The sequence below is a fragment of the Azolla caroliniana genome, unplaced genomic scaffold (assembly GCF_043228905.1).
Source record: "Azolla caroliniana isolate FFs.n. ecotype wild unplaced genomic scaffold, voAzoCaro1.0.p SCAF_12, whole genome shotgun sequence".
In the NCBI taxonomy this organism is placed as follows: Eukaryota; Viridiplantae; Streptophyta; class Polypodiopsida; order Salviniales; family Salviniaceae; genus Azolla; species Azolla caroliniana.
The window spans coordinates 4,223,353-4,367,531 of NW_028230447.1; the positions used below are offsets into that span (position 1 = coordinate 4,223,353).

At 42.7% G+C, this 144,179-nt stretch overlaps 7 protein-coding genes, 1 long non-coding RNA gene, 1 other non-coding gene and 1 pseudogene across 13 annotated transcripts; 2 read left to right on the top strand and 8 right to left on the bottom strand.

Annotated features, from left to right (window-relative positions):
* Window positions 1–7,543: 7,543 nt before the first annotated feature.
* LOC147856875 (uncharacterized) lies at window positions 7,544–19,491 on the top strand (annotated as a pseudogene).
* A 13,258-nt stretch (window positions 19,492–32,749) lies between these two features.
* On the bottom strand, window positions 32,750–34,782 carry LOC147856876 (Cyclophilin-like peptidyl-prolyl cis-trans isomerase family protein). The gene is made up of 3 exons (XM_087328804.1): window positions 34,644–34,782; window positions 33,489–34,340; window positions 32,750–33,083 (listed from the first exon to the last, which is right to left on the bottom strand). The coding sequence occupies exons 1-3, from the start codon at window positions 34,709–34,711 to the stop codon at window positions 32,978–32,980; spliced, it is 1,026 nt and encodes a 341-aa protein (XP_087184930.1). The 5' UTR covers window positions 34,712–34,782; the 3' UTR covers window positions 32,750–32,977.
* A 2,470-nt stretch (window positions 34,783–37,252) lies between these two features.
* LOC147856877 (CBS domain-containing protein CBSX2, chloroplastic-like) lies at window positions 37,253–43,049 on the bottom strand. The gene is made up of 8 exons (XM_087328403.1): window positions 42,649–43,049; window positions 41,804–41,891; window positions 41,595–41,659; window positions 38,784–38,832; window positions 38,072–38,124; window positions 37,867–37,982; window positions 37,680–37,737; window positions 37,253–37,585 (listed from the first exon to the last, which is right to left on the bottom strand). The coding sequence occupies exons 1-8, from the start codon at window positions 42,952–42,954 to the stop codon at window positions 37,523–37,525; spliced, it is 798 nt and encodes a 265-aa protein (XP_087184529.1). The 5' UTR covers window positions 42,955–43,049; the 3' UTR covers window positions 37,253–37,522.
* Window positions 38,962–41,583, bottom strand: LOC147856878 (uncharacterized). The gene is made up of 2 exons (XR_015530588.1): window positions 40,688–41,583; window positions 38,962–39,868 (listed from the first exon to the last, which is right to left on the bottom strand). It is a non-coding gene; the product is annotated as an uncharacterized LOC147856878 (long non-coding RNA).
* A 786-nt stretch (window positions 43,050–43,835) lies between the features above and the next one.
* Window positions 43,836–43,907, bottom strand: TRNAM-CAU (transfer RNA methionine (anticodon CAU)). Its single transcript has one exon. It is a non-coding gene; the product is annotated as a tRNA-Met (tRNA).
* Window positions 43,908–64,170: 20,263 nt separating this feature from the next.
* LOC147856880 (uncharacterized) lies at window positions 64,171–65,951 on the top strand. Of its 2 annotated transcripts, XM_087328081.1 has the most exons (4): window positions 64,298–64,315; window positions 65,099–65,157; window positions 65,414–65,637; window positions 65,731–65,951. In XM_087328081.1, exons 2-4 carry the CDS (start codon window positions 65,127–65,129, stop codon window positions 65,830–65,832), a joined length of 357 nt encoding a protein of 118 aa, XP_087184207.1. In that variant the 5' UTR covers window positions 64,298–64,315; window positions 65,099–65,126; the 3' UTR covers window positions 65,833–65,951. The 2 variants fall into 2 exon arrangements, with proteins under 2 accessions (XP_087184206.1, XP_087184207.1); XM_087328080.1 differs by lacking the exon at window positions 65,099–65,157 and having other exon boundaries at window positions 64,171–64,315.
* A 4,162-nt stretch (window positions 65,952–70,113) lies between these two features.
* Window positions 70,114–74,540, bottom strand: LOC147856881 (proline-rich receptor-like protein kinase PERK15). The gene is made up of 9 exons (XM_087328570.1): window positions 74,130–74,540; window positions 73,787–73,949; window positions 73,052–73,534; window positions 72,839–72,928; window positions 72,640–72,710; window positions 72,476–72,552; window positions 72,172–72,319; window positions 71,895–72,056; window positions 70,114–71,006 (listed from the first exon to the last, which is right to left on the bottom strand). The coding sequence occupies exons 1-9, from the start codon at window positions 74,538–74,540 to the stop codon at window positions 70,761–70,763; spliced, it is 1,851 nt and encodes a 616-aa protein (XP_087184696.1). The 3' UTR covers window positions 70,114–70,760.
* A 6,096-nt stretch (window positions 74,541–80,636) lies between these two features.
* Window positions 80,637–83,871, bottom strand: LOC147856882 (serpin-ZXA-like). Its single transcript, XM_087328380.1, has 2 exons — window positions 83,362–83,871; window positions 80,637–81,782 (listed from the first exon to the last, which is right to left on the bottom strand). Exons 1-2 carry the CDS (start codon window positions 83,809–83,811, stop codon window positions 80,997–80,999), a joined length of 1,236 nt encoding a protein of 411 aa, XP_087184506.1. The 5' UTR covers window positions 83,812–83,871; the 3' UTR covers window positions 80,637–80,996.
* A 1,494-nt stretch (window positions 83,872–85,365) lies between these two features.
* On the bottom strand, window positions 85,366–92,399 carry LOC147856883 (DEAD-box ATP-dependent RNA helicase 3A, chloroplastic-like). Of its 4 annotated transcripts, XM_087328379.1 has the most exons (13): window positions 91,855–92,397; window positions 89,934–90,064; window positions 89,409–89,823; window positions 89,123–89,221; window positions 88,806–89,030; window positions 88,319–88,696; window positions 88,082–88,219; window positions 87,856–87,951; window positions 87,388–87,520; window positions 87,054–87,345; window positions 86,868–86,957; window positions 86,219–86,304; window positions 85,366–85,696 (listed from the first exon to the last, which is right to left on the bottom strand). In XM_087328379.1, exons 1-12 carry the CDS (start codon window positions 92,308–92,310, stop codon window positions 86,229–86,231), a joined length of 2,529 nt encoding a protein of 842 aa, XP_087184505.1. In that variant the 5' UTR covers window positions 92,311–92,397; the 3' UTR covers window positions 85,366–85,696; window positions 86,219–86,228. The 4 variants fall into 4 exon arrangements, with proteins under 4 accessions (XP_087184505.1, XP_087184504.1, XP_087184503.1 ...); XM_087328378.1 differs by having other exon boundaries at window positions 86,229–86,304; window positions 87,054–87,520; window positions 91,855–92,399; XM_087328377.1 differs by having other exon boundaries at window positions 86,222–86,304; window positions 87,054–87,520; window positions 91,855–92,398.
* Window positions 92,400–111,902: 19,503 nt separating this feature from the next.
* LOC147856884 (uncharacterized) lies at window positions 111,903–115,214 on the bottom strand. The gene is made up of 2 exons (XM_087328079.1): window positions 113,048–115,214; window positions 111,903–112,928 (listed from the first exon to the last, which is right to left on the bottom strand). Exons 1-2 carry the CDS (start codon window positions 114,945–114,947, stop codon window positions 111,949–111,951), a joined length of 2,880 nt encoding a protein of 959 aa, XP_087184205.1. The 5' UTR covers window positions 114,948–115,214; the 3' UTR covers window positions 111,903–111,948.
* Between the last annotated feature and the right edge of the window lie 28,965 nt (window positions 115,215–144,179).

Genomic DNA, 144,179 nt, shown 5'->3' on the forward strand with positions numbered 1-144,179 from the left:
GCTGTCGTAGACTAGCACCCAGTCGCCTTCCTCGATCTTCCTTGGCCGGAGCCGGTGTGTTCGGTCGAACCAGGCTTTGTTCCTTATCCTCGCTACCCAAAGTTTCTCCACGGCTCGCTCTACGTCCTCCGGCCTCCGCTCGAGCTGTCGAATCCGCGCCGCCAACAGTTCCTCCCGGCTCATCTCATCCCTCCAATCCACCGTGGCCCACGAGGAGATCGTTCGCTTTGTTGGCATGATCGGCTTCTGTCCGAACATAAGCTCGGCCGGCATGAACCCGATTACTGAATTGTGCGTAGTCCGGTCCGCCCACAAGGCATAAGGTAGCAGCCGTGGCCAATTCCCGACTTGGCCTCTGCACGCCCGTACTAGCGCTTTGACAATTGGCCCGTGTCCGCGCTCCACCTTCCCGTTCGCCTCTGGATTGTACGTTGTGGTGAGCCAAAGTTTGACTCCTAGCCGGTCGAACAGCTCTTCGGCCTCTTCTGCGTCCAACTCACCACGGTCAACCACGATCTTCCCTACGCACCCGTATCGGCATACCACGTCCTCAATCAAAAACCGGCATATGGCTGCAGTCGTCTTGTTCTGCAGGGCTCGGCCTTCAACCTGGTTTGTTAGATCCTCCCGAGCCAGCACCAGATATCGCATTTGTCCTACCTCCATTGGCATCGTCACCAAATCCACCATCCATTTGAAGTGGACGGTCGGAGGGTAGGTTGGGTGAAGCTCGTCCCGGTGTCGGATCATGGAATGGACCTGGCAGCTTTCGCAAGTCGCCACGAACCGATGCACGTCCTGGTATAGTCCCAGCCACCAGTACTTCCCTTTTAGCTTTTCAAATGTGGCCCACGTTCCACGGTGTCCAGCCCAAGGACTATCGTGGTACGCCACCAGCAAATCCTCTTGTTCCTCCTTCTTCGCCACCACTCGGAGCGGCATGCCGTTCCTCTTCTTCGGGTGCTTCCATATGTACCCGTCCTGGAGAAAGAATCGGTAGGATTTCTTCTGAATCCGGTTGGCCTCGTCTGTTGTCCATGCCGCGTCCGGTGTCATTGTTTTCAGGAACCCGCCGATCTGCAGCCACTCTCCATCGTACTTGCTCTCGTCAAAATCATTAAGCGTTGGAGTGCATTCCCTGCCTGTTGTTACGTGAGCCGCCTTGAAGAAGTCCATGCCGACTTCCTCGTCCTCCGAAACCATGCCGCCCTTGTTTTCGAACCTCGCCCTTGAAAGCATGTCGGCCATGGCATTGTCTTTCCCGGAAATGTGTCGTATTTCCGGATTCAGGGACTTGATGTACGCTATCCACCTGAGCATTGCCAGGTCCGGCGTCGCGCATCCGGAAACCATGCCAAGAATTGGCAGGCAGTCCGTCTCGATAATTACCTCTGCCTCGATCAGGTAGTCTTTATCGGCCTTTACCGCCGATACGATACCCCAGAGCTCGCGTTTAACCTGGGTGTATCCTCGTTGTCGCTCGCTGAGGACCTTCGCGCCGAACCGGATCGGGAAACGCATGTCGTCCTTGTCCTCTTGGTTGACGACCCATCCGATCCCAGTCGGACTCATGTCTATCGTTACGTAAATTGGAGTGTCCTTTCCGTAGACAGCCTTTCGGAGCGCCGGAGTTGCGGCAAGTGCTTCCTTCATCTTTCAGACAGACTCTGTATGCTCGTCTCTCCACTCGAATTTTCACCCCTTTTTCAGCAACCTGTATAACGGCTCCGCGACGTGAGAGTAATGCGGGATCCATATGTGGTAGAACACGCACGCTCCCAAGAACCTCCGAACCTCCGTGACTGAGCTACAGTCGTCCTTCATCGCAGAGATGGCTTCTACCTTAGCCGGAGACGGTTTCCGGCCGTACGACCCGCATGGTGTCCGACGACCATGATCTCTGATTGCTCGAAGGCCGATTTTCCCCCAGAGAAGGTGAGCCTCGCGCCCTCCAACCTCTGCAGCACCTTCTCGCAGTCATCGATGTGCGTCGCCACGAATTTCCGGCACCCGTCCGGTCCGATCGTCTCGTCCCTTTCCTCCATCGGGCATCCCTTGATCGGGACGTCATCCAGAAACGGCATGGTGATGTCCGGGATGCAATCCCTCAACACCTTGTTCATTGCGTTCACCATGTGAGCCACCGAGTTCGTCCCTCCTTGTGGTAGGGTACACATCCGTACTAGGCCGAGAGGAGTTCGCATTGTCGTGATGTCTCTGCTCTCTATGGCTAGCTGGAACTGATCGTACCCCGAGTAGAGATCACCGACCGAGTAAATCGACCTTCCGGCGAAGGCCTCCGCGAACTCGTTTATTGTCGGTCCGATTCCTGCGTTTCGAATGGTCACCTTGTTGACCGGCTGCAGGTCTTGAATAAAGCGCAGCGTGCCGTCCTTCTTCGGCACGGTAAACCACCGATTCGAGTATGGGGCACTCGACGGTTCGAGGATTCCCATCTCGACCTTCTGCTTTAACAGCTCCATCATCTTCGGGATGTGAGCTCTGGATACTGGAATCGGTTTGAGACTCCACGGCACATGCGGTACCGTGAATATCACCATCGGTTCCACGACTATCGGGTCTACGCACCCGATCTCCTCCGGTGAGAATGCGAAAGCCTTCCCGTGCCTTCCGAGCATTCCTCGAAAACAGTCCTCTTCCGCTAGCAGTAGGAAGCCGCCCCCACCGATTTTGAGCTCGCACAGCATTATGTCGGTGAACGTGTGTCCTATGCGGGCCGGATTTCGTAAACTCGGGTCCGACGCAACCCCCTTTATTCGCAACTCGCTACCCTCCGGCAAGGGAGCCGCGACTGGCCTCACCTTCCGGTCCACAGTCTTGTACCTCGTGTCCACCCGGGCCGTCCGATCCGACTCGAGCCCTCTACTGAAGTCCGCGATGACTTTGTACATCCTTTCCGAACATACTGGAATCGTCCGGTCCTCTTTAAGGACTCCTCCGACTACCTCTCACAGCTCCCCCAAGGTATCGTCGAAAGAGACCGCCTCCACGGCTCCGTTGATTTCCTCTTCAAGGCCACGGATACCACATGCCGGAAATTGCTCCTCCACCCTTTTCTTCTTCCGGCCAACAACGTCAACTATCATATACCCTCCGTTGTCGGAGAACCAAAATTTCCTACTTATAGTACAGGTCTTCTTCACTATCGTACACTTGTGGGGTGTTCCCGGAGTGTCCGGACTATCGCGGCCCCACGCCTTGATAGCCCTCTCTAAAATTCCTCTCGTCTTTCGCCCCCGAGGGTCTCACGGTTCCGCTCATGGTTCGGTCTCACCGTCAAGAATTGGACCGAGTGACGCCCATCCTGGCTCTTGACCCTTGCATAGGCCGAGCCGTTGTCCAACACCTTGGTCTCCATCCGTGCTGCCATGATGTACGGTTCTCCTAGTATAACCGGATGTGAGGACGTCTCCTGCACGAAGAAGTGCTGGTCCATCTCGACATCACCAATCTTTACTCGTACATTCGGGCAGGCTCCATGCAGTTCTTCGGTGGCATGCGTCGTTGCATGTATTTTCCACCCGTGCTTGGTGTTGATCGTCCATTTCCCCTTCTTATAGAAGTCCATGGACATCAAATTGATTTCTGAACCGTGGTCCAATGCCACCACCGGTTCATGAACATCTCTGATCTTCACGGGGGTCTCCGTGGTCGCTCTCGCCCAGTGCGGCCTTGAATAGTGGCTCTCCGCCAACTCGTCTTCCAGCGCCATGTCCTCTATGTGCGTCGTCCGCACCTCCACCGGCTTCTCCGGTTCTATCTTCGTCGACATCCTCTTCCTCTTCACCAAGTCTACGATGGAGTCGTGGAACTCCTTCTTGGCGATCCCGAGCACTTCCCTCAGCGACAGTTCCACTTTGCTGTCGAGGATTCGTTCTTCCAGGACCTTTCACAGGTCCGTGGATCTTTCGATTTCTGTGCCCAGCCGGTACCCGCCCCTCTTGGGATTATCCTGGGCGCCAGTTACACCGGCCTCATTTCGTCTTTGCCCGAATCGAGTGTCATATCATTGTGAGGGCCCGGCCCCTCCGGTTTTCCCTACCCGCTTGTCCTCCACCAGAGCCTTGTAGTTTTGACAAGCAGCTTCGACGAAGCCCGTCTTTTCTTCCACCGGGTCACCTCCCGGACCCGTTTTTCCGCGCGGTCTGCCTCTTCTTTCCTTAGTCGTGCGCCGGCGAGGCCTTCTAGCATCGTCGGCCAGAACCCGGCTTTGTTCGTCTTCGGGGCCTCGCCACCTCCAACCCGAATACCAGTTGACGCCGAGTAGTGGACGGTCTCCGCGTGACGAGCCGCCGCCTCCTCCATCAGCCTTTTCATACCCCCTCACCCGACGTTCAGGTCTAGGGGCCTTCGGGTTTCGCTGGCGTGCACCTGACCATACCACAGGTACACCACGTTGCTTCTCATCGCCTCGGCGAAGTCCCCGCAGTCCTTCCGGATGTGGCCAACCGCGTCACACCACATGCACTTGTTTCCAGCCAGAGGTCGTCGGTCACGGCCCTGTTCACTACCGTCCCTCCATGCCTGCGCGATCTGGAGATCCTTTACCATCCGCGTCTTTTCCTCCAGAGCTGCTCCCCTGGACGAGCCCTTGACCATGCCGGTCGAAGCCGATCCGGTCTCGAGCCAATCTCGGGTCTCTTCCCTTCGTGTTGGTGGTGTTGGCTCGAGCTTCCTTGCTATGACAGAGCCCGCCCCTTTCGATCCTTTGTCAACCCATTCCCGTCGTTTGTCGAAACGACCACAGACCCTTTTCACCACGGCCCAGTCGGCCGTCAGCCCGTCATCAGTCTCCAATAGGAGGCCTACCTGCTCCCGATCCCGCTCATCAACTAACTTAACAAACAATAGGACACGGCTTGTGTCCAGAACGGTCCGGTCAAGCACCGAGAGGCGCGAAGCGTTCCTCAAACTCCCGGAGGAGCACCGACGCGTTCCTTCCTTTGTCGGGGGTCTCCACCCACTCCATGAAGTCCCGCTTCGAAAGTCGAAGCGCATCTTCAAGCCCGTATTTTTCGAGGAGCCGACCTTCGAACTCCTCCCGGGTCCGGCTCTCGGCCCGTACCTCGAGCACCTCCGTATGGATACCCGGCATCGCCACTCGAGGGAATCCGGCTAGACGCCTGTCTTCCGGAATGTCCCTCATTACCATCTCAGCCCGGTAGGACGCCAAGTAGCTCGTGGCATCCTTCCCACTAAACCGGCCGATCGTACCGACAACCGCCTCGATAGCCCTATCAAGGGCGCCGGGGCCTTCGCGCGCACTCACTATACGGTCCACAGCCGAAGCCATGGCTTCTGCAAGGTCCGACCCCCTCATCTTCTACTCCTCTACTGCCTCTTCACGTCGGGTTCACCAAATATGTCGCGTTGGTACGTGCGTGCGTGGAGAACAAGGCGGGACCACTAGGGTCTTGGACCGAGGAATAGGTGAGAAGAGGGAGAGAGAGAGAGAGAGAGAGAGAGAGAGCGAGAGAGCGAGAGACGCTCACACACGTATAGACAAAGAAGCGCACGGGGACGTGGCCCAACAACACAGGAGACACAAGTTGAGAACGCTAGCTTATGTATATAAATATGTGTATGTATTTGTATGTATGCAGATGACTCGAACGGTTACAGCCGATCAGGTCGGCGAGATGGATGCCGGCACCTGATCACCCACGCACACAGGAGAGCAAGATGGAGATTCTGCCAAAAGCACACGGGCGTTGCACGGAGCAGGATCAGCCTCCTGAGAACCTATGCAAAAGAAAGCTATGGAGAACGACAGAGAAGAAGAGCTCGGTCCCAGTCCGACAGCACTTCGTCCCCTCTAGCGTGCGATACCTTCTCTCCCCCGTCTCCCTCTCTTTTATAGCTCAAGGAGGGAGGCCGTTTCACCCTTTTACATCACATTAATTCTCTGTCCTTTCGGACAGAGATACTCCTTGATTTCCCCTATAGAATATTGCTACCTAGGATTTGACCTTTGTGCCTACCTATCTACTATACAACAAGGGGTGTGCCCACGTGTAAGGGCCGGTTCACACACACTATACACGGTTTGCGCTTGGGGACGGTTTTCTTCACGACACCGGATAATTTCAAGTGGTGAAGGAATGAGTCTCCTAAAGCTAACAACAAGATGTAAGCCAATGACACCCATAACATCAGAAATCAAGGATATAATCACCATATTTTGGACTAATGAGAGTAGGCTTTCACCCAATAAGAAGGATTTATGTAGGAAACGTGTTGGAAGGAGTTAATACGAGGAGCATCCCATTCATATTCGATGTACCTCATGTATTTACAATTATCTCAACTTTTGTTTTGAGTTTTGAGATTAGTTAGTTAGCTAATTAACTACCTCAGAATATGACCATAGATAACTAACTACTGGTAATAGCTAAATAGTTAAATAGCTATTGCCAATAGCTAATTTAGTTATTATCAGTTAATTACCTAGCACAATAGCTAATTAGCTATCTCAGAATATGGCCATAGCTAACTAGCTACTAGTAATACCTAAATAACTATTGCCAATAGAAAACTTAGCTATTATCAGTTAATTAGCTACAACAATAACTAATTAGCTATCTCAGAATATGACCATTGCTAACTAGCTACTAGTAATAGCTAAATAGCGATTGCCAATAGCATTAGCTACCACAATAGTTAATTAGCTACCTCAAGATATGACCATAGCTACTCTTAATAGCTAATTAGCTACACTTAATAGCTAACTAGCTATAACCGTCGCTAATTAGCTACAAAATATGACTACTAGTAATAGCTAATTAGCTACAAAATATGACTACTAGTAATAGCTAATTAGCTACATCAGAATATGATCATAGCTAATTAGTTATTGGAAATATCTAGTTAGCTATGTCAAGTGCTAATTAGCTACTGACCATAGCTAATTAGCTACTCTTCATAGCTATTTAGCTACTATCAATAACTAATTAGTACTCTTATTAGCTAATTAGCTACAAGGAGAGTATGATCAGAGCTAATTAGCTACCACACTATGTCTAACTAGCTACATCAAGGTGCATCAGAATACTCACTGGACTCCCTTTTTATTACGCGGGTCGATTTATTTATTAGGTTCAAGCGAATGCATCCAAATATCAAAGTTCAACTACGAACATTTGAGTCTCTTAAACCACACTTTGTGAGATGCTTAAAGGATTGATACACGTGTTGTTGCATTTACCATGTACAAATGGGTTTTCTCAAGGACTTTGTTAATCTACTACGTCACTATAGCTCCTCCCTAGAGGATGCAGTCTGCACTTGTGAGTGCCCAATTTGTCAATCTAGCCCGCAAGAGCATTGTAAATCATCAGAGCATGGTATCTCTTTGATGAGTGGTCGTTTAAATTTAGTATTGTGTCCGAGAGAATTTGAGGCGTTCTTCCATAGTCATAAATGTGTCATGGGTTTATGTCAAGATTGCGGCCCTAGTAGATTTAGGTGGTATCCAAAAGAGTTGAGTAGTGAAACATTAATCTCTATCAAGTTATTTGAGTCTATGGACACCAACTTCGAAGGAAAGTTGTGTAAAAGAAAGGACCTAGTTAGGAAGTCGCTTAAACTAAGGGATTTGGCGTTTCTATTTGTAGTATCTCTAGGAAAGTTCATTAAACACAACTTCATTTATTCATGGCACGCCCATCAATTTAAGACTTGCATATCTTATTTTCCAAATGATGTAGTAGTCTCAGTAGTAGATTTCGCAGAGAATTATACTTTCAAGCAACATAATGAAATTCAATCCATGCATTGGTGTTCAATGCAAGTAACCATTTTTGTGCACATAACATATTTTCGAGTTTCAGGTGATCTTAAGAAAGTAATTCATTTTTTTGTTTCTAATGATAAGAAGCATGATACCTTGTTTGTCCAACACTGTTTTCAGTTACATTAGCAATGGTTATTATGTCAACATTGGGTCTGGTCTAATGGAGTTGCATCACAATTCAAGGCTAGACGTCCATTTTATTTTGTTAGGAGGCATCCTTCTATAACAGGTTTGGAGATGAGATGGAATTATTTTGGGTCTAGCCACGGTAAAGGTGAACATGATGTAGCAGGTGCAGTTATAAAGCGGGCACTAACCCATGAACAGCTAAAGGCAAATGGTGTGCATATGAATTGTGCATCACATGTCATCAAATTTTTAAGAGCTAATATGTCAACGAGTGCAACTAGTGTTTATTCCTCGCAAGTCCGAGATATCAAACATGAAATTTGGGAAGTGAAGATAGCTGAAGTAAATAGGGAGAAGATTTGGGAATTCCCGAATTGCGATCTCTCCATGTTGTTCGGGGTTATTCTAGGTTGGATGGTCATTGTATTGCGGTTAGAGAATTAACTTGTTTTTGCTTCCATTGTGTGCAGGGAAATTGGAGGTATTGTTTAAACAAAGCATATATTCTGATTTGGGAGTACCATACATTGAATGATAAGGACGCATTTGATTTAGAAACAGAAACATATCAGGGACGTGGAGATACTCTGAGTGATGTTTTAAACATTGCGAATAATTTTGTTGTAAATGCAGAAGAAGCCAATTCAGAGGGTGTTGATTTCTATATATTGAAGTGCACAGTTTGTAAACATTGTGCAATGAAGAATATTGTAGATGCTTGGGGAAATTTTGTATCCACCGGGACATTCTACATCGAAGGTATTTTTTATGCAAGACTAGATGATTACGATTATGTATATAGGCTTTTAGAAGACAAACCGATAGCATACATGTACTCTCAATTGGTTAAGTGCATCAACGTCCCGATGTCGTAATACAATAGCTACTCATGCTTATACACAATTAGTGCTAATGTGTATGAATGTATTTGCAACATTATGCCATGGAATTTGTAGCTACAAGGAGATCATACCAGTTTTCTTGTAAAACAAGCAGAGCACATGTATTGCAAAAAAACAGTTTAATAAAATCATTTGCGAGATTGTCTTCTTTATGATATATAGTTTTCTTTCTGTTCATGTTTCTTAATCAAATCATTTGGGAGTGTTCTTTTTTATATACAGTCTTCTCTCTGTCCTTGTTTCACAATAAAATCGTTTGTCTGTTTAATAAAATCGTTGTCGTGTTGTTCCACTTGTGCGGGAGAGACTAAGGCGGGACCACAGGGGCCTTGAACCGAGGGATAACCGAACAGAGGGAGGAGCGACGCAAGAACAATGGCCGAGCCACACACGCACTCAAATACACAAAGCTCGCAACTTATTCGACAACGGAAAACAAGACGAATATATATTTATATGATCAGGGTTACAACTGGCAAGCTGGTGAGCGACAAGGCTCTAACACTCACATGCACACACAAAAACGTGAGATGGAGACTCTATCAGAAGCACTCAGGCATTCCACGAAGCAGAGGCAGCCTCCCGAAACCCTGTAGAGAGGAACAATAGAGAAAGACAGAGGAGAAGAGCTCAGTCCCGGTTCGACAACACTTCCTCCTCCACAAACCTCCTCCCCCCCCCCCCCCCTCTTGACCCTGCCCCTCTCCCTCTCTTTTATAGCCTAAGGAGGGAAAGACGTTAGAACCAGTCACAACACCATTAGTCTTTGCCCTTTCAGATAGAGATACTCCTCGATTTCCTACCTAATGAGTATGCGCTACCTAGGATATTCATATCAACTAGTCTGTACCTAATTATGTACAATACATCAGATTTTGTGCCCGCGTGTAAGGGCCGGTTCAAGCACACTATTCCCGGATTCCGCCTCAGGACGGTTTTCTTCTCGACATCTGCCCCCACAAAACCGCACATCCACCAGTATATGCCAACTAGACCTTAACCGGAGAAAACCGGCCCGTTCTCATCTTTCGTTCTCTGAATCGTCATCCTCCCCGATCCGATCGTCAATGTCATCCACGCTCTCTAGGTCTGGTTCGTCCTCATGCCGCTTCTTGAATGCCTTGATCCTCTTCCCGGCCACCGACACTACTATTCTCGTTCCCTCGAGCTCCACGAGATGGTAGGTGCTATTGTTGTTGGCTCTTGTCACCGCGTAAGGCCCGGACCACCTGCTCGTAAATTTCCGCATCGCCTTGTGCTGGTTGTCAAGGCTGCTATCGTAGACCAGAACCCAATCACCTTCCTCGATTTTCTTTGGTCATAGTCGGTGGGTCTGGTCGAATCGCCCCTTGTTCTTTGTCCTTGCCGCACGCACCTTCACCAATGCTCGTTCCACATCCTCCGGTCTTCGCTCGAGCTGTCGGATTCACGCCACTAACAGCTCCTCCTAGCTCATCTCGTCTCCTCAGTCCACCGCAGCCCATGAGGAGATCGTCCGGTCCATCGGCATGATCGGCTTCTGTCCGTACATCAGCTCCGTCGGCATGAACCTGGGTACCGAACTGTGCGTAGTTCGGTCCGCCCACAACGCGTAAGGTAGGAGCCGCGGCCCATTCCCGACTTGGCCTTCACATGCCCATACCAATGCCTTTACGATTGGCCCGTGTCTGCGTTCCACCTTCCCGTTTGCCTCCGGATTGTATGTCGTTGTGAGCGAGAGTTTAACCCCTAACCGATCAAACAGCTCTTCGACCTCTTGCGCATCCAGTTCTCCACGGTCCGCTACGATCTTCCCTACGCACCCGTACCGACATACCACCTCTTCGATTAGGAACCGGCACACAGCCGCGGTCGTCTTGTTCGGCAACGCTCGGCCCTCCACCTGGCTCGTCAGGTCCTCTCGTGCTAGCACCATGTATCGCATCCGCCCTACCCCCATCGGCATCGTCACCAGATCCACCATCCAATTGAAGTGGATGGTCGGCGGGTAAGTCGGGTACAACTCGTCCCGATGTTGGACTATGGAATGTATCTGACAGCTTTCGCAAGTCGTTACGAACCGATGCACGTCCCGGTACAGTCCCGACCACCAATACTTCCACTTCAGCTTCTCAAACGTGGCCCATGTCCCCCGATGTCCGGCCCAAGGACTCTCGTGGTACGCCTTTAGCAATGCTTCCTGCTCCTCCTTCCTCACCACTACGTGGGACGTCGTCTCGCTTCTTCGGGTGCTTCCATATGCTTCCGTCTCGTAGGAAGAATCGGTACGCCTTCTTCCGGATCCAGTTAGCCTCTTCCTTTGCCCACGCCGCGTCCGACATCATCGTTTTCAAGAACCCACCGATCTAGAGCCACTCCCCGTCGTACTTTCTCTCGTCGAACTCGTTAAGCGCCGGAGTGCCCCCCTTTCTCGTCGTCACATAAGCCGTCTTGAAGAAGTCCACGCCAACTTCCGTGTCCTCCGAAACCATGCCGCCCTCATCATCAAACCTCGCTCTCAAAAGCATGTCGGCCATGGCATTGTCCTTCCCGTAGATGTGCCGAATCTCCGGATTCAGGGACCTGATGTACGCTATCCACCTGAGCATTGCCAAGTTCAACGTCGCGCATCCGGAAACCATACCAAGAATCGGTAGGCCGTCTGTCTCTATTATTACCTCTGTCCCAATCAGGTAGTCTTTGTCGGCCTTGACCACCGAAACGATACCCTAGAGTTCGTGTTTAACCTGGCCCTATCGTCGTTGTATCCTCGTTGTCGCTCGCTAAGCATTTTCGCTCCGAACTAGATGGGGAACCTCGTGTCGTTCTCATCCTCCACGTTGATCACCCATCCGATTCCGGTCGGACTCGTGTCTACGGTTACATAAATCGGAACATGTTTACCGTAGACCGCTTTCCGGAGTGTCGGTGCCGCGACAAGTGCTTCTTTCATTTTCCGGACCGACTCCGCATGCTCCCCGCTCCACGCGAACTTGCGCCCTTTCTTCAACAACCCGTAGAGCGGCTCTACGATATGGGCGTAATGCGGGATCCAAATGTAGTAGAACGTGCAAGCTCCCAAGAACCTCCGGACTTCTATAACCGACCTGCAATCTTCCTTCATCGCGGAGAAAGTTTCCACCTTAGCCGGAGACGGTTTTCAGCCATAAGGCCCGCACAAGTGTCCAACGACCATGATTTCCGACTGTCCGAAAGCCGATTTCTCCCTAGAGAAGGTGAGCCGCGCGCCTTCCAGCTTCTTTAGCACCTCCTCGCAGTCTCTGATGTGGTCCGAGACGAATTTTTGACACCCGTCTGGTCCGACCGTTTCATCCTTATCCTCCACCGGACATCCCTTGATCGGAATGTCATCCAAGAATGGCATGGTGATGTCCGAGATGCAGTCCCTTAGCACCTTATTCATCACATTCACCATGTGCGCTACCGAGTTTGTCCCTCCTTGCGAAAGCGTACACATCCGAACTAGGCCGAGAGGAGTCCGCATTGTCGTAATATCCCTGCTCTCTACGGCTAGTTGGAATTGGTCGTACCCCAAGTAAAGATCCCCGATCAAGTAAATCGACCTTCCGGCAAAGGCCTCCGTGAACTCGTCAATGGTCGGTCCGATTCCGGCGTTCTGAATGGTCACCTTGTTGACCAACTGCAGGTCCTGAATAAAGTGCAACGTGTCATTCTTCTTTGGCACAGTAAACCACTGATTTGAATACGAGGCACTCGACGGCTCGAGGATGCCCATCTCCACCTTTTGCTTCAGCGGCTCCATCAACTTCGGGATGTGAGCTTTGGGTACTAGAATCGGCTTGAGATTCCACGGTACATGCGGTACTGTGAAGATAACCATTGGTTCAATGACCGTCGGGTCTACGCACCCGATCTCCTCCGGCGAGAATGCGAAGGCCTTCCCGTGCCTCCCGAGCATTCTCCGAAACCGTTCCTCCTCCGCCGGTAGTAGAAAGCCACCCCCAACGACCTTGAGCTCCCGTATTGTTATGTCGATGAACCGGTGTCCTATGCCGGCCGGATCTCGTTAACTTGGGTCCGACGCGACCCCTTTCATCCGTAACTCGTTGCCCTCCGACAAGGGTGCCACGACTGGCCTCACCTTCCGGTCTACAATCTTGTACCTTGTATCCACACGGGCCGTTCGATCCGACTCGACCCCTTTCCCGAAGTCGGCAATGACTTCGTACATCCGTTCCAAACTAACCGGAATCGTCCAGTCTTCACTGAGGCCTTCTTCGAGCACGTTCCTTAGATCTCCAAAGGTGTCGTCAAAAGAGACCGCCTCCACGGCACTGCCTATCACTTCGTCGGGGCCTAGGAATCTGCATGCCCTAAGACGTTCCTCCGCCCACTTCTTCTCTCGGCCGCTAGTGCCGGTTATTGTACAACCTCCGTTGTCGGAAAACCAAAATTTCCTGTCTATAGTACAGGGTTTCCTTCCTATGCTACACGTGTGGGGTTTTTCCGAGGTGTCCGGACTACCGTGGCCCCACACCTTGATAGCCCTCTCTAAAAATCCCCTCAGCTTTCGTCGCCGAGTGTCTCGCAATTGCGTTCGTGGTTCGGTCGCACCGTTAGATATTGGACGAAGTGTCGCCCATCTTGGCTCTTCACGCGTGCATACGCCGAACCGTTATCCAACACCTTCGTCTCCATGCGTGCTGCCGTAATGTATGGTTCTCCGAGTATCACCGGGTGCAAGGATGTCTCCTGCACGAAGAAGTGCTAGTCAATCTCGACATCACCGATTTTCACGCATACATTTGGGCAAGCCCCGTGTAGCTCCTCTGTGGCGCATGTCGCCGCTCGTATTTTCCACTCGTGCTTGGATGGAACATCAGGTTGATCTCCGAACCGTGGTCTACCAATGCCACCACCGGCTCGTAGATGTCTCTGATCCGAACCGGTGTCTCCATAGTGGCTCTTTGCTAGTGCAGCTTCAAATAGTGGCTTTCCGCCAACTCGTCCTCCAGGCCATATCTTCCAGGTGCGTTCTTCGCACCTACAACGACTTCTCCAGCTCCGGCTCCGTCGAAAACCGTTTCTGCTTCACCAAGTCCATGATGGAGTCGTGGAACTCCTTCTTGGCGATCTCGAGCACTTCCCTTAACGACAGGTCCACCTTGTTATCGAGGATTTGTTCCTCTGAAACTTTTCGTAGATCCGTCGTCCTTTCTATCTCGGTGCTTAGTCGGTAACCGGCCTTCTTTGTTTTGTCCGGTGCACCAGTGGTATCGGCGTCATTCTGCGTCGACCCGAACCGGGTCTCGTACCATTGCGAGGGTCCGGCCCCTCCGGCTTTTCCCGCACGTTTGTCCTCTACTAGAACCTCGTAGTTCTGGCACTCAGCTTCCACGAAGCCAGTCTTTTCCTCGACCGGGTCATCCCACCCGATGACCTCCCGGACCTGCCTTACCACGCGGTCTGCTTCCTCCTTCCTCAGCCGCACACCAGCGAGGCCTTCTAGCACCAACGGCCAGAACCCAGGGTCCTTCGTCCTACGGCCTTCGTCACTCCCGACCCGGATTCCTGCCGACGCCGAGTAGTGGATGGTCTCTACATGGCGCGCCGCCGCTTCTTCCATCCGCTGCTTCATTCCTCCACGTCCAATGTTCGACTCCAGGGCTCTCCGGGTCTCGCTAGAATGCACTCGCTTGTTCCACAGGTACACCACATTAGCCCTGAGCGCTTCCGCGAAGTCCCTGCATTCCTTCCAAATGTGACCAACTACGTCACACCACAAGCATTGATGCCCAACCGGAGGCCTTCGATCGCTAGGCTGCTCGCCGTCGTCCCTCCTTGCCTGTGCAATCTGGAGGTCTTGTACCATCTACGTCAGCTCTTCCACAACCGCTCCTCCAGACGGGCCTTTGACCACACTGGTCGATGTCGGGCCTATCTCGAGCCAATCTCGGGTCTCCTCCCTTCACGCCGGCGGGGGTCCCTCAAGCTTTCTTGCCACAACAGATCCCGCCCCCGATGAGCCCTTGTCGCCGCACTCATGCCGTTTGTCGAAACGGCCATAGACTCTTTTCATCACGGCTCAGTCGGTCGTCATGACGTCGTTTGTCTCCAGCAGGAGACCCACTTGCTCCCAATCCCGCACGTCCACAGCCTTTACGAACAACAGAACCTTGCTCCCAATCCCGCATTATCCTTTTGCTCACAATTTTCCTGTGTCCACTGACCCTTGAAATTTTGTCGCCACTTCAGGAAGAATCTTTCTACACCCTTCCACACATATGTACGTGGTTTTTCACTCCAAATAAACAAATCAAAGTATTGCACAACCCACACTAGAAATTGATTCGCGTCCCTCCTTGGCTGCGTATATCACACACTCATCAGGACTTTATCAAGATCCAAGATCAAGGCTCTTCTATCTTCTAATGGTTTAGGTTTCCATAATTGTAACTGACCTTGTGTTACACCAAGTATTGGTAGCATACGATCAATTTCAATCAACTCAGGTTCTGTCGACCCAATTGGTATCCTTTTGTTGAGTGACAAGCTCAACATTGAGTGCGTAATACGATGCGTAAACCGGAAGGCCATCAGTATGGTATTCCTCGTAAGGAATAATTTTGGGAGTTACTGTAGCAAGCTCATTTATGAGCATTCAAGTACTGTCAGTACTTGTGTCAGCCCGATAGTCAGGGCTTGTATATAAGGTGCTCACTAAGCACGAAGTATGTACAGAACGGAGAACTATTATTTTGAAATAGATTTGAGTTGTATGCTCTGTCTCTGTCTCTCCCTCTCTCCATCTCCATCTCTGCGTTTTCAGTGTTTTACCGAATTGTCTTATTCTCCCAAACTGTGTACTCTGTGTCTTACGCACACGCTTCCACACAACGTATTCTTTCACACCTTTTCCTCTTCAAACCCTTGGTCGACTGTGTCATTGTGTTTGCTTCACCTTGTCTTGTTGTTGTGCAGTCATTGGGCTTGGCTTCACACTATTTCTCTCTTGTATAGTTGATTGTGTCATCAGTCCTAGCATTACCTTTGTGCATGTAGATAAGTCTCCTCTAGTCAATATCAGCCCACTAGTATCACATGTTGCATCTACCTGCAAAATCAGATCATTTGTGCAACATGCTTGATCTACTTGCGTGACTAGATCATTTGTGTCAGTTGCTAAATCTACTTTCAAGATGGGGCCCTCTAAACACGTAGCAACATCAATAGTTTCCACATTGTCATCGGCCTTATGAGCAATAGATTCAAACCCTTTAGACTCTGCAACATCAGAAAACACCAACATATTCGCACTCACAAAGTAGCTAACAGTCTCACAAAACAACATAATGAACATGAAATATTCTGCAACAAAATAATAATATTATTTTAATCTCCATCATAGAGTTCCATTACATAATGTGGATCAAGCAACAACCAATCTGAGGTTTTACTTGTCCAAATAGATCATAGAAAATCTTCATAATTTTCTAGGAAAATAGCTAACAATCATATCCCACTAATCAGTAATTAGCAGTAATTAGCTCCAATTCAAGAGCCCCTTGACCGAGTAATTGGTCTTGTCCCCAATTGTGGCCCCTTCTTCAGCCTTTTTCTAGCCGGTTTCCCATTTAGCCTTGCTTCTTTCACCCATTGCGCAAGTGTGTCCTCCTCCAACATGTTCGCGTTCACAAGTGGAAGGATCGCGCCCAAATGGAAGGATAAGGAATATTCCATATGATTTTAGGGCTTTTTTGGTCATTTCACAAAACACCTTGATACCAGTATCACATGTTCTCAAAAACTTGATGAAAAAGCTAAAATTTTCACCATTTGGTAGATTTGAAAAATGCCAAATTTTGGCCAAATACGAAAAGTGAAAGGAGAAATTACAACTAGTAGTATTTTAGATCCTAACGAAATCATAAGCGAAAGATTTCAAAACAATCAACTTTTTCATTTCATTTGATAAAATGTTGTCTAAATTTCTTATATATGGTTGCACAAAAAATACATTTAGGAGTTATTTGCATCACTATCATCATTCCTTTCATGAGAATCACTACTATAGCTAATATACAATTGTGACTCTTCCTCCTCATTTTCAAATGTACCAATCAAATCATTGTCTTCACTAAATGGTGTCTCCAATTGTGTGCACTAAATCTTGTTCGCCTTCAATCTGAGATATCTTCTAGTCTTGGTAATATCTTTTTTATTATGTCTATTGTTGTCGTCCTTAAACATCCAACTTTTGTCAGTGTAAAGTCATACACAATGATATCCACCTCACTAATGTCAATGATAGATGTATTACAAAAGTTTAATGCATCACCACGTCCAAAACTTTACCAATGTAGTATTGGTGCCCTAGGTCATGGCCATCTACATGTGTAGCTAGCTATTAATATCCCCACCTTGAGTTCTTGCAAGTTTCCTTGTCACCTGAGTTATGTTCGTGTTTTCATCCTTAGCTCCACATAAATGTTTCTATGTTGTAGATGAACCAAACTATGAAGATCAACATTAAGTGCTTTGAAGTGGTGATTAAGAACCCTGAGAATATTTTATAGAGCACGTAAATTGCATTTGCAAGGTTTAATTACCATCAACACAATTATTAATGGCTTTTTGTTAATCAATGAAGCACATGTTCACCATAAGGTTTCTTGTTATGCAACATACTTCTTTGCAATATGATGCATCTTTTTCTCTTGTAAAAATAGAGATTTTAGTACAATTCGAGTTCATGTAACCCTAAACCTCTTTTATTTGAAAAAAAAGAAGATTTCTAAACATGAACTCCATACATTGTATCCAATTGATGTAAAAAACAAAGTTTTGATCATAATTACATACAATGTATCAAATTCATGTTCAAAGTTTTTTTCTATAATTTTAAAAAATAAAAAAATTGAGCTTGAGTTGATGAAAAATCCAGTTTTTTCACCGCAATTCAATACAATGCATAGAGTTCATGTTTAAAGTAATTTTTTAAAATTTTTTTAAATTGTTTTCAAATTTGTTTCAAATTTTTTGTTTTTTGGAAAAAAAATATTTTAACATGAATTCAATACATCGACTGGTAATGAAAACTATAGTTTTTTCATCACTTCGAAAAAAAAAAATTAAAAAAACAAAAAGACCCAAAATAAATAGAAAAAATAAAAAATAAAAAATAATACTTTAAACGTGAACTCGATACATTGTATCGAGTTCATCTTGAAAACTCTGTTTTTAAACATGAACTCGAATGTATCGAGTTCGTGTTGAAAATATGACTTTTCGACACGAACTCGATACATTCGTGTTAAAAACCCTATTTTTAAACACGAACTCGATACATTGTATCGAGTTCGTGTTGAAAAACTCAGCTTTTTTATGTGAACTCGATGCAATGTATCGAGTTTGTGTTTAAAACATTTAAACACGAACTCGATACATTGTATCAAATTCATGTTGAAAAGTCAACTTTTCAACACGAATAGAGTTTTCAAGACCTAGTTGGTGTCAAAAAGCTGACATTTTGGCATGAATTCGATACAATGTATCGAGTTCATGTTTAAAGTTTTTTTTCTATTTATTTTGGGTCTTTTTGGTTTTCTTTTTCTTTTAAGTTGAAGTGATAAAAAGACTAGATTTTTCATTACAAGTCAATACAATGTATTGAATTCATGTTTAAAGTTTTTTTTCCAAATATATAAAAAATAAAAAATAAAATCACTGTAAACATGAACTAGGTACATTGTATTGAATTGTGATGAAAAATCTGGTCTTTTCATCAAGTCAAGTTCGATTTTTTTATTTTTTTATTTTTTAAAATTCGGGAAAAAAATCTTTGAACATGAATTTGATACGTTGTATGGAATTGTGATGAAAACTCTATTTTTTACATCAACTCAATACAATGTATGCAGTTCATGTTTAGAAATCTTCTTTTTTTTCAAATAAAAGAGGTTTAGGGTTTACATGAACTCGAATTGTACTAAAATCTCTGTTTTGACAAGAGTAAAAGATGCATATCGATGTTGTAAAGAAGTATGTTGCACAACAAGATACCTTATGGTCAACATGTGCTTCCTTGATTAACAAAAATCCATTAATAATTGTGTTGATCGTAATTGAACCTTGTAAATGTCATTTACTTCACAAATTTTGTAGGTGAGCTCTCAAAATGAAGAAGAGGAGAGCATTGTGGATTCCTTGATAATTATGTGATATGTTCAAATTGATATATAAATTAACTTATATCTAAGTTTGGTAGTTTATGAATATCATCTACATTTTAGGAGTTATGGATTTATCAAAATTGTTTATGAATATTGTATACCTTTCTTGAGTTGTGAATTTATGGATGTTAATGAGCACTAAATTTATAGATGAGGGCATTAAGGATTACAATGTTACCTCTTATACTTCAAGTCTAACAATAGATGTAACTTCCACTTCCGTACATCTTCTCGAGATGGTGAAACCATTAATCTTAACTTCTGCCTTAAGTTAACCATTGTGATTTTCTTTAAGTTAACTACATTTCATATATGCAAACCATCAACGTTTAAACATTTATTGAAAAACTATACAATTTTAGAAATGATCATTTTGAAACTTGTTAAATCTCAAAAAATTAACAAATTTTACATGTTATTTAAATCATGTGATACTGGTGTATCAAGTTTCTGAAAATCACCTAAAATCACAAGATTATAAAAGGAATCTATAAGTGGAATGCACGATCCTTCCACTTGTGAACGCGAACGTGTTCTCCGACAACCTTTCCATCGCCTCAACAACGGCTTGCACGTCAGCCATGTCTTGTGCTAGCTTTTCAAGTACAATGGGATCTAGTGGAACATCATCAACAGTTGGGCTCAGTGGGGTTGAATCAAGGTTTTGGGATTCGAAGAAATGTTGCATGAAGTGTTCAAAAATATTGTTGTTATGAACCTCAAATTTACATGTTGTTTCCAATATTTCATGGCTTTTCACAACATTGCTTAATTCAATACAATCTTCCAAAAGAATAGGGTGGAGCTGATCTCAAGGAGATGTGATAGCAAGACTCTTACTTTCACCCACGTTGCTAGCTATCTCCTCATCGATTGCAATGTCATCAGCACCGAACACCTCATGCAACCTCCTTAATCCATGAGATTCTACAACAACATGTCAACTAATTAGCGGCTTCTCTTGTGTTTTTCTATCACCTTAGCTGACAACTAAACATGGTAGCAGCTACTCTTGATACTGCTCGATACTACTACATCCTAGCTAATTAGCTACATCTTAGCTAATTAGTTATTCTACTTAAGTATGGTAGTAGCTAATTAGCTACCACTTAGCTAATTAGTTGCATTGTAGCTAATTAGTTGCATTGTAGCTAATTAGTTGTTGGACTATAGGCTGGAAGTAGCTAATTAGTTATTCTTCTTAACTACGGCAGTAGCTAATTAGCTACCAATCTTGATATGCTTAGCTAATTAGCTGCTAGACTATAGATTGATCGTAGCTAATTAGCTACATCTTAGCTAATTAGTTATTCTACTCAAGTGGTAGTAGCTAATTAGCTTCTAGACTATAGGCTGGCAGTAGCTAATTAGCTACATCTTAGCTAATTAGCTATTCTTCTTAACTATTGTAGTAGCTAATTAGCTACCACTCTTGATATTGCTTAGCTAATTAGCTAAGATGTAGCTAATTAGTTGTTGGACTATAGATTGGAAATAGCTAATAACTACATCTTAGCTAATTAGCTATTCAACTTAAGCATGGTAGTAGCTAATTAGCTACCACTTAGTTAATTAGCTACATTGGCTGCTAGGTTATAGGCTAGCAATAGCTAATTGGCTACATCTTAGCTAATTAGCTAGTCTTCTTAACTATGGCAGTAGTTAATTAGCTACCACTCTTGATAATGCTTAGCTAATTAGCTACATCTTGGCTAATTAGTTATTGTACTTAAGCAACAATTTTACCTATCAGTTTTCTCCACTCATCTGGAAGAGTTGTATTGCAATCCCCCAAACAGACTACAGCAATGCGACAGGCATATTGAAAACAAACGATATGGTATGTGTGTTCGCATGGTCGTAGGTATACCAACAAAGTAGCAGTTTTGTCCTCTATGCCTAAGCCGCAAGCAATGCAACGTGCTTGAACAGTCAATATATCGTTGCTTGGTTCTTCTTCGTTTGGTATGGGAGCAAGAACGTTGAGGTCCGATTCTTGTCTGCTCCTTACCATCCCCTCTACAAAATGTAGCAGTTTCTTAAAGGCAGCCAATTACCTATTCTTGACAGGAGTATTGTTCTTAGAACACAGTTGAGAAATTTACCAATAAATCATTCGTTAATGAGGAAGATATAACAACAAGAAACAATAATCATTAACTTACTTGGGAGGTTCTCCAAATTGTAATCAGCGACAGTATTTACACCTAGAAGGTCCAGGTTCATTGAAAGAAGTTGGATCTTTGTCTGTAGTTGTATTTTCTGTTGGGGATCTAGCGGCCCCTCAATTTCGAGCTCATGTTGAGTAACCTGTTCTAGATAATGCCTCACTAAGCACATTTTCATGTACAAGGTATATATAACATGTTACATACTAGCAAAAAAATAGCAACCTGAATCTTATTTCTGATTGTTGTCACTGCCAAAGTGACTTTGCTTTTCATTGCAGCAGCCAATGTTGCTTTCTCTAAATCAGTCTTTGTTGCCTCCAATGTCTCACAGGCTTCATGGACATTTTTCAGAATATAGCTAATCAATGTCTCACCTGTATCATCAACATTGGTTTTCATTGTATTTCGGTGTGGTATAAACTTGCGGGTTTGTTGGGAGTGGGCAGTTGATGATGTGGGCAATTGCATCATCAACTGCCATTCTCCAGAATCTTGCCATTTTTTGTTGCAAGCTCCCCATCTTCCGGCATCGTTCTACCGATGCCTCACCATAAATAGCCCAAGCTACCTTATACATTTCAGGGTCCGTTGCTTCCTTCGTTGTTTTGCAATACTCATATGTAAAAGCTCTGGTGAATGCAATGGACAGCTTGTTGTTGACCGGGATCTATTGATGTACTTTCTGGTGGAGCCTCATGCAGTCGTCATACAACTCCAGTCATACATGCTTGAGCTTCGCCTTGCCTTTCACTCTGGGCACTTATAGACTGACAACCAATCTACATCACTAATCAATTTGTTTGTTAAAACAACAGGGTCAATACCCTCTAGCAACAGACCATATATGTTGTTAAAGTCCTCCTTTGCCTTGCAAAACTTTACAAAGTTTAGCACTCTAGCATATGGAGGAACGAGTCATCTGGATTAAAATATCAATACATGTTACCTCTGCTCTACTGGGACATGTATATTTAGAGCCATAATTGGTAGGGAAGAATCAAAAATAAAAAATCAGCCACATTCACCCAAATCCTAAATCAAGTTTGGGGGAAGTTTGCAAACACACAGCCATTGAAGTCAGAAATGTGAATTGGTACAAAATTCCACATTAAATCAGAAATCAACCGCTTAAAAAATCAGAAACCCTATTCAAAAACTTTAATCAGAAACCCTAATCAGACATCAACCACTTAAGGAAATTAGAAACCCTAATCTAAAATATGTATGAAATCAACCCTAATCATAATTGGTAGGGAAGAATAAAAAATAATTAGAAATCAACCGCTTAAAAAATCAAAAACCTTAATAAGAAACCCTACTCAGAAATCAATCGCTTAAGGAAATCAGAAACCCTAATCTAAAATATGTATGAAATCAACCCTAATCATAACTTTTGTCAATCAGAAACACACATGCTGCTACACCCCGATCTTCGAGACATCCTTGTTTGGGACTCCAACAACTTCGCCCTAATTGTTTTTCATAAAACATGAACAGGCAACAAAGTTACGGTTATTAGAAAGTAAAAAAAAAAAGATTTTTTAATGTGTCACTAATACATACTTGGACAAGGATCGAACTGATGTTGTGTTGTAGCTCTAAAGGTGCAATGTCAATATTAGAGTTTTTGTGCTGCTACAAGAGTTTCGTCTGCGTTCGTGCTCAGAGTACTCCATTTGTTTGGATTTCGAAGTCAAACTCACCCTAAACTAGAATTTGGTGACATTCAAGTCGAGTTTAGATGGGCACTGTTCCCCAAGTTCCACTACATCAAAAACCAAAGTTCAAAATTTTGAGCATTCTCATAAATTAAATGACATGTATTTAACTAATAAAACATAAAATTTCGTAAATGATCCTCATGATTTGCCCACAAAAAACTTAGCTAAACAAATAGCTAAATGGCTATAGCCATTTTAATAGCTAATTAGCTATAATTGTGTTTCCACTCACATGCTTTTACCCTGAATCCTTTGAGTATCATGCTCCCATGTTTCAATAAGAAGTGTGATATTTGAGTCATCAGTGAACTCCTGTATGCCAAATCCCGCATTCCATGGGTATCCATTGCAATTCCAAAAAAATAGTAAAAAAAGGCGTCGGTTAGTCTCATAGGTCATGTGTCCCTATTTGCTTACATTTTCATCTTTAGGCACATCCTTAACCTTATTTTTCAATCATTCTTCATATGCTTTACGACGAGTATTTTGTTGTGAGATAGTACGATCTTCGCTCACAAAGCATTGCATACCTTTGAGGTATACCCAACTATTTTCGAGTATGATCCCCCGCTTTGTATTATCTTTCATTGTGCATACAATAGGCATGTTTCCCAACTTGGTGTGCCCCATATACATTCACATCTGACATCCCATAATGCATGCTAAAAAAATTCACCAATGGCCTTTCCAAAGGATGCGGGTGTTTCCATACTCTCCTCTTTAATCCCATGGACGACAATGTTCTTTGATCATCGTTCACGTTCTTTCAATTCTCAGACATCTATGCTTTCTATATTCTTCTCTTGATGCATCACATGCATATTAGATGATTTTGATACCACATCCCCACCACATACATCGGCCCATGACTTCGTTGTACATACATTTTTTATCTCACTTACATCCCTCCTCATTGTGTCCAATTTTTCTTCTTTTAATGCTTCCTTTAACTCAATCTTGTTATGGTGCTCATTTGTTTCGAAAGAAGCTCTTTTACATTCTTGAATCTCTTCTTCAAGTTTTGCAACCACTTGCTTAAGACTTTCATTCTCAATGACAACAATTTGGAGCTTAACATTCTGTTTCATTAACGTCCTAATCTCTCCACCTTGCTTGTTTATGGTTTCTTGAAGAGAAATCAAGTGACTCATAAGCATTTTGTCCATTGCATTGGAATCAAGATTTGTTGGTGATCTCGGCTCATTATCAATCATACCCCCGAACTTTGCGGCAGCTTTACGAGTGTTTGCCATTGTAGGGACAACCCCTACAGGAAGAGAGAGAGAGAGAGAGAGAGAGAGAGAGAGAGAGAGAGAGAGAGAGAATGAACCTTTCACTCGATATATAGCAACGTTTTTTGTTTGGTCTATATTTTGTTTTATATAGCAACCCAAAATAGGCTCAAAAGTTGGGACTATCTTTCACTTGGTCTAATTCTATTTTGCATAGCAATCAAATATACAGTCATAAGTCCTTCACACTTCTCTAGACCTACTCTCTTAGAATATAATCCTTATAACTTTCTTTTTTGTTTCCCTTGAGTTCCTCTGTATATTGTTGCATTCATTCTAATATCTTTATAACATGAATGCGTATGCACAATAGTACCGATTGTAACGAATTTTCTCTTTTATCCGCCCAATTATAATTGCTCGTTTCCGAGCACCTTGACATTAAATTTGTAATCTTATCACCCTGTGCATATTTGTTAGTTTGAACACTATGATTGCCAAAACACCAAACAAATTATGATTGCATACATGGTTATGTGAAAGAAAATGTTGCAAAATCCTTTTTTTACTCGGCACGGTTTTGTTCCTTTTCGAGTGTTGGGTGTGCACACACTATCTACAGGAAATCCCCTGATCCCGACAAGAAGAAAAGTTGAAGGCTCATATTTGGAAGTTTCGAAGTCAAGAGGAAGCTTCAAAAGCATGGAATCAAAGGTTTGGACATCTGAAGGATGATTAATCAATCATGGTTTTCCTGAGGCATTTTGTATCATTAGAAGGAAAGGTCATCATGTAGGGAAATGACACTTTTCTTGCATTAATTGTTCATTCATGAAAGGATGTATCATATAAACCTTACCCTTTGGGGGTAATATGATGAGAATAAAAGTCAAGATCAATCAAATACAGATTAGCCTTTGGGCTAAGTTGTTTTGGTGACAGATTCATGTGATGTAATTTGTCAAAGCCCACCCTAGTTTGAGTTATTTCCATTGCAGCAATAGTAGTGAGGCTAATGCAAATTAGAAGCCTTACTAAAGAAAGCTACAAAATGCAATCATTCACAAAAAATTTCTTGAGTCTTGATGTTTTGCACTATCCCTATCCTATTCTAGAATTCGATATCTTCCTTGTATAGTGGATGTAGAGAGTTGGTGTTTCGTACTCGTATCTCATCGCCCCTTCGATATTGTATAATTGGATATCTTTCTACTAATTTTGTCAAGAGTGACCCAATGTTTTGTGCTATCTCTATTTATCATCCCTTATATATTTCTAGAATTAGATCTTTCTCAGAAAGGTGTTCTAGTGATTTGTGCATGTAATCTTTTGCATGGCTCAAATGAAAAAAAAAAATTGGTAAACATGGAAAATTGTTAACAAGCATGTGTATGTCCATATCAGCATTCAATTAAGTAAATGTTCTGAATCTTGTTAATCAGCAAAATTAATCGAGTGGTTTATTGAAAAAAATATTAATTGCCATTGGCATATAGGGATCCCAATAATTATGCTCCCATACTATGCTTCATTATGTTAGTTCCAATGAAAGTGTGTTTATCCCTTCTTTTGACCCTGAAGTCATGAGTTTAGATGCTACATGTAAATTTCCATATATAATCATTGACATGAGCCAAACAACTTCTCGTCCATCATTTAATTCTTTAAACTTGATATGTGTTTTATTAGAGTGATCAACATAGTTACTCTAAAACATTTCCTTATTCCCTAGGTAGACTTGGTTTTTGTGGCAAGGAACAATGGTTTATTACAGATGTAATAAATAGAGAGGCATGTTCCCACATGCTGTTTGTGAAAGTTGGAACAAACCAACAAACACTATATATTATAATCATGTTGAATTTTGTTGTGGCTTCATCAATAAAAATTCTTGGGAAATTGAGTTTTGGCATTGTTGTTTAGATATCTTCAATGTCAAAATTTTGTTTTTTTGGATTGTAATTTGTATGACGAGTGTCCATAACTTATAATTATCTTGCATTATTTCACATTCACCCTTCTTTGGAGAAGAGAAAATGAACATAGTCATCTAGTCGTTTAACACTCTTATTTACCTTTCATGGATCATTTAAATGGTGAAACGTTTCATACTCGTAAATTTAACGCCAAGATTCCTTTCTTGACTTGCACACATCTCTTAACTCCAAAAAGTGTTATTTTTTATCATTTCTTTCTTGGTAAATATATTATATTCAATTAATTTTATGTTCTATTACATCATATGAGTTCAAACTCAATTATTTATGGGTTCATGAAGTTTCATTTGAATAGTTTAGAGTTCAAATTCCCCTTCATATCAAGTGTTATTATAATCATGAGCGTCCATTATCAATAATTATCTTGGATTTGTATTGTCATCTTGTTTTAATATATACACTACTTTTTTCTCTTGATCTTTTCCCTCAATATTGTTTGCGATATATTTGTTCCCTCAATTTCTTTTATATTTAAATACATGGATTTGCATGTGTGTAAGCTTCTTCTTCTTCTTCTTTTTTCCAAAAAAAAACTCCTTCCATTAGTTATAAAATTTTACATATGAGATTAATATATCTAAATCCCTGTAGGGACGCAATAGGTCCATCTTATGTGGATGCCCACCGACTCAATAAAGGGGGAGGTCGATCATTGTTGGATGAAGGCTAGTCGTTGTCTTTCAACTCCATCGGAGTCGCCTTTGAGGCATCATATTGGCTTTTTAGAGTGGCTACAACTTCACTCCATATCTCTTGCATTAACACTATTGGTTGCGCAGTTTGGTTGGAGAACACCCGTCCACACTGTTGTTTCTATAGAGTCCAAAGAATTATTGGGCTGACCAATTCCAACACAACTTAAGATTTGGCATTGATAGGAGTTGAGTGGACATTGTCGATGGTGGAGAAAAAAACCTATTGTGCTTTTATCACGAAAGCCATCCCCTCTTCTTGATGCTCGTATCTATCAATTGGGGCCTGCCATGATAGCCAACATATATTTCCCCACTTGATTAAGCCTTGCACCTGGCATAATTGCAATAAACGGCAAACCCCCTGCCATATTTGATGGAACTCTAGGCAATCCCACAAAGCATGTCAGATTGATTCTATTGCATTTGGGCACACTACACAATTAGGAGAGCTAAGGTTCCCATGCTGCCATGCACCAACCGGTAGTGACCTATGTATTAATAGTGATTGGAAAGTGGTGATTCGTCGTGCATGTTGTTGTTTCCAAAAAAATTTCCAAAACTTGGTGATAATTATGTGAGGAACATGATATGTGTGCCAGACCTTTGTAGCAACTGGCTCTCAAGCGGTTTGAGGAGCTAGAATATGGCAACCCAATCTAGTTGTGAATTGAAAGAAAGGGATGGGTTTGCTTCCTTGCCCCGCGTAAGGATCATGCCATGTCCATTGCAAAGGGTCCCAACTAACCTTACGTAGCCATGTGTTTTCGTGAGTACATATGTGCCAATCTGGTTGTACTTTGATAGGATCAGGATCTACAATCCATTTATGCCCAGTATACGCTAGTACTCAAATTGCCTTATTTTGTGTTGGTGTCTCATTGTGTTGCAATTCAGAGCTTGTGATCCTGTATGGTGTTTCCCTACCTCTTGGGATCAAAGAACCCTCGTCCTCGTAGCCTATCCATTTCTCTATTGTCATCCTTTGATTAGCAACTTCCCTAATCAGCGTTAATGATTTCAGATCTCATTGCCCATCTGCCCCTGATTCCATGGAGTATGTTGGCTTGGTCTTGTATTGGCAATGACATAAATCGTCTCCAACATTCTATACTTTTTCCTGAACCTTCCGCAATGTATCCCCATGATAACCCCTTACTTGATCCAATTAGTTGATTAGATTCATCTTTGATACATGGGTTCCATAGGATATGTTGACTGAGCCAAGCATGTTCAGAGTTAGGTTGATTGCACTTGAGCCCTCGTCTAATGTCACACCACGCCTTCCACATGAATGCACTGAATCTATCCTCCAATTGGCGGGAGAAACTAGGTTTGAGCTCCATGTTTAGAATCCATCCAGTTTGGTGGTCCCAATTGGCCCTTTTTTTTGGCTTAAAGTAAGCGAACCGTAACCACAACAACATTTTCCAACAATCATTCCCTGGTTGGAGTCCTCACACCACAAATTTGGCGAGTAGGGCTTTTGATTGTGAGAGGGGATCAATAAGACCCAATCCTCCCCTGGACTTAGGTGATGTGAGTATAGGCCACGCCACCTTGGCCGAGTTGCATGATCTTCCTTACAAGACCAAATGTAGTTGCATACCAATCGCTGAATCTAGCGTATACTTTCCTTGGAAATTGTCCAACATGATAGGTTGTACCACGTTGTTGTGAGTAATACCTAATTTGCCACTATGATGTGCCCCGCTAGCGAAAGTTTTTTCGAACTCCAATGCATCAACTTTTGTCGAATGGAGTGAATAACTAGTGCAATCATAGTCTCCGGAGGTATGTTGAACCCAATTTGGAAACCCAAATATTTTATGCTCGCTCCTTGATTGATCCACATGAAAGTGGGATGGGGGTGCCACGCAGGATGTGCTTCATGAGAAAGCCATATTGCACAGGATTTCTACCAATTGATCATGGCATTGGATCTCTTGCAAAATACGTCTAATTTACGACTTTCTAGCTTTTTTAGATTTTCCAAGTCCCCTTGTAGGTAGATTGCGGTGTCATCTACAAATTCTATATCTAGGAGGCTTTGTTGAGAATGCGGCACACGAAAACCACGTAGATTGAGTTGTCGTGAGTTGAGAAAGATAGAGAGTGCTTCGGCATATAATAGAAATAAGGATGGAGCCAGTGGGCATCCCTATCGTACAAACCACAATAGTCGGAAGAAGGGGTCTGTTTCACCTGCTAATGAAACACAACTGATGGCATTCCTATAAATTTCTGCAATGCCTTGGATTCATGACTCTTGAAAGCCGAGTTTCCCCATCACACTTTCTAGAAAGTTCCAGCATACCCTGTCATATGCTTTCTCAAAACTAGGAGCACCACAGCTACCTTGTTGTTGGTACGCTTGACAAGGGCTACTGCTTCCCAAAACGAGAAAAGGTTGTCTAGGATGCTCCGATTTCTAACGAAACCTGTCTGGGACGGATGAATGAGTTGAGGCAGAAGTGGTGCTAAGCGGTGTGCCACGGTTTTTGCAAGCAACTTATAGACAGTATTGAGAAGAATTATGGGCCACCACTTACTAATGTCATTGGCACTCCCACCACTTTTAGGAATGAGATGTATCATCCCCTGTCCAAATTCCTCTGGCATGTTTCCAAAGGTGATGATCTCCTCATATGCTTAGAGGAGGTCTTCTTTAATAGTGTCCCAAAGGCATGTGAAAAAGTGAGGAGTGAACTCCGGGGCAACTATTTGCATCCAAATCAGAGAGGGCCTCCAATATCTCGATATTTGATAAGGGACGCACGAGCCATGTATTCATTTCCGTCATGACTTTCTCGGGTATGCTCTGGAGGATAATATCTTCTCGTGCATCTTCCCCTATGGCTATATTATCTTCGGTAAGTAGTCGCTTGAAGTAACTCGTGGCAATATTCCTCATTTCGTCGCCATCCTCAGTGGTCGTTCCATCCTCTCGATTGAGGCTACGCATCATTGTTCTAGCGTGCCTCGGTCCCTTGGATCGAAAGAATTCCTTCGTGGATTTGTCCCCTACTTGAATCCATCAAGTCATGCTTCCATGAAACTCCATGTCATAAATTGTCTTTTCCGCCATGATGAGTTCATGTTTGGCCATGACAACCTGTCCCGCAATCCAACTACATGTTGGGTATCTCTGTTGGAGTCGTTGTAAGGCTATTAGCCCCCATTTTGTCCTCTGTCGCTTTTCATGGGCATCCTTACTTCTGGTCTTGACAATCTTGTGTAGTAGAGTTGAAGCTCTTGTTAGTTTAGCTAGAAGTTTGTCAGATGCTAATGAGGCATTGACAGGTAATGACCATTGGTTGACGAGTTGTTCCTTCACCCCTGTGACTGTGTAGATAGTGTGTAGGATTCGAGGTTGAAATGGGCCCTACATGTGTGTGTAAGCTAATGTGAGCCTTCCTCTTTCTTCTTTAATTTTTTGATATATTGGAAGATCCATAGCGGAAACTTTATCCTTTATTGCCTCGTAGTCTTCCATATATCCTAGGTATTTTAATTGTCTTATTGTATTTGGAATACATTTGTGTATATATGTTTCCTCTTCTTGTAAATGGAATGTGCTAAAAAACTTTATTTGATTTTGTATGCGCTAAATTATTTTTTCAACACATTCTGGTTGACATTATCACTTGTAGGAACATGGCTGGTTAAAAATTTAAAATTCCAGTTAGGATCATAACACGTAGGAAAATTTCCGATAGGGGCTAGAAACTTTGCCTAACACTAGGTATGGGATACCCACGATCAACATAGCATCGTTGTTGAAGAAACAAAATGTTTTGTTAAAGTTCAATGTCAAACTATTGTCTTTATACATCGTATAAAAGACATTGGATGTCTCCCACACATTATTCCTTTTAGAGTCACAAGGTTAGCTTATTGAAACTTCAAACATGTAAGCATGAAGATATCATTATGGTGTTGGTTGTGTTTGGCAACATTAATGGAACAAATTCTATAATTGTTCTACCAATACATGAGACACTCACTACCCTACCAATCGTCGGATTCATAACGATCCCCTCATATCGTGGCTCTATACGTACAATTTAGTAGAGGAACTATACGACTTTGAACACTTGCCAAGTACTCATTGTATACTTCGTCCCTTATGCATCATTGACATGCACATTGGCATTAGCACGAGGAAACAAGGCAATGGGGTAAAGAGAACATGTAAAATCTAGGAAAGGGTATCTTGCCTCTTAAACTTTAGTAGAGGGACTATACATCTCCACACACATGTCCACTAAAGGATCGTGTGTACTCACAATGTGAAAGGGAACAAAGGCAACATCACTTAAATGGTAAGGGAAGTATAAAGCCAACATTTTGGCTCTTCTCAAGGGTTTTTTTCCACTTTTGATAATGTAAATTAGAGCTTCTCTCTCTCTCTCTATCGTAATTAGCTTACCCTAGTGGTAAATTATTACACTACTAGCCCTAGCTCTTATCGTAATTAGCTTACCCTAATGGTAAATTGTTAAATTTCCCTAGCTCCTAGGTTTGAAACCCAATTTCCAGTCACCTCTCTATTACTCCATAGATATGTACTAGATGCCATTGTGGGATGTAGGGGTTGAACCCATGACCTTGTGGTCTTCATTGGGCAACCTTACCAACTAAGCTTCTCTTTCTCTTTCTCTCTCTCTCTCTCTCCTTCTCTTTCTCTCTCTCTCTCTCCTTCTCTCTCTCTATCATAGATTTTTACTAAATCCTTAACTCTGATCTTTGCACTAGCCTTCACTAGTTGTAGTGTGAGTTCAATCCTAATTAACTTTCCTTCTCTTTCAATGTGTTTAAGAGTCTCAATCAAGACTTCGGTGAGGGGTATGTACGACTAAGTAAAGTTAGTTTTGGTAAGAAAGTGAGAAGGGGTTCTAAAGGATTTGATGCCATTGAAATATATGCCTTTGATGGGCATTGAACCTTGGACCTTGCTCCTCAAATTCTTTAGAAAAACATAAAGAACTAGAGAGTCCACCCAAACTGTTCTTCTTCAAAGAACCACTTATCAAAATGATAAAAGCTTCATGTAAACCCTCCATTGCTCTAAGTACCGGAGCTTCCCCTTCAAACAATATATTTGATGGGCGATTGTGTATTAGAACCTTCAGTTTTTGGATCGCGATGCTCACTGGATTCATCAGGAAAACTAGGGTTAGAGATGGATGTAGGGTTCAGTATGAAAGGTAAAAGGCTTTATAATGATGAGGAAAAAGACATGGTCAAGTAGATCATAAGAACTTTGAAGGTCACAACGAATTCCTGAACTCTTTAAAGGCTTGTTTGGCAAACATAAGGACTTGCAGAAATGGCTTCAGATCAAATGCCAATATATTTGTCGAAAAGAAAAGACTACCTTCAGCAGTGATAATTGCAAACATATTTGTGATCTGACATTGGAAAATTATACGTGCATAGTTTGTATCTTCAGCCTAACCAAGCATTTTGACAAGGCTAGAAGTATAGAGGTTTTGGATCATGGGATTGTCTTGCATCAGTATCAAAGTGCAATGCTATCTATTGTGATAGTTGTACCAATTTTGATATAGTTTCATGTATAATGCTCAAATCCTTTACACAGGCATGTTTGGTTCACTACCCATCCATCTTGTAGGCTCGTGGTTGCTATATTGTAAACAAATCCAACATTGATGCAGATGTATTTCCTTTCAATCATGTGCAATTTCAATATCTCAATCAACTCTTGAAAGACTGAGTTCTAAATGAATCATCGTTACTAGTATGTCAGTCAATCAAGATCAAAATCACAATGTGTTTTCAAAAAGGCATCAATGATAGCGTTCCAATATATCTAATTAATGTAGTGTAAAAATCATGTATCGGAAATTAACCTTACAAGGACAATAAGCGAAAATTTTGAAATGCTGTATGGCATTTGTTAATTTTATTTCTGCTTCTTGAGACAAGATATAATATACATGGAATATGTCCAGAAGTAATGAAATGACAAAGCGTGGAATTCTATCTGCCATTAGTGCCCTTCAACTTTCAGAAATTTGTAGAAATCGAGACTGATTAATTCAAAGCGAATGTTGATCTAGATGCATCTTTGACACATCAAAGCAGGTTTATAATAGGAAAATCAGCTGTCGATACGGCCACCTCTAGATATAACAATCTTCGAATAGGGTCTGTAAAAACCTCGCTCTGCCACAACTGCCCTTGTGTCTCCAATAAGTTTTGCAGTCCTTGTCATAAAAAACAGATGTACAGGATCATTCTCAGAATGGTGAGAAAAACAATATACAAACATGCTGGTTTGAATGGAGATGAATTCATAACTCAGTCCAATCATATAAGCCAATGATCTACAAACATGCTGGTTTGAATGGAGATGAATTCATAACTCGGTCCAATCATATAAGCCAATGATCTATGCTATCATATGCACATAAAACTACATGGAGACTAAACATGAGACAACCAACTTCCTACAAAGAATGTTGAAAGAAGAAAACTTGGTTAATGGAAGGAAACATGGGTTAAAAGATAAAGAGATTCCTTAGCAGCCATTTCTACTATGTATGGTTTGCTACTACTAGGTATTTGAGGGCATAAAAGTATAAGAGGTCTTCTAGGGATGGTTTGCTTACTTGAAGTAAGGGCTGCTTGTGTTCTCTTGCACAACCTTGACACTGCTAATCGCCTTCAGCACATCGAAGCCATCGATGATTCTGCCGATGACGAGATTCCCAGAATCCAGCTCCGGCGAATCTTTCAAACAAATGGTGAATTGAGTCCCATTAGGATCGGGCCGGACCTCTTCCTGAATGACCTTGAACTTCCCATCTTTTGCCACTAGTTTCGGCTTCGGAGGAGGTTTCCCAACATCTCTAACCACGATCGACACTGATCCTGCACTGTTTTTTATCGTATTTGGGCATATCCGATTCAGATTATCGAGCTCTGGCAAGAGGGATTCAGCATTTTCTCCCCCTATGAACAGAGCCGAATCTCGATTCTCTCCACTCAAGCTAAAGCTTCTGAGGCCTGCATTCTGAATAAATGATGGTGTTACCTTCACGAATTCCTTTTTCCGGTAACTTATCCCTTTGCTTCCGATAGCTATTTGGGAAAATCTTTGAGCGCCAATGGGCACATTCTCACCATATAAGCCTACCACAATTCTGCCCACATTCTCTCTATCAATGGATATATCGAAGAATATCTTGTCTGTGATTGAGAACTCAGAAACAATGCATTGAGGGACAGCGGCAGTCTCCTCATCACCAAGTGCAATATCATCATGTGTTAATGTCGGTGGGCCAATAAGGGTAAACAGGGTAGTCTGCACAAACAATCTCCGATGGAATACGCTCTGTGATACAACATCTTTTTCAAGGGTAGATCTCCTTGCAGAAGAAGAACAAGGAGGAGGTAAAGAGCGATGGCGATTCAGCTCCGAATGCATATAAAACACAACCGATTCATGCCTGAAACTTGATCTGTTACACACATTTTTGAAAAATACCCAATCAAAATACTCTTGAATTCACTCAAACACAGAAACTTGACCTGTCAGACACATTTTTGAACAATACCCAATCAAAATACTCTTGAATTCACCCAAAACACAGAAACTTGATCTGCCACGCACATTTTTGAACAATGCCCAATCAAAATACTCTTGAATTCACTCAAACACACACACACATACACATTCTCAATCTGTCTATCTCTCTCCCTCTCTAACTATCTATCTATGAATCCTACCTGTGCACATCTCTGTGAGGAATTTGAAGTTTTACCTGTCTGATGTCCGCCATGGCGCAGGTGGATTGGCAGCAGAGAGGAGGAGAGACTGAGGGTGCAGCATTTGGGCTTCCCCTCCCCACAAGGATAGGAGGATTGATTCCACTTGTTTTTTTCACATGTTTGTTGAAAGGGTAAAATATGTGTAGGTGGAGTGTAGTGGAGTGAAGGGCATGTGAAAGGCCCCTTCTTGATGAATCAACTCAACCCCTCTTGACTTGTCTTGACTAGACTTGACCGAGTCAAGTTAAGTCGGCTCGGACCGACTAGTTGTGGCCCCTTACCAGGATTAGGTAACACAATGGTGATCGACATAATACATACATACCTATGTGCGGCATCTCCCAAACCCAACCCTAAGCCCTAGCCCTGAATCCTAAACCCTAAACCCCGGCCATGGAAGGCTTGCCACATACCTCATCCGGTGTTTCCTCCTCTTTCCAATGCATTTCACACTCAAAAATGTGTGTGCATCAGGTGTGAGTTCTTGGGAGCGTTGTCGCGTACAGAAGCATTATAAGGCGGTTGAAGACCCGAGGAAAAGCCTATTAAGCAGTTTGAACTCGATTTCATCTTTTTTGCATGTCCATTCTCACTATACCACACATATCTAAAGACTTGTCGCGTTTGCTTTGACTCGCATTGACCGTGTCTATTGTGAATATGTGAAGACATTACATGCAAAGCACATTGTGATGTATTGCCTCTAATTTACTGAATTTTGGATTAATGTGAAAGATAGAGGGTTCAAAGAAGCATATTTAATTAGTGAATTACAATAAAATCATCCAATAAGCCCACTCATTGCACGGAAAAGTATTATTATTTATTCATTGCATGTATTAGAGGAGTATTGCCTTAGCATGGAAGTTACAGTCTCTCATAAATAATAATTAACAAATGAAAAGAATTAGTCCATTTTATACATCGTAACACTAGCGCCAAGCCTGTGTAGGCCTCTCAATATAATTGATGCCCTTTCAACACGATGGTAATTAAAGTTGTAGAACTAGGGATGTTAAAGACATGGACCCTGAATTGAAGCAATTAACACAACATTTGTCATCCTCGACACAAGTTTCATATTTGACGAGTAAGAGTGGAAACGAGAAAGAAGAACAAAATGAGAATGCATGCCAAATCTAAATTGAGCATTAAGATCTTGCTAAAACTGCACTCCAACAAACTTCTGCAGGAAACCTCGACTCATATTGAATATGGAAAATTTCGTAAGTATGTATGTATAACACGTGTATTCGAGCGCTCAAAAACACCACGAGACAAATGATTATTTGTATACAAGAGCTCTAAACACCACACCACAAAGACAAATGACATCTATATTCAAGGGCTCAAAACACTATACCACAAGACGAATGACATCTGTATTGGAAAGCACGAAAGACCACATCACGAGATTAATGGCATTTGTATTCAAGAGCTTGAAACACCACACCACAAGACGAATGACATCTGTATTCAAGAACTTGGAACATCTCACTAGAGGAAGCAGTACCATGTGTGTTGGAGAACTTGAAACACCACACCATGGGAAGCAATAACATCTATGTTCAGCACACGGGGATTTGGAGCCCGAAGTTTAAACCCAAACTTTCCCATGTGTGAACCCAAAACCTTCATTAGTACATGAACTCTCATAGTTTGGATGTGGTTTATGTAACCTAGAAGAACTCAAATTGTAATTATTAAATATCGATAATAGTGTTCTCAACACACACTACATAGATACTTCTAGATCATTGTATTATTGTGTTGTTAGATGTATCTTTACTTTAGCAGATCAAATCTCGATTGGATACTTGATATTGGAACAATTAAAATGTTACTTTCAAGGAATCTAATGTTGCCCTCAAGCCCCCCTTGCCCACCTGGTTTAATTTGCAAGCATATTAATTTTTCCACATTTCCATGCTTTTACACAAAAGTACTTCATATCGGAGTGTGGATACTTCCATAATTCACTAAATATGTAAGATCTACACAATAAATTGGTTGGAATTTATTTTATATAATGCTGGAGGGCAGTTTATTTTCAATTTGTAATCACGTGCCAAAATAAGTCGAGATGCTCCATGGGGATAGCAATTTACCCCGTTGCTTTATCAAAGCTATGCTCAAAGAACACATGATAAACACGGTTGCTCTTTGCGATTATACTGGTTTGAAGACAAACTCCCACTTCATTTACACTACCCAATTATCATCTCCACACGTAGCACAATTTTGTCACAACCTAATGGATTGTTTGGTTTTCTTCGTCAATTACATCAAGAAGCTCCCATTTCACAAACACTTGCCCAATTATCATCTCCACACGTAGCACAACTTTTATCACAACCTAATGGGTCGTTTAGTTTTCTTCAGCAATTACATCATAAATACTTTATGTCCATGTCTCATGATAGATGTTCAAGCCAACAAGAGCAAAAAAATGATAGATAGTTCCATCTGAATGCCTGTAAACCTTTTTATAGTATTCTGGGATTCATCTTGATTTTAGAATTAAATACAGTATGTAACTATAAACTTAAACATAATTAGATCGATATTTACCAAGAACGTTCCTAATCAAAACATTTACCTACAACAATCTTAAAAGGTATTATCAAACAGTGCACCCTTAAGAGCATTCATTTGCAACGAGGGTGCTGCATTAAGAAATATGGTGAAAATTCACTTAAAATCACAAACTATAAAAAAGGCTATTTTGCTACTGTTCGCACATTTTCAATATTGTCAGTTAGTTTCTTTCATCTGATTCTGCAGACCACTCTCTACAGAAACAACTAATATATTAATATTTGTATAGCTGGCCCAAACACCCATTTAAAATGTTTAAGGACACTCCGATTCTCTAACCTTCCTTCTTCATCTTAAGAGCTGCTCGAATTACATTCCCCCTTGTCAATAGTCCTACCTGAAAATATAATGAAATGAACAATTCATACAAACAATCCTTTAAATAAGAGCCCAATTTCTGTCTCCTAATTTTCTAAATGAGAAAACATTACCAATTTCCCACTATCATCAACCACTGGCAACCGCCGATACTTTGTCTCCAAGAGTAGCCTATTCAAAGAGAACACCACGGTCCATAAAAATGGGATAGTTATCAACAAAAATAAAGAAAAAATAAACTCAGGAAACAGGTGGGGGCAGAGTTTCTGAGTTAACAATCTATGATGAAAAGAAAGCAACCTTGCTGCATCTTCGAGATTTGTCATTTCCCGGACAACTAGTGGAGATGGTGTCATAACTTCTCCCACGATCCTCCCGTGTGTTTTGTTGATGAGTTTTTGTAGTTCTTTAAAGGCCTGCAGAGCACATTAATTCCTTCAACATTAGAAGCAAATCCATTATATCCACACAATACAAAAATGCGATCAATTCTCATTTAATATACCTTCCATGTGCTGCCAGCTTCTGGGAAAAGTGATGAGCTCGATGACCTCTTACCTGGTAGAAGATTATGAAGGGAGACATGTGGATGTAATGCAAAATTAATGAGCATAAGCTGAGATACATTGAGAAAGGATCTTGTTGGATATAGCATCTCAAAAAGCAATTAGCCTTTTGCAAAACCTTTGGATTAGACGAGATGACCCCAATTAATGGAAGGGAATTAGATCCTAATATACAATATGAGAACTAACTAATACCTTTGGATCAGATGAGACAGACCAAATTATTGGAAGGAAGATGTGTTGTATTAAATCATTTTGTACCATGGGGGAGTCCAGAGTAAACAGTTCAAGATTCACCCATGATCACCAAGTGAATTCTTATTTAGGCAAACAGCATTTTCTGGCATTGAACTGGAAAGCATGTACTTTTTCCTTTAAGCTTTTTGCTTTATCAGCTAAGCCTTTCCCTTTTTTCCTTTCTTTTTAACATGCATAAAGGCAATTCTTTACTAGATCCGTTCACTGTATGCCAAAACAGATTTCATATCCAGTGAAACAGAAATGTTTGTGAATTTGATAACGTGAGCTGTTGTAAGGACATACCAAAACTATACTTAAATCAAGTAATCATGGGCCACATTTATCAGAAACACCTCTCAAAAAATAGAGAAAACAAGTAAGCAATCTTAAATTCAAACCATTTATGTATACCTGAAATGGAATCAAGTGCAAGTAAGTCGAAGTCTGACACTACTCCAACCTGTAAGAATTCTCATTATGTAAATAAAACCTCATTTATAATTTGAAGATTTAACAAAGAAACAAACTTGTCATATAAACAGCATTGTACAGATCATTATAACACATTTGGCTATCAACCACAATTTTCGTATTTAATATTCCTCGCATGAAAATCAAGGAGTGTTCGGCCACAAATGAGTTGATACAACTTGTTGATATGCACATCTAAATTGATTTCAGGTACTTTCTCAGGTTTGCTTATCTCAGGACTAAAACCCATGTCTGGGACTGGATAAGATATCAGTATCTGTATTGAATCACTGGTAATTTGGTTGTAGTTAGAAAAGGGAAAATCCTTACTGCATAATATCATTGTAATAAGATGTTTTGAGTTTTAGTTCATGCAATCTTCACGAAGAAGACTACTCCACGAATTGAAATGCATATGGTCCCAAAGTCTACATTCAGCTGGATAAGCTGGAAGATCAATTGTTTTTCTAGTTCCTGTAATATTGAGCGCAGTGGAAGACAAGTTGATGTCATTTGTGTCTCATAGTGACACATGACTAAGCTAATAACAATCACATCATGCATGGCCCAATGAGGGACAGACACTACGGTTTCAACTTTTAAAACAAAATAGAAGATAGTCAAGGCCTAAAATCTCCAGCTTCAAACAAAAGAAAAAACATGAAAACCTGACAGTCTTTTGCACTCATGAATCATCACTTGCTCCATTGGATGGGTAGTCAGAATTTAAGCTCACAAATACAAAAGGTTAGATACAAAGATATATCAACATCTCTACAAGGCCATGAAACGAGTGTCCTATGTGACCTAATCAAAAACTGCAACTGCTAATGTTGTCTGGACAGTGACACACATACAGCTCCTCAAATTCAACCTCCTTATGGCCAAGTGGACAAGCTGTCCATATCCTCAGATTACAAGACGAATGTTTGACCTCCCCTATCATTGTGCAAAGGACATCTGACATGTCTTTCTACGTATACATTTGGGTGGGGTAATGAAATGCATCAGATTCTCCTCAATTGCTGCAATACCACCATGGTTGTTTACGTACCCGTATTTAACATTTAAATACGTATAGTACCTCATCATTTGTATAGTACGTACTATACCTCAATGTTGTTCAGTCAAATATCATGTACATTTGTCCAATACAATATTTAACGTATTTATAAAAAAACAGGTATAATACGTATTTATAAATAAAAATGTAAGTAAAACCCTAACAAAAAGCAAAAGAAAAAAAAGATTTTAGTGAAAAAGAAGCCAAAGGAATGAAGAAAGAAGAATAGAAGAGACGACGATGAAGAAGATGAAGAAGAAGAAGAGAGAAAAGAAGACAAACTTGTCCTGAGTGTGATAATCGCAGAAGATAGAAGAAGAAGAAGAAAACGAAGAAAAGAGAAACCTATCATGAGTGTGATAATCGTAGATGATTCCTCAATCTATGAAGGCATAATTGTAAATAATTACAATTTGAAGTAGAACATTGTGATACACACTTACACTGATTTATAGAATAAGGGAATGTCGACATCCATATTACTACAAGTATTTTAGGATGTGAAATGTTCAAATGTCTTATATACATTTTAGGATGTACAATATAGTTCTACATCACAAAATTGTGTAAACATAGATGTTTTTTACAATATTATAGATATTTTTTAGAAAAGTAAATAATTTTCAAATTCTAGAAGTATTTTACGTACTTTACGTATTTTATAAGTATTTAACATATTAAGAAAACGTATTTAACGTATTTTTAAATTGGGAGGTACTATACGGGTATTAATACGTTAAATACGTATGGTATCCGTACCGTACCTAACGTACCTAACAACCTTGAATACCACACTAGTCTCAAAACTATTGATGACTGCAGTCCTATTCAACTTATGAATACAAATTTATCAATACAGTCTTGGTTTTCTGATATAGTTGGGGGGATATGATAGCAGCCACACCTTCATAAAAGAATCATGAAACTTGCATACAAATTGCAGTCTTGCATACTGTCCAAAAATATGACCCAAGGGAGCCAAAACTATACAAATGGACCTGGAATCTAGTTTGCTTTAACCTATTCAAAAGATGATATATATTACCATCATGCCCTCGCGTATTGCTTGGAGATTTACGTCCAGCCTTTGATCAATGTTCAAGGGCGGATTAAGCCACAACTCAAGCATGCATACTAGAATAATAGATTGAATGTACTGATATGGGAATATTAGCTTCTTTTTAAATATTATGCACCTGATTAAGATGGAGAGAGAGTTCATGATGTATATATCATAGCTTTTAGCCATGTTATAATCAATATACCCATGAAACAAGGCCCATCTGCTGGAAAGAGGTCTAGGTGCATTGCATACTAGAGTGCCTCTACCATGCATTTTAGATTAAGAATGTGGACTATGGTCTATAATAGCTCAAGCTTGCCACCAGGACTGGATAGAACAGAGAAAATAAATGAATGAATAGAAAATGGACAAGAGATAGCTACCTCATATATATCCAGAAGCTGTACAAAGCTATCCAATCTCTAGATTTTTAAATCCGTCCAATATTGTACTTCATTGATTCAAGAGCAATGAATTTCAATTCAAATTTTTATACTTTCATCACTGTATATTATCAATGCCATCTGCTGTTACCCTCTACCCACAGCCTTTAGCAGTTATAGATTCAGCAAGTTCAGCCAAAACACGGAAAAGAAAAAGCAAATGAGAAATTGCATCACCTCACCAGTTTTCCAGCATCATCGACAACAGGCAAGCCTGTCACCCGATTGTGTACCAACAATTCAAGAGCTGTTGACAGAATGCACAAAAATAAAGAGTTTCAAATTTCAGTAATTAGCAAGAAAATATCAATTTTCCAAAAAATGAGCTCCTAAAAACACTACAGGAGGTATCTTTAAGCTGTGCAGTATTGATAAGAGCACAAATGTTCACCTTCATCTACAGTAGTCGATGACTTGACTACAAAAAGATCATTCAATTTTGTCATAAAATCGCCAACCGTGTAAAATTCATGTTTAGCCTGCAAATGGATATCATGTTTGAATATTTTCATCAGATAAACGATGAATGAAAATTTTGATTTTGGGCTATCCCATCTGTGCACTCCCTTCTAGATGAGCCTAAATATATGGCTTCTCTCTCAATCCAATATAATTCAAGGTTCTTATTATCATGAGTACAATCTCGTAATGTCCAATTACTTAATCTAATCTTACATTGTTATTGTCCCACGCTCTCTCTTAATATCTTATTAATCACACAAGCTAATCACAAATAATAGTAGCTAGGTTAATACTCCCTGATCCATCAGTGAACAACATAAATACATGTGAAGAGATTTCAAAAACTTTCAAGTGATAGATTTGAGGATGTCAAGACAATTGGGCACTCTACCAAATCAGATTCAAATATCATTCCATGTTTTAACATCAACACCAGTATTGCAGCCAGAGCCACAGATTCCGGAATTCCAATACGTAAGAAATACCGAAAACTATGGCATATCAGAATTTGTACTTTCTATGTCCTCCGATTACATGTTTTTTAATGTTCGATTGTCATTCAATAAACAAATAATGTACATTTCTCCCAGCATCACACGTTTATTCATATTAGCATTCAGTGGCAAAACTCACTAGAACCACATTAACAATGTGGTAGCATTAAAGAATAAAAACGAGTATCAAAACAAGGTGAGCAACTCCCATGTGAGAAAAGGCAAAATAACAACCCTGAAAGATGGAATGGGCATTAAAATAGAAAATTTATGGGCTTACTGGAAGTGGGTTTTCCATGAGAGCAGCAGCTGGAGAGTATTTCCATGGTCTCTGCGATTGACAAACCCTGGTTTTCCGGAGAGAAGTAGAGACGGCGATAGTTCCTGATGCAGAGGAGGCCAGAGCGTCCACAGGAACATTGGAAGTTCGACAAAAGAAGGGTAAAGAAGGAGAAGAAGGAGAAACGTCGTGAGAGGTCCCATAGGAGGCCAAGTTGAACAAACAAGCAGAAGAAACCGATGAAGGAGAAGCAGCAGCCGAAACAGAGGAGGAAGAAGAAGGTCTGGAGAACAGAGCTAGATCCATAGCTCAACAACAACAACGACAAGGCGATTGTCTGCTGCAGACCTTCTTCTTCTTCTTCTTGGATCGAAGAAGAAGAAGAAGGAGAGAGGAGAGGCCCAAAATGTTTATCTAGATCGGATGATTGATTTGTTTGGTGTGTGTACAGTGTGTGACATGAGATGGTGCTATTCTATGCTATGTATGTATGTATGGTATGTATATATAAATGTATGCATCTATGGTATGCATATATGTATATGTATATGATATGTATGTATGGTATGCATATATGATATGTATGATATATGTATGTATATCATATATGTACATATAGTATATGCATATATGATATGTATGATATATGTATGTATATCATATATGTACATATAGTATATGCATGTATGTGCGTTACTATATATGGTTTGTTATGTATGTGTGGTATGTATACATAGTATATATGTATGTATGGTATGAATGTATGTGTGCACAGTATGAAGCATACGTACCATTCGTGCATTCCCATCCTCGAACATTCTTATCATTCACGTATGAAGAACACCCTGGACGTATGGTAAATACCATACTTTTGCACAATTTATTTATTGTCAGTTTTTGTTATTTAGAGAAAGAAAGTTAAAGGTAAATAGTAAAAATTGTTTTTTTTTTTTTTAAACGAATAGAATGTTTTGATAACATACGCATTCCTTTGGAAACGTATGAACCCGAATGTCTGGGCTAACGAACGCGAATATTACGTACTATGTATGTACGTACGGAACGAAGAATGAATAGTATACGTATGATAAGAAGAAGAAGAAATTAAAGAAAAGTTTTTGTGGAGTCAATAATAACAAAAGAAAAACGCGATGTGTGACATAAAAGTTCAAAATGTAGGAGGAAAGTATCAGAGCGAGGTTTCGATCCTCGGACCTGTGGGTTATGGGCCCACCACGCTTCCGCTGCGCCACTCTGATTTGAATGTAATTGACTATAGACTTGTAACTAATCATATATTCATTAATAAATTGTCCTTCAAATATTATCTTAGTTTCTCTCTCTCCTCACTATTTTCTAATCATATATTTCCTTATCTCATGCTTACATATGGATCAAGCTCTAACAGTATCATAAGTATATATTCATTAATAAGTAGTCTTTCAATATATGTATAATCTTAGATCGAAACCTCGCCCTAATACATACTTATATATATATATATATATATATATATATATATATGCCATTTGTAATTTTAGTTGACTCTAGTGGTAAGTTGTTAGATTACTAATCTTATGTCTTGGGTCCATACATATATTCCCTTAATTTACTAGATTTCACTTTGGAATGTAGGGGTTGGGATTGAAGTTTTGAACACATCACCTTCTGCTCTCCATCGGACAACCTTTTGTGTGTGCACACATGTGCGTGTGCAAATTCTCCTCCCTTTCTCTTTTGAGAATTGAAGCATTTGAAAATAAACGAATTGTCATCGTTGTTGTGTGTATACGTATAATGTGTGTGTGTGTGTGTGTGTGTGTATGATGGGATGGGATGGCTAAGAGTGGCGCAACAAAAGTGTGGTGATAAGAAGATTTGGGATGAGGAACATACGAAGCATTGACAATTCTTACCTTTATCCCCTAATGGATATATGTAGCAAATTCCCACAACCTTTCCAAGTTGAGACATACCAACCTCCATCTCTTAGGGGGCACATATCTATGCCCTCTATTTACAAGTATGTATGAGGAGCCTAAAGAACATATGAATTGATGTAATAACACCTTATATGCAAACAAAGGAGATGCTTGCAACACTCATTATGGTCTTGGTAGGTGACATAGGTTCCTTATGTCATGTTTCTAGCCTCTTGAGTTAAAATACCATCATGATGTCATCCTCTCGCTTGGCCTGGCCTCTTGGGTTAAAATAACATCTCACCATGTCACATAGATCATATATTTGACTAGTTCCATGGATGTTGATACTCTCTAGCTTTCAAGAATACTTGATAGACGTGAGCACAATAAGTGCCTATGTCGTCTGGTTCTAAAACCCCCACCAAATGAAATGGAAAATATTAGCATGTGCTTTGTTTCTCGGTGGTGATGAATACTCTTATGTCAATTTTAGCTAGAGATGTACTTAGCAAATTGTAAGAATACCACAAAAATTACTCACAAAAAACTGCAAAACATGCACAAGTCACGAAACCACCTCATGCCATGACACTAGGACACCATTCGTTCATATTTCTTACGTTTCGTTCTCTTATGACTCCAACAAATGAAACTAATGTTTGGGTATATATGATCATGTAGACATATGAATATATATGATAATGCCATTTAACGCAATTTCTAGCCACAATCTATCTTACATGCATGTTTCTTTTCTTTTAGTTCATTCGATTCAATGGATACACACTCCAAATGGGTTTCCATAACATGTTGCGTGCAATGCACGTTCGAATTGTGGGCATGCTTGTGATAAATATTAGGTTGCATTTAATTGAATCCTCAAATGGATTTAATCAACACAATGTATGGATTTTCATTCCAAAACTATTTAGGGCACACTCAACCCTTGCTGTATGTCTTGACTCTTGACCAAACCAATCAAGAGTTCAACAAAAAAGGAATACTATCGATCCAATGGAACAATCCATCCATTGAAGAACATGATTATTGGTCAATCCAAAATTAATACTTTTTTGAAATTTAATGGAATAAAATTGAAATAAGAGAAAAATATAACACTCATTACATTTTATTGGATATGGTGCACTTCTTGGTTCAACATGTACCCTCTCTTGAAAATCCATAGTTGCACGATATTAATGCTTAACAAGGTATGGTGCAACATAACCTCTCTTGAAAATCCATAGTTGGACCACATTAATGCTTAAGAGGTATAATCATGGTGTGTTCCATCATTCAAATATAGAACACAACATGAGCTATTTTTGTACACAACTTGCAAGAATACAACAATTGGTGTATGCTGGCAATGTTAAAGGTGTTCCATCGACTGTACTAGTTGCACAAGTGGAGTATCTCGTGTTGTAATACTCCAAAGTACATGTTGCACCTCTACATGCTACATCGAGAACAAACAAACATACCACGTTAAAAAAATGCTCACAACACAATGCATAGATGACTTACACAAAAAATAGAGTTTTGGTTGAAACATGAGAAAATGTCAACATTACTTTTAGTGTCAAGGAACCTAGAATGACAAGTGAGACATGGAAAATTTGACGTTGATTTACTATTAAATAGTGTCTAAAATTCTAGCAATAATAAGTTTTACTATTAGGAATGCTAGACATTTTAGTTGTACGAAATGATATAGAAAGTACGCATGAAGATTCTCTTATAAGATAAAACAAGGTAATTTTGGCAATACTTTTGCTAGTAAATAATGTCAAATTTCCCAATGATATCTTTAATGGTAAGAAATGCCAATATTGACATGTACATAGAAGAGTCTTGGGATGAGAAACAACGAAATTGCAAGATTGCTCCACTAAAGCATCACAAATTTTGTTTTAAGGAAAAGTTTAGTAACGATTCTCGAGAATAATTTGTTGTACATACTACCAATAAAGAAATGAAGGAACAAAGTTGTCTCTTTGGCCAATTCATTGATGAAACCATCAATAAAAATGACCAAGTAACATAAGAAACTAATTAATTATCAAATTTGTAATGGTATGACTATCATTAATTATGATCACAAATATAAGAATTGGTAAATTAACGCTTAAAAAACCTTGAGGGATTTGATCTGGGACGCCATGTCTACGATGGTTAATCATTACTACAAATTAAATACAAAATAAAACAAGATTAGATAACCATCAACCCAAAAGTCAGCAAATATCATGTGGATATATATATATATATATAAACAACTTAACCTCCATGGGGGAGAGCATCGAGATAGTAAACATTATAATTAAGATGAAAGGCGAGGATTACGGAGAGTAATATAGTAATATTTGGAGACTCTTGTTGTGCATGGTTGCCACAAATTACACAACCACATAGGTAATTATTCCCTTTATAGCAATTCATCACTCACACTATCTCATATCCCACATTCTATATCCAAAGACATCTATTTAATGTGGTTGGTCGCCACACGTAGTAATTATTCCATTTTTAGCCATTCATGGGTTAAAATATATGTTAATATCACACATTCTATTTCCATTGGTTAAGGAAATTTGTTTAAACACATACCACCACTATCCAACACGACTCCAATCTCATTATTGAACTAACTTAGTACATATATGACACTTTGCACGACTCGAGATGTTGCTAACGCGATATGTAAATCAATATGTTGTATATATATATATATATTATGGTGACACATTATGGCAATGCAACATAATCAAGTGTTCAAATCTCACAATCGTAGTGTTTTGGGAAAGGGGGGAGGGGGAAGTGTGTTCAGATCTTCCTCTTCTAACTCCAAATGATATCCCCAAAGAAGAAACTAAGAAAATTACAAGTATGAAGAGAGGTGAAGGATATGTGTGGAAGAATGCATGAGGACCTATTGTAGGATGTACATCAAACAACACAAATATACGACAAGAGGGGAAATAGTAAAGGAGACTTTGATTCTGAACTTCAATAGAAGAACTTCTTCTTCTTTTTCTCTGTAACTCTTACACTCTAAGACTCAAGAGAATCAACAATACAATGTTGGAGTTGAGCTTATATACTCAAGCTCTAACTCCAAGACGTGTTCACACTAAAGATACAAATTGGAAGGAGTCGACCTTTTATGCCAACAAACTCTCCTGTAAAAGGACTACTCTTTCTACATACAATGGCAAGGGGGTTACCTCCCCCGTAAACCTAGATTACAATTTTAATCTAAAGTTATAATTACAAGTCATTCGACATATAGCCAAGTTGGCAGAGGTAAAGTCAGTATCTATCCTGATTCGGCTAGTCATCTGGGTCAATTTGTCCGAGTTGGTCGGATCGACCTGTTCGAATTGTCTTGCGTCCGAATCAGCTCGTTTGTCTAGATCGGCTCATGTCCGATTCTGACTCTCAGCCTTGGGTTGATCGTCTGCCATCCGCTCATGTTTGCTCCTGTGCTCCTTGTGGGATCTTCTATTTGTCTTCAGGTTCGTTCGCCCCTTGATCATTTCTTCTCCAATCGATATCATCGCTCAGTGTTGTGTCTTCAGCTTCCTGGCATTCCGATTCTTTTGCCTTTTCGGTTTGTTCGATCGGGCCATTCTTTGATTTACCTTCTGTTCCTCGTTCGACTTTTTTTTGCTCGGTCGCTTGTCATAGTCCCATCATTGTCCTTAGTTTTCCGAAGCGTTGTTTTGGGAGTGGCTTCATCAGGCAATCGGCGATGTTCACCTTAGTGTTGATCTTCCGAACTTCGAGCTTCTTCTTTGTTATGAGTTCCCAGATATGATGAAACCGCACCTCAATGTGTTTCTTCTTCGCATAATAGACTGGATTCTTGATGAGTTGTATTGCACTGTACGAGTCATAGTAGATGGTCGGCACTGGATGCTCGATTTGTCTTGTAGCCGAGAAATTGGTTGACAGTCGGTGCAACCATATAGCTTCCTTTGATGCCTCTAATGTTGCTATGTACTCAGCCTCGGTGGTAGACAAGGTTGTGCACTCTTGAAGTTTCGACCTCCATGATATGGCGCCATCACCACATGTGAATACATAGCCTGATGTCGACTTCTGGTTGTCCGTATTTTCAACATAGTTGGAGTCGGTATAGCCTTCGACCTTTGGTCGGGTTGGCCGATCTGAAAGTTAGTTGTGCATATTTGGTTCCTCTTAGATACTTAAGGATGTGCTTGACGGCCTCCCAATGCTTCCGTCTAGGGTTCGACATGTACCAGCTGACGACCCCTATGACATATGGAAGGTTGGGCCAGGTCGCCACCATTGTGTACATGATACTTCCTATGACTGATGCATAGGGTATCTTTCGATTGAGCTTTCTCTCCTCTTCCATTGAGGGAGAGTCTTTGTCCGATACTCGGATCAACGTCGAAAGCGGTGTTGGTGCCGGGTTCGTGTTCTTCATGTTGAAGCGCCTCAACACCTTTCAGATGTTGTCCTTAGCTTTCCGATCTCGGCTTGATTGTTCCCTGCAATCCGCATCTCATCTGCATGTAATCAGATAGATCTGGGACTCGTTGGCCAATTGCCGAATAAATGCATGGGTCAGAGTCGGATCGGTGGTAACCAAGTTGCCTGATGTAGTAGTCAAACTTCTGGTACCACATCCTCGACGCTTGTTTTAAGTCGTAGAGGCTTTTCTTCAGTCGACGTATGAGGCGACCTTCCTCCTCCGTCGCTGTGAAGCCTGTCGGTTGAGACATATAGATGTCTTCTTCCAAGTCTTCATGTAGGAATGTTGTCTTGATGTCCAACTGCTCAAACTCTAGATCTTCAGTCGCCACAACCCCGAGTAGGCGCCGAAGGGTGGTCATCTTGACTACGGGTGAGAATATCTCGTCGTAGTCAACCCCATGTTCTTGTTTGAATCCCTTTGCGACGAGCCGAGCTTTGTATTTGGGCTTCTCTGAATTGCATACATATTTATATCTGAAGATCCATTTCTAGGGTAGCGGCGTCCTTCCGGTTGATAATTCAACCAACTCCCATGTTTGATTATGATGAATCAAATCTATCTCGGATTTCATGGCTTGTAGCCATGTGTCAGCATCCGACGCGACTATGGCTTCCTCGTAGGAGCTCGGTTTGCTTGTGTCTGTGTAGTTGATGTAGTCAAGGCCCGATTGATAAAACCCTGTCGGCCTTCTGACTCATTTGAATCTCCTTGGTGGCGACCGAGATTATTTGAACCGTCTTCATGAGCCCTATTGGATGACTCACCCCTGCAATAGGATTTTGGCAATGCCGAGTCATCCTCTCTTATTTTGAGATTGATTGACGGAGTGGCCTTTGCCTTGGTCGGTTTAACTTTGTCCTTGTCAGCTTTCGTCAATCTCGTAATCGAATCGATTTCAACTGGTGGACCCCTTGCCGATTCGGAGTCAGCAAGGGTGTTGTCGGCTCGGTCGGTTTCGACCATTTGTCCAATCTCCGATTCGGCTTGGTGAGCATTTCCTTCTACAACATCTCTATCAATTTCGAAGGAAACCTTTTTACCAACTATTTTCTGTTGGTTCCGCACAGAAACAATCGAGTCTTCATTGAAGACCACGTCACTACTCCGGATCAGTTTCTGGTTCTCTAGGTCCCACAACCTATACCCAAAGTCCCCATCGGTTCCATAAGTGAGAAATATACATTTTGTTGCATGGGGCGCCAACTTGGTCCTTTCCTCCCTGGGGATAAAGGTGTAGGCTTTGCATCTGAATATACGAAGTCTGTCATAAGTTGGTTGTTTGCCTGACCATAGTGCCTGTGGCACTTCGAGTTTGATTGCTTTCAACGACGATAGATTTATCAAGTAAACTGCCATCTGTAATGCTTCGACCCAGAATTCCAACTTCAGTTCGGATTGCTAGAGCATTGTCGTCGCCCTCTCCTGGATCGTCCGGTTGATTCATTCTGGTGCGCCATTCTGCATGGGTGTGTATGTGTTGAGAATCAAGCTCAACTTGGTCTAGTCTGTGAACTCACCTTGAGAGTGAAGAGACACTCAAACGGTCAAGAGTCGCCATTATGTCACCACTTTGTATTCTAGCATTTAGTATGAGTCATAGAATCATATTCTATGACACATAACTTATGAGCTTTCACATTCCCCATGCTCCATGAGTCTTGTAGTTAATGAAGAGAGAGGGTGACTACATAAAGCACCCTCCTCCCACCTTGTATAATGTTGTGTCTTTCTCCTTTGTTAATATACTTAACCTTGCGTATACTCTGTGTCTCTTTCTCTCTCTCTCTCTCATACACACACACACACACACACACACACACACACACACAGTTCACACTTGTTCCACTTCACAAGAATCCATCTCTTGATTCTTTACATGGTATCAGAGCGATTTGGTAGCTCGATCTAGCCCATTCGCCTCATCGTGATCGTGTGTTGTGCTCCATGCCGACGACCAAGAACCGGCTCATCGCTATCGTAGCTTCGCTACATAGTTCGCATTCGAAGAGAGAAGAAGAAGAAGAAGAATCGACATAATGAATACTCAAATGGGGAGTGCTCTCCCTACTGAGAAGTTGGATCGAAACAACTTCGCAACTTGGGAGTACAAGATGCACCAATACCTTGTTGGACAAGGCTATTGGAGCTACATCAACGGAGCGCATGAAGACCGACCCGCCGAAGCGGCTCCCGGATACGCGACATGGGAGCAAGCCGCAAGCCGCGTGATGTATTGTTTGGCGACATGTGTTCACGACCACATGCTCGGTTACATTCGAGAAGCCAAGACGCCGAAGGAAGAGTGGGAAAATCTACGAAAGATTTTCGCCGCCAACACGACCGCGAGGAAGCTTCAACTCCGCCAAGAGTTGAACAACATTCAACAAAGGGACATGTCCATCACGACATACACCTTGAATATCAAGGAGCTTTGCGACTCACTCAGCTCAATAAGCGTAAGTATAGATGATGATGAGATGGTGCAAATATGCCTCGGCGGCCTCGCACCACGGTTCGGCATGATGCGAACCGTCGTTCTAGCACGAGAGAAATCTCCCTCCTTCTTCGAGCTCCAATCAATGCTATTGGTCGAAGAAAACCACGTGCGTACAAGGAGCAATGAGTTGGAAGGCCACATGCTCTACACACACTCTAATGGAGGAAGAGGACGCGAACGAGCGAGAGGCCGATTTGGCCAAGGACAAGGCGGACGAGGTCCGACCTACGACAACAACTCCCAATTTCAGCCGCAAAACGGAGGCCAACGAGGAACCTTCACAAGAAGGGGGAGCTTCCACTCCAGGCCGAGCCATCAAAACGCAACCGAATGCGAATATTGTGGAAAGCTCAGCCACCACGAAGAAGAGTGCCAAAAGAAGATGCGTGAATCAGCTTCCACAAGCCAACAACTCACGAATTACTCACACAATTCCAACTACGAAGAGTATAGCGGAATGTACGGGAACAACTCCGACTACGAAGATCGTGGCGGAATGTATGCACGCAACTCCGACCGTGGCGTGAATGTTCATGATGAAACATAGAGCAAACTCTATGTTGGCCTCTACCTCAACTAGTGCCTCCAGTCCGGAAGACGTATGGTTCGTCGATTCCAGTGCCTCAAACCATATGACATTGCATCAAGAATGGTTCCGAGAACTTCGAGAGCCAGACCGACTCGGCTATGTCGAAACCGGAGATGACACTACGCACCCGATTCGGCACATCGGCAATGTTCTGTTCGGAAAAGAAGGTAAGCAAAATTACATTAAAAATGTCTTGCATGTACCGACCATTACGAAGAATTTGGTCTCCGTCGGCCAAATTGTAGAGCAAGGGATGCAAGTTCGATTTAATCAAGGCGGTTGCTTCATTGAAAAAGAGGGCCGACTCATCGCACGCGGACGAAGAGAGGGCCAAATGTTCATTCTCGACTCACACGAGATGAAATCCGCCATGTTCGCAAAGGGCATGAAAGACGATTCCGACATAGAGTTATGGCACAAGCGGATTGGCCATATAAATCTCCAAAAGCTCAAAGCAATGAAATCGAAAGGAGTTTTCATAAGACTCCCAACATTCAAAGAGAAGGAGTTTGAAGGTGTATGCAAAGCGTGCCAATTCGGCAAGCAACACCGACACCCATTCCCGAAAGAGCGGAACGTGAGCAAAGGTCTAACTCGAGTAGTCCATTCCGACGTATGGGGACCGGTGCAGATGGCTACATTCGGTGGATGCCGATATTACGTGCTCTTCATCGACGACTTCTCCAGGCACAATTGGATCTACCCGATGCGGCAAAAGAGCGAAGTGTTCGGACACTTCCAAAATTTCAAGAATGAAGTCGAGAAAGCCACATGCCGACATGTACGTTGTCTTCGATCGGATGGCGGCAAGGAGTACTTCTCGGATGATTTCACGGCGTATCTTCGAAAGGAAGGAATTCGGCGAGAATTCCTTTGCCGACACACTCTGCAACAAAACGGGGTAGCCGAGCGCGAAAATCGGCACATCCTCGAAGTAGCGCGGGCCATGATGAACGAGAAGCATATGCCCAAGTCATATTGGGCCGAAGCTGCAAATACGGCCGTCTACCTAATGAACCGGTGCACAACATCCGGCATGCACGAGGTCACTCCGCACGAAATATACTTCAGAAAGAAGCCGGACTTATCGCACATCCGCATATTCGGAGCGATAGCGTACGTGCACATCCCCGATGAGGAGCGTCAAAAGCTTGACCCGAAGTCGGAGAAATGTATCGTCGTAGGATACTCATTGGAGCAAAAGGGGTACAAGTGCTACAACCCTTCAACTCGAAAATCTCGAGTAAGTCGAGACATCGTTTTTGACGAGTTCGCATCCTGGTACGCACCAAAGACAACTCCGACTCCAACTCCGCTCGACCCGGAATTCGCTGAACAAGAGATCGAGGATGAAGATCGCCTTACGTGCATATTCGAAGAAAGTCCGATCATGACCCGATTGAGCGGACCACAAGAGCCGTTGAGCGATCAAAGCACATCACGGCCTAGCCCAAAGATGGACAAAGGCAAGGCGAAAATGTCAGAATACGAAGATGATCGCTTCAACGACAATGAGTCGACTCACTCACTCGACAATGAGTTCGGCAATTTCGAGGTACCAATCGGAGCTAAGAAAGCCCTCATCTCTGCAAATGAAAAACTCCGCCGATCCACCCGTGAAAAGAACCCATAAGCCGATTCGGCTACAACGATTATATGGCGTACCATTACGCCTTTATGATGAAGGTAGCGACAGTACGGGAGCTGGAAACCTTTTTGGAAGCCGCGAAGGACCCGCGATGGATCGAAGCAATGAACGAGGAGATGCATGCACTATGGAAGAACGAAACGTGGGATCTCGTTTCCACCTCACCACACAAAAAGGCGATCGGATGCAGATGGATCTACAAGGTAAAGTTTAACGCCGATGGCTCCGTAAACCGCTACAAAGCTCGACTTGTAGCGAAAGGATACGCTCAAACGCATGGTGTCGACTACGAAGAGACCTTTGCCCCAGTGGCAAAGATGATGACGGTGCGGACCGTAATTGCGCTTGCCGCGGCGAAAGGATGGCAACTCCATCAAATGGACGTCAAGAACGCCTTTCTACAAGGCGAATTAGAAGAGGAGGTGTACATGATACAACCACCTGGCTTCAACTTGAGCACCCATCCGAAAGTTGTATGCCGACTCAAGAAGCCACTCTACGGCCTCAAGCAAGCACCGCGTGCTTAGCATTCGAAGATAACGCAATAGCTTCATCAAATCGGCTTTTGTATGTCAAAATCGGACAACTCCCTCTGCATACGAAGCGATTCCGCAAGTCCGATTGTCATCATTTTATATGTGGATGACCTAGTAATTGGCAGTGAGGATCTGGACGACATCAATAAGGTCAAATCCCTCCTTTCCGACAAGTTCAAGATGACGGACATGAAGGAGCTCCACTACTTCCTCGGCATCGAGGTAATTCGGACTCCGGCCGGAATCATGATCTCTCAACGGCACTACATCCTCAACTTGTTATACAAGTTCGGGATGGCTGAGTTCAAATCCGTGGCAACCCCGCTCAATCGCAACCTCAAACTAGATGCGAACTCTGGCACCAAAGCGTGTGAGCCGATTCAGTATCGGCAACTCATCAAGAGTCTCATCTACCTCACGATCACACGACCCGATCTCAGTTATCCGATCGGTCTCCTTAGCCAATTCATGCAAACACTGCGTGATACTCACTTGGATTGTGCTAAGCGAGTTCTATGCTACGTGAGAGACACAATGGATTGCGGCATCCTCTACAAGAACGCGGTGCCAATACGACTCGAGGGGTACACAAACGCCGATTGGGCTGGCTACAAAGCTGATAGAAGATCAACCTCTAGATTTGTTTTCTCCCTCGACAGTAGAGCAATATCCTGGAGTAGCAAGAAGCAGCCTATCGTCGCTCTTTCGAGTACGGAGGCGGAATACAGGGGTGCAGCCGTAGCTGCGTGTGAAGCCGTATGGCTCAAGAGGATTTTGAAGGATCTGGGCGTACCCATCAAGGATTCGACTTCCCTTTACTGCAACAACATGAGCAATATCTATTTGGCTCGGAACCCGGTGTTCCACACGCGGACAAAGCACATCGAACTTCACTATCACTTCATCCGAGAGCACGTTCTGGCTGGTGATGTCGACCTACAACACATTAGCACCAATCTTCAAACGGCCGACATCTTCACTAAAGCCTTAGGAGCCGACAAGCTATGGCAATTCATGACCGATCTCGGATTGACGATCCCTGACCTGGCAAGCTTGAGGGGGAGTACTAAAGACACTAGGCAATAACCGCGCACTACGCAATAACGTGTGGATTCCGCAACCACGCAACAAAGTAGCGAAGAGCCGATCTACCGTGCAAAGCCGCAAAGAAAGACGCAAGCCGAAGCACAAACTTCGCAACTACGCACAACACAAGCTGGAGCACGGATTCCGCAACTCCGCATAAAGCGAGTCGACACAGACTCCAGAACGCGAGTTGAAGCGGATTTCGGATACCGTTTGAAACCGACCCGACTTGAGCTTGAGGGGGCGTGTTGAGAATCAAGCTCAACTTGGTCTAGTCTGTGAACTCACCTTGAGAGTGAAGAGACACACCAACGGTCAAGAGTCGCCATTATGTCACCACTTTGTATTCTAGCATTTAGTATGAGTCATAGAATCATATTCTATGACACATAACTTATGAGCTTTCACATTCCCCATGCTCCATGAGTCTTGTAGTTAATGAAGAGAGAGGGTGACTACATAAAGCACCCTCCTCCCACCTTGTATAATGTTGTGTCTTTCTCCTTTGTTAATATACTTAACCTTGCGTATACTCTGTGTCTCTTTCTCTCTCTCTCTCTCTCTATCTCATACACACACACACACACACACACAGATCACACCTATTCCGCTTCACAAGAATCCATCTCTTGATTCTTTACAGTATGGAACGGTCTTTTGGTTCCAGATCCCTTTGTCGGTTAAGTACTATTTGAAGGCTTGGGAGGTGTATTCACCTCCGTTGTCAGAGCAGAGTGTCTTCACTCTGTATCCTGATCAGTTCTCTATTCAGCTATCCACCGAGTGAAGACCTCGAGCGCATTGTCTTTCGACCTAATCGAGTAGGCCCATACCTTTTGTGTACAATCATCTACGAATGTGATGAAATACTGGGAACCTCTTAGTGATCGTTCAGACATAGGGGCACATATATCTGTTTGCACGAGCTCTAGAGGTTGTCGTACCGTCTCATAGTGGAGAGGGTACGGACTTCGGGTCTGTTTCCCGTAATGACAATGCTCGCAAAAGTCGGTCTTTGTCTAAAGCTTCGGAATGTAGCCGATCTCCATTAGCAGATCTAGTCTAGCTTGAGACATATGGCTGAGTTGGCCATGCCATAGTTTTGGATCCTACAATTCGGCTATGTTCACTTCCCCTTCTGGACTGATCACAATCAATGGATACAATTTATTGTACTTATATCCATTTCTGATTTTTAGATTTCCTCGACTGATCATCCATGTCAACTCACTGAGAGTTGTTCGGTACCCGTCTTCGGCTAACATGCCGATGGAGACCAGACTCCTTTTGAGCTCAGGTATGTGCCAGACTTGGTGCAAGGGATCGTATTTTTGTTCTACAATTGGATGGGGACCTCTTCGATCCCTGTGATAGTGCACTCATGCCCATTGCCTAGTTGGACTGTGCCATTGGCGCCAACCAAATAGTTCGAAAACCATTTGATATTCAAGGTCACGTGAAATGTAGCACTAAAGTCCAGTAGCCATGTTTGTGTGTCTTACACACTGTGTAGGACTTCTCCGATTATCGAGTCCTCAAGAGAGAGGATTTCTCCTGATTGAGAGTCGACAACATTGATTAGGTTCACAAGTAGAGAGCAGTTCTAGTCGGGTCATCCCGAGTTCTGCTCGAATTGTCGACCGCTTTCCTTCCTCTTGATCGACCAATAGTCGGAAATGTTGTGACCAACTTTTCTGCAATGAGTGCAGAAATCACCTAGTTGGCTATTTCTCGATTTCAACCGTTGTCGGTCTCCCCTCTTTCTCAGCGGACTAGAGTTTGGACCGGTTCTTTCGACTTGTTCTCTCGATCAATTGAATCTGTCGATCAACTTGGTCGAATGGTGGGCTTTTGTCGAATGTCCTTTGTGAGGAGTCAATTCTTGGCCAATTGTCTCGTCTAGGTTCAACCTAGGGCAACTGTTGGCGAAAGTTGTATAGAATATCTCCCAACTCGCCGGTAAGCTCGAAAGGAGGGTAAGAGCCTTAACTTCTTCTTTGAAGTTGATCCCTTGGGAGGAGAGTTCAGACAAAACCTGACTAAAAGTGTTGATGTGGGAGGTTGTTGGATCTATCTCATTCATCTTCATGTTGAATAATTGTCGGATCAGTATCAACTTTGAAGAGGAGGACTTCTTCTCATATACAACTTGTAACTTCTCTACAACAAGAATGTTGTTGTCTCCTTACCCATGTTGAAGCAGATGTTTTTGGCCAGGTGCATCTGAATGGTGGAGGGTGTGATTTCATCTATGGATCTCCACTCTTTAGCGAACATTGAAGCAGGCTTTTCGTTGTGCTAGTTGGCTTCAACTTGTCTTCGAATGATCAACACATCTTGCATCATCTCCTTCCATAGGGGAAAAGTTTTTGCCGTCGAACTTTCGGATTTCAACTCCTGTACTAGATGTTGAGGCCATGTTCTTTTGGAAGTGAGATTTACTTAGTCTTTTTTTTTCAGCTAGAAGGTTTCTCTTCTTGGTCTTTTTCTGCCTTTCGTTGCCGTTGAACAACAACCTCGCTTTGATACCAATTGAAGGTGGATATGCGCGGAAGAATATATGAGGACTTGTTGTAGGATGTACAACAAACGACACAGATATACAACAAGAGGAGAAACAATAAACGAGACTTTGATTCTAAGCTTCAATGGAACAAATTCTTCTTCTTCTTCTTTGTAACTCTTATGCTCTAAGACTCAAGAGAATCAACGTTACAATGTTAGGGTTGAGTTTATATACTCAAACCCTAACTCCAAGACGTGTTCACACTAAAGATACAAATTGGAAGGAGTCGTCCTTTTATGCCAACAAGAGGATCACAAAAGACAAAGACAAGGGACTTCATGGACACATATCATATGATGCGACGGTTTTGTAGCATGGTGTGAACAAGTACTAAAGCGATATAAACTATAATTGTGAGCAGATGGGTGTTGATCAGATGATAGGGAATAAAAGTTGGCACATGCAAATTAAGTTGTAAACTATTGTAAATATTAATGTCTATTCACACTTAAGCTAGAGAGGGAGAGAAAAAAGAGAGCACATGCACACTTTAAAGCACTCGACCTAACTCAAGCTAACGGGAAGAAAATAAATAGAGGCCCTTAGGAGTGCTAAAGGGGGGAATCTTATCATCATCAGCTTTTGGGTTCTAACATGTCATAATCGAGGTTCCTCTAATTGACATGATGATCAATCTGCTTTTATTCATTGGGTTGATTATAATCCTACAATTCTTCTTATAAGCAACAACTCTAGCACTATTTAACAAACTATTTTTTCTTAAATCATCTATGTTATCCCTAACAAACATTATCGAAACCTTTGGATTCTTACACAATTATTGTGTCTAAACTCAAGCCTTTCTTGATTCAGCAATATCTTCATAAAAGCCCCAAAGGTTCCACCAAAGCGCGCAATATTCATCACAACGTCAAAAGACATTATGTGGATTGGCATCTTCTCATGTGTATTTCCCGTAGTATGGCTAATTGTTGTTGGGCATGTAGGATCATTGCAAGTGGCCATCATCACACGTGTAGGAATGATGTTGATACGAAAAACAGGAACTCGGCCACAACCGAGTCGAATGCGAAATAGGGAATCAAGCAGAATCGAGAGAAATCAAAATGAAATAGAGGTGCACAAGATATATCGTGGAAAACCCCAAATAGGGTAAAAAACCACGTTGGGTGCCCGCCCACAAGATATATCTTCCGACTATTTAGGAGGATGTGTTCTTCTCTGATTCCCAGTCGACAATAGTCTTCTCTTTCATGAAGACTATGTCTCTGCTCCGAACGACCTTCTTGTCGACTAAGTCCCATAGTCGGTAACTGAATTCGTCATCGCCGTATCTAAGGAATATGCATGGCCGAGTTTTCGGGTCTAGTTTTCCCCATTTGTCCTTCACGATATGCACATAGGCAAGACAACCGAACACCTTCAGATGCCGGTATGAAACGTCCTTGCCGGTCCACACTCTTTGTGGGATGTCCCGTCCAAGGGTGCTGAGGGTGATTTGTTTATCACGTACACCTTTGTCATCAGTGCCACAGCTTGGACAACTTAGCATGTGCGAGCATACTTCAGACTCTCTTCGTGATGGTCTGGTTCATTCTCTTGGCCAGTCTGTTCAGATCTGGCGTCTTCGGCATGTTATACTCAAGTCAAATACCCTTCAAACGACAATATTGTTCGAACTGTCCTCGGTATTCTCCACCATTGTCGGCTAGAACCACTTTCAGTTGTTGACCGGTCTCTCATTCGACTCTAGCATGAAGCTCCTTGAAGACGAACAATACTTGGTCCTTCGTCTTCAGTGTGGAGACCCACAGCTTCCGGCTGTGGTCATCTATGAAGGTCACAAAGTACTATGATCCGGCATGTGACTTCGTGTCCACGGAGCATACATAGGTATGCATGAGTTCAAGTGGTGCCTTCCTTCTTGTCGGTGGTCTCGACCGGAAAGAGGTTCTATTTTGCTTGCTAGCCAAGCAATCAATGCACTTCTCAAGTTGCATGTTCTTCACCTCCAGAATGAGGTTGTCATCGGCAAGTCTTCACACCCCCCTCTGGCTCATGTGACACAACCTCTTGTGCCACAGCTCACCAGTTGTGTCAGCTGCGACATTTTCTTCCAACCGACATATCTGAGCATGCATCAGATATTGAGTGTTGGCCTTCTTAGGTCAGGCCACAATCAGGCTCCCTTTGCTGAACTTCATGACTCCGTTTCGGATGTTACCCTAGTAGCCTTCATCATCTAGCTGACCAGCTGATATAAGGTTCAATCGAATCTCCGGAACATGTCAAACATCTTTTAGTATTAGTCAACACCCAATCGACATTACCAGACACACATCTCCGATGCCGACAATTGGCATGCACCTTCATTTCCCATCCTTACAAGGTTGTGGTCTCCTGTCTTATTGTCGAATACGAGTGTATAATGGCCGTATTCACACTATCCCTTTGGACAGCCCAAGTTTGGGCTATTTCTGTAAATAGCATAAAGGGCAGTTGCCCTAGGATAGTCACTATATAAAGAGACTTTGTAACCTTTAGTGAAGAAAAGGGGGTTGTCGTTTGTAATTGTTGCTACTAAGAAATAAAACGTTTCTTTGTGCCTCTCTCTCTCTCTCTCTCTCTCTCGGTGTATCTTGTTCATTCTCATACACAGGTCCTTCAACATCACAGATGTTGTTTGTTCTTCCGCACTGACGAGCTTGTCCCCAACACTTATAGGATGAGAAGCACTTCTTGTCGGGGGTCAGGTGGAATGACGCACCCGAATCGACCACCCATGTCGATTAATCGCCGACAAGGTTCACTTCATTTTGCTCACTGATGAGCAACAACTCCTCCTCACTTGTCGCTATTGCCAACGTCCCCTTTCGGTCTGAACTCTTCTTTCAGTCAACTGCATTGTCAGCTCCCATTTTCTCCTTTCGGAAGTGTTGGCAATTCTTCTAGAAGTGCCCTCACTTCCCACATTAGAAGCACATGGGCCTCCCCCTTGACTTTGACCTTGTCTCTGACTTCTCTCGATTCTGGGGACTCCTGTTTTGTTGGGAGACAGATCCCTCCGGATGGATAGGGAGAAGAACAGTGTTGATGAACAAACTCGGCCGAGGCCGAAACCGGATGAGGAGTACCCGGCTACGGAGAGCCGGATGGTGCAGGTCCGGTGAGAACCGGATGAGGAGTACCCGGCTACGGAGAGCCGGATGGTGCAGACCCGGTGAGAACCGGATGAGGAATACTCGGCTACGGAGAGCCGGATGGTGCAGACCCGGTGAGAACCGGATGAGGAGACATATTCGTAAATATGTTTCTGAGGGTCCATCATGGCTATATTTGTAAATAGCCGAAAAGTCATATTAGTATAAATATGACTTAGGGCAAACTTTTAGTGTGTGTGTTATTCTTGTTGGTGCAAGAACAGAGAGAGTGTGCGTAACCGTGTATAGAGAGAGAGAGAGAGAGAGAGAGAGAGAGAGAGAGAGAGGTCGTTGCCTCTGCTGTAACCGCCGCCTGTGGCGAGGATCGTGAGCACGAGGTCATTGCCTCCGTGAACTCACTGTTGTACATTCTAACATAATGATAGTTTGCTGCCTGTGGGCTGCCGTGGTTTTTCCCTTAGTTTGGGTTTTCCACGTAAACATCCTGCGTACTCTTCTCTTCTTCGTGTCGTGCTTTATTTCCCGTTTTCTGTGTATGATTCTAAGCTCGGTTGTGGCCGAGCGTTGTGTATAAGGAGCGTTTTAGTTCCTGTCATGTTTCGACCTCTCCCTCTATGTGTATCACTTTCCGTGAGTAGGGCCTTTGGGTCGGAAATTGCCTCCTTGTCCTTCCAACGAGCTTCCTCATCCAACAAGCTTGATTTTACTCTTGCCAAGGATAAATGCTTCCCTTCTGGTCCGACATTGCCTAGTGTAACAACCAACGTCTCCCAGATATCCGGAAGGGATCCGAGCAAGAACAATGTCAGTACCTCGTTGGCTAGAGGTACTTCGAGCGAGGTAGTCTGGTTTATTAGCTCTTGGAAGGTGTTCATATGCTCTGCCATACTTGCGCCATCCTGATACCTAAGACTCACTATTTTCCGGAATACTGAGTCTTGATTCACGACATTCTTGTTTTCTAACATGATACCGATCTTCTCCCAAAGGATGTTAACCTTGTTCTCCTCATTGAAGTTGTTGTATAGGCTCATGTCGATAAAGCATCTTATGTATGCAATTGTCTTCATGTGCATTACCTCCCATGTTGATGCATCAATCTTGTCTGGTCTTTTGTCTCCAAACTGTACCGGCAATTAGAGGTCTTTAACCACCAACATGTCCCTCATCTTCGACTTCCACACAGAATAGTTGGAGCCAGTGAGCTTGAACATACCCCCAAATGAATCTTCCATTTTTCTATGCTCTGATACCAATTTGATACGAAAAACAGGATCTCGGCCACAACCGATTCGAGCGTGGAATAGGGAATCAAGCATAATCGAGAGAAATCAAAACAAAATAGAGGTGCACAAGATATATGGGGGAAAACCCCAAATAGGGTAAAAAACCACGGGTGCCCATAGATACCAAACAAATCACTATAAGAGAGGTGTACAACAACAAGAACACACAGGCACCAACTTGAGTTCGTTCACTTCGCCGATTGGTAGTTACAACTGAGGCTCTCTCACACTCACATGCTTTGTTTGTTCTGGCTATGGAGGCAACGACCTCGCATACACGTACTCAGTTACGCTCTACTACACACTAAACAGGATGACTCAACGTTTCATAAAGATTGCCCTAGTTATCGTTATACTTTCGGGCTATTTACATAACTAGCCTTAACAGGCTCGACTAGAGAAAACTATTTACATTTTCCTTTGTCCTAAATTCGGCCCATCCAAAAGGGACTAATTCTCAAAAGTTCTTAATGTAAGTAGTTGTCTCGTGTGCCATTGATAGGTGAGGGGTGTTTGACAACATCGTAAGGAGGGTGGTCCTTGTCTTGATCATAATTCTACATGGTTGGGGCATGATAACACATCGATCCACAATGTGATTGCTTGCTCAACAAAGCACACTTCAAGGAAGGGTGGTTTTGTAGTAGGCTATCATTATCAATAGGGATAGTAGAATTGCCATGTTTGCACAACCAACATTATGGTCATTCACTACAATAAGAGCAATTCATTGTGTTCATCAAGTGTCACTTCCACAATATAGAGTACTTTCTTGTTGACTCACAACATCCTCTACAAGGCATTCTGAATAATGTTCTAACACAACATCACGCCCTCCCTGATCCAGGTCCCTCTAGACCTATTTGAGTAGCAATGTACGTGTATGTATGAATGAAAGAAAAGAAAATGAACAAAAGAAAGAAAAGAGAGAGAAAATATGATATGTATGTATGCCATGTGCGTATGCATGCATGTATTTGTATTTGTGGACTTGGCTTGACACAACCTTGGTCTATCACCACCATTACCACCACCTAGGTATATATACACAAGGAGACATCTTAACATACATACTAATTTGTTAGGAATTCAAGCATGTTGTTGGTAACAACATGAATAATTTGCTAGCCAACACTAAACTAGTCATTGCATGTATGAGTAGGACCATAAGCCAAACGCAATCACAACACTACATAAAGAAGTGCCTAGGATGTTGGATGTTTCTCCTTGCACACGTGTGCGCACACACACACACACACACACATATACACTCATTCGATGCACACAATATCAATAACTCATAATACATTTAACCTCGCTTAACTCATAATAACAAAGTAGTCAAGAAAACTCATGCAAAAGTTGGTGACGTCATTGGCAACAACATTTTGCTCATCACCAGAATAGTGAAGGGGCTTTGTTTCTAAACCAATGAAGACAATAATCCTGACAAATCCTGCGAAAATTGGAGGGATCCTTCATGGCACACCACCCGGGAAACTCGTGTCATGTTGAGATTATTGTATGACCTAGTCTCTCCATATGTACAAGACAACATAAAGCATGCATGGAATAATACAAGAGAGGCGGAACTTCCGTAACAGAGCCTTCGAATGTCAAAAACTCTCGTCAGCAAAGCGGATGTGGGGTGGACATTATTGCATCGGATTGTGATCCCGATCAAAGAGTGTTTGTATGTTCCGAATGCGGCCCCGCGGAAGAGTATTATTATTGTTTGTGAGGAGAGATAGATGCATAGTGTGAAACCACACATCAGTAGGAGGCAGAGTATTTGTTCTGTTTCCTTGAGCCTCAAGGCAAAGGTCTGTCCCTGGGTCCTCCTTTTTTTCTTCTTCTTGTTTTCCTCTGGTAACGAAATCGAAGGAAGGGAAAGGCAAATTCGAGGTTAGTCTCCCCCCCCCCCCCCTCCCCCATGTTTTTCATCTATCTCTAGACATTGTTCTCTGCATCATCTGTTGCAAAGTAAATGGGTATGGAACACTTTGTTCTTGAGATGAGCTCATCTGAAAGAATGTATATATACATGTATATGTGTGTATGTATAATGTATTGCAAGGATGGATATGGAACTATTTTTTTCTTGAGATGAATTCACCTGATAGACTGCGTATATGTGTGTGTGTGTGTGTGTGTGTGTGTGTGTGTGTGTGTGCACCGTCTATTGCTAGAAAATGAATTCCTGGGGTAGTCTCTATATATATGTATAGATGTATATAATTAGTCTATTGCTTGAAAATGGAAATGGAACTATTTGATGTTGAGATGAATTCACCATATAGACTGCATGTGTGTGTATGTGTACACTCTGTTGCTAAAAAATGGATATGGAACTCTTTGTTACTGAGATATAAATACATCTGATAGTCTGTGTATATGTATATGTGTGTATATGTGTACACTCTGTTGCTAGAAAATGGATATGGAACTCTTTGTTATTGAGATATAAATACATCTGATAGTCTATGAAAACCATGAAACAATGAATGAAACCTTAAGGCTAAGAATTTCTACTTTGCTTTCTTATATCAATTAAGAATTTCTTATGCACGGACTGGAATGGAACATTTCTCTCCTTTTTTTTCTGGATGTAAATCTATATGAGTGAACCACTTTTTCAATCTTTCGATTCTTTCGCATCTGAATCCGTATGTTTCTGATTGTTTACAGGAGGTTTTTGTGGAATTAGTGTCATTCAATGAACAGAACATCAAATAATACATTCAATCGTAAAATACATAAACCATTCTTAAAAGTCATACCAAAGAAACAAAGGAACAAACATTTTCGCTTTTTTTTTCCGTTGCATCTGAATGCGTTGATCAACAGTTTATACAAGAGTTTTATGTGTGAAAGGCGTCAACTGTTTGTTTTCATCTATCTTTGAATTTTGCTTTCGCTTGTTTTGCATTTATAGGATTTGGCCAGTCAAGAAATTGTTGATTTCAAGGAGTTGATAAGTGTTCTTATGATCTATTATGATAGATATGGCCACAAGTAACTCTGATGTGCCAACATCTGTAGCACATGCTCCATTGTCAACATCAACATCAACATCAACACCACCATCAGCACCATCTCATAATTCATGCCGAACAAAGAAAACCGAAGGTGCTTCTTTCATACAAGACATCAGGGATCATTTCGATGAATTCGTACATGCTTCCATGGATGAACATAAAGCTTGCTTCAAAAACACACTTAACAAGGTAAACCATGAATTTTGTTTGCAAATAGGCTTCTTGGTTGTGCATAAGATCCTTGATTGAATGAAGTGACATTCTAAAATGGGTCTTTTGCAGTTATTTAAAACTTCTAAGGATGCCCCAAACGTTGTTGCCGCATCACCACCAGTTGAAAGTGTTTTACCATTAAACTCAACATCGTCATCATCTTCTTCATAGGTCAACGCTGATCTCCAAAACAGATATCCGTTGTGTGTATAACTTAGACATGGATACATGTATTTGAGCAATTTCCGAAGTGTTTTTTATGTCATAATTAAATCAAATGTTTAACAATAGTCCAAAGATTTGCTATATTATTCGGTTCAACTTTGATGTATGGAGAGAATGTGAAAAAGTGAGCAATTAGTAGTCATTTTCTTAAGACAATGGCTCGATGTTCAAGTAGTCATTTTCAGAAGACAATGGCTCAAGATTCCAAAGAGTTTTGATATATTTTTCAAAAAGACATTTATAAATGTGATTTGCAATATGGTCTGAAAGTAAATCAGCTAGCAATAAAATGGAGGCAACAGTTGGCAAGGTCATCCTTATACTTGAGGCTAATTTATAAGCGTACAAAACAACCAAGGTCTGAATTGTATAAACTAATGTAAATACATTTGAAAATATATAAATACATAGAACTTCTAAGCTCCACTCGCAAAGTTCACATATATTCAGTGAGGCTGGAGGTGTGGAGCAGAAATTGGAACCCAAGTCGTTGGCTCATATCTTTTTGATAATAGAGTTAGAATAAAAGTTCCCCTAAGAAGGTTGATTTTTTGCTCCATTTTTAGGAGGAAAGAATTTGGAGTTATATGGTATGGATAACGCAAGTGGTGGAATAACCAAGTGAAACATGATGCACATTCATCAAGTTTGAACGTAACATGAATGTAATATTAAGGTGATTTATTTGTGTGAATCCCAGTATATTTACCACGTTCTGACTAGCTACAATAATACTTTCATTGCAGACCACTTCTATCTTGATGCATAATTAGCTTGCCCCTCTCTCCATGATTTATATGGTGTTGGGAATCAAATGATTATGGTTTAATAGACCAGTTTCCACTACATGATGGAATTGCAAATTATTCTCTCTATATGCTAGCGAATTGCATTTTTAGTAGTAACAAATTGCATATTGTATGTATCTTTTCCATGGGTACATCAGATATGCATGTTATTTTTATGGTTGCAACTTCATATGTAATTCTGGAAGTTTGTTATGGTATAAAATGCATGAAATATGAAATTGGCTTGAACATATCCTCAAACTCAGCATGAGGTTGTTCTTTCGCAAAATTTTAAGAACTTATATGTGTCTTATATGAAGAGTATCTCCATTGGAAAGGAATTGTTGAAAGACATGAGATCCTTGTAAAGGGTAGCAATCTTCGAACAACAACTCTCATCGTGATAGAAGATGCATGCTAACTCCATGTTGTTATAGAGAAGGTGATTCTCTCCTAGCAACGTGTTGCCTAGGCTGAAGAGAGACTCAAGGCCACCATAACTTGCCTTGTTAGGAGACCCAATTGGTAGTTGGCACCAAGTACATCATGCATCATGGTATTCAAAGAGAGACACCAGATACAAATCTACAGAATCAAGAAGGCTATAACTATGTTGATTCTTGTCCCATTTTACATTACGGAATTACATAAATGTCTAGGTGATTAAGTATTGCCATTACATACTATAGTTCCATTCCTTGTATGTTCGACCATTCTTGCCTCTATGACCTACGTCGTTCTCAAGGTTCATCTAACAAACATGTGTCTAGCACTAACAAAATGGGGTAGCTTCCACCCTTAGTTCAATATATAATCGATTCATGTTACTCACATTCATAGGAGCATAGTTGGTTGAAGTGCGGTTGGCCGAAGTAAACGTCCTTGTGATGGCACTACCCGTTATAGCCCATGACAATTCTGAAGGACTAGATCACTTTGTTAAAGATGTGCATATCAAGTAATCTTATGAATGCACTAACAAAGCCTCTCTCTACGACCCACTTCAAACACTAATTGTGGGTTGATGTAGAACAAGGACGCCCCAATTCATGGTTGACATAAGACGAAGGATCCTTAGATCACAAGTTGACACTAGATTGAGGATCACAAGTCACGGATTGATGCTAGATCGAGGATCGTGCATCATAGGTTGATGTTAGATCATCAATCAAGGATCATATAACGGTTAGTCAACACATCAAGGAGCACACTACATGGGTCAACACATATCACAGATCAATTGTCTTGACCGTCTATTAGACGTCGATACAAGATTGTTGTACATAATACACAAGGGGTGAAAGCCAATTAAATCAACTTGGTGCAAATCTTCCAAGTCTTTGAGGAACTAATAAAATCAAGGATCAAACCACACGGATCAACACATATCAAGGATTACACCATTCCGGTCAACACATATCACGGCTCAATGGTCTCGACCACGTGTTAGACTTTGGTGCAAAGATTGTTGTATATAATACACACAAAGGGAAAAAGCCAATTAAGTCAACCTAGTGCAAACCTTCCAAGTATTTGAGGGACCAATATGTGGCACTAAATGGAGTAACCTTGGTTTTGGTGATTACATAAATCTTAAAAATATTTATATCATGCTTTTTGTAGATGGATTCACCCCATATGAATCACCTTCTATTCATGGCTCTACTACTGTATAGGATATTGCCGAACTTTGAGTCAAGGAGTAATGCAATGAAATCTTCTCTTGACTCAAGTATAGTTTGCCTTCTAACATGTGCATTGGATGACACAACAATCATGCTTTGCCTAGACAATAATCCTTCATTAAGTTGTGAAAGAATGACATGAACTTCCAATGTAATGGCAACCCTCTAGACAAATAATATTTGTACCATGTTTAAAATACCCCCTCTCTAATAAATAGGATCCCAAGATGATGTTAGAATATTTCCCATTATGATCTAAAATTACAACCTTATATATTATACTTACCTCACTTAGCAGTTGGCAAGAATGCAAGGGGTTGGCATCGCATGTCATGCATCTAAACGAAACATGTAAGAGTCAATATGTCAACGATTTTTCCATATTCAATTCATGGACAACCACATTATGGATGGCTATGGCATGGAGTTTGTCCATATTTTTATATGGTTGATCGTACGTATTGTTGTTCATTGAGATCCCAAGTGCTCATTTATTGCCAATTTTACATGTTGAGTATAAAGAAAGAACATACCAGTTAAAAACAATACAAATTTACACCTAAGGATTCAAAGAATCGTATAGTAGAATTCATGTTTTGGAGGATCAAAAGACGGAAAATCGTTTGCATGGGAAACAACAGACTGAGTATTGTTCATTAACAATCATGTGGCTCAGAATAATTATGTGGTATAGGTCAAAGTAAATGAATATCAATGGGAAACAATAGAGTATTTATTAATTAAAAATCATGTGGCTCAAAACATTATAATGTGGTAAAGGTCAACTGAAAGAATTGTTCACGATGATCCATCTTACAAGAGGTGCAACAAACCTCAAGTTCTAACCCATTCAACCTAACTGCTTTCCTAATAGGTTCATGAACTATTTATTATGTTATATGTTCACAATATCACTTATTTATTAGGGAAAAGTACCAGGATACCCCTAGAAGTTCGTCTAATTACCTGAATGCCCTTGGAAGTTCCAAATTTACCAAACTACCCCTATGTCCAAAAAAATACACTTTATAAAATAATTATACACTCAAATCTACAAGCCCTATTTACCATAATACCCTTAAAACACAAATTTCTTTACTTAGGAGATTCTTTGGGTCCTTTGTACTTACTTTATAAAGTGTATTTTTTTGGACACAGGGGTAGTTTGGTAAATTTGGAACTTCCAGGGGTATCTTGGTACTTTTCCCTATTTATTATAGGTTTGCAAGGTCATAGATGACATAGTGATGAAATTTTGGGGCTCTAACCTAAATATTCAAGGTTGATGTATCGAAATGTGGATTTGATTTTGCATTCATTACAGAAAATCCATTCCCTAACAAAGTGGCTATACATACTCGCTTTCCACAATCCATCAGTTACAAAATACATTTTTTAGAACATGGGCATAAAAAGAATAAGGTCACATTTAAGGTTCATTATTCACATGGCATTATGTGACGCACTAGCATGACACTAAAAGCTTGGTTATCTTTACAGAAATCGACCAATTATATATAAAATAAGAGTAATTCAACATTTTCGTCATCCTAAAATGTACACTTTACGACACCTTTTCAAACTAAGCTTTGCTCGAGCGATGAACCCGGTGGCAGGTTTCATTATAAGATGCATCAAAGCACACTAACTATTTGATTCTAGAAAGAGGTTTCGAGAATTTACTTTCCTTTAATAATAATCGATGAAAGTATAAAGGTAACGTGAACAAAGTGACATTAGAGAACATGACAATATAATTTGAGACTACTTTCCACACGACATAATTCCAAATTCTTTACAAAAATAATGTCCACAACCCAACATGGCATTACAAATGGGGAATAGCCAAGCCTCATTAAATGAGAACATAAATCATATGCGCATAGATTCATATCATATGAACCTTGTATACAAAATTGATCTCAAATACAGTTCGCGTTTTAACCTTCATAAAGAGCAAAGAGCAATATAGCATCCCCTGTAGGCATTGCCTAATTTGAATGTAAACTCGAAAAAAATAATCCATGTTTACAAAGGGTTCAATGATTTTCAGAACCCTCAAATAAGGTTATAATCCACTCCTTTAGATAGTCAGGAGTTGCCATTTTCTTTTGTTTCCTTTTTGGGGGTTTCTAAAGGGATTTCGATTGCTTTTTTTGTAGGGTTTAAGTTGACCCTACATGTGAAAGAAAACAAAACTTGTGGTTTCACATCAACTTGATCCAACCTTTTTGTTTTGTTTTTCTGTTAGAAGTATTTATTGCCCATGCCAAAAAAAAATTTGGAACAAAGAACACAAAGAAAAAGAATGATGGATACATGAAACATCAATCAACCAATAATATGGTGGATGGTGGTCACACAGAATTTTCCCTTTTCAGTCTCCTTTCTATTCTTTTGACTAGTATTCACTACTTGAGGTGGATTGGTGGGCCGCGTAAAAACCACTAGTATTCCTCGGTCCCCCGCTATATTCACTCCCATACTCTTGACTCCCAAGAGCTACTTGTCGGAATTTTCTCATGACTGAACTATAACTTTGGTTATCGAATTCACTAGATGACCCATTATACATGCTACTATGCCCAGGCTTTAGTCCTTGATTAAGATCCGAAAGAGACCCATCGTCTTCCAATGCTCGTACAACCTGCCATGAGTACACAATACGTCATGCCCTTTTGTTTTGTTTTTTGAAAATATATCCACTTGTCAGAACAGGAATCAACAAGTCTACAGAATTTTCGCACATTAACGCATTTCAATCTAGCATATTATGAGTTTATACAGGAAACAGAGTATACCAAGTTAGTAGCTAGGAATGGTATCAAGAGGTCATCAATGTTTAATTCTTAGGGAGTCAATACATCCATGATTGACTCATATTCGACGCACACAATGGATAACCATGACCTTGGATAAGGACATAAGATCTTGGGTTTCATGGATATGTTAATGACTAGCTGCCACATTTTTAATCATATCAGGGTTGTCTAGCCATAGAATTATGCTGTAATCCAACTAATTACTAGAAATTCAATAGGCAGTGTAAGCTTGTGGAGCGTTAGTGATTGAATGCATGACATTCGGATAACTGTCGGCCAACCTTACCAACTGTACAGTACCTCGATCACCTCCTCCTTGTGATGGTCAATAGACGGATACAGGCCACGTGCATTCCATTTTTTCATGCGAATTGATGGTGCATCTCTGTAATCAGGAACATGCCTCTTCCTGCCTTGACCTCTTCCATTCTTCCTAGAGTGTGTCCAATGTGCTTCATTGCAGTTCCAAACTGCAATGTATAGCTCTAATTCTGTTACCTCATGGGCAGAAAATCCCAACATGATATGATGATGGCCCTGCTGTAGATAGCCTATAGGGTCTCATAATGAGTCATAACACCAGGGGCTACCCATATTGTAAGGGTTAGCATAGCAGAACACACTCCCCTTGCAAAAGCTCATAATATTCATGTAGCATGCACTACATAATGCCATTGAAAATCACGAGAGACAGACAGACAGAGAGAACCAACCTGTCCCATGGCCGGGCGCATGCTAGCAGAATGCCGAACACATGCTCTGGCAGCATGGGCCATTCTTAGCATTTCTTTAGGGTCATAGTTCCCCTCCAAATGTGGATCAGCTATTTCATCCACATCATCCTCATCATCTATTTGTGCGAGGATAGGTCTTGCCTGCAAAAGATGTGTTTTAAACATGTGCATAAGAGATATTTACTCGGAATATTACGAATACTACAAAACGATTTACACAAACACAAAATGAGGAGAGTATATATTCACACAGTACCCTTTCCACTAGACTTTCTTCACCACCAGCTCGTGATGCATCCACAGGTTTCTCTCCTGTCAGCAACTCAAGAAGCACAACACCAAAGGAGAACACGTCGGATTTCGATGTGAGCTTTCCGCTCGAAGCATATTCAGGCGCAAGATACCTGTAGTAAAAAAAATATATGGTGGGTTTTTGCACCAGATTAACAATCAATATATATATATGCATACATATAATGTAGTTCTGAATCATCATCATATTAAATCTGAAGGGCAATCAAGTAAATACATGTTTTTCCAGCAAAAGAAGAAATTATTACCCGAAAGTTCCCATGACCCTGGTGGTCACATGGGTATTTGTATCTGACGCTAACTTTGCAAGGCCAAAATCTGCAACCTGTTCAATACTAGAGCCAGACATTAGCACAACTGAATTGTACCAATAAAATGTATACATTTAGCAATAGGCATCTGATGCATTTACCTGTGCCTCAAAATTGTCATTTAGGAGTATGTTGGAAGATTTGATGTCTCTATGGATAACACGAGGGTGACCTAATCCATTGATATTCAATCATAAGGTAAGAATTTAAACCCTAAGTTTATATCAAGCAAACATACATTGCTAACTCAAAAGAAAACATTGAAATTCACCGAAAACAGGCCCTTTTCTTATTCCTTACAGTCTTCATGAAGGTATGCAAGACCCCGTGCTGCCCCACATGCGATTCGCATCCGAGTCGGCCAGTCTATCACGATCCCATTCCTCCTTTCTGCAAAAGAATTTCAAGCCTTTTTGTAAGATGATTGAAACAGATCGAGTGAATTTTCAAGAACACAAATTGAAACAGATCAAGAGAATTTGAGGCAATATGATGATTAACTCTAATCCTTACGTTTATGTAGATGGTAATCTAAGGTGCCGTTGGAGACATACTCATAGACGAGGAGCCTCTGGCGTCGATCAATACAGTATCCGACGAGAGAGACAAGGTATCGATGATGTATCCTACTTATAATATCGACTTCAGCCTGAAATTCCCTCTCGCCTTGTGAAGCGCCGATTTTCAACTGTTTCACTGCCACAACTTTACCATCAGGCAAAACCCCTTTGTACACACATCCAAATCCACCTTCACCAAGCATGTTCTGTGCCGAGAATCCGTTGGTAGCCATGGCTAATTCCTCATAAGTGAACAAAGGTCTGTTCCCTCCGAGCCCTGGTGTCGGGTTTAACGGTTGATTTTCAGGGGATGAGTTATAGTTTTCATAGGTCGCCATTGAGATGCTCTGAGATTGTGGTTGTAAGGGAGTGTCAGAGGCGGCAGGAGAGGGTAAGTGCTCATGCCTGAGCCCCACATTCGGTCCATACTTTGGATCTGTTCCACAAGCAGCATCAACATTTGTGCACCATGACACGAATGCCACACATTAGATGAGGAAGAGTGGTGTTCATCCAACCAATCCCAACAACAGTTTCATCGGGTTTCTATACAAATCATTCTCAGATTTCTCCGCAAACATACATACATACATACATACATGTATGATTGTGTGTGTTTAGAAGACATTAAAAGACATGAATTTGAGATATGAATTAGTGGAGATATGGGGATGGATTGCGGGCGTACCTTGCGGGATGTAATACATCTTTCTCTTCTTAGGCTTGCAGCAGAAGCAGTAGAGCAAGATAGCCAGGACTCCGAGCACGAGGGTTGTGGCGACGCCGACACCAATGTAGACGGTGGTGGAGGAGGTAATGGAGTTGGGAGAAGGAGGGGGAGGGGGAGGAAATGAGGAGGAGGAGGAGGAGGAGGAGGAGGTAATGGCAGGAGAGGAGGGGGGAGGAGGGGGAGGAGAGGCTGCAGTGGTGGTGGTGGTGGTGGGAGGAGGAGGAGTTATGGGGGATGGAGGAGAGGTTTTGGAGGGAGGAGGAGGAGAAGGTGGAGGGGGGGAAGAAGAAGGAGAAGGAGCATTAGGAGCATTAGGTGGAGATGGAGTTGAAAGAGGAGGAGGAGGAGGAGACTGTGTGGGCGGAGGGGAAGAAGGATCGGAGGGAGGAGGAGGAGGAGGCGAGGAATCGATGGGAGAAGGAGAGGAAGGAGGAGGTGGGGTTACTGTGGGAGGAAGAACAGCATCAGGAGGAGGAGGAGGAGGAGAAGCAGTTGGGGGCGGCGATGAAGGAGGATCTGAAGGAGGAGGAGGAGGAGTAGTGGGGGGTTGAACGACTGGTGGTGGAGGCGATGGCGATGGCGATGGCGAGGTGGGAGGAGGTGCAGGCGGAGACTGGAGAGGCGGCGGCGGCGGAGGAGAAGAAGAAGAAGAAGAAGAAGGAGAAGGAACGGCGGCAGGTGGCGATGGAGGCGATGGAGAAGGTGCAGACATCTCTCTCTGTTCTCTCTGTTCTCTCTGTGTTCTCTGTGTGTTCTCTTGGTCTTTGGTCTTCTGGCTGAAGGCTGAGAGACAGAGAGACAGAGACAGTGAGAGATGGAGAGAATTTGAGTTTGTGTTCTGTTTTTCCTCTGTTTTTCTTTTCTTCTTTTTTTTGCTCTGTTTTTTTCCTCCTGTTTTTTCCTCTCTTTATGTTTTTTGCTCTGTTTTTCTGCCCTGTTCTTTTTTTGCTCTGTTTTTTGCCCTGTTTTTTTGCTCTGTTTTTTTTTAGCTCTGTTTGAACTTTGATTTTGTTTTTTCTTTTCTTTTTCTTTTTTTTTTTGGGGGGGGGGGTTGGGGGAGATAGTCAAACTAAGACGCGGTTTTATGAATCCAATCCAATACATACATACATACATACACAAAAAAGGAAGACATTCCTTCCAAATCCAACACATACTTACTTTATACTACTACTACACAAAGAAGAAGAAGAAGAAGAAGAAGAAGAAGAAGAAGAAAGAAGAAGAAGGAGGAGGAGGAGGAGGAGGAGGAGGAGGAGGAGGTACCTACCATTACCATTACCATTACACTCTACATAACATTTACCACTCTTAGCCAAGCAAACTAAGTTTGTCAAAAGCCTTCTTCGCTTGCCTAACATCTCCTCCTCCTCACTTTACGAGCACATACACAGCTTCCTTCCTTATCTTCGTTGCATCCTCCCTCTCTCGCCTCTCTAATATGTTACATGTATGTGCTTTCACACTCTTATGATTCAACACAACCTTTTTCGTCGTGTTTCGGCTCGGCTCAATGCCATCCATGTAGCCCTATTTGACATGCCATATCGTAATTCATACCTGTCTTTTCAAGTTTACCTTGTAATCTCATGTTTTATCTTCTTCTTCTAGTTTTTAAGGAACGACCCATCGAGGGAAGTGTAACAGCGTTTCTCCTTATAGTTGTTGTTGTCAAGGAGTCGGTTCCATAGGCTCGACAGGGAAAAGTTCTTGGTTAGGCTCTCCTCAAGGAGAATGAACACCTTTGTGTCCTCATGGAACTTGTGGTGTCGCTCATTCTATGTAAACCCACGGGAATCATCTCTCCACTTGCCACTTCCCTTTTCTCAACGTATTCAGAGTGGCAAACATTGGCGAAATAAGGATCCGTACCTTTTGGTCACACAGATGAAACTATCTAAATTGTCTCCAAACCAACTCGAAACCAAAATGGATGGTTCTAGATGTACTACCAATACGTCCGCTTAATTAAAAAATAAAGCTTCAATGATAATCTCACTATATCCGCAACCTAGTGCTCTTCAAATTTAACAAGCAAATGCCCAAGTTTCAACAAAACCAAGCAACTAGGCCTACCAAAAATTTTGCCGAGTGATCAAAGTTGAACCCACATATCTGGATCTCGGAGAGCAATTTGCCTTGTCATTGGATGACAACACTCAACTTAAGTCTAGAGTTTAGTATTGACCACGAAATGATAGACCAAAGAGTTCTATCATGTGGAGCCCAGGCCCCACAAAACAAAAGTCAAGCCATTCTCTTGTGTAAGAGCTTAACATGATAGAACCCAAAGAGTTTTATCATGTGAACTCAACACTATACAATGGACAAAGAGTGAGAAAGGAAGGAATAGGAGAGTAGCAACTGCCAACAAGTGTTATTGCAGCATTGTTGTTGTTGTAGGCCACATTGTTAAATGTAGTAGACGATAACACTGACACTTCCCCTGACCCTAGGCTAAACAAATTTTTTTCTTCCCCTTTACCTCTTATCCCAATGGCTCTAAACTACTAATGTACAAAAAGGGAGGGGGGGCTTTATGTTCCCCAAATACCCCTCAATCACAATAAAATATACCTATACACCACCTATTTCCTAAAGTCTACCCTTCTCTCCTATGAACTATAAAGCCTATACTACACACTTGGATCAGGGCTACACAAGCAAATATAAACACATGGAAATACAAATTTTTACACACATATATATGCACAAATACATCATATCTCACACACACTAACTCACATCTATAAATAAAAATGCACAAATGCATATCGGCATGCACACATCCCTTCAAGTATAAACGTGCAAAAACACATATATAAGCATGTCGACTGCACTTACAAATTTCACGAGCACAACATTGTTTCCAAGTTGGGCCAAATGTTGCACCAATGGTAGGCCCACTTGCCACTCCTAAACATGTGTTTAAAAGGAAGACTTTGAGCATGTGTTTAAAAGGAAGAATCTTGATTGAACTCCGTGAGCATTGTTTTTGTGATTACTGCATTTATCTAGTGCCTCATGCTTTGCATCCTTTCAAGCCAATCTATAGCCCTCACGAATTAGAGCTCAAGGCCCTCAAGAGTTATATTGACAACAATTGGCAACGAACAACCATTGCAAGTCTCTTGTTAGGGCTTGTATCCTAGTTGTCAAGAAGAAAGATGAAATATTGTGGCTCTTCAAAATTGGTACCATTGGGTGTAGATGTGCCTTTGGATCAAGAAATCCGCTCCAAAATTTATCTTTACAAGGCCTACAATTTGGTTCACATCATAGCATTCTGAATATGTTATGGCCCATGGGCTTCTCAACATTATGGCTATGTCGTTTGGACTCACAAATGCTCCTACTATTTTTCAGTACATGATGAACGACATCTTTGGGGACTACATGAACCAATTGATTGTCGTCTATTTGGACAAAATTCTTGTTTTTCCACGGTTCTCGGCAAAACACATTGATCACATCCACCTCGTACTCACCCAACTCCGCCGAATGGGCTTTATCCTAGATTAGAGAAATGTTAGCTTGATTGTCCCTTAGTGGAGTTCCTTGGCAATGTAATTCCTTCCAAATCACGATGGACGAATGAAAAGTTGTGGCTTTCCATACATGTGATGTTGTCCCAACTCAAATAATGGAAATGCAAATTTTTATTAGTTTTGTAATTTCTACCACAATCCATTTGCAACGTTGATACCTCTATCTCGCAAGGATTGACAATTTTAGTGGACTCTAGAGGCTCATTAAGCATTTGAGTTCGTGAAGGAAGCTTTCACCAAGGTCCCTATCCTTCTCTATCCTTATTTGACCAAATCCCTTTTCATTGGAGACCAATGCTTGTGATTTCATATTCTGTTATATTTTCGGATTCGGTTTACTTTCAAATTCAATATATTGAAGAGTGAATATTGTGGTATATGATGGCTCTAGGCGCCATCCCAAATTATCACGATGTCCTGCGTCCTCCCACATTCTTTTCTTAGTAGTATTGTCCCTACAACACAAGTGTGTGATAAAGGTCTCTCATCATCACCATCCCTATGGGTGCTTTCAACTACTTCCAATTCCAACCAAACCATGATTTTCTCTTTCGATAGACTTCATCATGGGTCTTCCTTTTAATAGTAGACAACTTTTTAAAGATCGCTCCTTTTATTGCTTGTTTGAAAACCATCTATGGTAAGGATTCATTGAATTTGGTCCTGACATATGTTGTTTAGCTCCACGAGCTAGGCACAAGCTTCCAAATGACATTGTGTCAAAACAAAATCCCTAGTTCATATTGTATTTCTAGCAACATCCATTACAACAAATAGAGCAATTGTTGACGTGGAAACATGATTCTACGTCCTTTCTTAGTTTGTCATTGGACTTGTTCCTTGCTAAACGTTGTGGTTAGCAATGGGAATTTGGTGATGCTTTACGTCGTCAAACACAACGTTGTGAGGAAACAAACAGATAAAAAAAATTTAAATTTTTTTACAATGTTAAATTTAACTATTTTAAAAATTATGTATGTGTGTTGTGTGTGTTTGTATGTAGCTATTTATGTTCGTTTTATATGCAAAGAGCCATTGGGTAGGCGTCAATGTATTATAGATTGACAACATTCTTTCAATATTGCAATGTGTTCTTGAAATTATAGTTCATTCGCCCATCAAACCCAATACCAACTCTACATGTGACTTGACTACAAAATGGGTCAAGGAGACTAATGGTTACCACCCATATGTGGTCTAATGCGAACTCAGAAGAGGTGATCGTTGAGCCTTACTGGCTAACATCATGTTAGACTTTAGTATAACAAACAAACTTGAAGTTCAGGCTAATATAATGCTTCTCAGAGTGGCACGTGAAGAGGTGGCATATTGCACTTGCAAGGTGTTGGAACGTTGATCCTTCCATGAACACAAGGACCCAAGCGACGTGATGGTGTTTTTATTTCAATGTTCTCTCCCATTATTTGTGAGTTGCGATTGGTCCACTTAAGATAGGGAAAAAAAGACAAGACCTTAACCTTGAAACAAAACAAGATTTCCTTGTCGTAGTTTGATTCTAAACATCAAATTATGCTCTAGTAATAATCTTAGTAAAATCTTACTTAAGTCAATATGGTGTGTTCCAATTGAAAGGCCTCTACGGACACTTGTATACACCAAATAACGTTTGGTAATTTCCCCTCCACACCTTCTTCTTTATACAATCTATTTAGGAACAAGACTATTATCCACCATTTTTGGCTTGGGGGATTGTTCCTCAAATAGCATATCATTTGGCACATTGTCCAAAATGAGATTTCCACATTAACATCCAATGTTATTAACCTTAACACAAATATATTCTTTGCTCAAAGGTTACAATGCATGCAATGACAAAAATAATATGAGTTACACAATATTGCCCAATGTCATCCCTTTGCATGTATCGTAGGTATGTGATATAGATAACTTACATTGATTCACATATATCTCTTGCTTGACTTTTTTTTAGTTTTCAATAGCTTTAGATGTTGGCAAAGTTTCCAAGAGTCCAATTTGCACTGGGCTCACCGACAAGAATGTGGAGTAGCAATTCTCCAAGATGTACACGATTTAAGGAGATAGGGAGACTATACAAGAATTTATATATGAATAAATCAAGTTTATCTTACACAATTTTGTGATCCCTTATGTATGGTTAGGTTTAATGCTTTTACTCTTTTTCTTGGAGGACATTGGTCATCTCGACCCTTCCAACAAGCTCCATAGCTTCATGATAGGCTTCCATTTGGAAGAAGGGTCATAGATGGCTATAGAAAGTTAAAAAAAGAATAATGCCTACATTCTAGATTTATGACAAATCGATTCACGCAAAAAATGTAGCTCAAATATGAATAGTTTATGAGGTATCGAACCCAAATACAGACCAACCAAAATTCTCTAAACAACAAAAAAAACTCAATTGAATTTCGTCATAGTAAAGAAATCATACAATAATAATTGTTACAGAGACATTGAAAAAGAGAACCTAACACCAATTTCTACACGTTTTAATGTCATCATTTTGATTTCAACAAAGATATAACCAATTTGATATACTTACAAATGAAAAAAGCCTGTCCATTTACCATCAGGATTACACTTTTGATTATGTCTTACTTAAATCTAATATTGCAATGTAAACATTTGCATTTTACCATCAAAATCACACTTTTGATTGTGTATGTCCTACTTAAACCTAATATTGCAATGTAAACTTTTGCATTCCTCCACGTTCACATCTTGCAACTCGTTGACAAACATGTTTGTGTCAATGATGGGGAATTAGGATATAATAAGGACTTGTAGGTCAAATCTACATTTCAAACTAGCTTATCTATCCCTAATTGCTTGCTTCCATATTTATTCTTGAGTTCTTGATATTATTCCTTGTGTTATTCCTTATTCTTGATCAAACACTAGTAAGCTTTAGATGTTAGTCCCCTCTTGTCATCTCAAAATGAGCAATGATCTACTTGTTCCTTTAGTTGCAATGTGTGACCCTAGTTTCACTACCAATCTCCAAAATATCATTAAAAGAATTCATATGATCTAATGAGGACGCTTGAATCGTGCTTGTTACTAAAGTATATGTCATTGATTCCAATGTGACACCAACTCCAAATTTTCCAAAGAGATATCAAGAATTTGTTCATGTATTCAACAAGGTCAAGGCCGCTTTTTGACAATTAGAATATCAACAACAAGAACTAACAACCAAGACAGTAAAATATTATTATAAGAATTCATATGATCTGATGAGGACACTTGAATAGTGTTTGTTATTCAAGTATATGTTATTGATTCCAATATGAAGCCAACTCCAAATTTTTCAAAGAGATATCAAGAATTTGTTCATTTATTCAACAAGGTCAAGGGCACTTTTTGACTATTAGAATACCAACAACAAGAACTAACAACCAAGACAATAATCTGGTCATGCACACTACAGTAATTGAAAGTAATACAAGTCAAGTTATTCTTCATTAGTAAATTCTCTTGACTGCATTTTTAATCTATATTGAGTTAAGCAAAAAGTCATAAAGTTGCACTTTCACCATTTCCAGTTTCTTGTGAATGACTATGTCCCTTCGCAGATGGCTTTCACATGAACATGCCTGAAAATATCAGATGATGTTAAATTAACTGGTAGAAAGAGGGTTCACAACATGCCCCATAAACACTATGATGCCAGTGATATCTTCTTTCAATACAAACATGAAAGGGTGATCAGCAATAAAATCTTCCGATGAGCGGAGAACAAAAGACCGAAGCATAATGACCCCGGCTGTTGCGGCTGCAGCTTCCGTGCCTTCCTCATTTACTTCAATAAATGTCTTGTGAAACACATTGCTAATAGACAGTGCTTGACCACCATTGGATGAGTCCACCATGCCTGAAAAGTCAGCTTCATCTGAAAATGGCAATTTCATACCCATTTCTTTTAGAGTATCTGGCACCTCATATCCTGCTGAAACTTTGAACTTTGGTAGCTTAAATGAGCCCACATCAATTTCAACACCCTTCACTAGAGTTTTTTCAAGGATATCTACAGTTAAACCTTTCTCCAACGCAAAAAGACCAGCTTTTTCATTTGGAAGTATGATATACATAGAGAAAGATCTCGCATCTTGACCATTGCTATATGGTAGTCGGAGCACTTTAAAGGAATCGTGCGAAGATATTTCTTGTTTCTTCTTTGTCGTCATCATGGGAATACTGATGGTTTCACCATTGAGGAGATGGAAATCCCCATCTTTTGTTTGAGAAGTTTCAAATTTCTTTTGCCATGTTCCTTTGAAATACAAGGCATTTGCAAGGACCAATTTAGTGTTCTCATTTAATGCACCCACAGGAAGGATTTCATCAATTTTGCCCTTAGTTTCCTGCTTCACCCATGCATTAATCTCACCTCTACTCTTCTCAGCCTGCACCAAAACAAAAAAATGCAAAACCAAAGTAAATCTGAGGCTGCACATGTCACAGTTAAATATTATCTCACAGGTACTCAACACAAACACATGAGAAAACATTCATCTGTGACTTGGAACTGCCAATAAAGGTTTGAATCAAGTTTTCAGCTTATTGTAATAGTATAATTTTATATGTACCTATCCCATCAAACATTTATTGATATATAAATAAATAAATAAATATACAGTGACAGATATTACTATAGAATCCCAGAGCATGTCTTGTTTTTTCCCTTTCTTTTTGTTTCTGGCTATATTCTGTGTCATTATTTTATTTGATCAGCTGATTCTATATCTGTGAATCTTTAATCGTATTAAAATGCAACTGTTCTGAAGTAATTCAACATGAAGATGAATCTTCATGAGCAATATTTTTATGTGCATGTAAAATCTTGAAATAAAGGTAACGACACCCGACATCTCACATGGAAATAATGGAATGATAGGCCAGAAGGAAATGTTGATCTTGTGATCCGACACAAAAGTTAACACTCTAATCTGTGAGAGATAAATCATACCAGAAACTTCCTTTAGGGGATGTCCGCCTAATATTAATGAATGAATCATCTGAAATTTTGACGTCTCTAATCTAACAATGTGAGACTCTACAATGAGAATTGAGAAAAAATATGCTTATTCCTATTTCTCATTTCCACTTATAAGCCACAGCAAAGACAGTTCAACTGGATTACGAGCACTTATGATTGCTTTTAACAGATATCATTCTTTCTTCTTTTCCTCCACGTTACAAGTTATGAGTCCCAACATTTTTGTGCCTTTGAATACCCTCTTAAGATTTTATTCTTTTTTTGCAACTTAAATTCACCAATCAATATCACTATCATTCTGCAATCCAACGAATAGGGATCTTCGTTGAATGATAGCAGCAATGCCTTGAGAATCATCAACTATCTTGATGGAAAATGGTAGTGATGTGATGAATCACAACCATGCTTATAGACTGAAAACTTTATATGCACTGGTATCCGCATTATTGTAACAGAAGGCGATAGAAAATCATTGTGAGCTACATCATTTGTGTTAGCCAAAAAAGAAGCTCACAGCATTGCTGTTTAAACTCAAAGGAATTGACATCCCTAACACTATGTCGTAGTACAGAAATAATATTTCAACCCTTATGAGCTATATCTGACTCTACCTTTACAGGGGGTCCTTATTTAACATTCGAGCTTCAAGCTTATATAAAGGCTATTATATCCTCTAATCATAATCTCTCTGCCACAATCATGGTATATGAGGGAGACCGAGATTAATTCACATTAACCCACATTTCAAAAGCACTATTCACATTAGGCAAAAGGTAGAGTCAGAATCTTCTTGTTTCTGTCTCTCAGAGTACTCCTTAAGAAATAGATTTAGCATTAGGCAGACTACAACTCATGTTTTCAATTTTGCAGCTTTGTCAAATAAATCAATGGACTTAGAGAGACATGACCACGAAATATGTCTATTGCAATGTGGAATTAGAGAGATTTGAAGCGCAGTGAATGGACAAATGTAAACAAGGTTTTACCTGATTCAAGAAGTCAGCAGGGTGTACAGCTACACCATAATTGCTATGGAGGACTTCACTGAAGGAGGGGTTAAGAGGGAGGGTTTGCTGAACCCACACAGAGTTCACAAATTCAAGAAGAGGCCCACCCAAGGACGTGGCATCGGCAAGGAGAACGGCATGAACCTGAGAAGCGAACTCTCGGAGGGTATCCGAGGAAGGGAGGTTAATTGTCGACAGTATCTGCTGGAGTGTGGGACCCTTTGCTCCAGAGGCCACCATGGCCATCACTATCGAAACGCTGATTGGGGAAAGGGCAGCATTCTTCTGTGGCCCTGTCGCTATCGCCGTCACAGCTGATGATTCAGAAGAAGAAGAAGAAGAAGAAGAAGCCGATGCAGCAGACACTGCTAGTTGGAAGAAGTGGAGGAGGAAATCTGTGTGATCATGGATGAGAGCCCTCATATCCATCTTTCTCTCTCTCTCTCTCTCTCTGAATCTGTCTGAATCTATCTATCTATCTGTCTGTCTGTCTGAATCTATCGATCTATCTGTCTGTCTGTCTGAATCTATCGATCTATCTATCTATCAATCTGTCTGTCAGAATCTATCTATCTATCAATCTGTGTGTCTGAATCTATCGATCTATCTGTCTGTCCTGTCCTGTTCCTTCCTTATGCAGTTTTGCAATCTCACAGATCTACCACTTTGTGTTTGTGTGTGTAGCAAAGATTGGCACCATGAAATCACCGCCTCCCTCCATGTCTCTGACACATATTCTTCAAGGATGAAAAGACAATTATTCGAACTTGGCCTTTTTGTAATGGTCCTTACAATGTTACTATTGTTTATTCTCTCCTATACTTTACTTAAAGTTCCCTTTATTTTATACCCCTAATAATGCTTCGGTGCAAAAGGTCCTTTTCTATCACGAGATCTATTGTCAAATTATATTTCAAGGTCGGCTTCTTTGTAGGATCCAACAGCATCGAAGCATTCGGGGCGAATATGGTGTATTCTCATCCATGATCTTCACTCACCTTCAATTGAAAGATAGAATGATGATCCATGGGGTTGGGAACAAAGTTAAACCTTGCTCTTGTGTTTTCAATAGTTGCAGATTAACGACTCATGAAAAACGTCTATAGATATGAAGACTTTGTTGAGACGAATAATCCCCCATCTATAAGGCTGACCTTCTAGACCAACAATCATGAAATCTGTTGAATAAAAAATAATTTGATTACTTCACTTTGAACATCGACTTTCTACGTGGATGCTTATGGCTAGCCAGACAATATCAACTATATTCTAAAAGAGCTGGGATTGTAGACATGGATTTAGAGGCAACCAGCAAGTATGAGTATAGTCTATCTAATTATAGAATTAGGTCATCTGCATACATTCATATCTATGCATATTTCTTTCTTTCTATGCTTGGGCATTTATTCAATCCACTTGTTGACGGTTCTCAATTGACACGTCACACACCTTGGAACTAGTAAAATCCATTTGAATAAGCATTTTGGTAAACAAGCTTTCCTATTTGGAGATAAATGGATTTTACTTACTATAGTTTGTGTAGTTGAGAGATTACATAAAAAAGTATCCTTGGAAACATGTAAAATTTGATCATACAACTCAAATTTGAGATAATGAACATATGCTTGTTTCAGGTATTGACAATCAAATGACTATAAACTTGAAGGCTCTAGGTTTCAGTTTCCATTGCTGCAATAATTAAGAAGTTCAACTATAAAAGTACATGAAAATTTTAGTTGTATGATCAAATTTTATATGTTTCCAACGATACTTTTTTATGTACTTCCAACATTACAGCAGGATTCTTGTGATAAAAACATGAAAAAACAGTAGATTTATAAATGCTGAAAATCCATCAATATTATAATGAAGTTCAACTAACTATATATGCTAACTTTTATCAATGAACAAAAACTACAATAAATGTCATATACATCATCGGTATCAAAATGTGGTGTTAGTAATGTCAGCTTATTGTGGAAGTAAATGAAAAAGACTATTTTGGTTCTCAATTGAGTCAAGACGTTCTTTCTGTACATCATGTTTTCTGTATTAGAATATTCATAATGTGATTGATGATTTTGGCTACAACAGAATACGTAACAGAAATGTGTTTAAGACACATGGGTGGAAGGAGGTTCAGAGACGAAAGGATTCGCGCAATGCAAAAACCTCTCCATATCAAATACTCACTAAGCACACATCTGTAGTACACAAAACCATAGCTTTTTTGAGTACTAACTACACCATCAACGATGATACTGATCATTCTCTTCTTTTCTGTGAAATGTTTGTTCATCTTTCAAATATTTACCTAAAAAAGAGGGAAAAGAATTGGTTAATGCCTTTTTTAAAATCCTTAATTTTAATACCTGTGAAAGCTTCAGAGAGAATAAACAAAGCTGATAGATCTTTTAAAATATGAATATTAAGAATGAGATGATATGTTTGTATTACTAGATTATTTCAGAATGTAAATAAATATGTCCTAAAATGTAGTAGGAAGTACACGTCGAAGAGAATAAATAAAGCTGATAGATCTTTGCAAATATGAAAATTAAGAATGAGATGATACCCATGTAAGTAGGCTTCCGAGAGAAAGAAAGAAAGAAAGATATATTAATGTCTTCTAAGAAAGAATAAATAAAGCTGATAGATCTTTGCAAATATGAAAATTAAGAATGAGATGATACCCAAGAAAGTCGGCTTCGGGGAGAATAAATAACGCTGATAGATCTTTGAGCATATGAAAATTAAGAATGAGATGATATGTTTGTCTTACTAGATTATTTCAGAATGTAAATAAAGAAAGATGTACTAAAATGTAGTGCGGCACCACCTCTTACTCAAGTGAGCTTTTCGTAGCAGTCTCCAATACGATGTCCAAGTTTACCACACCTCAAGCATTTCACCTCACTTGAACTACAAATACATAAGCATCAAAAACATATTTAGAGAAAACACTGTCTTTTCCAACAGCCCCACCAGTTCAATGTAGTCAATTATCGCTTATAGATTCATGAGCTTCATCTCATTAAAATTCTTAAGTTTTAAGTATTGATACATAAACTCAATGCTGCTAGTGGTAGAGCATGCATTTTTTACAATTTTTTGGAAGTGGGTTCTAAGTTAAGTCTTCGGCTATAGGTCTGATGTGATGTTCAGTATAGAAAATTTCAAGTTTGAAATTATGCACATTAAAAGTTTCTCATAAGATTTCCTTTTCATACCCAAGGGTTAAACACAATATCATTGCCTTATAAAAGACAAATGCCAAAGGAATGACAAAATATTTCTTATTTCCTGATGGTTCAGATGTTGTACGCAAAAGAAAACACTACCATAGGCAAAAAAAAGATAGCATTTGCCTTCCAAGTAACAATCTTAAAAAAATGAAGAGGATTTCTCACCTTTTATTTCAGAAAATGACTTGCAAGGAAGAAAAATAAGATTCTGTAGGAAGAATTACGACAGATTAAAATTACCTGGTTCCAAAGGTACTACCAAAAGACCCAAAACTACTGCCAACAGAACCACTGTAGCCAGACGAGGGTGTGCTACTGCTATCCGAAGATCTGATATCATTGGAAGAAAAACACATCAATAAAGTCATGCGGCTCCAGAATAAACAGCACAAGACATGAGAAATGCAAAGGTCTCATAAGTATGACCTGTTGGACCAATTAGTCACACCACTGCTACCAGTACTGGACCAGTTATTGTTGGTGCCACTACCACTAGATCTGTTTGACCAACTGCTGCCAACTGAGCTCGGTCTGCTAGAGAAATCACTTCCGCTAGATCCTTGGAACCTGTTGGAACTAGAATAACCACCACCTCCTCCAGAATAACCGCCGCCACCTCCAGAATAACTGCCACCACCACCAGAATAACCACCACCGCCGCCTCCAGAATAACCGCCGCCTCCACCAGAATAACCGCCGCCTCCTCCAGAATAACCGCCTCCTCCACCAGAATAACCACCTCCTCCACCAGAATAACCACCACCTCCTCCAGAATAACCGCCACCTCCTCCAGAATAACCACCGCCTGACCCAAAGCGGCTACCAAGAGGTCTAGGTGAAAAGCTTCTGCCATATCCCCCACCTCCAAATGTGTCTTCTACAATCCTAGGAAGCTGTTGAAATCACAACTCACAGATTATCTACATCATAATAAATTACAAGAAAAAGCAGATGGAAATCAAATTATTTGAAGAGGCTTGAACGTTCCAACTATAAGACTCACTATACAATTTTTGTGCACACAGAAGGAATAAAGCTAGCATTGCACTTTGGTTTTTAGCATTTTCCTTCATCAGCTTAGCAGCTTAGAATGAAGTGGTGAAATATGGTTCGAATAACACATCTCCTCAGCCTAAGTTTAATGTATGGAGAGCTATGCTATATATCAACTCAACAAATGCACGACGTGTTCATAGAAAATGAATGAATTAATTAGAATAAGTAAAACCTTTTTGGGTGCCTCAAGTACTTCTCCTGTTGTGATGGTCATTGATAGCAAGGTCTTTGCCAGCTGCTCTGGTAGATCAAAAACTGCTCCTTGTACCTGCCAAAACAGAGTAACTGATTAATTTTATGCAAAAACAAAGAACAGCATTTTACAAAACATCTTCAGCAAAAGCTAGAGCATGACTCTCAAATATAGCTCATGAGAGAAAGGAAAGAAGGAAACAAACCCCTATTTCATTTAGCATACGAATCTTGCCGATGCTGCTTGCTGCAGATGGAAGAATGCTTCTTATAAATTGGGTCACTGCATCTGATCCAGTTATAGGTAGTCCTCCTGGTCGAGTTACTTTTAAGGTCATGAACCCCTTGGTCATAATAGAACAAGAAGTTGAATTAAGGTTCTCGTTTTACTATTACAAATCACATGACTAGGATATGGAGAAGACAATAGAGAAACCACCAACCTGTTCATAAGAAATAAGGGATCGTGATGTAGGAAGCTGAGTACAACCACATACATGTGCAATAGCTGCAGCTAGTGCTCCAGGGCCATGATCTAGCATCAACTTTTCAGCAGTTGGAAGAAACACATTCCGTAGATCCATTGAAATGCTCTCAATTTTTTCAACTGCCTGATGTGCTGAAGATCTTATAACATCTTCCAGAGTGGGAGGCTCAATGTTTTCAAATTTACAACCTAGCTCTCGTTCAAGGTTATCAATTGTTCTTCTTTGTTGCTCCATGTACATAAGAATTGCAGTACCCTTTTTGCCAGCTCTACCAGTACGCCCCGAGCGATGAACAAACGTTTCCGTGTCATTAGCAGCCTCATAATGAATAACCTATAGAGAAAATATATTATTCAAATATTTATGAATGAAAAAAAATCTCTTTGCACCCCATTAGACATGGATAGACTGAAAAATGAAATAAGTTTGCTAGAAGACATACCAGATCTACATTAGAAATGTCAAGGCCGCGGGCAGCAACATCAGTTGCAACCAAAACATTGAGACGTCCATCTCGAAATGATTTGAGTGTCTTCTCCCGTTGATGTTGGGAAATGTCCCCATGCAAAGCTTCAGATCCCAGTTTTTGTCCGAGGAAAGAAGAAATATCATCAGCCTCTCTTTTGGTTTGTGTGAAAACAATGGACTTGCACCCTTTTCCATAGACCTGCCTCAAGCCCACAATAGCATAAAGTTCACCAATAAATAATAATAGAAGGGATATCTTCTTATTCTCATAAGGTATAGTTCTGAATTTACCGTTATCAGATCACTTAACATCGGTCTTCTTGTTGCCATCGAAGTAGAAATGGAAAGAAGTTTAATGCCCTCTGCTATCTTATCATCATTATCACCGACCTATTAGAATGTAGATTAAATATCATCAGAATCAAATTGTTGCTTAGTTTTTTATTTTGGGGTAATGCTAACATGGCCATAAAAGCCCCAAATTTGAAACTCATACAATATAAGTTGCAGCCAAATATCCTCAGAAACCAACATAGATATTATCATCATTGTATGAATCATGATTCCTGTTATTTACCAGATCCACGATTATATGATTCTTTAAGTATTTCCCTGCTAGTTTCTTAACCCATTCAGGCATGGTCGCCGAAAACAACAAACACTGCTTCTGAGATGGAAGGTGTTGCAAGATCTTCTCAACATCCTCTTCAAATCCCACAGCCAACATCCTATCAGCTTCATCTAACACAAAATATTTCACTTCACCAAGCTTCAGGGCACCCCTATTAAGAAGATCGATAACTCGACCAGGTGTTCCCACCAAAATATCAACTCCACTCTGTATTTGGCGAACTTGTGCATCTATGGAAACTCCTCCATATGCACACAAGACTTCAGTGGTGGGTGACGACTCTTTCAGTTCATTCTCAACTTGCTTTGCTAGCTCTCTTGTAGGTGCTAACACCACAGCTAGAGGTGATCTTCCATATCCCCTGTCAAATCATCATCATGGTCTACATTATCATGTTAATGTATGAAGTGTTTTAAAGAGTGAATTTTTAATATTGAGAGACTAATGAACACTAGTTTATCATTGCTGAACCTGATCCTTTTCTCTTGCTCTTTGATTGTCCTATCAAGGATAGGAATCCCAAATGCCAATGTCTTTCCAGTTCCAGTTTTAGCTCGAGCAATTAAATCTTGTCCCTTCAATGCTGGTTCTAATACAGCCCTCTGAAAATGAGAAGGGAATAATTCAGAGTTTGAGAATAAATCATTTAAGGAAATTTGCACTACAACACTACCCGAATTCCCAGCTAAATGAGCTGGATTTGAAATGTATCTGAATAGAACTTATGAAACATATTAAACCAAACCTAAGCTGAGGCATTTCACTATAGACAACATAAAAGAACATTAGCAAAGATCACACATTGCCTTTACTTAGCCAAAGCTAACAAATGCTACTTACAATCTGAACTAAGATAAGACGAATCAAACAGGTTTGATGCCATGTTTGATTAAATTGGATTACACCAAAATCGGCCTTAAATTTAGGAAAGTTAAGGAACTGACTACCTTTAAATTATGAGCTTCCTATTGAATAACAAACTTCAAACGTTGAGACATACATTAAATTATGTCAACAAGATGAAATTAATGGATATTATTTTTCTAAACCTTGTTTGTGAGCAAACAATAATATTACATATCCATAATGTGAAAGAATTGGCTTTATATATCCATTATATATAGCAATCACAAATAAAAATGTCAAAATATATTTCATAGATGGTAAAACTTAATCTTTAATATCTTAAAAGTGTTGGCTCAAGTCTAGAGTGATGTTTCTAATTCTCTAATATTTTCTTCCATTAACTTTACTTTGGCACCTTACACTAACAACGTTACATACATATTTCTCCTTAGAAATGTGGCTGTATAAATCAATTTCAAGAAACCCAACAGGGTGGAGAAAGTAAGCAATGGTAACAAATAGATATATTAGAACAGTATTATTACATGATCATATAAATGCAAAGTTCTTCCTTCTTCAGTAAACTCCGTTAAGATAAGGCCAAAATCTAATTTAGGAAAAGAAAAATAAGAATTTAATGTAGGAGAGGCAAAACAAAAACAATCAACTGAATGTAAGAAAGTAGAAAACAATGCAACAAAAGGAAACGATAAGAACCCAATGTAAGCAAGAAACGCAACAAATAATCAATGATACAAAAGAAAAAGTCCAATGTGAGCTAAATTCTGTTAAAAGGAATTGGAAAACCTAATTTATATGAAAAGCAGCTACACCGGTTCAAGAAAAAATGTATCCAATATAAGAAAAGCATGAAAAACGTGTAAGGAAAGAAAATAATAAAAACAATTTCAGAAAGTGCATATAGAAAAAACAATGTAATGAAAGCAAATAAATAAATACCAAAAAATCTGATTGTAGACCTAGAACCCAAGGCAGTTGAGAAAAACAACAAAAAACTAATGTAAGGAAAGCAAATAAATACCAAGTTCAGAAAACGTGGAAAAAATCTGATTTTAGAGCAAGAACCCAATGCAAGTAAGAACAACAACAAAAAACCAATGTGAGGAAAGCAAATAAATACCAATTTCAGAAAACGTGGAAACAAAATCTGATTTTAATGCAAGTAAGAACAACGAAAAACTAATGTAAGGAAAGTAAATAGACACCAAATTCAGAAAACGTGGAAAATATCTTATTTTAGAGCAAGAACCCAATGTAAGTCAGAAACCAACGTAACAAAAGCAAGCAACAAGAACTCAACGTAAGTCAAAATAAAAATAAAAATAAAACCAGAGTAGTCAGAAAATTCAAAAAAATGCAGAAAAACACGTTTTGCCCAAAGGAAACCACTAATAGTAGAGCAAGAACACACTGTAAATCAGAAAAGCAAAAAAGAAAACAATGCAGTATACGAGAAAAAACACAATGCAGAATATATATATATATAGGAAAATTTGAGTTTTGGGGGAGATTCTTTGTTTTGCACCTGTATAGGGAAGAGCGAAGTGATGCCTCGCTTGGCGAGTCCTGAAACGAGGAGAGGAGAAATGGGCAGCTTCGAAATCTCAATGCCTTCACCCCCTATTTTGGTGTCCGCGCCCACCTCTTGACTACTCTCAAGATTCTCTGCTTGTTGGAAGGCAAACGCAGTCGAAGCTGAAGAGTACTGCGGAGAAATCCATGAATGAATACCCTTCCTCAATCCATCTCTAATAATGGAGCGAGGCGGAAGGAATGTAAAGAAAGAAGGAGTAGCTCCAGGGAACAGAGGCGCCCTAACAGAGGAAGCTGTTTCTGAAAATGGAGATGGAGATGGAGATGGAGGGTATGATGTCGCTGTTGCCACAATAGGATCTCTTATACAAGAACCTGAAGCGATCTTTGACCTTACTCGAGATATGGATGGGTGAGCAAGCATCTGAGAGTTTCTTGAGAACGCCATAGCCTCTTGCTCTTTCTCTCTCTCTCTCTCTCTCTCTCTGCCTCTCTCTCACACACACACACAATCTGTGTGTGTTATGCAAATCCCTGTAGAGAGAGAAGGGAGAGAGAATTGAAAGTGAGAGGAAGATGTATACTAAGTTTTCACACAGAGAAAAACAGAGAGAGAGAGAGAGAGAGAGAGAAATAGAGCTCTTAAACCCTAAATAAACCCTTTCCTTTCTCTTCACCAAACAAACAATGCCTACCTGTCCCCCCAAATTCCAGAAATACATATAAGAAGAAGAAGAAGATATTTCCTTAATGCTTTTCTCTCTTTACAGACATGCCTAAGTTGTAACTTGTGACCCAACCAACGATCGCCCCATGGTTCCTCACTCACGAATATCGTCTGTCCGAATGTCTCTAGTCATAATAAACTCGCATCACTCAGTTAGATCCTTCTCACCGACACATTACCTGCGTTGCGCTACCTCAATCATCTTCAATCCAGAGACCGATCATACGATCACTTTGTCGAGCGAAACATTACCGTTACGCGCTCCATCATAGCTTCTGCTTTTGTATAGTCTCGTGCATTTTCTCAATATTTGGGCAACATTCTCTAGATGAAGTGTGCAATCTTTTCTTCTATTAAGTAATGAACTTATGTTTGTGGTACGAATACAATTTGTCTATTTGATGATAAACGCATCAGTTAGGTCCTTCTCGCTGACATATTGTTAGTGTTGCGCTATCTCAATCATCTTCAATCAAGAGACCGATAATGTGATCACTTTGCTGAGCGAAACATTATCATTAGGAGCTCGATCATAGCTTCTACTTTTGTATAGTTTCGTGCATTTTCTCCATGTTTGGGCAACATTCTCTTGATGAAGTGTGCAATTTTTTCTTCAATTAAGTAATAAAATTATGTTTGTGGTACCATGTGAGATGAATGCCACTCAAAGAGAAGTTATTTATAAAATGCCATATGAACCGATGCGGTACTTCAAAGTTTTAATCATTCGAGAGAATGTCATAATATCAAAAGTTTGGCATGTTACCTTAGAACAATCATACACTTGGTGGCAGATGTGAGGGTATAAACTTTGTGTAGAAATCATGGAGAGTGGGAGTTCTATCGAGGTGAAATATTGTTTGTTCTAATTTTTAGACATTAATGTAGGTGAACTTCATTTCTTTTCCATATGCTCTTATGTTGGTATCAACTCTTTTGGGACATTCAATCGAGTATGCACCAACTACTACTAACGCCAGTTTAGTAGCGCCCGTGTGGTCAGGTGTATATGAGTATTGTTGAGAATCAAGCTCAACCTAGTGCAACATGTGAACACACCACCCTTTGAGAATCTATGACCACTCAAAGGTCGAGAGTCACACCACTACTCTCTACACATTAACTATGTGTCATAGAATCATATTTGATTACACATAACTAATGAGTTCCATATTTCTCATGACTATGAGTCTTCACATTCCCCAAGAGAGAGTAGTAGTTGTAGTGAGTTAATGAAGAGAGAGGGTGACCTTATATAAAGCACCCTCCTCCTACTTCATATAGTGTCGGTTGTGACTCCTTGTTATGCTACATTTTGTATTTACTATTTTCCTTGTTAATATACACCTTCTTCTTGAGTACTTCATTTTTATTTCATCTATCTATCTTGTTTTTCTCTTCTCTCATCTCTTTCCTCTCACATATACACATAACACACATCTCTACCGCTACACAAGAATCATATTTGATTCTTTACATGGTATCAAAGTGGTTTGGTAGCTCGATCTAGCCCATCCGCGTGTGTTGTGGTCTACGCCAATGTTCAAGAAGAACCGACTCATCGTTATCGTAGTGTGACTACATAGCTCGTGTTCGAGAGAGAAGGAAAAGAAGAAAGAAAGCTTCATCGACAATAAATACTCAAATGGGGAGCGCTCTCCCTAGCGAGAAGTTGGATCGAAACAACTTTGCATCTTGGGAGTACAAGATGCACCAATACCTTGTCGGTCAAGGATATTGGAACTACATCAAAGGAGCACAAGAAAATCAACCCGACCCGAAAGACACCGACTACTCAACATGGGAGCAAGTGGCAAGTCGAGTGATGTATTGCTTGGCGATATGTGTTCATGATCACATGCTCGGCTACATGCACTGGTTCGTAAACCAATGTGTAGACTGGGTGCGTAAAATGGGTGCGCAACGAGAGGTCGTAGCGGTGCATAAACCGGGAGGCCGTTGGATAGATATTCCGCGGAGGAATATATTTTGGGAGTTAGTGTAGGGGCTCATTGATGAGCATTGAAGTACAAAGTCAATACTTCTATCAGTCCGTATGGACTTGTATAAAAGTGCTCTCTGAGCACATCCTATGTATAAAGTTTTAGAGTATTGTTTTGAAATTGAGCTTTCTGTGTTTTGCTCGCTCTGTCTCTCCCGCGTACATTGTGTTGATTAAGGTTTCCATTAAACCTTCTTTGTCTTTTGTCTTTTGTTACCCGGTTGTGTCTGTTAAGCTTCCGCACGTATTATTTTTCTCCGACCTTCAAAGAGAAAGAGATTGAAGGCGTATGTACAACATGCCAATTCAGCAAGCAACACCTGCACCCGTTTCCGAAGGAGAGGAATGTGAGCAAAGGCGTACTCGACATAATTCATTTCGATGTATGGGAACGGGCTCAAACGACTACATTCGGCGAATGTCGATACTACATGGCCTTCATCGACGACTTCTCCAGGCACACATGGATCTACCCCATGCGACAATAGAGCGAAGTGTTCAAACACTTCCAAAAAATCAAGAGTGGAGTTGAAAAGGAAATAGGTCGACATGTACAATGTCTTCAGTTCGATGGAGGAAAAGAGTACTTCTCCGACAAATTTTCGGCTTTTCTTCGGAAAGAAGGAATTCGATGCCAGTTTTCGTGTCGACATACGCCACAATAGAACGGAGTAGCTGAATGAAAGAATCAACACATCCTCGAAATAGCACAGGCCATGCTTAACGAGAAGCACATGTCGAAATCGTACTGAGCAGAAGATGTCAACACAACCGTCTACCTAATGAACCAGTGTACAACATCCGATGTGCATGAGGTTACCCCGCACGAGAAGTTTTTTGGAAAGAAGTCAGATCTATCACATGTGTTCGGATATTTGGATCCATTGCATATGTGCACATCCCCGACGGGAAGCGACAAAAGCTCGACCCGAAGTCGGAGAAATGTATCCTCGTAGGGATACTCACTGAAGCAAAAGGGGTACAAGTGTTATAACCTCTCGACTCGAAAGGTTCGCGTGAGTTGAGATGTAGTCTTCGACGAATTGGCATCATGGTACGAACCCGAACCAAATCCTCCCAAATCATTTCTAGTTGACCTGGAATTCGCCAAACAAGAGATAGAAGATGGAGATTGATTCGAACACATGTTCGAAGAAAGTTCGATTATGACAAGGCTTAGTGGGCCACAAGAGACCTCAAGCGACCAAGGCACATCTCGGCCTAGTCTGATAATGGATAAAGGCAAGGCGAAAATGCCGGAATATGAAGACAATCACTTCGATGGCAACGAATCGACTCACTCCCTTGACAGTGAGTTCGGTGGCTTCGTTTTTACCTATCATGAGGACACCTAGCGTAAAGAAAGTCATTGCCACGGCAAACGAAAACCCTCGTCGTTGCACCCGTGAAAAGAATCCTATTAGCCAATTCGGCTACAACGATTATATGGCATACCATTATGCCTTTATGATGAAGATAGCGACAGTTCGAGAACCAGAAAGTTTTTTAGAAGCAGCCAAGGATCCACGATGGGTCGAAGCAATGAACGAGGAGATGCGGGCACCATGCAAGAACGAGACATGGGATCTCGTTCCCTATTCACCACAAAAGAAGGAAATCAGATGCAGATGGATTTATAAGGTGAAGTATAATGTCGACGGCTTCGTCAACCGCTACAAAGCTCGACTCGTAGCGAAAGGATATGCACAGACACATGGAGTCGACTACGAAGAGACATTTGCCCCGGTGGCAAAGATGATGATTGTGTGGATTGTGATTGCACTTGCAGCAACGAAAGGGTGGCATCTCCACCAGATGGACGTCAAGAACGTCTTTCTTCAAGGTGAATTAGAAGAGGAGGTGTACATGGTACAACCACATGGCTTCGAATCCAACATTCATTCAAAAGTTGTCCGCCAACTCAAAAAGCCTCTCTACGACCTTAAGCAAGCACGGTGTGCTTGGCATTCGAAGATAACACAATATCTTCATCAAACCGGCTTTCGAATGTCGAAATCTGACAACTCCATCTACGTACGAAACGACTCTAGAAGCCCGATTGTCATCATCCTATACGTGGATGATCTGGTTATTGCAGGTGAGCATTTAGTCGACATCAACAAGGTGAAGTCCCTCCTCTCCAACAAATTCGAGATGACGGACATGAAGGAGCTCCATTGCTTCCTTGGCATCGAGGTAATTTGGACTCCAACCGACATTATGATCTCTCAATGACACTACAAACACCGGGTCATTTGAAACAGGTAATATGTTGTATTCTCTTTTGGCATAGTTGGCCAGATGTAGAAAAGTACCCTATTTTAGCCTGATATCGAAAATATACGATGCATGCGTACCCCTTTTGCGACTTGATGGTTAAATATAGAACAAAAAAAACCTAGCAATTACTAAATTGTATATGTGTCCACATTCGTGTCAATTTGCATATCATGGAGCACAATTGAAGACTTGGTTCAATATAAAGTTCTAAAATTGGTATCCATATTCAAATTGTAGAGTAAAACTACATAAACCGTAATTATAAATATGTGGTTTTGGGTTTAGGAATAAAGTAGTACCCCACTTGTTGGACGGGTATATCGATTGTTTCATTGTATAATGTCATATAGTTCATGACAATGTAATTGGTAAGAGTAACAATTACGTACGACATTCATTTATACTATGTGGAACCAGTAGACTTAAACCGTAGGTAACTAAAAACCTCTTATTATCAAAAACATTCGCCTTTTCATATACAGTCATGCTAACGGAAATGAGAAATTACAATATCATGTTAATATCTCAAACTGAAGAAGAGCATGGTGACCAATTATATGTAAATACAAACTACGGTTCCAATAATGATTAAAAAGGGAAATTATGAACAGGTGAATTTAATTAAACGATAAACAATTATAGATGTTCTCATATACAAATATAATATGAAGTGATGGTGAACATTATGCCTCAAAATCCTCAATTTTTACATTACGCCATCTACATCAATCTATAAGCAAATCAGGCAGAGCAGGCTCCTCTGGCGCTGATTGTTCTAGACTGTTTTCATTCGTGTCATCTCCAAGCTCTCCCGAATCTGATGTATGGTCAAACTGTGCTACATCTTCCAGGTCCACCAGCTCCCCTGCTTCTTCATCAATTGGTTCCATTGGTTCTCGTGAAGTCATCTGGAACATCTCTGTCTCGTTGATGTGTTTTGCTCCGACTTCTTGATCCTGATCTGGACAGTCCCAGATTCCTGTGATCCTCATTTTGATGAAGTTAACTTGAGCAGGGTCCTTCTCCAATGCAACACAGTTTCTAAACATCTTCAATGCACAAGCTGTCGTTGTACCTAATGGTCGCATGAACACAAACAAGTATATATAAGAAGTAACGTCTTAAACTTGATCGATAGGATTGAAATTAAATATATATATTATACCTGTGCCAGAGAACAAGTCTAGGACCCAATCATCTGGATTCGAGAAGAGCTCTATGAGGCGGTTGATCAATCTTTGAGGTTTTTGATAAGGGTTCACCATACTTTTATCCCCTGACACATGTCTTAATTTTTTGGTTACAGCTGGGCACATGATGTAGTTAACCACGTTACGGTCATTGACATGTGCTCTAGCCTTCTTCTTTGTAATTGAATCATAGTAGCCCACACAAAAATGTTCGACCGCACTAACCATTCGATCGCCAGGGCTACGTGTAATATTTGTTTTGATCCTATAGAGAAAGAAAATCAAGTATTAGAGGTGTAAATGTGTACATATAATAAGAAGTACTGTAATGAGTAAAAGCGAACTATAACGCACCAATGCATGTGTTCAGTGGCATGACAACGGGACTTCAAAGCTGTTGTGACTGACAGTGATTGCCCCATGCTATGAAATATGTCTGTCCTCCACAAGGGGGCCAATGTCAGTTCTGCGAAATCCTTTACCATTTTCTCGATTTGAGGGTACTTGAAAGGCACATCATCATATGTTGATCCCGCAATACGGAAACCATATGGTATGTCAGCTATCAGCAAAGTGTAGTGCCTTCTCGGTAACAGTTCGAGCATCTAGGATACTTCGCCATTGAAAACACTATAATGAAGCTGTTTGAAAGGATCAGACCTATGCAAAAAACTCTTTACAGTCTCCGAGTCCTCGGGCAGTTCCATTGCCTTCCCTTTGGTCATTCTCTTCTCATATTTCGCACGTTCTAAGTGCGTGATGAAGGCCGCTGGAATACCGTCATTATTGTCGTTGTTCTTTTTCGATTTTGATGGTTTCTGCAAGTGTCATTGTTGTTAGCAGGGAACATTACTTTCTAACATATCAACATTCAAAAGACACATACCCATTCTCTAAATACAATAAAATATTCCTCCAATGCCTTGTAGGAAGAAGTTATCGGGCAGGCTTGTTCAACCTCTTCCCATGTCGGTAAACTCAGTTTTTGCATCATCAACACCTGAATCTTCATGTATACCTTGTGACTGCACAATCAATATGAAATTAGAAATAAGATATTCAAAATAATTGAAGACTTTCATGAAAAGGTATACTATAAACACTTACTTTTGCAAGTCTGTTACCATCTCGTCCAAACTAAATTCCTTGGCGACCACTCGAGATAGCACGGATATTAACAATCTATCATCTTTGATACCTTGTAATGATCTCCAAGGTAAAAGTTTCATGTCCTCTGCTAACTCCTCGATTACCAAGTCGCTTTTTCCCTTGGTCTTTGATTTCATCTCAACTTGTGGATCAATTCTTCCCTTTTTTGATCTTTGCCCCTTGACTTCTTTCCGCTCCCACATAGAGAATATTTTGTCTTGGAGATCCCACACCTCTCCGATCCGAAAAGCTAGTTGAAACCAAGAATCATATTTTCGGAGACCTTCGGATTTGGTACTCTCATCCACTGCAATCCCTACTTCCAATAAACACTGGCGTCGCAATCTAGGCCACAATCTTGGACCAAAACGATTCAAGGCATCCAGGTATTCATGATGAAAAAATCTTATCCTCTCTATACATGACATCTTTTGCCTATAATCATTGTCATTGTTATGGTCCCATGCGAGCAGCTTCGCCTCCTCGTGAGTTAGTCCTGCATATACCTTACATTCGGCGTACTTGAAGAACGGCGTGAGAGGAAATTCTTTGACAAGCTGTCGTCGAGCTTCGGCCGAATGTGATCCTCCGATTACATAGTATGTGTAATCGTCTGCAGAGCTATACTTGAAATCTGCTACTGTTGGGCATTGTTCTTGATCAACCATTACCAAAAATGGCACCACAGTAGCGTGAGGATTGATTTTCATTTTGCTTTTCAGGTTTTGCACATGGACGGAGTGCGGCTCCCTAATTTCCAAGGGACGTCTTCCAGTCACGGGGTCAATGGGGGGCCTTTGGATAGAAGTAATGGGCAAATGAAATAGCTGGCCCCTGCGCACAAGTTTAGTCTTCACAATATTTTCTCTTATTTTATTTTGTTCTGACGTTAGGACACCAGAAGATAGTTGTCTGCCTGGAGCCACGACGTCGACTTGTTGGTCGTCTTCTTCTTCCACAAACTCTAATATTTCTTCTTCTTCTTCTTCGGGTCGTGGTCGTTTAGTATATTTCTTTTGAACAGGATTTGTCTTCCTAGACTTTTTCGGTGGAGTTTCTGCTTCACCGGTCATCATCTCTCCTGTCACGTACGACCGAAGAGCTACCAACAAGTTATTTTTCGTTTGCAGGTCTTTACGCAAAGCCTTGGGATTGCAAGATTCGGGTACTAGGTTTCCCTCATCAAGTCGCAATCGCCTGTTGCCAACTGAGCTCGAGACGTCGATTAAAATACTTGTAGAGTCAATGTCTTCGTACTCTAGCTTGGTTACATGCCCGTAATTAAATGTTTTTCCAAGCTGAAGTTTCCCTTCCCCCTCCGATTTTGCCGTTATCAATAACAGCACCCCATCCTCCTCGACATAAGAGAGACACCATTCAAGTTCGGGGTAATCCTTATATTTCACCTCAACCGTTTTCTCCTCTTGCGTACTACCTTTGTTGATTTTGGTAGTAGCCACAGATGACTTGGATCCTCCTTCCCCCGTTGAGTCAAATAAAATCTTTTTACTCGTGTCCTTCATGAAGGAGCCAGAATCTCGTTTTGTCGGAGATCGAATCTTCAATCTAAATGAAGGAACTTTTTGTCTGGGTTCACTGAAATTAAAAACGTTGGTGAAAACATAGAAACAACGTACAATTTTATCTAAATCACGCAAATTATCATTTAAATTACGTCAATTTTATGGTCCCATGTGATAGTTTTTTATCGCAAAAACAACATTTTTTTCAACCAAAATCCGATGCAGTGCATCGGATTTTGATTGAAGGTCCTGCCTTTCAGAATTGCTTTCCAAGTTCGTTGTACAAAATAAAATAAAATTTCTATGTGTTGAGGAAAGGAATCTTTAAGGAATCTTTAGGAATCTTAAAAAATGTAATGAATATTACTAACTTGATGATTTTCTTTCCCTTGTTCATGGTTCGTGCCGGAGGTAGTGCTGTCGACGATGTGCTTCTGAGTGCTCGAAAATTGGCCTGTGCTCTGAGCTCGATGGATTCTTTCACGTGATAATGAAAATGAAATTTCTAACCTCCTTATATAGAAGACTTTAGCATTCTTTTTAAAATAAAAAATAATTTTTAATTATTTGTTTTTTAGGAAAATTTCGGAAAATAATATAGTTAATCTAAGTGTTCGGGTAGTTATATAGTTAGGCTTTAGCATTCCTTAATTTTCTCAAAAGAAGGTTTTAGAATACAGTTAGACTCCCTCAAATGTCTTCTTCTACAAGTAGAACATCTCTTTTTTCTATTGTCCCCTTCTCATTGTCAGACAACTCGTATTTCTCAATAGAAGAGTACGACCACAAAAAACATTCGCGGCTTAAACAAAAAAGTGTGGCTCCTAGTACTTCGAATTCTCTGTTTTCAATTGATCCTGTTGATGGCCCTCTTCATGCAAGCTTACAAGTGGACGATTCTTCGTCGATAGATAACAATAGCATTACTAAACCTCTAGCATTTAAAAGAGTTCCTCGACAAGTTAGTGAAAAGAGATTTAATTTCTTATGTTCTGATCGTCAACTTCTATGCGACTTGAACAAATCGTTGTCGTGCCTTTCGGCTCCGGATCGTTGCGTGAGTCGGGTGGGAACCGCCGAGGTTTTGGACTAGGAGAAAGAAAAATACAAATAAGGCTAGTAAAGAATAGGTATAAAGAGTTATAAGATAAGAATCTCGTGAATCCCACGAGTTTAGTATATTTAGTCAATATTTAGATAGTAAGAGAGAATTATTTTAGCAAATTCGTGAATCCCACGAATATTTTAGATTGATTGATCATTATAGAAAAATAATCAACAAAAACTACAATGTGCTCCCCATCCTTATATAGTGATGGGAGAGACTAAGCATAACTACATGCTTTTTCTAATATGTTCATGCACACTAAATGTGCATGTGATGCTTTTCTAATCCTTGCTTTTATTTGCTAAATATAGTGCTCATGCATGCTAGATGTGCATGAGTCACTTTTTAGTTGCTTGCGTTTTTCTATAAAATATTCACGCACTCTAAAAATGCATGATTTACCTTTTAATAAAGGTAGGCGCAAATAAAGGACTTATAGTTATTAAATCTATTTGTAGAACACTAAAGATAAGGTAGCATAATGGTAAAGTTGAAGTTTGGCTACGTGGAGGTACAAGGTTCAAATCTTGCCCTATGCACGTGATAAATATCTTGATATTCTTATTTTATTTATTTATATGTAATTAAATCGGTTATATTATTTTTACTTTTTCACGTAGTGTACGAAATACACTACGACACTCGCCCCCTCCGAACCCGCACATCCTCCGGTATGTGCCGAAGTTGCCGATGCTCGTTGTCTCCCCTTCATCCTCCGTTTGTCCCGCTATGTCAACTTTGTCTCTCCATTTTGAGTAGACCCATTCTTTCCACCCGAACCATTGTCGCCATCCGATCCACCATATTCTTTGTTCTCTCTCGTCATATTCTTGGCCCTTGTCATTCGTGGTAGTGTCTTTTACTGGCCTCTTTCTTGTCTTCATCAACCTTGACTTTTTTTCGGATCGCTCTCGTCCGATCGACTTTCGGTTTGATCGGCTTCCGATCGGATTCGTATTCGGCCGAATCGGAATCGGTTGTTCGGTTTCGATTGAGTTGGTCTCCTTTCGGCTCGGTTTCAATCTATCGATTTCGGTTTCAGTTGGCTTTCTTTTCCTCGTTTTCACCAGCCTCGACCAGTCCAACCTCCGATTGAGTCGGATTAGCTTCTTTTTGGATCGGTCTCGTCCGATCGGCTTTCGGCTAGGTCGGCTTCTATCCATATTCACGTTCGGCCAAGTCAGACTCAGTCGATCGGTTTTGACCGAGTCGACCCCTTTTCGGGTCGGCTTTCTTTCGGGTCGTCTTTCGGCCGAATCCTCATTCGCCCGGTTTGGCTTTCGTTTGTGTCGTCTTTCGGCCGAATTCTCTTCCTTTCGGTTCGGCTTTCTTTCGGGTCGACTTTTGGTCGAATCCTCTTTTACCCGGTTCGGCTTTCTTTCGGATCGGAATCCCGTCCGGATCACCTTCCATCCAAACCGGCTTCCGACTTTACCTTTCTTGCTGCCACCTCCCGTCTCTCCGGTCTCACGTTGGTTCTCGGACACAACCGCCGAAGTCTCTAGAATTAGTGGGTAGGAATCCTCGGTATTATCATCCTCCGTTGTTTCACCCATAGCCATATTCTCGGCTATCTCTCCGTCATACGCATCAGCTTCAACCTTTGATTTCTCTCCGCCACCTTCCGTCTCTTCGGTCTCACGTTGCCTTTCGAACGCAACCGCCGGAGTCTCTAGAATCAGTGGTGGGGAAGTCTCGATATGGCCATCCGTCGTTGATTCGTCCATAGCCACCTTCGATTCGATGTCATCTTTCGTGGCGACCTCCTCAATCAAGTCCTCTTTGCTCTCTTTCACTGCATCAATTATGCTTACCCCTTTTTCACCCAATGTTTCAATCACTTGTATTCTGAAATCTTCTTCTACACTTGGGTTATCGGCCTTATCCTTCGTCGTTGCTCTTTCGCAAGACAAGAGGGTAGCTTGTTTTACACCCTCTTCCGTCGCACCATCATGTTGTATTTCGGCCTTCATATCGGCTCCATCGTTTGTCTTCAATCGACCATCCTTCATCGGCCATGTCGTTGACAAGATTCTCATCTTCCTCTCATCATGTCTCCGGCATACCCTTTGGACTTCGGCCCAATCTTCGGTAAGACCATTCGTACCGTCATCGTCTTCGAGTTCGATCCCGATGTCCATCCTTTCTTTTCGATCGATCGATTTTACGAACATTAGGACTTTATCCTCTCCCACCAATCGTTGTTCCCGCTCCGAGAGTCGAGCAAAACGATGCTCGAACTCTAGGAATGCTTGTGTTGCACTTCGGTGGGTCTTCTCCGATGCCACCCATTCGTCAAATTCTCGCCGATCTTGTCCCTTCGATCTCTTGTAATCATATGACTCTCGTAAAGCTTCTTCGAATGACCCCCATGTTGAGTTTTGTTGCCGTATCTTGTGGATTCTCTCTTGTAGCTCATCCGTGGCTACCCGATTGAAGGATGTCACTTGCAATCCTTCTGGTATCCCACATCGTATCATCTCCGCCTTGTAGTCACGTAGATAGCGTGACACATCGTTTCCGTTGAATTGTCTGTTTCGTTGTACGAGCCGCTTTACTGCCCCCGTGATCTCCGACATCACTCGTTGTTCTTGTAGCATCCGCTCGAACATCATCATCATCGTTATGCTCATTGCCTCTTGTTGATTCTCCATCTCCTTGCCACCCGCCTTCACGTCGGGTTCACCAACTTGTGTCGTGCCTTTCGGCTCCGGATCGTTGCGTGAGTCGGGTGGGAACCGCCGAGGTTTTGGACTAGGAGAAAGAAAAATACAAATAAGGCTAGTAAAGAATAGGTATAAAGAGTTATAAGATAAGAATCTCGTGAATCCCACGAGTTTAGTATATTTAGTCAATATTTAGATAGTAAGAGAGAATTATTTTAGCAAATTCGTGAATCCCACGAATATTTTAGATTGATTGATCATTATAGAAAAATAATCAACAAAAACTACAATGTGCTCCCCATCCTTATATAGTGATGGGAGAGACTAAGCATAACTACATGCTTTTTCTAATATGTTCATGCACACTAAATGTGCATGTGATGCTTTTCTAATCCTTGCTTTTATTTGCTAAATATAGTGCTCATGCATGCTAGATGTGCATGAGTCACTTTTTAGTTGCTTGCGTTTTTCTATAAAATATTCACGCACTCTAAAAATGCATGATTTACCTTTTAATAAAGGTAGGCGCAAATAAAGGACTTATAGTTATTAAATCTATTTGTAGAACACTAAAGATAAGGTAGCATAATGGTAAAGTTGAAGTTTGGCTACGTGGAGGTACAAGGTTCAAATCTTGCCCTATGCACGTGATAAATATCTTGATATTCTTATTTTATTTATTTATATGTAATTAAATCGGTTATATTATTTTTACTTTTTCACGTAGTGTACGAAATACACTACGACATCGTGTTGTGCGAATCTCTGTCTATCAACTTATGGAAAGTCAAGGTTACGTGAAACACGACAAAAATACTTGTCGCTTAATGGGGAAGAGCAAGATACATTTCTTCTTTCGCATATGCAACTTAAATTGGATCACAAAGCAGGGCCTAATTCAACGCAAGTTGAATATTTCCTTGGACTAAATACCAAGTGTTGTCGAGCAGCTTTTAAAATCACTCATAGCATTGGAAATATGCGGCTGCAACGAGTTCAAGAGCGACTTCTGAAGGGCTCCTGGGTACAGTTCGATCAAAATGGTTCTGGATGTAAGGGTCAAATTGGGCAACAGGCAATTAGGTGGATGGAGGTATATTTTTCAAAACAGTGTGAAGTTATGCCAACGACAGGAAGACTTCATTTGTCAGATAACTTTACTCGAAGGGAAGTTTACCAATCGTACAAGGACGACATGTCTTCCGATGTTGAGCCTTACATACAGTACAGGCATTTTAATCGACTATGGAGGTTACAATTTAATAAAGTGGTTATCCCACGAAAGGTGCGAATGGGAGTCTGCTCAATATGTGCGAGTTTAAAAAGTATGGCCAAGGGTGGAAAATCAGATGTAGAGATCAAGAATTACAAGAACTTGTTAAAAGAACATCGTGAAAGTCAGGCATTGGAACGTACTAAGGCTATGCATCACCGACAAAAAGCGTTTCAATCTCCCGAAAAGTATATGTGCATGATTATTGACGGCATGGATCAAAAGAAAACTTGTTTGCCACATTTTCAAAGACTCCCCAAGGATATTGGAGATGAGTGTCTCGTGCAAATGCATCTAGTGGGTTGTTTGACATATTGTCAAACTATAAGACCGCAAGTGTTCTTAACTTATCCCAATATCCACAACGACCCTAATCTTACTGTCACTGTCATGCACAGGGTATTGCAATCATGGTCAGGTATACTCCTGCCAGTTCTATATGTGCAACTAGACAACACAGCAAGAGAGAATAAGAACTCAACTGTCTTCGGCTATCTAAGCATGCTAGTAGAGAGGGGCATATTTAAAAAGATAAAGGTTAACTTCTTGTTGGTTGGTCATACCCATGATCACATAGATCAAATGTTCAGTAGGTTCTCAAAGAAACTTGCTCGCTGTAATGCTTTCACACTTCCCACGCTATCCAAATTGATTAGTGAAGCATATACACCAAAGCCTGAAGTACAACACTTGGAAGAAGTATACGACTTTAAACGTTTCTGCATGGATAATGACGGGACTAAAGGTAGGGTGCTTGCACCTCTTAATAATATAAGTTTCAACCATGTCTTCCTCATAAAACAAAGATCGGCCCACCTGAAGATGACGGTGTTGTTTGCGAAACAATACTCATCTAGTGCACAATGGGAGCCCCAAGAAGGTTGTAGGCTCCTTCTTCATATCCCAGATGAACCTCTACATGGTGCACAACAAATGCCATATGATGATCGTAAAAATGTAGCACCAAATAGTACTATTGATGAACAAAGGGCATATTGGTTGAGATGTCTAGCAGAGAAACAAAATAATATTGATCGAACTAAGAAGTATGCCGGTGATGAGGATGTTGAATGGTGGGAGATTTTCTTCACCCATCAACGCACCATTTTAGATAATTACATCGCCGGTTTATGGCCAATCTGTATCCCATTCACATGGAACATTGGGATGACATCAACGATATCGTAGACTCATCACCAACAATCGAATAATATGGAGCTTCATGATTTAGTTCGGCCACTGCAAAGAGATATTTATGTGGGACCAAGAAAGTCACGTACTGTTGAGGCAAGATGGCAAGGTAATTTGCAAGAACTACAAGTGGGAATGTTGGTTGCAACATTAGCAGGGGACGATACCTTGGGCCATCCATTTTGGATTGCAAAAATTATTGAATTAGTGAGGGATGAAGAAAGTAGTCAGACAAAGTCAATAGTAGTCCACTGGTATCAGACAAATTCAACTGATGCATTTACAGGAAAGTATTCTTTAGAGATGGTTAAGGATGTCGGATGTTCAAGCAGAAAGAGAAGAAGAAAGAATATACCGAGCACGGCTACTCTCGCACTAGACCGTGTTGACATACTAGTATATGACTTCTCATTGACAAAATCAGGTCATCTAAGACAAGCAACTATCAAGATAATAAAGGAGAAAATCCCAAACATGGTGTCAAATGAAATACAGAGAATAACCAGAAGCAATTCTCATAACCACAAAGATGTTGGGTTGGAATTGGATGAGGATAATGCTTTGATTGCCACTGATGATGAGGATGAGACGTCAAAATGCTCTTCTAGTCCATCAGACATGTCTTAATATATTGGTTTGGTTCAAGCTGGGGATTGTTTTACTACATGATCGGAAACTTTGTAAATTTGTTTTGGATGTAAACTCACGAATATGTATAATTGTAACTAGTAGACATGTTGTACATTATTGTGTAATTTTGGTGATGTATTTTTGGAGGCATTTTACTTATGACTCAAAGTGGTAGTCATGTTGAAATTCAATATATTTTGCCACCTTTTCTGAAAAGCTTTACGCATGCGTCGTGTCTTTTTGAAAACTGCGTGCTTTTGTGCCCTTTTTCGACGTAGTGTTCTCATAATGCGACATATTACCTGTTTCAAATGACCCGGTGTTTACATCCTTGCTATACAAGTTTGGGATGGCTGAGTGTAAATCTATGGCAACCCCTCTCAATCGAAACCTCAAATTGGATGCTGACTCCACCACGGAAGAGTGTGAACTGACTCAGTATCAACAACTAATCGGGAGTCTCATCTACCTCATGATCACTCGACTCGACCAAAGCTATTCGGTTCGCCTCCTTAGCCAATTCATGCAAACTCCACGAGATATCCATTTGGATTGTGCTAAGCGAGTATTACGATACGTGAGTGGAACAATGGATTGCAGTATTCTCTACGAATCGACCACACCAATTCGACTCAAAGGGTACATAGATGTCGATTGGGTTGGCTACATAGCCGATCGACGATCGACCTCCGGATTTGTCTTCTTGCTTGGCAGCGGAGCAATATCTTGGAGTAGTAAGAAGCAACCTATCGTCGCACTTTCGAGCATGGAGGTCGAATACAGGGGCGCAGTCGTGGCTGCATGTGAAGTCGCATGGCTCAAGAGGATTTTGATGAACCTGGGTGTTCCCATCAAGGATGTGACTCCCCTTTACTGTGACAACATGAGTAGTATCTATCTGGCTCAGAACCTGGTGTTCCACGCACGCACAAAGCATATCAAAGTGCACCATCACTTCATTCGAGAGTGCGTTTAGGCGGGAGATGTCGACCTTCAACACATCAACACGAATCTTCAGACAACTATCATCTTCACCAAGGCCCTAGGGGCCGACAAGCTTCGGCAATTCATGTCAGACCTTGGATTGACAATCCCTGACTTGTCAAGCTTGAGGGGGAGTACAAGAGAGAACCGGATACCGTCTGAACCGGGTAGGAGCCAAAGCGGACACTGGAGATAATCCAAACCGGATACCAGTTGAAGCGGACATCAACCGAAAGGAACCGACTCGAGTTGAGCTTGAGGGGGTGTGTTGAGAATCAAGCTCAACCTAGTGCAATGTGTGAACACGCCCTTTGACAATCTATGATCATTCAAAGGTCAAGAGTCACACCACTACTCTCTACACATTAACTATGTGTCATAGAATCATATTTGATTACACATAACTAATGAGTTCCATATTTCCCATGACTATGAGTCTTCACATTCCCCAAGAGAGAGTAGTAGTTGTAGTGAGTTAATGAAGAGAGAGGGTGACCTTATATAAAGCACCCTCCTCCTACTTCATATAGTGTCGGTTGTGACTCCTTGTAATGCTACATTTCGTATTTACTGTTCTCTTTGTTAATATACACCTTCTTCTTGAGTACTTCATTTTTCTTTCATCTATCTATCTTGTGTTTTCTCTTCTCTCATTTCTTTCCTCTCACATATACATACACATAACACACATATCTTCCACTACACAAGAATCATATGTGATTCTTTACAAGTATACAAGCTTATGTGTAATTGTCTATAGGAATCAACAATGGCTCGACTCAAGCTTGAATCAAACTGTTAAATTGTTTTTAAACGGTTTGGCGATAGCAATCAACAATGGTTTGGATCAATTCGAGACTCTCGAACTCAAACCGTTTAAAAATTTTGAAACTTAAACCAAACCAAACCAGGAAACAATTAAAACCAAACTGTTACAAAAAATTCAAGCTCAAACCAAACTGTTACAAAAAATTTATGTGTATGTCCTTGTTCTTGTATGTAAATGAATGAAGATTTGCACAATTGCATACATATAGATGCACGTGTGTATGCTTATATGAGGGCATATGACGCTCGCTCGATGAACAACCAAGTGTATAGAAATGAATGTCACCTCTTGCGAATTTGGAAGATTTACATGAATGTCACCAAGTGTATGATGACTCGATTTGGAAGATTTGTGACGATCCTCACTTGACCACAAATCACATAAAGACGTAACGAAGATGTTTTCTGAATATGCATAACTTAATTTAATTAAAGTATAGTAATCCACAATAATTATAGTAAAATTGTAACAATATACAATCAAGGCTAAAGTTCTTTGCCCCATTACATGGGGTGTCTAGAATAGTGTATGGAAGAACAAGGCGATGAGAGATCAAGAAATCAAAAGATGGCAAGAGGGGATCCTCGAGTTTCAACATAGTGAGTGTATATGATGAATAGCCACGTCTCCTTTTGTGGTCGTACTTGTAGTTCTCATGTGTGCCCTCTTGATTCACTATCTTGTGATGAATTGTCTATTTACAATGCCTGTACATCTCACTCAAAATGCCCCTCCATGGCAATGAGCTGTCCTTCTCCTTCAATAGGTTCCAAGAGCCCACTAATGAAGTGTGAAAGAAAGCACGATGACTCTATCACTTAACGACAAAAATGGGAGGGATGTGCCAAAGGTCTTCAACAATTATGTAATGATAGTCAAAGTACTTTCGCATTGGCATTGAATGAGCTCTTTCATATCAAAGTGCAATATCACTTTATCTAAGATTGCATCCAAAAAAATGAGATCACTCTACTAAAAATGCACGCATTGTTGATGTGATGTAGAATGTTAGGGATTCTAAGTAATTACAAAAGAACATGATCCATTAGCTTAGGTATAACCAACAATTGAAGAACATGAGACAATTTTAGGCTATTTATGTTGAATTCACCCCAACCACATCGTGGTAGATGAAGTTGAGGAGACCAAACTAGTCAGACCCCTTAGCTATAGAAGTCAACCACTTGTACCACATTGTAAAGTTGTAGTTTTATCAATGGTGTAATTGTGCATTTTGAGTAGAAAATCCCTTTGAATTTTGATTGAGAAGCAACGTGGCACAAAGGCCCCTTCGAGTTGTAAATCTAGTTTATTATTAAAATAAACTCCAGATACAATCAAATGTTCATGCCAGAAGGCATACATAAGTATATAATAAGGCTCAAAATTGAAAATTTGAGTGAAGGCAACGAAAAAGAAAAAGACAAGAAAGATGAAAAGAAGACATCATATAAACTAGTTCTTTTTATGCACAAAATTTATATATAGATATGGACAAGAAGAGTACAACTTCCACAAGATCACTAATATAGGCTAGAATGATTTGCAACACACTTCATGTTTCACTCGAATAATTGAGTATAATTTTGTGGTAGTAGTGAAACACCCCTTAAATTCTAAGGTTGTCAAGCCCATGAGAAAGGAAATTTGCTTCTCTCAACAAGGGTAACCTATTGAAATGACATGGACATGAAATCCTAAAGCCATTCCAGCCTGTCATATAAGAAGAATGATCGTCGTTTCATAAACATTCCAAAGAAAGATGGTTGATCAATGAAATTGCCTTTCAAAGACGTAATAGAAGTAAAAGAGTTGCAAGAAGAGTTTCAAAAAACAAAAATAAGTGAATTGAAAAAGAGAGCATGGAACTTTGGGAAAACCTTACACAATGTTGGTGTAGAACTTGGGGGGGGAGAATAGTACAAAAAGAATCCATGAAGAGATGTAGTTGGAGATATTTTTGTTATTAAGGAACAAGCTAAACCCTCAAATTGGATAGAGATTGAGGAGACGAGGCTAGAGATGTTAAAGTTATCGGGGAACACTAATCCATAAAAGAGACATTGACGAATGACTTTGGGCAGAGATGGACAAGTCGTGTCGAGCAATAGGAAGCCCCAACACAGAAGAGAGACAACAAAGACGTGGCTACTACAGATGATGATGCTTTGGCTATCAAAGGACTCTCGCGAGGGAGGTAGGTGCCAACCTTATTATTACTGCTACTACTACGTACTTCATGTCGGCATGTTTTATTTGGTGGATGGTTTAAGTGTCGATACAGACAATGTGCAATGGATGTGGTTCAGGGGGTTCGTGGAGTTAGTCTACGGTTCGCCCAAAATCACGGGACCGGATGAAGTACACCACCCCGACCATAAGGTGTCCAATCGACTTGGGGCAACATTGGGAGGACATCGGTTTGGGCGAGGGGGTATGTATACGAGACACAAAGGAAAAGTTAAATAACAAAAAAAAGAAGCGTTGGGACTTTGGAAGGGCATTTCCGTAATTTCATTAAAATTAGTTCGTTATTACAGTTTTCGCCGGCGGCTGCCGGCAGATGAGCCGTCCACGGAATGGCGGGAAGGCTGAAACACGTTATTACCGTTAACGCCGCCGCTGCCGCCGCCGCCGGAATGGCGGGCCAGAAGCTGCTCCGGCGTGCTCCTGGCCGTTGACGATGACATCATCATCGCCGCCGCCGCCGCCGTTGGAGCGGCGGCGGCGTCGTCCGACGACCACAAAGAACCGTTCAGCCCCCCACCTGCCTCCGGCGGCGAGTATTCTTTCCGCCGATTAATCCTCCTCTGCTGGCCATGGCCGCTCGCGTAGCTGGACTGCAGATTGTCCGTCGACGCCCTCGCCGCCACGCTCTGAGGGCTGAAGTAGAAGCTGAAGGCGCTGTAATCCTTGCTCAAGAAGATGGATTGGAGCGGCGGCGGCGGCGGCGATGGCGATGGCGATGGCGATGGCGGTAGGTTCTTCCGAGCCTCCTCTGCGCCGCCATCAAGAGCCTGCTCTGCTGCAGGCTTCACGAAATCCTCCATCTTCTTCTTCTTCTTCGCCACCAGATTAATGATCTGCTCCTCCACCGTCCCCCCATTCATCACCGGCTTCTCGCTCTCAGGCTTCTTGGTTGTCATCGGCCAATGATCGCCGTCCAGTACTGAATTTGCGCCCTGCGATCGTCGCGGCAAGCTCTGATTCTTGGCATCATTATCATCCATCTTCGGCTTCGTTGGCTGCTGATTACTGCTGTTATGATGGATTCCGCCTGCAGATTTCAGGAATCCGCCGAAAAGCTTCTTGTTGAAGCTCCGGCCCCATGACCGCATTTGCGAGTTGATGATGCTATTGAGCTGGCGGCGGCGTGGCGTATCAGGCGGCGGCGCCACTTCAATTGTCGAGCATCTCACCTTAATATTGCTTCTGCTGCAGCTCTTCCGCCACCCACGGTCGGCATTTTCCTCCCCATACGCCTCATCCACGGCCGCACTGCTTGTGCCACGCCCTGCACAGGATTCCACAAAACACAATTACACAAGAATCTCCAAGAGATGGTGCCTTTAGATTTGATTATCACAGAAATTAGGACTGTTTTTGCCTTATATAGAGATGTATCATATATACCCAATTGGTGGGCGGCGGCGGAGCCGATTGTGGCGGCGATCGGAGCGGACGCACTGTGTAATGCTACATCTGCTTTACTTATACCACTTAACCTTGGGCTGCTATAATTAGCGTGCTTGAAATCGCCGGAAGATTTCACATTATGCGGGCCTGTGCTAGGGATCGCCACCGCCGCCGCCGCCCTAATATCTTCCGCTGAGCTTAGCGGAGAGGCGGTGGCGCATTCGGACATAATCTTGGTATCGAGCGTATCGACCATCAAGAAATCGACGAGCTTCATGTTATGAGACGTGGTGATCGGCGCACATGAATCATCAGGGCGTTTACCAATCGAAGGTCTCGAATTCATCACAGACTGTCGTAACGCAACGGCGGAGGTGTCACTGCTAAGACTATCCCTGGCTGTATCCCTAAACCCTAAACGCACCCCATCATCACCATTCACTTTCTTTCTGGGGGCCGACAAATGATCCGCCGACGGAGGCGGCGGAGGCTTACTCGTGTTGCTAAAGAGAGAAGGAAACTTGGATCGGAAATTCGACTCTTCGGCCTGCGAATTCCGAGCCCCGGCAGCCGCCGCATCTGCGGAAAACCTTTCGGCTTGCTGGATTATGTTGGTTATACTGAGATCGATGCACGCCTTGGCGGAAGTGGAGAAGCTAGCTATGGATTTCGATCTCCGCCCGGCCTTCCGCCGGCTGAAGAGAGACGAAAGCCAAGAACCAACGGGGGGCACGGCGGTGGCCGTATCGTATGGATGACTGCTACTGTTTATCTGATTAGATTTGGTCAAGCAAGAATCGACTTGTTTCAGATTAATGGCGGAATTGGCCTGTGCATCGCCCTGCAAATTGCACAAGCCTTTGGCCACAAATTGACTGAGTGGTTCGATCAATGGCTTAGTATTCACGAGGGGCTTAGAATTAGGGTTGGTATTGCTGTCGATCTTGGCCGCCGCCGCCGCCACTGGAGACATTGGCATACCATAATGATTAGTACTTCCTACATTGGCTATGGCGGCGGCGGCGAGATCATGGCGGCCGCCAGATGCAGCAGGAATGTGGCGAGGATCTGGCGGCGGAGCACGATCCGCTCTACTAATCAGACTATCGGGCGTCACCGACTGATTCCTGATCTTCTTCTTCTTCTTCTTTTTCTTCTTCTTCTTAGCCCTGATAGAATTCGCCTTCGTACAGCTGGTTTGTCTAGATTGATCAGCGGCGCGGCCACCGTCCTTGATGCTGCTCTCATTTCCGGCGTGGAAAACATATCGGAGGCCGCCGCCGAGAGATGGCCGGGGCGGCGGGAGGACACAGAAACTACTGTTATAATTACTGTTGCTGTGGATTCCGCCGTTTCCTGCAGAGCTGGCTATGAGAGAGGGTGAGAAGGGAGCCTGGTCGAGGAGGACAGCGCCAGAGTGGTGAGGGAACGGCGCAAGGCGGCGAGCTGGGGATGATGAATGGGAGCGATGGCGGCACAAGGTGCAATGCACGTTGCTGTCATTGTTTTCATCGAAGGCGGCGGCGGCGGCGCCATGATCGGAGGATAACAGGTGGTGGCGATGATGAGTGGAGCCTGAGGCGGCGTCGGCGGCGGTAGAAGGAGCAGCTGACTCTGAATTGTGATAAAGATCGGAAGGCGAGATCATAGTGTGGGGAGACAACAGGTTTGTGGTGATTTGGTTCTTGCAGATTAGGGTTGCCGACGGGGCGGCGGCGGTTTGGGGCGGGCCGCTGGTTCCGTAGAAGTAGTAGTAAGCGGAGTAAGAGCCGGGTGTGAAGATGGGCGTGGTGCCGGAATAGTAGGGTGGCTGATGGACGATCCGGCGGCGGGTGGCGGCGGGGGCGGAATCGGAGGCGGCGGGAGGAGGGCAGGAGCGGTGGTGGTGGGATCTCATGGTGGCGTGAAGGGGATGATTATAGTGTTTGTTTGGGGGCTCATGGCTCCGCCCGTCCGCCAGCGGGTGGTGGTCGTCGTGGGAGGAGTTGGAGGAGGAGAAGGAGTGGCGATGGCGGCGGCTGGCCTGCAGGAGGCGGAGCTGAGATTGGAGGCGGAGCAGGCGCTCGTTGAGGCAGAAGGGGCAGACGCCACTGGAGGCGGAGGCGGAGGCGTCGTCGGATCTGTGAGAGTGGCGTTTGCAGGTGGCGGCGGGAGGAAGCAGGCTACAGGAAGCGGCGGGAGGCGGAGATGTGGCTGCGGCGGCGCCTGCAGAAGAGCGCGTCATGGCGTCAACAATTACATATAAGAAGAAAATTATCAATATATAATATAATTATATTTATAATTACAATTTACATATATATACATATATATATACGTGTTTGTATACATATGTCTGTGTTGAAGCATAGGGTTTGATTGTTTTTTTTTCCTTTCTACGTCGTTGATTTCGAGGGGGCATTCAATGGAATTAATGAAAAGTTTTGAAACGAAACAAGAAAGAAACGAAGCAGAAAATTTCCCATTAATTCCAAACGGCTACCCCTTTCTCTCTCTCTCTCTCTCTCTCCACACACACACACACACACACAATGAGTAAAACTAAAAGATAAGAAAACAAATAAAATAAATACCATTTATTGTAAATCATCTCAGCGCCTCATCAATTCATTAACTCCGTTTATTATTGCTCTTTACTACCAACTATTTATGATTATAATTAGCGAATTATTATTATTATTTAATTTCTTGTAGTCATAAAAGTAAATAAATATGAAATGACTCTCTCTCTGTGTTTTAATTAATTGCTTGTTTATTTGTTTTCTTTCTTTACGTTGATTGCCGGTGTAGTAAAAAGAAGAAACTCACGTCCCACTTGACTTTGTTTCTTCTCTTGTTACTTAACTACTTAAATGCCTCGTTCATGAGCCTTGGACTTCCCAATCTCCGGACTCATTCATCATCATTAAGTGTCTTGTAAAAAACGACCATAGCTCAAATCTCACTCTCCCCCCATCTTCACTATAAAAGAAATCCCTATCTATCTACCCCAACAAAACAAACACTAGCTAGCCCGATCCTTAGCCGTGTCTATGCCATGAGAGCAAACACAATACATACTATAGTAATTTGTGGGAGAAGAAGAATCACGTCTATGCCGTAAGAGCACACACGTTAATGTGGCCAAGACTTATCGATTCGAACAACATCCATGGTCCTTCCTTGCCTCGCAACTTGAACTTCCTCTCGTTAAATGAACTTCTCCTTTTAAATCATGGTCACATCAAAGCCTCTTTTCGCTTGATTAACATGATCTCTTCTTCAAATTAAAACCATCGTTCCTTCGACTCATTCTCAAAAGAAACATGTGATTGGTTTCACATAGTACTGCAAAAAACGTGTAAACTAACACAAAGTTTAGGATTTGAAAACCAACCGATCTCATACATAGTGGTATTCAATTGCAAGAAGCCCTCACTTACACCAACAATCACCGATAAAAATGCAAGATTTAAGACAAATAATTGATTCTAACAAGAAAGTTGTCCAATCTTATGATAATGGCATGCATCAAATACAAAACAAGAAAAGAGGATTAAACATTTGGTGTGTGGTTATGGCATAATGTCACTAAGGGAAAGTTCATGATTCAAAGGAAAATTGTTTCCACACCTTTTTCTTATTTCAACAAATGTGTCTTTTGAAAATTCATTGCATCCCTATCTTCAATTGTCATGTGAGGTCTATATTATAGGGATCGGCAACGGCTCGGCTCAAGCCTAAACCGTTTGGCTTAGCCGGCTTAAAAACGGCTTGGCGGCTCGGCTCGGCTCGGCTTGAGCCTCGCCAAGCCGGCTAAGCCGTTTATAAACTTTAGAGAGAGGGGGAGAGAGACAACAGACAAGGGGAAAGAGAGAGAGAGAGAAAGAGAGAGAGTGAGGGAGACTAAACAGACGATGGGAGAGAGAGAGTGAGGGAGGGAGAACTACACAGACGAGGAGAGAGAGAGGGAGGGAGGGAGACAACATATAAGGAGAGAGAGAGAGAGAGAGAGACTACAGAGACGAGGAGAGAGAGAGAGGGAGGGAGGGAGACAACATAAGGAGAGAGAGAGAGAGAGACTACACAGAGGGGGGAGAGAGAGAGAGAGAGAGGAACTACATAGAGGGGGGAGAGAGAGAGAGAGGGAGAGAGAGTCGAGACCACAGACGTGAGAGAGAGTGGGAGGGAGAGCTTGTACAATGTATAGTATATAGTATATAGTATATAGTGGATCATTCTGAGAGAGAGAGAGAGAGAGGGAGGTAGGGAGAGAGAGGGAGGGAGGTTTCTAAACCGGTTTCCAAGCCGTTTACCAAGCCGGTTCACAAACCGGTTTAGCCTAAACCGGTTTGTGACCTGGCTCGGCTTGGTTCGGCTCAAAGTTTGAGATCCCGTAAACGGTTTAGGCTTAGCCGGTTTGGCCTGATTCAAGCCAAACCGGCTAAGCCTAAACTGAACCGTTGCCGATCCCTACTATATTAGCAAGTTCATGTGCCCTTTATACGAGAATTGTAAATTAAATGTAGTACATTACTAAATGGTGATGTTCCTTGTCATGTGAGGTCTATATTAGCAAGTTCATGTGCCCTTTATACTAGAATTGTAAATTAAATGTAGTACATTACTAAATGGTGTTGTGGAACATCACGTTAGATTGTGGCCTTTTAGTCTTTGTTGGACAACCTTACATTGTCCTTATCTCAAATTTTCTAGTTATTGGTTTAGTGTTTACACCATAGCAACAAAGCTATAAAATTGAGAAGACCCAAGTTGTATCCTTGTTATGGACTCAATCCCATACAATAGAATATCAATCTCTTTTTGCCATGAATGATAAACCATTTGCATGTCATGGTGAAATGCATCTCCATGAGTGTGGATACTATTGATTTGGTGTATCAATGTTTCACATAGTTTTCCCTAGTCTTATGATGAGTACATGTGGGTTACTTCTAAAAGGAACAAGTGTAGATTTTAATTACAATTCCAAGTGTGAGATAACTATCAAGTGTGTTATCACTTGACCACTTCAGATGAAGTCGTCTAGTGTTTGAACATGCCACGGCATAGGGACAAGAAGATTTGCTACATTCTTATCGAGTGATACTAGACTTAGGCACTTGAGACTATGTAAGGCTATGGCTCTTGTTAGCTAAGTATGCGTGATCCTTGTAGAACCTCTTGGAGACAGTTGTCTGTGAAGGTAGACAGAAACAACTCTATAGTACGAAGAACGAAAGATTGATAGAGACATAAGCAAGATGAATAGAGTGGAACTCAGACAACTTAGCAAGATCAACAAGAACAACATAATTAGAATTAGAATTTTTATCGTGCATAAAGAGGCCAAATTTGACCTATGGCACCAAAGTATACATGTGTTCTTGATATGTGTCTCCTTCCTAAGAAGGGGTATTCATACACTGAAGCACAAAGTCTTTATGTGTGAATAAAGCATACACATATGAGCTCAACCTTCTCGGTGGTGTCTTAAGTATGGTACTTACGTTATCACTCCCTCTTAGTATGTCAACATATCTTGAATGAATTGCACTATATATCGAGCGTGTGAAGAGAAAGTGACATTCATCCTTCATTGCATACTTTACATGTCTTCAAATTTGTTACATTTTGATACCATGATGCAACTTCAATACTTAACTTGTGAGATCGAGTGTGAAGTAGTGTAAGGGCTCTACGAGCATTGCTACTCATATTGGTAATGAGATACGGTTGGATATGATCAATAGGCATTCTTGCCTTATATTGAAATTTGAGACCAACATTCAGGGTTGACATTTGCAATGTAGTATTCTAGCTTTGTCCTCTTCGCTGGCGAATACAGGTATCTAATGGTTGTATTCACACTGTCTCTTGGATAGTCTAGGTTTTATGACATTTATGTAAATATGTCAAAGGGCAGTTGCCTTAGCCCAGTTGGTATATAAAGGGCTTTTGTAACCTGGCTCATAAAGTTGTTATTTGATAGAGGGCAACCGCCTCCATTGTATTGTAACCATTATTTGATAATACCGTTACATTGTGTGCCTCGATCTCTTCTTCCTTTCTCTCTCTCATTTTGTTCTTTGATCTTGTATCTTAACTCGGTGATCTTCATCTCAAGGTGATGTTTATGTTTTTGCACTAATGCCCTCAGTCACCCAACATCTAGTATCAAAGCAGAGGTTCTTCAACTCACTTCCAGCCGTCATCAGTCTTCAACAACACTCTTGCTTCGTCTCCCTTGAAGAACCTGAGTTCAAGATCTCATGTTGAGAAGAGAAAGAAAACAGAAAATTCGCACTCCACTGAGCTAGATCACTCTTGTGATAAGCTAGTCAGATGTACCTTGCTTCTGTGGTTGGAGGCACTAGGAGTGGAATCTCTATCAAATCGGCCTCGATCGTGCTTTACCAGGTTAGACACTATCTACTCATTTGTTGTAACCTCTCAAAGCAGATCCTCCTCTAGGGAACAACCCCAATCCATGCCTCATTCGGCTAAACAACATTTGGGAGGACCAGTCGGCTCCGTCCCTCTCATCGTTGCACTCACCGGCTTGGATAATCGGCCCAAAATCTGTGATTGACATCTTGAAATCGGCGTCGGAAACAAATCGACAGATTTGATTGTCCAACTCAAGAAGCCGATTCCACTCGTGTTCGAATCCGACTAGAACAATATCGAGTGAGCCAGTCGGTTGCATCCCATCACCATTTGTAATCAACTCCGAAAACATTCTAACAAGTCAATACAGATGGCATCAAAATCTGGCTCATCAGAGATGAGTCTAAGGAAGTTCGACGGATCGAACTTCAACTTCTGGAAGGAGCAAATGCAAGACTATCTAATAGTCAAGGGTTAGATAGTGTTGAGAATCAAGCTCAACATAGTGCAACGTGTGAACACACCTTTGAGAATCTATGTGCACTCAAAGGTCAAGAGTCATACCACTCTCAACACATTAAACTATGTGTCATAGAATCATATTATATGACACATAACTAATGAGTTTCATATTCCCAATGACTATGAGTCTTCACATTCCTTAAGGTTCTAGAGAGAGAGTGGAAGTTGTAATGAGTTAATGAAGAGAGAGGGTGACCTTATATAAAGCACCCTCCTACTTTATACTAAGTCGGTTGTGACTCCTTGTAATGCTACATTTTCATTTATCATATTCTCCTTGTTAATATACATCTCCTTCTTCTTGAGTACTTCATTTTGAATACTCAAGAAATCTACATCGACAATGAATACTCAAATGGGGAGCGCTCTCCCTAGCGAGAAGTTGGATCGCAACAACTTTGCATCTTGGGAGTACAAGATGCACCAATACCTTGTCGGCCAAGGCTATTGGAGCTACATCAAAGGAGCACAAGAAAATCGGCCCGACCCGAAAGACGCCGACTACGCAACATGGGAGCAAGCGGCGAGTCGAGTAATGTATTTCTTGGCGACATGTGTACACGACCACATGCTCGGCTACATTCACGAAGCTGGGACGCCAAAGGAAGCTTGGGAGAATCTACGAAAGATTTTCGCTGCCAACACAACCACGAGGAAGCTTCAACTCCGCCAAGAGTTGAATAATATCCAACAAAGGGATATGTCCGTCACGAGCTACACCTTGAAGATCAAGGAGCTTTGTGATTCACTTGGCTCGATAAGTGTAAACGTGGAGGATGATGAGATGGTGCAAATATGTCTCGGCGGCCTTGCACCACAATTTGGCGTGATGCGGACCACTATACTAGCATGGGAGAATCCACCCTCCTTCTTCGATCTTCAATCCATGTTGTTGGTCGAAGAAAACCATGTTCGAACAAGGAGTAATGGCTTGGAAGGCCAAATGCTCTACGCGCATTTGGACGGAGGAAGAGGACGCAACCGTGCAAGAAGAGGCCGATTTGGCCAAGGACGAGGCGGACGAGGCTCGGGTTATGAAAACAACTCTCAATTACGGCAACAAAATGAAGGCCATTGGGGAACCTTCAGAAGAAGGGGGAGCCACCATTTCGGTTCGAGCCGAAAAACCTCAATCGAATGCGGATATTGCGGCAAAGTTGGCCACCGTGAAGAAGAGTGCCGAAAGAAGATGCGTGAGTCGACGTCCACAAGCCAACAACTCACGAATTACGCCACCAACTCCGAGTACGACGATTACGTCGGACTATTCGTGATGAGGCAAACTCTATGTCGGCTTCTACATCAACTAATGCCGTCGGTCCGGAAGACGTATGGTTCGTCGACTCCGGTGCTTCGAACCATATGACGTCCCATCAAGAGTGGTTTCGAGACTTGTGGAAGCTGGATCGACCCGGTTATGTCGAGACCAGAGACGATACCAGTCATCCGATTCGGCATGTCGGGAATGTCCCATTCGGGAAAGATGGCGAAAAAACTTGCATAAAAATTGTATTACATGTACCCACCATAATGAATAATTTGGTCTCGGTCGGCCAAATTGTGGAGCAAGGGATGCTAGTTCGATTCAACCAAGGTGGTTGCTTCATCGAGAAGGAAGGTCGACTCATCGATCGGGGTCGAAAGGAAGGTTGAATGTTTATCCTTGAGTCAAACGAGGTGAAATCGGCCATGTACTCAAAGGGCCTCAAACCCGACACCGACATAGAGCTATGGCACAAGTGGATTGGCCATATCAATCTTCAAAAGCTCAAGGCAATGCAATCAAAAGGAGTCGTCATCGGACTCCCGACCTTCAAAGAGCGAGAGATTGAAGACGTATGTGCGGCGTGCCAATTCGGTAAGCAACATCGGCATCAATTTTCGAAAGAGAGGAATGTGAGCAAAGGCGTACTCGACGTAATTCACTCCGATGTATGGGGATCGGCCCAAATGGCGACATTCGGTAGATGTTGATTGTAAAAATAACGTGCGGAAGCAAATATAAAGACAGAACAGAAGGAAGAACACTCAGGTTTAATGGAGAGCTTGAGCTTACGCAGTATACGCGGGAGAGACAGAGAGAGTAAGAGAATATATTCAAGAAAGACAAAAAAAACAATACATATATGTGTTCAATGAACACTTTGTACAAGTCCTAGAAGGACTGACCGAAGTACTGACAGTACTTCAATGCTCATTAAGAGCTCCTACACTAACTCCCAAATATATTCCTCACGGAATATCTTTCCTAACGGCCTAACCGATCGATCCCAACCGATCCGGTCCTCAGCTTCTTAAGTCGATCCGGCCGATGTTGAGCTTGTCTCTCAACATTCCCCCTCAAGCTCAACTTGAGGCTCTTCAGGATCTTCACAGCTCCGGTTCCTCCTAGCTTCACGCCTCGCTCGCGCTCCTCGACCTGTTCAACTCCGCGCGCTTCGACCCTTCCGGTCGGCTTGTTTGCTCATGTGGCCCTTATCAGCTCTTCTGCTGCTGCGGTGTCAACACTTCTTCTGCTGCCTTTTCTTCCGCTTGGGCCTCGGTTGATTCAACATGTCTGAATTAAACATCCGAACCGACTCGGCTACCTCCGATCGGTTTTCGCTCTCGTCCGAGTTGGCTGTCTCCAACTCGTCTTCGGTCTTCTCGCCCTCGATGGCATCATCTCCCCCATGCGTGGTTGGCTTCGGCTCTCTCCTTTGGCTGCTCCCCTTCTGTCCGCTTTCGGACTTTTCCGCGGATCTGCCCTCGGCTTCTCCAGCCGATCCGAAGTCGAACTCGACAACCGACTCGGTGTCGCGGTCTCCGCTCCTTTCCTGCTGCCTTGCTTGGTCGTTCGGAACTGTTCTCCCCCTCAAGTTTGGCAAGTCGAGGTGACGCAATCCGAGCGCACTTGAGAAATGCTGTAACTTGTCCAGACCAAGAGGCTTTGTGAAGATGTCGGCAGTCTGCCGATCCGTTGGCACGTACTGAAGTTCGACTTCACCGGAAAGGACACGCTCACGAACGAAATGGTAGTGCACCTCAATGTGCTTGGTCCGTGCGTGGAAAATGGGGTTCTTAGCGAGCTGGATGCTGCTGAGGTTGTCGCAGTAGATCGTCGTCGGATCTAACACCTCCGCTTGTAGGTCCTTAAGTAGCTGCTTCAACCATATGGCTTCGCATGTCGCGACAACCGCTCCTCGATACTCAGCTTCGGTGCTCGACAGTGCAACTGTCGACTGCTTCTTACTGCTCCACGCGATCACGGCACTCCCGAGGGAGAACGCGTATCCGGACGTGGATCGGCGATCGACGGCGTTGCCAGCCCAATCAACATCGGTGTAGCCGACTAACTGCGCGGTTGCACCGGTCCGATATAGCAGTCCGCGGTCCTTAGTGCCACTTACGTACCGCAGTACGCGTTGTGCACACTGAAGGTGCTCCTCGGTAGGTCGCGCCATGAACTGACTGATCACCCCGACCGGATAACTGAGGTCGGGTCGGGTGATGGTCAAGTATATGAGGCTTCCGACAATTTGTTGGAACCTCGTCGGGTCGCATACCTCTCACGTATTGGGACGAAGCTTGATGGTTCTGTCCAGAGGAGTCGAGACGGATTTACAGTCGGCCATCCTGAATTTGAAGAGCATACTCAGCACGTAATGACGTTGGCTGATCAATATGCCTTCGGGGGTACGGATCACTTCGATGCCGAGGAAGTAATGAAGGTCCCCCAGATCCTTCATGTCGAACGATGCCGCAAGCTATAGCTTCACACGGCCGATTTCACCTAGGTCGGCGCCGGTGATGACCAAGTCATCGACATATAGTAGAATACTAACCGGTCCGAGTTGACCTTTCCGGATGAACAGGGAAGAGTCCGATTTTGACGTGACGAAGCCCATCCGACGCAGGTGTTGCATGATCTTCGCGTTCCAAGCACGTGGGGCTTGCTTCAGTCTGTAAAGGGACTTCTTCAGTCGGCATACTGCCGAGGAGTTTGTTCCAGAGTGAAATCCGGGGGGCTGTACCATGTACACTTGTTCCTCAAGGTCACCTTGCAGGAACACATTCTTTACATCCATTTGATGTAGGTGCCACCCCTTGGCCGCGGCTACTACGAGCAAAACACGGACGGTCGTCATTTTCACGACCGGCGCAAATGTCTCATCGTAGTCGATGAGGTGTTTTTGCACGTAGCCCTTTGCCACTAGTCGAGCCTTGTACCGGTTGACCGAGCCATCGGTGTTGTACTTAACTTTGTACACCCACCTACACCCAATCAGTTTTACCCCTCTTGGTGCATCAACCAGGTCCCAGGTCTCGTTCTCCGCCAATGCGTGCATCTCTTCCTCCATCGCGGCACGCCAATTTGCGTCTTTAGCTGCTTCTACGTAGCTCTTCGGCTCACGCACTTCCGCTACACGGATCATGTATGCATAATGATGCGCCATGTACTCGTTGTATCCGAACTGCAAAACAGGATTCTTCTGGTGGGTAGATCGGCGTAATCTCACATTAGCCGATGTCGAGGCCTTCTCGGTCGACGCGGTCTTCATCTTTAAAGACCCGTCACCGCTTCCGTCGGAGTCAGACTCGCGTCGGTCAGACTCGTTCTTATCCGTGCCGGAGTCCGACACCTTCTTCTTCCCTTTCTCTTTGCGTGTAAGCCGTCTCCTCGGCTTCCTGCGCGGGGAATGCACGGCCGAGTCTCCACTACTCGCCGGCTCTTTATCAGACTGGTCGTACTGACTCAGTCGTCCAATCGGTCCACTTAACCGGAGTGAAATCAGACTCTCTTCGTGGGTCTTGATTTCAGGCTCATCCGGAGGCATCTCGGCCTCGCTGACCTCATCGTCAGAGCTCGGATTGGAGTCGGGGTTCGTAGTCGGGGGCAGGTACCAGGACGCGGACGCGTCAAACACACAGCTCGTGCGCCGACACTTTGTCTCCGATCCGGTTCTGGATGTATACCGCGGTCCTTACCGCCTCGGCCCAGTAGAACTTGGGCAAGCTCTTCTCCTCCAGCATTGCCCGTGCCGCTTCCACAACTGACCGATTCTTCCTCTCGGCCACGCCGTTCTGCTCCGGCGTGTATCTACAACTGAATTCGCGCCGAATTCCCATTTGTTGTAGATAACCATTGAATTGACCGGAGAAGTACTCTTTCCCGCCATCCGACCGCAGGCACTTGATCTTTCGTCCCGTTTCCGTTTCCACGAACCCTTTGAGGTCCCGAAAGCAGTCGAAGACTTCGCTCTTCCTCTCAATGAGGTAGATCCACGTGTGCCGCGTGTGGTCGTCAATGAAGGAGACGAAATATCGGCTCCCGCCAAGACTAACATTTTGTGCCGGCCCCCATACATCGGAGTGTATAAGGTCGAGCTTGTTCCAGCTCCGGTTTCGCTCATTGGGGAAAGGAAGTCGGTGTTGCTTCCCTAGCTGGCAAGTTTCACAAATTTGTGCCTTTCGGCCACTAGATTTGGGCAATCCAAACACTACCTGTTTCGATTGCAGATCTTGAAGCCGCTGGTGGTTGACGTGGCCTATCTGCTTGTGCCACAAGTCGATGTCCGACTCGGATTTTTGTCCCTTCGCGAACATTGCGGTGCCGCCGTCAGTGGAGTCGAGGATGAACATCCTCCTGTCTCTGCGCCCTTGCGCAATCACACGGCCTTCTTCCTCAATGAAGCACCCGAGGTGTGTAAACCGAACCTCCATCCCTTGGTCGACGATCTATCCGACCGAGACCAAGTTTTTCGTGATTGTCGGAACGTGCAACACATTCATGAGTTTCCCTTTCTGCCCGACATGGCTAAGGGGAACTTCTCCGACATTCGCAATCGGATGCGGAGTGTCGTCTCCTGTTGCGACTACTCCAGGTTGTATCGGTTTTTCAAGGTATGAGAACCACTCCTTATGGCTCGTCATGTGGTTTGACGCGCCGGAGTCTACGTACCACACCTCGTCCGATCTCGGGGTGCTCTGTTTCATTGAGTTTGCTTCGTGTCTCGTCACGAAGGCAGACCCTTCTCCGGCTCTCTTGGAGTCTTCGGCGTAGTGCGATCGCTGCCGATTTCCCTTGTCGGTATGTCTGGAGCCGTTTCCGGAACCGGTTCTCTCCGAATCGGCGCGCTTCTTCCAGCTCTCACTTTCCCTGTGGCCTTTCTTGCCATAGTACCAGCACTCCACGATGGCCTTCCCTTGCCGGTTCTCATCGCTTCGACTCCCCCTGTTTCCGGAGGGTCCGGAGTTGCTGTCGGCATCAGTTTGGTGCCTTCTTCCTTGATCTCGTCGGCTGCCTCCATTGCGCGCCGACTCGCCTTGTCCTCCACGTCCACGGGGCCTATCTCCCTCCGTGTACAACATTCTACTATCGGTGTGCGTGCTTGTAGACGCACCCACGTGGTTCTCCTCTACCAGGAGCATTGACTGTAAGTCAAAAAAGGACGACGTATTCTCCCGGGTACACACAGCCGTTCGGAACGCTCCGAACTTCGACGCCAAACCTCTGAGACAGATCTGGACCATCTCGCTCTCCTCGATGTTCACCTCTATGGAGGCGAGGGAGTCGCAGATATCCTTGATCTTCGAGGTATAGTCTGCCACCGACAAGTCGCGTTGTCGTAGGTTGCTCAACTCCTGTCGGAGTTGAAGCTTCCTGGCTGTGGTGCTCGCGGCGAAAATCTTCTTCAGATTTTCCCATGCACCCTTCGGCGTCTTTGCATCCCGAACATAGCTCAATAACTGTTCGCCCACACACGACGCGAAGCAGTATAATACCCTGCTCGCCGATTGCTCCCACGACGGGAAGTCTCTGTGTGTTGATTTGGGTGCCGCGTCATTAGCTCCTTTGACATAACTCCAGTAGCCGTGCCCGAGCAAGTACTGGTGCATCTTGTAGGACCAAGACGCGTAGTTGGTTCTGTTGAGCTTCTCTGTTGGAAGCGAGCTCGCCATGCCTCTATCCATCGTTCTTCTTGTTCTTCTTCGTCAAGCTGTGTCGGCTGCAGAGAGGTTCTCAACCCTCGCGCTCTGATACCATGTAAAAATAACGTGTGGAAGCAAGTATAAAGACAGAACAAAAGGAAGAACACTCAGGTTTAATGGAGAGTTTGAGCTTACGCAGTATACGCGGGAGAGACAGAGAGAGTAAGAGAATATATTCAAGAAAGACAAAAAAAACAATACATATATGTGTTCAATGAACACTTTGTACAAGTCCTAGAAGGACTGACCGAAGTACTGACAATACTTCAATGCTCATTAAGAGCTCCTATACTAACTCCCAAATATATTCCTCACGGAATATCTTTCCTAATGGCCTAACCGATCGGTCCTAACTGATCCGGTCCTCGGCTTCTTCAGCTGATCCGGCAGATGTTGAGCTTGTCTCTCAACACCGATATTATATAACCTTCATCAACGACTTCTCAAGGCACACATGGATCTACCTGATGCGGCAAAAGAGCGAAGTGTTCGGACAATTCCAAAAATTCAAGAGTGGAGTCGAAAAAGCAACTAGTCGACACATACGGTGCCTTCGATAAAATGGAGCCAAGAATATTTCTCGGATGAGTTTACGACGTATCTCCGAAATGAAGGAATCTGGCGAGAATTTTCGTGTCGACATACGCCACAATAGAACGAAGTGGCCGAACGCAAGAATCAACACATCCTTGAAGTGGCACGAGCTATGCTTAATGAAAAGCACATGCCGAAATTGTATTGGGCGAAAGCGGCCAACACGGCCGTCTATCTCATGAATAAGTGTACAACATCCGGCATGCATGAATTCACGCCACGCGAGAAGTTTTACGGAAAGAAGCCAGATCTATCGCATGTTCAGATATTTGGCTCCATTGCGTACATGCACATCCCTGACGAGAAGCGACAAAAGCTCGACCCAAAGTCGGAGAAATGTATCCTCATAGGATACTTGTGAAAAGAACAACGTGCGGAAGCAACAGAAAGCAGAATGTAGGAAAACACAAGCTTAATGGAGAGCTTGGACACACACACAGTATGCGGGAGAGAGAGAGAGAGAGAGAGAGAGAGAGAGAGAGAGAGAGAGAGAGAGAGAGAGAGAGAGAGAGAGAGAGAGAGAGAGAGAGTCAATACACACAACTCTATTCAAAAAATAATACTCAGTTTGTACATAGAATGTGCTCAGTGAGCACTTTTATACAAGTCCATATAGACTGATAGAAGTACTGACACGTACTTCAATGCTCATAAATGAGCTCTACACTAACTCCCAAAAATTTATTCCTATGCGGAATATCTTTCCAATGGCCTCGCGGTTTACGCACTGCTACGGCTTCTTGTTGCGCACCGGTTTATGCACCCGGTTTACGCACCCGGTTTACGCACCGGTCTGGCCTAACTGATCGGTCCCAACTGATCCGGTTCTCGGCTTGCACAGTCGATCCGGCCAATGTTGAGCTTGTATCTCAACACTCCCCCTCAAGCTCAACTTGAGGCTCTTCTGGTTCTTCCGGATCATCGCTCTAGTTTCTTCTAGCTTCACGCCTCGCTCGCGCTCCTTGACCTGTTCGATTCCGCGCGCCTCGACCCTTCTAGTCGGCGTGTGTGCTCGTGCAGCCCTTCTTAGCTCCCTTGCTGTCGCGGTGTTGGCGTCTCTTCATCTGCCCTTTCTTCCACTTGGCCCTCGGTGGATTCGGCGTCTCTGAATCAAACATCCGAACCGAATCGGCTTCCTCCAATTGGTTTTCGCTCTCATCCGAGTTGGCTTCATCTCCTCCATGCTTGGCTGGCTTCAGCTCTTTCTTTCGACGGTTGCCCTCTCGTCCACTTTCGAACTCTTTCGCGTATTAGCCCTCGGCTTCTTCAGCCGACCCGAAATGGAATTCCTCATCCGACTTAGCGTCACGGTCTCTTCTGCTCCTTTCTTGTTCCCTTCCATGATCTTCCGGGACTTCTCTCCCCCTCATGTTTGGCACATCGAGGTGGCGCAACCCAAGTGCACCCGAGAATTGCCGCAACTTGTCGAGACGAAGGGGCTTGGTGAAAATGTCGGTGATCTGCCGATCTGTCGGAACACGCTCGTGGACAAAGTGGTAGTGCACCTCAATGTGCTTAGTTCGGGCGTGGAAGACAGTGTTCTTCGCTAACTGGATGTTGCTGAGGTTGTTGTAGTAGATCGTTGTTGGATCGGACACCGCCACCCGCAGATCCTTAAGTAGTCGTTTCAGCCAGATGGCTTCGCATGTTGCGACAACCGCTCCTCTATACTCGGCTTCGGTGCTCGATAGTGCAACTGTTGGCTGCTTCTTGCTACTCCACGCAATCGCAACGCTCCCAAGAGAGAACGTGAATCCGGATGTGGATTGGCGATCACTGGCGTTTCCGGCCCAATCAGCATCGATGTAACCGACTAACTACGCCGCAATATCCGTCTGATATAGTAGCCCCCGGTCCTTAGTGCCATTGACGTACCGGAGTACGTGTTGTGCGCACTGAAGGTGCTCCTCGGTTGGTCGCGCCATGAACTGACTAATCATACCGACCGGGTAACTGAGGTTTGGTCGAGTGATAGTCAAGTAGATGAGGCTTCCGACAATCTATCGGAACCTCTTCGGGTCACAAACCTTTCTAGAGTCAGGGCGAAGCTTGACGGTTCTATCCAGAGGAGTTGAGACGGACTTACAATATGCCATCTCGAACTTGAAGAGCATACCCAGCACGTAATGTTGTTGGTTGATCAGTATGCCTTCGGGGGTACGGATCACTTCGATCTCGAGGAAGTAATGAAGGTCCCCCAGGTCCTTTATGTTAAATGATGCCACGAGCTGGAGCTTTACGCGGTCAATTTCACCTAGGTCGGCGCTGGTGATGACCAAGTCATCAACATAAAATAAAATACTAACCGGCCCGAGTCGACCTTGCCGATGAACAGTGAAGAGTCCAATTTGGACGTCGCAAATCCCATCCGACGCAATCGTTGCATGATTTTCGCGTTCTAAGCATGCGGGGTTTGCTTTAGTCCGTAAAGCGACTTCTTCAACCGGCAGACCGCCAAAGTGTTCATTCCGGAGTGAAATACGGGGGGGTGTACCATGTACACTTGTTCCTCAACTCGCCTTGCAAGAACGCATTCTTGACATCTATCTGATGTAAATGCCACCCCTTCGCCGCTACTACGGCTAGCAGAACACACACGGTAGTCATCTTCGCGACAGGCGCGAAGGTCTCGTCGTAGTCCACGCCGTGCTTCTACGCGTAGCCTTTCGCTACTAACTGGGCCTTGTATCGGTTGATCGAGCCGTCGGTGTTGTACTTGACCTTGTACACCCACCTATATCCGATCGGGTTCACACCCTTTAGTGCGTCAACTAGGTCCCAGGTTTCTTTCTCCACCAATGCACGCATCTCTTCCTCCATTGCGGCACGCCAATTTGCGTCCTTCGTTGCTTCTGCGTAGCTCTCCGGCTCACACACTTCCGCTACACGCGTCATGTATGTATAGTGATGCGCCATGTACTCGTTGTATCCGAACCGCACAACAGGGTTCTTCTGGCGGGTAGATCGGCGTAACTGCTCATTAGCCGATGTTGAGGCTTTCTTGGCTGACGCTGTCATGAAGATTTTCGGCAATGGTGTGAAAATCGCATAAAACATACAAAATCGAGTATGAATCGCATAAAACAATATTAGTGAAGATACAAATTTGAAATAAGTTTAATATCTTGGTACAAAAAGATGGAGGTCTTGAAGAGCTTTCGAATGCACTTCACTACATAAGAAATAGACATCTAAGTGTCAAGTTATGTGGGTATAAAGTTTTGCAAAATAAAAAGAGAAAAATAAAACTGTGAAATATCCCACATATATAGGAAAAGTTTAGGCTCCAGCTGTATAAGAAGATTGAGATCCATCATATTTTATCTATGTGTTAAGAGCACATAAGAAATAGTTGGACTTGGGCCACTTTTGTCTAGATGGACATATGTGGCTAAGTCGCCGGATGTGGCTAAGTGCCCGAACCCACTGGTGAAGAAACTCAAACCGGCCGATAACAGGATTGGAAACCGGATGGAGCCGGCAACCGGATGCATATGGCAATTGGTGACCGGACGGAATCGGCGATAGTGACGACATCTGGCGACTGGTGAACGACATCCGGTGTCGGAGCCGGTGAGCCGGCGGAACTGGCCACCGACGATCGGCAAGGATCGATTGGCCGGTGACCGGCAAGCGACTCGGGATGCGGACCGAACCGGATCGGGATGCGGATTGGGCTAGACCAAACGGATGCAAATCAGACGAATCGGTCGGGTCGGTTGATCGTGGTGCATGTTGTCTTAAAGATATTGTCGGAACCCAACGTTCCTTATGTGCAACGCTCAGCCACAACCGAGCTTAGAATGATACACAAAAACACGGGAAATAAAACGCGACACAAAGAAGGAGAGAATACACAGGAGGTTTACGTGGAAAACCCCAAACTAGGGGAAAAACCACGGTAGCCCACAGGCTGCAAACTGTCACTATGTAGGAATATACAACAGTGAGTTCACTGAGGCACCGACCTAGTGCTCACAAATCTTCGGCACAGGCGGTGGTTACAACAGAGGCAACGACCTCTTTCTCTCTCTCTCTCTCTCTCTCTCTCTCTCTCTGTACAGTTACGCACACTGATCTCGTGCAAAACAGAAAATGACAACAACAACTAAAAGTTTGCCCTAAGTCGTATTTATACTAATATGAATTTTCGGCTATCTACAAATATAGCCTCGATGGGCTCTCAGAAAACATATTTACGAATATGTCTCTTCCTCCAGTTCTGACCGGTTCTGCACCATCCGGCTCTCCGTAGCCGGGTACTCCTCATCCGGTTCACACCGGGTCTGCACCATCCGGCTCTCCGTAGCCGGGTACTCCTCATCCGGTCTTCACCGGGACTGTATCATCCGGCTCTCCGTAGCCGGGTACTCCTCATCCGGTCCTCACCGGGTCTGTATCATCCGGCTCTCCGTAGCCGGGTACTCCTCATCCGGTCCTCACCGGGTCTGTATAATCCGGCTCTCCGTAGCCGGGTACTCCTCATACCGTTTCCCTTCCCATCCGGAGGGACCTGTCTCCCAACAAACTCCCCCTTCACTCCGGCATGGGGTGTCTTACCAGTTCGATTCTCTTCCGGCATGCATCCAGCTTGTCAGGTGTCAGCACTTTGGTCAGCATATCTGACCCGTTCTCGGCCGTGTGGATCTTCGTCAGTGCGAACTCCTGGTCATCTACTCTTTCCCGGATCCAGTGATACCTCCGCTGGATATGCTTCGTCCGTGAATGGTAGGCCGCATTCTTAGCAAGGTGGATGGCACTTTGACTGTCGCAATAGAGTCGGTATTCCTCTTGCCGTATACCGAGCTCTCCGATGAAGTCCTTCATCCATAAAATTTCCTTGCCGGCTTCCACAGCTGCCATGTACTCCGCCTCCGTGGTTGACAATGCAACCATCTTCTGCAGCCTCGACTGCCACGAAATAGCTCCCCCTGCATATGTCATTACATACCCGGATGTAGACCGGCTGATATCCACATAAGCCGACATGTCCGAATCGGTGAAACCGTCCAGTTGAGGTTTTCTGGAGCCGAATCGGAGACACATACTTGAAGTTCCCTTCAAATACCGGAGTATCCATTTGACCGCGTTCCAGTGCTCCTTGCCGGGATTGCTCATAAACCGGCTCACCATCCCGACTGCGTATCCTATATCCGGTCGGGTACACACCATTGCGTACATCAAGCTCCAGACGGCAGATAGCTTCGGGCTTCGGGCTTTGCTTGCCGGATAGCTTGCAGTTTGCCGGAAGTGTTGATTCGACCGGCTTCGCTTCTGACATGTTGAACCGGTGAAGCACCTTTGTCACATACTTCTCCTGTGACAGCCATAACTGCTTCGCTGACCGGTTCCGGATGATGTGCATCCCCAACATCTGTCTTGCCGGACCCAAGTCTTTCATTGAGAAGGTCCGGTTGAGAGCCTTCTTCAGCATCCGTATTTTGACTTGGTCCCGTCCGACGATCAACATGTCATCCACGTACAGGAGGAGTATCAGGAAGTCTCCTCCTTCAAACTTCTTCACAAACACACAGTGATCGGCGTGCGTCTTGTGGTACCCTTGATCGGTCATGAAGGAGTCGAACTTCCGGTACCACTGTCCGGGTGCCTGCTTCAGTCCGTATAGGCTCTTCTTCAACCGGCATACCAGGTGCTCCTTCCTTTTCTCCATGAATCCTTCCGGTTGCTGCATGTAGATCTCCTCTTTGAGGTCGCCGTGAAGGAATGCCGTCTTCACGTCTAGCTGCTCTACCTCGAGGTCCATGCTTGGTGCTATACTCAGCACCGTCCGGATGGAGGCCATCTTTACTACCGGGGCAAATATCTCGTCGAAGTCCACGCCCTTCTTCTGCTGGAACCCCTTCACCACGATCCTGGCTTTGTATCTCGGGGGTTTGCCGGCATCTCCCGGTTTCAACTTGTACACCCACTTGTTTCGGAGTGCCCGCTTTCCTTTCGGCAACTCCACCAATTCGTACGTATGGTTCTCATGCAGGGAATCCATCTCATCCTGCATGGCACTTAACCATTTTCGGCTGTGGGTGTCTTCCTTCGCTTCTTTGAAGCTTTCCGGCTCCTCCTCATCGGTCAGCAGAACATGCTCTGCATCCGGAAATCTCCGGGGTGCCCTTCTCTCTTTAAGAGGATATCTCCATCTTCGGGCTTCGGTAACCGGCTCGCCCATCTTCTCTTCATCCGAATCCGATTCGGGGTCTAGGCCGGTTCCGGTTTCAGCTTCCTCTACTTCTTCTTCTGCCGGTTCGATATCCTCACCGTAACCGGCTGGTTCCTCGAGTGCTAGCCGGTCTCGTGCCGGTTGGGTCTGCTCATCGTAGAGTCTATCCTTTTCGGCGACTCGGAGTTCATTATCTTCTTCTCCGACTCCCAGTCGGCGAGCGTCTTGTTCTCCATGAAGATAATATCTCGACTCCGGAATACCTTCTTGTCGACTAGGTCCCACACTCGGTAGCCGAACTCATCGTCACCGTAACCGAGGAATATGCATGGCCGGGTCCTTGGATCTAACTTTCCTCTCCGGTCCTTTGCTACATGCACGTACGCGAGACACCCGAACACCCTTAGATGCCGGTAGGACACTTCCTTACCGGTCCATACTCTCTGTGGCGTGTCTCCGTCCAAGGGTATTGAGGGTGATCTGTTTATCACATATGTCGCCGTCCACAGTGCCTCAGCCCAAAACTTCTTGGGTAGTTTTGCATGCGCTAGGATACTCCGGACCCTCTCCATTATAGTCCGGTTTATCCTCTCGGCCAGCCCATTTAGTTCCGGCACCTTCGGCACGGTAAATTCGAGCCGGATTCCCTTCGAGCGGTAGTACTCCTCGAACTGCCCCCGGTATTCTCCTCCGTTATCTGCTCGAACCGCCTTCAGCTTCCGGCCGGTTTCTCTTTCCACTCTCGCGTGGAGCTCTTTGAAGACGGATAACACCTGATCCTCCGTCTTCAACGGTGTGGCCCACAGCTTCCGGTTGTGGTCATCTATGAACATCACGAAGTACTGCGCTCCGGCATGTGACTTCGTGTCTACCTGACACACATCCGTATGCACCAACTCCAGTGGTGCAATACGTCTCATCGGTGGCCTTGGTCGGAAGGAGGTCCGGTTCTGCTTACCGGCCAGACAATCGTGCACTTCTCTAAGTGCACGTTCTTCACTGGAATGAGGTTGTCGTCTGCAAGCCTCTTCATCCCCTTCTCACTCATGTGACACAGCCTCTTGTGCCATAGCTCACCGGCAGTGTCGGATGCCACGTTCACTTCTTCCGGGCATAACCGGGCATTCATCAGGTACAACGTGTTTACCTTCCGGGCCTGAGCCACAATCAGGCTCCCTTTGCTGAACTTCATGACACCGTTCCAGATGCTACCCGTGTAACCTTCATCATCTAGCCGACCGGCTGATATCAGGTTCAGACGAACTTCCGGAACGTGTCAGACATCCTTCAGCAGCAGCTTGCATCCGGTTGGTGTTGACAGCCACACATCTCCTATGCCGACAATTCGGCATGTTCCTTCGTTCCCCATCCGGACACAGCCGTGGTCACCGGCTGAGTAGGATGAGAAGCATTTCCGGTCCGGGGTAAGGTGGAACGATGCTCCGGAATCTACCACCCAGGTCATCTCGTCGCCGGCAAGGTTTATTTCACTCTCCTCGGTGATGAGCATCAACTCTTCTTCACTTGCCGCGATTGCCGTCGTTCCCTTCCGGTCCGGCCCCCTTTGGTCTTTACCGTTCCGGTCCGAGGTTTGCTTCGAATCGGTACCGTCGGTCTCCTTATCTTTTCGGAAATGCCGACAGTTCTTTTGGAAGTGTCCCGGCTTGCCACAATAGAAGCAAGTAGGCCTCCCCCTTGACTTTGACCGTGTCCCCGACTTCTCCCGGTTCTGAGGACTATGGTTTCTTTGTCTTCCGCGTTCTGATTCGGTAAGGAGCGCTTTGGAGTCGGAGCTCGTATCTTTATCTTTCCGACGCGCCTCCTCATCTAGCAAGCTCGACTTTACTCTTGCTAGGGATAACCGCTTTCCTTCCGGCCCGGCATTGCCCAAAGTGACTACCAACGTCTCCCAGCTATCCGGGAGGGAATCGAGCAGGAGTAGCGCAAGTACCTCATCGGCGAGAGGTACTTCCAATGAAGTTGCCTGGTGGATCAGCCCCTGGAAGGCATTCATGTGCTCCGCCATGCTGGAGCCATCTTGGTACCGGAGTCTTACTAGCTTCCGGAATACTAACACCTGGTTAACAACATTTTTGTTCTGAAACATTATGCCGATCTTCTCCCAGAGCTCATGAGCCTTGCTCTCTTCATTGAAGTTGTTGTACAGGCTCATGTCGATGAAGCACCGTATGTACGCCGTTGTCTTCATGTGCATCACCTCCCATATCGCGGTGTCGATTTTGTCCGGTCTCTTGTCCCCGAACTGAACCGGCAGCCAGAGGTCTTTAACCACGAGCATGTCCCTCATCTTCGACTTCCATACTGAATAGTTGGAGCCGGTGAGCTTGAACATGCCACCAAACGATTCGTCCATATTTCTGTGTTGTTTTGCTCTGATACCACTTGTCGGAACCCAACGTTCCTTATGCGCAACGCTTAGCCACAACCGAGCTTAGAATGATACACAAAAACACGGGAAATAAAACGCGACACAAAGAAGGAGAGAATACACAGGAGGTTTACGTGAAAAACCCCAAACTAGGGAAAAACCACGGCAGCCCACAGGCTGCAAACTGTCACTATGTAGGAATATACAACAGTGAGTTCACTGAGGCACCGACCTAGTGCTCACAAATCTTCGGCACATGCGGCGGTTACAACAGAGGCAACGACCTCTTTCTCTCTCTTTCTCTCTCTCTCTCTCTGTACAGTTACGCACACTGATCTCGTGCAAAACAGAAAATGACAACAACAACTAAAAGTTTGCCCTAAGTCGTATTTATACTAATATGAATTTTCGGTTATTTTCAAATATAGCCTCGATGGGCTCTCAGAAAACATATTTACGAATATGTCTCTTCCTCCGGTTCTGACCGATTCTGCACCATCCGGCTCTCCGTAGCCGGGTACTCCTCATCCGGTTCACACCGAGCCTGCACCATCCGGCTCTCCGTAGCCGGGTACTCCTCATCCGGTCTTCACCGGGACTGTATCATCCGGCTCTCCGTAGCCGGGTACTCCTCATCCGGTCCTCACTGGGTCTGTATCATCCGGCTCTCCGTAGCCGGGTACTCCTCATCCGGTCCTCACCGGGTCTGTATCATCCGGCTCTCCGTAACCGCGTACTCCTCATCCGGTCCTCACCGGGTCTGTATCATCCGGCTCTCCGTAGCCGGGTACTCCTCATACCGTTTCCCTTCCCATCCGGAGGGACCTGTCTCCCAACAGATATTTGGTCCAAAAGCCTAATAGTATTTCGTGCATAAAAGAAAAAGATGTAAGCAAGACTCAAACTTTGCACCTCCAAGATTGGAGGCAATAGACTTACCACTAGGCTACGTTATTTCTTTAGAAATGATTTTCCTATCATTATAATTTTACATGTAAATACTCATATTAGAGCTTGATTGACATGTGATGCATGAGCGCCAAATGGCAAACATGCATCGTGCATGCATTTCATGCATTGTATGCATGTCTTGTACCCTCACATGCATCATATGCATGGGAGCATCTATAAAAGGGTGGATGAAAAAGATCAAAGGGGATTTTTATGAGGAAAGCTTTGTACTTGATATCAAAATTAAAATTAAAAGTAAGAAATTCGTTATCCAATTGATGATATATCTTGTCTCTCAAAATCTAAAGTTAAAAGTTCGATCTTATCTCTCTCACTCTCTATCTCTCTCTTGCCATATCAATCTCTCTCAACCTAAACTCAAGCGTTTAAATCTCATATTAATCTCTCTCTCTTTCAATCTATCTTAAATCCTTTCTCACTAAAGCTAGTGCAAACTTTGAGTCCTTCCGGTTCAGAACCTCGACGGTTCCGCCTCACGATCCGCGCGTAGTGATGGATCTTCACGACAACGTGGACTTCGCTCTCGAAGGCCCGTCATCGCTCTTCTCAGAGTCAGATTCATGTCGATCCAACTCGCCCTTATCCGTGCCGTACTCCGACATCTTCTTCTTCCCTTTTTCCTTGCGCGTAAACCGTCTCATCGGCTTCTTGTGCGGGGAATGCACGGCCGAGCCTCGACTACTCGTTGGCTTTTCATTCGAACTGGTGAAACCAACCCAGTCGCTCGTTCGGTCCACTTAGCCGAAATGAAATCGAATTCTCATCGAGGGTCTTGATTTCGCGGTCATCCGGAGGCATTTAAGCCTCACTGACCTCATGGTCAGAACTTGGGTCCAAACATCCGTAGTTGGAGTTGAGGTCCAAAGTCGGAGGCAAGTACTAGGACACAGACTCATCAAACACAACATCGCGGTTCATGCGAGCTTGTTTGGTTCGGGGGTTATATCACTTATAACCCTTCTGTTCGTCTGAATAGCCGACCAAGATACACTTCTCGGCTTTCGCATCCAACTTCCTCCGTTTCTCCTTCGGCACATGCACATACGCACATACGCAATGCTATCGAAGACTCTCAAGTGTCGTAGATTCGGCTTTCTTCCGAAATACAGCTCATGCACCGACACTTTGTCTTTGATTCCATTCTGGATGTAGACTGCGGTTCGTACTGCTTTGGCCCAATAGAACTTGGGCAAGCTCTTTTCTTTCAGCATTGCCGGCACCACTTCCACAACCGACCGATTTTTCCTTTCGGCTATGCCATTTTGCTCCGGCGTATATGTGCAACTGAATTCGCGCCGAATTCCCATTTGTTGCAAATAACTGTTGAATTGGCCAAAAAAGTACTCTTTTCCACCATCCGACCGCATGCACTTGATCTCTCTCCTTGTTTCCCTTTCTACGAAGCTTTTGAGGTCCCGGAAATAGTTGAAGAATTCCCTTTTCTTTTCAATGAGATAGATCCACGTGTGCCGTGTAGTAGTCGATGAAGGAGACAAAATATCGACTCCCGCCAAGACTAACGTTTTGTGACGGCCCCCATACATCCGAATGTATGAAGTCGAGCTTGTTCCGTCTCCGGTTATGCTCGTTGGGAAAAGGAAGTCGGTGTTGCTTCCCTAGCTAGGAGGCTTCACAAATTTGGGCCTTTTGGCCATTGAATTTGGGCAATCCGAACACAACTTGTTTCGATTGCAAGTCCTGAAGCCTTTGATAGTTGACGTGGCCTATCCGCTTGTGCCATAAGTCGATATCCGACGCGACTTTTTGTCCTTTTGCAAACATTACGGTGCCAACGTCATTGGTGTCGAGGATAAACATCCTCTTGTCTCTGCGCCCTTGCGCAATAACTTGGCCTTCCTCCTCGATGAAGCACCCAAGATGCGTGAACCAGACTTGCATCCCCTAGTCGACGATCTGCCCGACCGACACCAGATTCTTCGTGATTGTTGGGACGTGTTACACGTTCATGAGTTTCCCTTATTGCCCAACATGGCTTAGGGGAACTTCACCGACATTCTCGATCGGATGCGGAGTGTCGTCTCTTGTTGCGACTACTCCCGGTTGCATCGGTTTCTCAAGGTATGAGAACCACTCCTTATGGCTCGTCATGTGATTTGATGAGCCGGAGTCAACGTACCACACCTCGTCCGATTTCGGGGTGGTCTTCTTCATCGAGTTCGCCTCATGTCTCGTCACGAAGGCTACCCCCTTTCTGACTTTTTCGGATCCTTCGGTGTAGTGTGATCGCTGCCGATTTCCTTTGTCGGTTTGTCCTGATTTGGATCCAGTTTTCTCCTAATCTGCGCGCTTCTTCCAACACTCACTCTCCTTGTGGCCTTTCTTACAATAGTACCGGCATTCCGCGATGGGTTTCCCTTGCCGGTTCTCGTCGCCTTGACTCCCCCTGTTTCCGGAGGGTCCGGAATTGCTGTCGGCATCACTTCGGTGCCTTCTTTCTTGATCCCGTTGGCTGCCTCCATTCCGCACCGACTCACCTCGTCCGCCATGACCACGGGGCCTATCTCCCTCCGTGTACAACATCTTTGCTATCGGTGTACGTACTCGTCGATGCACCCGCGTGGTTCTCCTCTATAAGGAGCATCGACTGTAGGTCAAAAAACGAAGGCGTATTCTCCCGTGTGCACACAGTAGTTCGGAACGCTCCGAACTTCGACGCCAGTCCCCCGAGACAAATCTGCACCATCTCGCCTTCCTCGACGTTCACATCGATGGAGGCTAAGGAGTTGCATATATCTTTGATCTTCGAGGTGTAATTAACCACTGACAAATCGTGTTGTCGCAAGTTGCTCAACTCCTGTCGGAGTTGGAGCTTTCTGGCTGTGGTGCTTGCGGAGAAAATCTTTTTCAGATTTCCCCAAGCATCCTTCGGCGTTTTCGCATCCCAAAAATAGCTCAAAAGTTGTTCGCCCACACAAGACCCGAGGCATGAGAGAACTCTGCTTGCCGATTGTTCCCAAGCCGGGAAGTCTTTGTGTATCAAATTGGGTGCTATGTCATTTGCTCCGTTGACATAACTCCAATATCCATGCCCGGGTAGGTACTGGTGCATCTTGTACGACCAAGGCGCTTAGTTGTGTTTGTCGAGCTTCTCGGTCGGAAGCGAGCTAGCCATGCCTCTATCCATTTTGTTTTCCCTGTTCTTTACAAAGGTTAGGTTTTCTTCTCGAGCTAAGGTCGGCTGCAGAGGTTCTCAACCCTCGTGCTCTGATACCATGTGAAAAGAACAACGTGCGGAAGCAACAGAAAGCAGAACGTAGGAAAACACAGGTTTAATGGAGAGCTTGGACACACACAGAGTACGTGGGAGAGATAGATAGAGAGAGAGAGAGAGAGTCAATACACACAACTCTATTCAAAAAATAATACTCAGTCTATGTAGAATGTGCTAAGTGAGCACTTTTATACAAGTCCATACGGACTGACAGAAGTACTGACACGTACTTCAATGCTCATAAATGAGCTCTACACTAACTTCCAAAATGTATTCCTACGCGGAATATCTTTCCAACGGTCTTGCGGTTTACGCACTGCTACGGCTTCTTGTTGCGCACCAGTCAACGCGCCCGGTTTACGCACCGGTCCAGCCTAACTGATCGGTCCCAACCAATCCGGTTCTTGGCTTGCACAGCCGATCCGGCCAATGTTGAGCTTGTATCTCAACAATACTCATTGGAGCAAAAGGGCTACAAATGCTATAACCCCTCAACTCGGAAGGTTCGTGTGAGTCGAGACATAGTGTTTGACAAGTCCGCATCCTGGTACGCACCAGAGACAACTACGACTACGACTCCGCTTGACCCGGAATTCGCCGAACAAGAGATAGAAGATGAAGATCGCATCACGCGCATATTCGAAGAAAGTCCGATCACGACCTGACTGAGCAGACCACAAGAGCCTTCGAGTGATCAAAGCACATCTCGACCAAGTGCGAAGTTCGACAAAGGGAAAGCCAAAATGATGGAGTATGAAGACGCTCATTTCGATGGCAACGAATCAACTCACTCCCTCAATAGTGAGTTCGAAGGCCTTGACATCCGGACAAATGGAGTGAAGAAAGCCTTAGAATCCGCAAACGAGAAGCTATGCCGATCCAGTTGTGAAAAGAACCCCGTAAGCCGCTTCGGCTACGATGAGTATATGGCGTACCATTATGCCTTTATGATGAAGGTCGCAACAGTACGGGAGCCGGAAACCTTTTCCAAAGCCGTAAAGGACTTGTGATGGATCGAAGGAATGAACGAGGAGATGCGTGCACTATGCAAGAATGACACATTGGATCTCGTTCCCCACTCACCGCACAGGAAGGCGATCGGATGTAGATGGATCTACAAGGTGAAGTATAATGCCGACGGCTTCGTCAACTGCTACAAAGCTTGACTCGTAGCGAAAGGATATGCACAAACACATGGTGTCGACTACGAAGAAACATTTGCCCCAGTGGCAATGATGACGACTGTGCGAACCGTAATTGCACTCGCAGCGGCTAAAGGGTGGCACCTCCATCAAATGGGTGTAAAGAACGCCTTTCTTCAAGGCGAATTAGAAGAGGCGGTATACATGTTACAACCACCCAGCTTTGAATCCAACATTCACCCGAAAGCCGTATGTCGATTCAAGAAGCCTCTCTATGGCCTCAAGCAAGCACTACGTGCTTGGCATTCGAAGATTACACAATATCTTCATCAAATCGGCTTCCGAATGTCGAAATCCGACAACTCCCTCTATGTACGAAACAAGTCTAAAAGCCGGATTGTCATCATCCTATACATGGATGATCTGGTTATTGGAGGTGAGCATTTAGTCGACATCAACATGGTGAAGTCCCTCCTCTCCAACAAATTCGAGATGACGGACATGAAGGAGCTCCACTACTTCCTTGGCGTCGAGGTGATTCAGAATCCGGTCAACATTATGATCTCCCAACGACACTACATTCTCAACTTGCTATACAAGTTTGGGATGACTGAGTGCAAATCGATCGCTATGCCTCTCGATCGAAACCTGAAACTAGATGCTGACTCCGGCACGAACGAGTGCGATCCAACTCAATATTGACAACTAATTGGGAGTCTCATCTATCTCACGATCACACGACCCGACCTCAGGTATCCAGTCGGATCCCTTAGCCAATTCATGCAAACTCCGTGAGATATCCATTTCGATTGTGCTAAGCAAGTATTACGATATGTGAGCGGAACAATGGATTACGACATTCTCTACAAATTGACCACACCAATACGACTTCAAGGGTATACGGATGTGGATTGGGCTAGCTACAAAGCCGATCGCCGATCGACCTCCGGATTTGTCTTCTCCCTTGGCAGCGGAACGATTTCGTGGAGTAGCAAGAAGCAACCTACCGTCGCTCTTTAGAGTACGGAGGTGGAATAGAGGGGCGCACCTGTAGCTGCATGTGAAGCCGTATGGCTCAAGAGGATTTTGAAGGATCTGGGTGTTCCCATCAAGGATCTGACTCCCCTTTAATGCGACAACATGAGCAATATTTATCTGGCTCGGAACCCGGTGTTCCACACACGCACGAAGCATATCGAAATGCACTATCACTTCATTCGGGAGCGTGTTCAAACCAGAGATGTTGACCTTCAACATATCAATACAAATCTTCAAATGGGCGACATCTTCACGAAGGCCCTAGGAGCCAACAAGCTTCGGCAATTCATGTCAGATCTTGGATTGACGATCCCTAACTTGCCAAGCTTGAGGGGGAGTACAAGTGAAAACCGGATACCGTCCGAACTGGGTATGAGGTGAAGCGGACAACGAAGATCGTCTGAACTAGATACCATTTGAAGCAGACATCAAGCAAAAGGAACCGACCTGAGTTGAGCTTGAGGGGGTGTGTTGAGAATCAAGCTCAACATAGTGCAACGTGTGAATACACCTTTGAGAATCTATGTGCACACAAAGGTCAAGAGTCATACCACTCTCTACACATTAAACTATGTGTCATAGAATCATATTCTATGACACATAACTAATGAGTTCCATATTCCCAATGACTATGAGTCTTCACATTCCTCAAGGTTCTAGAGAGAGAGTGAAAGTTATAATGAGTTAATGAAGAGAGAGGGTGACCTTAGATAAAGCACCCTCCTCCTACTTTATACTAAGTCGGTTGTGACTCCTTGTAATGCTACATTTTCATTTATCATATTCTCCTTGTTAATATACATCTCCTTCTTCTTGAGTACTTCATTTTTTCTCTTATCCATCTTGTGTTTCTCTCGTCTTCTCTTTCCTCTCACATATACACATAACACACATCTCTTCCGCTACACAAGAATCACCATTGATTCTTTACAGATAGATCCAATCAAGAATGAAAGCCCTCTAGAAGGAATCAAGCCGAATGAGTGGACGAAACTTGATAGAATTGTCTGAGCCACCATTTAGATGTGACAAGAATATCACGGAATATAGCTCGGCCACAACCGAGTCTTGAACACTTCAATGAGAATCAAACACAAAAATGGGAATGAACTACAGAAACGGGAAGTAGAGAGTACACAGAATATTTACGTGGAAAACCCTAATGGGAAAAAACCACGGGAGCCCACAAACTCCAAACTATCACTATGTAAGAAAAGTACAAATAGAGACTTAGAGGCAACAACCTCGAGCTCTGTATCTTCGCCAGCCGATGATTACAACAGAGTATCGCTTGGTATCTCTCTCTCTCTTTATACAACAATTATCTCTACAACAATATGACAACCCTCTCACCTCTGTACCAAAGTGATTGCCTTAAGTCATATTTATACTTATATGAACTTAGGGTTATTTACAAATATATGAACTTAGGGCCCCTCACTCCCGTTTATAGTAGTAAGGGGTAAGGCACATTACATAAAGAAGAGGTCAACCCCCCCTTCTTTCAATGGGGGAATATTTGGCCTTGATCATAGGAGGAGAGATTGATGGAGCCTTAACTCCCTCTCCTCACACACACACTATGCCCACTACTCACTACACCCGTACTTCATGTACTCTCCCTTTAGTCTTCATGTGCATGTGCACATAAGTGCACATCACATTTACACTTTATGAATCTTTGTAGTGCACTTTTAACACCTTACATTTACCCTTCCTATTTT

Excerpts from the sequence above, each read along its gene's own strand:
- LOC147856876 (XM_087328804.1), bottom strand. The coding sequence starts at position 34,711 with ATGCTGCACCCTCAGTCTCTCCTCCTCTCTGCTGCCAATCCACCTGCG. Across the intron at positions 34,341-34,643 it reads CCATGGCGGACATCAGACAG|ATCAAGTTTCAGGCATGAAT; the intron begins GTAAAACTTCAA and ends TGTGTGTAACAG. Across the intron at positions 33,084-33,488 it reads ACAAGCAGCCCTTACTTCAA|GACTGCAAAACTTATTGGAG; the intron begins GTAAGCAAACCA and ends TTTTATGACAAG.
- LOC147856877 (XM_087328403.1), bottom strand. The coding sequence starts at position 42,954 with ATGGATCTAGCTCTGTTCTCCAGACCTTCTTCTTCCTCCTCTGTTTCG. Across the intron at positions 38,833-41,594 it reads TCGATGATGCTGGAAAACTG|GTTGGAGTAGTGTCAGACTT; the intron begins GTGAGGTGATGC and ends GAATTCTTACAG. Across the intron at positions 38,125-38,783 it reads TGCACTTGATTCCATTTCAG|GTAAGAGGTCATCGAGCTCA; the intron begins GTATACATAAAT and ends ATCTTCTACCAG.
- LOC147856880 (XM_087328081.1), top strand. The coding sequence starts at position 65,127 with ATGAACAGAACATCAAATAATACATTCAATC. Across the intron at positions 65,158-65,413 it reads ATCAAATAATACATTCAATC|ATATGGCCACAAGTAACTCT; the intron begins GTAAAATACATA and ends CTATTATGATAG. Across the intron at positions 65,638-65,730 it reads TCAAAAACACACTTAACAAG|TTATTTAAAACTTCTAAGGA; the intron begins GTAAACCATGAA and ends GGTCTTTTGCAG.
- LOC147856881 (XM_087328570.1), bottom strand. The coding sequence starts at position 74,540 with ATGTCTGCACCTTCTCCATCGCCTCCATCGCCACCTGCCGCCGTTCCT. Across the intron at positions 72,929-73,051 it reads AGATTACCATCTACATAAAC|AAAGGAGGAATGGGATCGTG; the intron begins GTAAGGATTAGA and ends ATTCTTTTGCAG. Across the intron at positions 72,553-72,639 it reads ATGACAATTTTGAGGCACAG|GTTGCAGATTTTGGCCTTGC; the intron begins GTAAATGCATCA and ends AGTATTGAACAG.
- LOC147856882 (XM_087328380.1), bottom strand. The coding sequence starts at position 83,811 with ATGGATATGAGGGCTCTCATCCATGATCACACAGATTTCCTCCTCCAC. Across the intron at positions 81,783-83,361 it reads CTGCTGACTTCTTGAATCAG|GCTGAGAAGAGTAGAGGTGA; the intron begins GTAAAACCTTGT and ends GTTTTGGTGCAG.
- LOC147856883 (XM_087328378.1), bottom strand. The coding sequence starts at position 92,310 with ATGGCGTTCTCAAGAAACTCTCAGATGCTTGCTCACCCATCCATATCT. Across the intron at positions 89,031-89,122 it reads TGTTAAGTGATCTGATAACG|GTCTATGGAAAAGGGTGCAA; the intron begins GTAAATTCAGAA and ends GGCTTGAGGCAG. Across the intron at positions 88,220-88,318 it reads CCCTTATTTCTTATGAACAG|GGGTTCATGACCTTAAAAGT; the intron begins GTTGGTGGTTTC and ends ATTATGACCAAG.
- LOC147856884 (XM_087328079.1), bottom strand. The coding sequence starts at position 114,947 with ATGAGATCCCACCACCACCGCTCCTGCCCTCCTCCCGCCGCCTCCGAT. Across the intron at positions 112,929-113,047 it reads CGCCGCCGCCCACCAATTGG|GGCGTGGCACAAGCAGTGCG; the intron begins GTATATATGATA and ends AATCCTGTGCAG.